General features: G+C 43.7%; 1 protein-coding gene and 1 long non-coding RNA gene across 7 annotated transcripts; both read right to left on the bottom strand.

Annotated features, from left to right (window-relative positions):
- Positions 1–25,653: 25,653 nt before the first annotated feature.
- Positions 25,654–27,023, bottom strand: LOC309387246. The gene is made up of 2 exons (XR_014174565.1): positions 26,072–27,023; positions 25,654–25,923 (listed from the first exon to the last, which is right to left on the bottom strand). It is a non-coding gene; the product is annotated as an uncharacterized lncRNA (long non-coding RNA).
- Positions 27,024–27,120: 97 nt separating this feature from the next.
- MALT1 (MALT1 paracaspase) lies at positions 27,121–86,927 on the bottom strand. 6 transcript variants are annotated; one of them, XM_081942147.1, is made up of 17 exons: positions 86,711–86,927; positions 81,153–81,316; positions 77,876–77,997; positions 71,944–72,094; positions 68,582–68,760; positions 66,029–66,125; positions 58,222–58,254; positions 57,859–57,885; positions 56,349–56,378; positions 52,662–52,865; positions 41,335–41,512; positions 39,416–39,490; positions 37,826–37,953; positions 33,213–33,362; positions 30,819–30,976; positions 30,412–30,537; positions 27,121–28,478 (listed from the first exon to the last, which is right to left on the bottom strand). In XM_081942147.1, exons 1-17 carry the CDS (start codon positions 86,869–86,871, stop codon positions 28,026–28,028), a joined length of 2,436 nt encoding a protein of 811 aa, XP_081798273.1. In that variant the 5' UTR covers positions 86,872–86,927; the 3' UTR covers positions 27,121–28,025. The 6 variants fall into 6 exon arrangements, with proteins under 6 accessions (XP_081798273.1, XP_081798274.1, XP_081798275.1 ...); XM_081942148.1 differs by having other exon boundaries at positions 52,662–52,862; XM_081942149.1 differs by lacking the exon at positions 58,222–58,254.
- Between the last annotated feature and the right edge of the window lie 51,841 nt (positions 86,928–138,768).

The raw sequence follows: 138,768 nt of genomic DNA, 5'->3' as shown, positions 1-138,768 counted from the left end.
AGGGAAGGAGGGAGGGAGGAAGGAAGGATAGAAGGAAGGAAGGGTGGGTCAAGAATTTTGGGAATTAAAATATTTTTTTGATGGATGGTAGGGAGGGAGGATTCTGTTTCATGACGTGCAGTGAAGGTGCAGCCTGTGTCAATTGGTTCCATTTTGAAACCCCTTTTACATCTTCTGCTTCCTTGTAATGTATTCTGGGTTCTGCCCTGTGGAACTAGAGCAGGGTTTGACCTTTTATGAAATATTTCTAAGCCATTTGAAGGGTGCTATTATATCTCCTCTCCTTTATCCTTTCTCAAAGCAAAACAGGCCATCTCTTTTTCCGTTTCTTTTCACAGGTTTTAATAGCTAGTCCTTTGGTCATCCTTGCCAACTTTCAATGAGGTTGTCTACATCCTTGACAAAAAATGGTCCCCAGAACTGAGCCCAGGAGTTCAAGTGGGAACAGAGTGAGGTAATTTGGAAATTACAATTCTGTGGATTTAACAATCTGTTTTTAAATTCCATGTGTGCCTACTGGCGCAAAAGTTGGACAGCTTGTTTAACCTGGCCAAAAGCTCTGTTTTATTGCAGCCAACACTTTGAAAAACATTTGTGAGATCAAACTAAGTCATATTGTTTAAGTGAATTTGGAAATGTGTTTATTTCTGCCTCACAAGGAGGTGGGAGGTTGTAGAATAAGAGAGGCAGACAAATTGGGCAAAATAGATCAGACTGAGGTGATATGAGTGAGATTTCCTCTTTAAGGGTGTTTGCAATCAACCACACACTTTCTCTTTATCCTTGCCTTGCCTCAATGTTATCTCAATTGATGCAATAGCGTTGCCAGTATTAAAATCCTTTCATGGTAAATCTGTCTTAAGTTTTGGCAAAGCTCTTAAATAAAAGGAGAAGATGCGTTAAGTCATGTTCATTACCGATTTACGTAGACAGATTATTTTTTAAAGATAGATTCCAGGGAGGCAATAAATCCTCTGTACAGGTAGTCCTCGACTTACAACAGTTCATTTAGTGACAGTTTGAACTTATAACGACGCTACAAAAAAGTGACATGACCATTTTTCCACACTGCAGAATCCTTATGATTACGTGACCAAAATTCAGACGCTTTGACACTGACTCATATTTATGACGGTTGCCGTGTCCCGGCATCTATGATCACCTTTTGCGACCTTCTGACAAGCAAAGTCAATGGGGAAGCCAGATTCACTTAACAACCCGTGTGACTAACTTAACAATTACCATGATTCGCTTAACAACTGTGGGAAGAAAGGTTGTAAAATGGGGCAAAAATAACTTAATAACTGTCTTATTTAGCCACAGACATTTTGGGCTCCATTGTGGTGGTAAGCTGAGGACTACCCGTATTGCTTTGCTTCACTTTATTTCAATATTTCATTTCATTTTGTTGCTGCTTCATTTTATCTGGTTTCTTCTTCTATAATTTTCAAAGAGCTACTGTTATCTCTGCTACTCCTTTGACTCGCTGTTGACTTACCGACAGTCCCAATGGTACAGAATATACAGTCTTATGCTACATAACTAAACTCCATTTCATGCTGAATAAACTAAATGATTTATGTATCTTAAATAGAAAACTATCTTTAGATAGATTTTTACTCCAAAAGCATTTTATTACAATAAATTTGATAAAAATAAAATCTGATTTAAATTTAAAAATCTAATTTTTTAAAAAAAATCACCTATTTTTATCCACCCTATATACAACCTTGCAAGTGGCTGGTGATTTGAGGGCACTCTCTTCACCTTTTAAACTCTGTAATTTAACTCTGTTTAACTCAATTTAATTATGTTTTTTAAATAAGGTTCTATGTCTTTTCTCAATAAGGGTTGATATAGCATCCATACATGGGTTGACACTGTCCGTGCTCTGATTGGACTGAGTCTAATTACTAATTAATTGACCTCTATATAACCCACCTCCATGAGTGGTACCACCCAGTTTCCGACTCAGTCCACTCTGGGACAGATATGTTATCCTTTCGTCTTAAAGATCAATTTCGAATATTTCTGAAATTTCTGTTCTAACTGCCTGTGAATACTGTCAGAATTAGGGCTTCTAATGCCTGACTACTCCTGCTCTCCTTGGCCTGGGCAGAGAATTCTTCTCCCTCTCGCTACTTCGCCTCAGAACAAATTGACAAGTGACTATAAATTGAGGCTAAGCTCCGAGATGTTTTGACATCCTCCAGAATTGGAGAGAAGCCCTTTCACTGTGCTGTGGCTGGGCGGCAAGGGAGAATTGCGCCTGAACTGACAGCCCAGCAGGGAGCCCTAGGAGGGCGATGCAGAGACGCGGAACGCATCGGGAGGCCGCGGAGCCACAAGGAAGCTCCTGAGGCAGGCAGGCCAGGCACTGAAGCGTTAAGAGCGGCACCGCGGCTGGCGAGCCATTAACAGGCCAGGCAGGAGTCCAAAAAAGGGTCCGAATGCCATTTTGAAAAGGGGGTGGAGCCACATCGCAGCAGCCATTTTGTCCTGACATTCAGTGGTAACATGGCTGACAACAACTTAGTTGGTGAGCTGGGAGGCCCAGAGGCCAGCAGAAACGTGATTGAGCCGGATCAGGGCCTACTCGCTGTGGCCCAGAGCTCCATCCCCCCCCCCCCAAAGCTGCTACCTCTCAGGGGACTGCAGGAGCCAGTAGGAGCTCTTCAGGCACCAAGGGGTCGAAGCCCAAAAAATCCCATAAGGCCTCCTCCAAAGCCAAGCATTCTGAGACCCCAGTGACTCCTCACAGCCACCCTGAAATGGTGGCAAGGGCACTTAGCCAGCCGGCCTCCGTACCACTGCAGATGGAGGTGTGCCAGGGTCCTTTCAGCCCCATGCTGCCCAACAACACGTTGGGTATTTGGAACAGCTCCGACAATCGTGGGCAAGGTAGGAGTGTCGAAGCCATCTTCACAGCTACCGCCGGCTGGTTTATGCCCAGAGGGGACGATAACCCCTTCATGTCCGTATACACCCCATTTACTATGCCAGCTATGTTTGGCGGATTTCAGGACTTTATAGCTGAGGCTAAAAAGCAGGGCATTGAGGCTGGCTTGAAGGAAAAAGCCTCAGGCCCACAGACGAGTGCCCCTTGAGCAACACATACCGGGGGGGGGGGGGGGCGCTGTAACTGCTACACAACATCCACTACCCAAATCTGACCACTGCTCATCCCCCACCTCAGAAGATGGGGAGATCAGGGATGCCGACCTGTCAAAGGAGGAGGGGCCCGTTCCTGAAAAACCTACCTACACCGGTCTTTTTCCTTCCAACTTATTCACTCCCTTGTTGTGCAAAGCCAAAGCTGCCTCAGTGGTCGGTGACCAAGTGGTGAAGGACCCTCCTCTGCAGGCCCAGTCTACCAGTGTTTGGTTTACTGAGCACAAGATGGAGACGGTTACTATCCCGGCCCCTCAACTGTTTGTGGACACAATACAGCATCAGTGATCTACCCCTACATTTGGCCTAGCTCCTTCAGCCAATGATAGGCATTTCTATAATGTCGCTGAGACTCTGGACAAGGCACTGTTGTGGCCTACAATTGACACCACCCCCATCGCCACTCTGTACACTAACACCACATTGCCAGGGGCGCAGGAGGATATCCTCAAGCCAGAGGACAGGTGTGCAGACCAGGTCCTTCAGCGAGGTCACCAGACGGCCGCCTGGGCAGTGAGGGCCTCAACTGCAGCTTCATTCTTCTCCCGCTTGAGTCTTTGCTGGCTGCAACAGCTGCAAGAACGAATCCCGGCCTGCTATTCAAGAGCCCATCAGGACTTGAATAAATTTGTGGCTGCTGTACAATTCACATCGGATGCCACTTTGAGTGCTACCCGATTCGCCTCCAGAGCAATGGCGTCATCGGTGGCCTCACACAATCTTTTGTGGCTATGGCAGTGATAAACATGTTAAACATAAGTGGCACCTGGCATCTGAGCCATATTCCAGGGGGGGGGGCTTTATTCAGGGATTCTCTCACTCCCCTATTGATTGAGGGTAAGGATAAATGCAAAATTCTTCCCTCCAATCCCAAAAGGGGGTCCTTCCGTTCATCACCATATCCAAGAGGCAGCCCTTTCGCCCCCAAGAATATGGGGGTCCCGCTCGACAATCTGAGTACTCGTCTTCGGGCTTTCGGCCACAGGGGGGTTTCTTTCAGCGGCCCTGACAACAACAGTATAGGCAACAGAGAGGAAACCCATCTAAGCGTCCCTTTCAGGGGAGCGGTAACCAATACTACTGCAGATCATAATCCCTCGCAGGATCAGTTCCCCATTGGAGGCAGGTTACGTTTTTTCGCTGCCCAATGGGACACTACAACTACTGATGCCTGGGTTAGGGCCACGGTCGGGTTCAGTCTGACCTTGGAGTTTGTTTCCCCTCAACCAAAGTTTTTCCTTCATTGCCCTGTTTCTAGCAACCCCCAGAGGTGGCTCCTCATGCGATCAGCCATCCAGCACTTGATGGACATTAGGGCCATACAGGAAGTCCCTGCGGACCAGGCAGGCTGTGGGTTCTATTCCGTTCTCTTTGTAATACCAAAGTCCTTAGGGGAGTGGAGGGCCATTCTTGATTTGAAACAGTTGAATAAGTATGTTAAGTATAGACCTTTTAAAATGCATTCTTTAATCACCATTTTGGAAGGTATTCACGAAAGCGATTTTCTTACTTCGATTGACCTCACAGAGGCGTACTTACACATGCCCATCCTGAGGGAGCATCATCAATTCTTACGTTTTTGTTACCGGTCGCATCATTATCAATACAGAGCGTTACCTTTTGGCCTTTCTTCTGTGCCCCAAGTTTTCACTAAAGTGTTGGCGGTCCTAGCAGCCCATCTGCACACCATCCCTATCAGGGTACAACTTTATTTAGATGACATGTTGGTACAATTGGTCTCCAGGGACAGGGCTGTGGACGACCTCCATCTCACGCTGAATGTGTTAAGGCAGTGGTTCTCAACCTTCCCAATGCCGCGACCCTTTAATACAGTTCCTCAAGTTGTAGTGACCCCCAACCATAAAATTGGTGTCACGGGTTCCTAAGACAATCGAAAATACGTGTTTTCCAATGGACTTAGGCGACCCCGGTGAAAGGGTCGTTCGACCCTCAATGGGGTCCCGACCCACAGGTTGAGAACCACTGTGTTAAGGGCTCATGGGTTTTCCATCAACGAAGCTAAGAGCCATTTTACACCCACAACTCGTATTCTACATTTAGGGGCTTGGACAGATACTGAGTCAGGGCAGGTCTTCCTTTCAGAGGACTGCCTTAACAGCCTCAAACAGATGGTAACAGAAGTGTTACACAGTCACCGGGTGTCCCTGGCTACACTCTCTTAAGTTATTGGGGAAGATGGTCTCTACTATCTCCATTGTGCCCTGGGCTAGATTACATACAAGGGAGTCACAATGGTTGCTTCTTCCCTACCTGAAGTCTAACCTCAGTGTTTCCTTGACTAAGGTGCCTTTACCAAAGGAGGTTCGCCAATCTCTCTACTGGTGGAAGTCACGGACCATTAAGAAGGGGTGTCATTTTAGGATTCTCGATAGAGTGATGGTTACCACAGACGCTAGCCTGTACGGTTGGGGCGCCCATATGGGAACACAAATGGCACAAGGGCAATGGACCCAGGAAGAGGCGGAGAAAAGCATTAACTGGTTGGAACTACGGGCCATCAGCTTGGCCCTGTTGAAATTTCGGGATTCCATCTCGGGGCAGCATGTCCTTATTCTGACCGATAATATGGCAGCTAAGGCCCACATTAATAGGCAGGGGGGTACTAGGTCTGGTGGTCTTATGTCAGAGGCAGATGCCTTAATCTCCTGGGCAGAGGATAATCTCTTGTCCATTTCAGCGGAGCAAATTTCTGGCACCGCTAATGTCACTGTGGATTGGCTACAGTTGACCAAGCCGAATGGCGTCTGCATCCTTGTCTTTTTCAGGAGATCACGCAGTGTTACAGACTCCCAATCGTAGACCTGTTTGCCACCCCAGCCAACATTCAGCTTCCGAGGTTTTTCATATGGTTCAACACGCCTGGAGCGGAAGGAGTGCACGCCCTTCGCAGCCCCTGGCCCAGGGGTCTCCTCTATGTTTTTCCCACGGTCCCTCTTCTCCCCAGGGTCATCTGCAGGGTCATTGTGTCAGGGCGGAGGTCATCCTTCTGGCACCGCACTGGCTGCGACGCCCTTGATTTGCCGACCTGCAGTCACTGTCTGTGGACAGACCGTGGAGGATTCCACCGGACAGGGTTGTCCTTACCCAGGGGTCACTGGAACACCCAGATCCCCAGTGGCTGCAGTTGACCATTTGGCAGTTGAGTGGCTCGCGCTGAGGGAAGGCAACCTGTCAGATAGGGTCATGTCTACCATACAAGCCTCCAAGAGGCCATCAACGGTCCGCATTTACAATGCCACCTGGAAAAAAAATTCTCGTTGGTGTACAACCAAGCACATTTCTCTGGTCAATTCTACCATCCCTCAGGTCCTTGAATTTCTCCAGGCTGGTCTGGAGAAGGGGTTGTCCCCTAACACTCTTAGGAGACAGGTAGCTGCTTTGAACACTGTACTTACCTGGGGTGGGGGACAATCGCTGGCACATCATCCCAATGTGCGGGGCTTCTTGAAAGGGGCGGTTAATCTAAGACCTCCAGCAGTGCATAGATATCCGACCTGGGATCTGGCGAAGGCCCTGGAGGCTCTGATAGATCCACCATTCGGAGTTCTTCAGGAGGTGCCCCTACAATTCCTTACCTGGAAGGTAGCATTTTTGGTGGCCGTAACGTCAGCAAGGCTTATATCTGAACTGCATGCCTTGTTAGTACGTGAGGACCTCTGTAGGTTCCATGCAGACAGGGTGGTCCTTAGACTGGATCCCTCCTTTATGCCGAAGGTTGGCTCTTGGTTCCACCGCACACAGGAGGTAATGTTACCGTATTTTTGTCCCTCACCCAGACATGAATTGGAACATCAATAGCACAAGTTAGATGTGCGTTGAGCACTGCAAATTTACATTGATCGCACGGCGGAATCTAGACGGTCGGAGGCCCTCTTTATTTCGTTCCAGCCCTCTTCCCTTGGCCAGAAGTTCTTGGTAGCTACCATTGGCAGGTGGGTGAGACGTTGCATTGCTGCAGTGTATGACTCACGCCAGGAGGGGGTGCCAGCAAGGGTGCCAGCCCATTCTACAAGAAGTGCTGCTACCACGACGGCGTTGGCGACATAGGCTTCCCTAGATGAAATTTGCAGGCAACTACGTGGGCCTCTCCATCCCCTTTCATCCACAATTACAAACTTGGTAAGTTCGCATCTGCCGATGCCTCTTTTGGCAGGAGGGTTTTGCAGGACGTTCGGTTAGGCGGGTCAGTCTCGGGACAGTCTTATCACCCTCCCTTGAGGACTGTACAGCTTGGGTATGTCCCATGCATGGATGCTATCTCCACCCTTATTGAGAAAGGGCGTTGGTAACTTACCTGATACGCCTCTTCTAATAGGGTGGAGATAGCATCCAGCCCCAGCCCGAGATTTGACTGTTCCTTGTCTCTGCAGACTGTTTTTTTTTTTGGGGGGGGTGAGGGTCTGTTGGAAGGTTTGTCTCGATAGGTTGGTGATGTTGTTCTATCTATTTTTTCTATGATTCACTAAACTTAAAAATCGTTTGGATAACATGTGGAGTCTGTCTTTCTTTCTCTTCGCTGGAAACTGGGTGGTACCACTCATGGAAGCGGGTTATATAGGGGTTAATTAATTAGTAATCAGACTCAGTCCAATCAGAGCACGGACAGGGTCAACCCATGCATGGATGCTATCTCCACCCTAATACAAGAGGCGTATCAGGTAAGTTACCAACACCCTTTATCTGCAAGCTCCCCAGATAATGAGATGGGTGGTGTACAAATCTGATAATTAAATCAATAAATGGTCTTAATTTTTAATTCCATAATGCAGGCACACTTGCAATGATTTCTGATAAAAGTTAAAAGTGATAATATAGTAGATTCAGACAACAACTGTTCTACAAGTATATGCACGGTTTATCTTTATAAAAACTTTATGAGATTGATATAAGTGGTTAAATTACCCAATGCAAAGACACTCACATTGGAGGGAATCCAATGCTTTGCAAACTACTATACATGTGAAGTTCTGGAAAATACATGGTCTACTCTGAAACTGTTGATCATGTCAAAGTCTGACATGATCGCCAGAACGAAAGTGGGATTCAGAAGAATAAGTTCTGCCCTCCCAATGCAGATAGTCCTCGACTTATGACCACAATGGAACCCCAAATTTCTGTTGCTAAGTAAGACATTTGTTAAGTGAATTTTACCCTATTTTATGAACTTTCTTGCCACAGTTGAATCATGCTGCTTGTTAAGGGAACGTTAATTCATAACATGGCTGTTAAGTGAGTATGGCTTGCCCATTGACTTTGCTTGCCAGAAAATTGCAAAAGGTGATCACATGACCCCAGGACACTGCAACCGTCATAAATATGAGTCAGTTGCCAAGCATCTGAATTTTGATCACATGACCAGGGGGCATGTTGCAATGGTTGTACGTGTGAAAAATGGTCAATTAACTACTGTAACAGTTAATGTTGCTAGGATCTAAGACTGGGCAACAATGAAATAGAATGACACATCCAGTCCCAAGATGTTGTAGTTGGTACTAAAGATTTGTGGGGATTCCGTTTCAGAACAGAGCAAGTTTAAGCCCAAGTGGGAAAATGAATAATTATATTTTATTTATATTCATTGTCCCTATTTTGAAATTTGGGATTTGGCCAAAACTGAGACATACTCCTTACTTTCAGTTATCTGTACATATTGGTTCTAGACAACTGGCAGATTAAGCAGTAATTTATTAAATTAATATTTGGTAAAATCTTACCATTATTTACTGTATCTGTCTTACGGTTATGTATGTGACTTTAATTTCACTTACTCGCATAGACCTTCTCATATATTTGGTGAGATGAGAAGGGAAACGCAAAGATGATTTTTGGACATGTAGATGCTTCGAATTCTGAAGCCCTGATCTTGGAAAACTCCTATTAGAGCGATGAATATTTATCTATTTGATTTATAACAAAATATTATAAATGTAAATTTGCCCATGTCTGCAAATTTACAGACCACAGTGTTCCTAAGACTATGATCAGCTCATTGTTATGATGACAGCCACTGGTTTCTTACCTTCCAGTGGAACAAGTCAGTGGGTTGCAGAGGATCATTACATTTTATCCTCTAAATGTTTTATGATATTGGCTAAGCGAAGAGAGGACAATTTCTCAGAAGTCACCAAGTGCCAACTTCTGGATTTGTAAGAATTTCTGAACTAGGCACCCTCAGTGGATCACTTAATTCTTTCCTTTTTTTCTTTTCTTGATTTTGCATAATATTGGCACTATCAGTCTCCAATCTGCAACTTGGCATGCCCAGGTTTAAAGTGATACCATAGAGAGATAGCACATGGACTTACATACTACTCCACGGTGCTTTACAGCCCTCTCTAAGCAATTTAGAGAGTCAGCCTATTGCCCCCAACAATCTGGGTCCTCATTTTACCGACCTCAGAAGGATGGAAGGCTGAGTCAAATTTGAGCCAGTCAGAATCAAACTCCTGGCAGGGAGCAATGAGTTAGCCTGCATTCTAACCACTGTGTCACCTCTATGGATCTATCTGAGTAGAACAGATTTGATATATACTTATAAAAAACCCAAGTATTACCCGCCCATAATCTCTGCAATTATTGTTATTTACTGTATTTTTGGAATATAAGACGGACCATGATTTTGAAAAGGTAAATTAAAAAAAAACACGTTTTTGCACTCTGCAGACCTCCCAAACCCTCTGCACACCTCGTTTTTTGCAAAAAGAAAAAAAAGGGCATGCAGAGCTTGGGAGACTTGCAGAGTGCACCTGGGGGCTTGTGGGAGCGGGACAAAAATGAGCAAAAACGGCCTGTTTTTTTTCAAAAACAGGCCATTTTTTGTTTAAAAAAGGGGGGCATGCAGAGGCTTTAGGAGGCTTGTGGAATGCACCTGGGGGAGGCAAAAATGAGCAAATATTTTTTGCTCGATTTTGCCCTCCACAGCCCCCAGGAGCACTTTGCAAGCCTCCCAAACTCTCTGCATGTCCATTTTTGCAAAGGGGGTAGGGTTTCGGTAGGCCAAAAATGCTGTATTCAGTGTATAAGATGCACCCAGATTTTCACTCTCTTTTTTGGGGGGAAAGGTGCGTGTTATACTCCGAAAATGCGATATATTTATATCCACTCTTTTTTCAAGGAGCTCAAGACGATTTAACAATACAACAATTCAATAGTAGAGTTGGAAGGGACCTTGGAGGTCTTCTAGTCCAACCCCCTGCCTAGGCAGGAAACCCTATACCGTTTCAGACAAATAGCGATCCAACATCTTCTTAAAGACTTCCAGTGTTGGGGCATTCACAACTTCTGGAGGCAAGCTGTTCCACTGATTAATTGTTCTCACTGTCAGGAAATTTCTCCTCAGTTCTAAGTTGCTTCTCTCCTTGATTAGTTTCCACCCATTGCTTCTTGTTCTACCCTCAGGTGCCTTGGAGAATAGTTTGACTCCCTCTTCTTTGTGGCAACCCCTGAGATATTGGAACACTGCTATCATGTCTCCCCTAGTCCTTCTTTCTCTTAAGCTAGACATACCCAGTTCCTGCAACCGTTCTTCATATGTTTTAGTCTCCAGTCCCCTAATCATCTTTGTTGCTCTTCTCTGAACTCTTTCTAAGGTCTCCACATCTTTTTTACATCGTGGCGACAAAGCTGAATGCAGTATTCCAAGTGTGGCCTTACCAAGGCATTATAAAGTGGTATTAACACTTCACGTGATCTTGATTCTATCCCTTGATTCTATCCCTTTACATGGGGATCTCCATTTCATCCCCTGAATACAACCCCGTGTTGTATGTTGAACTGAGTGGAAGTAGCCCAAAGCTAGCTGAAGTTGGACTTCAACCTCAGTCACAGTCCAACACCTTAACAACTAACTTTCACTTGTTTTTAATTGCATTTGCTGTGAGCTTAAATCTGCCCCATGAGGAAAAAGCCCCAAGTTGGCATGGGAAGAGTATGAAATAACTGCCTTAAACCACAGGTCTTCATTTACAGATCAGAAGACAGTTCTCTGTTGGAAGGGCCACTCATCTGTATCCAAGATGGGACTCCCATAGCCTTGAAGCTGCTCATCAGCATTTAGGATTTAAGCATCGGCAGAGAGCAGATGGTGTCTAGTCATAATCTTCCCACTATAATAAGGTTAATTACAGTAATTATTTATTCTTAGCATTTCTGCCTATTTTTTGCATCTGTGAACATATGCAGATTTTATGCAAATATAGGCTCCTTTTTGTGGACAAGAATGGCAGTTTGGTTTCCCCAACCCAGTGGAGGGATGTAGAAACTATTGCTCAATGGAACAGACAAAGCGAGACAAAGCTGGTATTCAGATAAGATATTTCAGACTGGAGCCGCGTTGGCCATGGAAGCATTAATTTTCTTCTCTTTGTACCATTTGATTTTTTTCCCCCCTTTTCATTTCAGAAGAAAAACACAATTGTTTGTATTCCTGAGACATATTTTAATATTCCGTGATGCAGACTCAGTGGATATTAAATGCACACACGAAGAACAGCTGGTCTAGTCCAACTTCTCTGCTTAGGAAATCTGTAAAATGTTTTTCTTCACCTTTTCCTTTGTGCTGCTAGTCTGGCGGCTTTACTTTACTCTCAATATATACTAAATAATATGCTGATCATCGCGGCCTTATATGTTGCACCCGTGTCTGATAAGAGAGTGACCCATGCACATTATCAAGAAAGTCAATGCTTGCCTTTCCCAAATTGTCCTGTCATCAGTTATTCAGGACCTGTGTGCTCACCTGCATGGTGATTTCAAGGAATATTAGTGACATTTAACGTTATATCCGGGTTGTTATATATCTTTTTTTTAATAACCTGGCTACTCTCTTGAAAATTGATTCTCTTAAGAGCAGTGATGGCTAACCTAAAGATGTGCCAAAACTGTGTGCACAAGCGCTATTACACCTGTACATGTGTTCCCATCCACCTATGCATGCGTGAGTGACCCTCTCACCTGTGCATCTGTGAGTGCGCCCCCCCACAGTGCATGCACGAGCAACACGGGGGGAATTTTCGTCCTCCCCAGGCTCTGGAGGCTTTCCTGAAGCCTGGGGAGGGTGAAAACGGCCTCCCTCTGCCGTCCAGAAGGCTGAAAATCAGCTGGCTGGTGCACGTATGCGCGCCGGAGCTGAGGGCTGCGGTGCCGGCAAATACGGCTCTGCGTGTCACCTGTGGCACGCATGCCATAGGTTTGCCATCATGGGTATAGAGTGTCACAGTGCTAAGTAATGGGTACTGAGGTATGTCCATAATTGTCTCTATTGCATTCTGGATCATCTGACTCTTCCAAAGGGCCTTCAAGGGCAGCCTCATTCAGAGTGCATTGCAATAGTTGAGCCAAGCAACTAGGCATGAGTGATCACCCAAAGGATCTTCCTGATAGGTGAAGTTGTGCAAAGGCCTTCACGACCACAGCGACCACCTACTCCAAGTATGAATCCATAAAGACTCTCAAATTGTGAGCCACCTTTGAAGGGGGAAGGGCAAACCTATCAAAATGTCTATGGAGATTTTCAATCAACCATCATATCCCCAATGTCAATAGAGATTCTCAATTATCCAAAACAAAGACAAGAACCGATGGATGGAAACTAATCAATGTGAGAAACAACCTAGAACTAAGAAGGAATTTCCTGGCAGTTAATCAGTCGAACAAGTTGTGAATGCTCCAACGCTGGAGATTTTAAAGAAGAGATTGGACAACCATTTGTCTGAAATGGTATAGGGTTTCCTGCCTGAGCAAGGGGGTTGGACTAGAAGACTCCCAAGTTCCCTTCCAACTCTGTTATTCTATTCTGTTCTACTCTACTCTACTCTACTCTACTCTACTCTTCTACTCTACTCTACTCTACTCTACTCTACTCTACTTTACTCTACTCTACTCACAGTTTGAAAAAAAAGTGCCATTTGGGACAACCCTATCAAAAGGCAAAGGGAATATTTCAATAAGTAGATGGCCCTAAAAAACCCAGTCACTCAGTTATGATAGGACCGATTTTGGGACTGTCCCCCCCCCCTCAAGATCCAGACAGCTTCCAGATATTGGAACATGTCTTTGACAGTCTCACTTGGATGCCCTGGGGTCAAAAGAGATAACTGAACCACAAATACCAAGTAGATTTGAATTCAGGTAGATGTTGAAATCAGGGGTGAGCTAGTGTTAGCCTGTCAGAGTATTGAGAGTTCATGACTGGAAGAGACATGTCAAAAAGGTCAGCCAATGAATAGATATGGTAACTAGGTCAGCCAATGAGGGCTGTTTGGAAACTGAAACGGTATTTGCTGCAGACAGCTAGGAGTCTGGGCGTGGCTTAGCTATGTAGCTCTGAGTCTGTGCTAAAGCTGCTAACTAGACTTGAGTTCTGAACTAAAACTGAAAACCAATCTCCTCTCTATCACGTATTGTATATACGTCTCATGTGTTATATATAAAGAGAAGTTAATGAACCCTGCTGAATCGGTTATCTGTGTGTGTTTTCCGGATTTGATTTCTGCAACAAACTCTGACATAGCCACCCCACAAAGAAAAGGCCTGCAGGGACCATGTTGTACACAACCAACACCCTGAAAGAAGGAAGAAAACCACCACAGAATTCTAACCACTACAGGGAGTTGAGGAGGATACCTTTGTTGAAAAACCAAAGAGCACAAGAGTGGATGTACCAACTCCATCTCAGTCAACTTGGCTCTGCCTCAATTCACCATTAGAATTCTATTGGACCAAAAAACCATTTTGGATATCCCAGAGAAAAAGCCATTTTCAGAAAACCTACAGAGAATGAAAGGAAAGTATTTGTTCAGCAGGCCTGAGACCTTTTCCTCTTGAACCTGCAACAGCAAAAAGTTTGCATTATGTGCTATAATGCATCATGAGGTTGAAGAGTGGTCAAACGAGAACATAAACCAAATGTTAGGCATATGGTAGGCCATTACAAGATTTAACAAACAAAAAAAGCCATCTGTGATATCAGCTGTGAATAGCAACACCAAGAAGACATGGAAAGTTACACCCAAGTGATGAATGAAAATGAGACCAAAGGTGGCATAATAATTTTCTTAAAAATGTAATTTATTGTTAAAATAATGAAATACAAGGGAGAGAAGTCTATCTTAGATTATGGCAGAAGAATAAAAAAGAAACAAGTTCTCAGCACAAATAAAAACATGGAAAAACTTTCCAGTAACACATTTGCCGATCATAACATAGATATTAAAAATAGGAATACTTTACACTGAAAGTTATCACTACTGTCTATCTGAGGCCTCATTTTCCTAAAACCATATTCCAAATATCTAAATATGTTTAGCTATGAAATGTGTACTATAATATAAAAAGGAACCATTTCTGCTTAATATATACTGTCAATGTGGCCATTGCTTCATATTCTCCCATTTTGGTCTAAAATGGTACATTCTGGTATTGTCAGTAACTTTACACTTTTCCAATGTGGGCCTAACATTTGTCTTGGCAGCTGTCAGAATATGTTTTAGTAAATTGTGATTGTTTTTAATTTATTTTTTATCTGGAATAACAGTGAGTAAAAAATAGCAATAGCCCTTAGAATTATATATCACTTCACAGTGCTTTACAGCCCTCTCTAAGCGATTTACAGAATCAGCCTGTTGGCTCCAACAATCTTGATTCTCATTTTATCGACCTTGGAAGGATCAAAGGCTCAATCAACCTTGAGCCAGTAAGAATCAAACTGCAGAATTAGCCTGCAATATTCCATTCTAACCATTATGCCACCACGGCTCAAACTTTTTTTGGGGTTATCAGGATTTTCTGAATATTTTCATGCATTTCTTTCTAGGGCTTTTGAGTCTTTTTGCATATATTAAAATAGACTTCTTTGTTATATAATTTCAAATGTTCATTATCATTTAATTTGTCTATCTGGGTAATTATTGACAGTGTTATCTCTCTGTAAAAACCAATGTTCCCTTAAATTATAATTTGGAGGAGATGTTATTGAAGTTATTCCATAGTTCTTCACATGTTGTACTGTGATTATTTCTTTTAAGTGTTGCATGCACTTCATCATACTTTTTTTTGTTCCATCCCTGTGCTTTATCTCAGTAAAGATGTGACATAGTGATTAAAGCAGTGATGGCGAACCTTTTAGACACCGAGTGCCCAAACTGCGTGTGCAAGCATGCCCAAACTGAAAGGTGCACGCACACAAACGCATCCTTGCATGTACAAGACCAGCTGGCGGCAGGAAGTGGGGCATCCCAACACCAGCAGTGCAGCGAGAGGTAAGATCGTTTTCTTTCGTGAGCTTCTGTTTCATCGTTTGAAGGGAAACAGAAGCTCATGAAACAAACGCCACAGAGATCTGATCTGGAGCGACAGTGAGCGTGCCAGCAGAGAGGGCTCTGTGTGCTACTTCTGGCATGCATGCCATAGATTCACCATCATGGGATGAAGGCATCAGACCAGGACCAAGGAGACCAGGGAACATGTAGCCAAAATTACTGGGTGACTTTGGACCAATATTTTCTCTCAAATTGTCCTACCCCACAGAGTTGTGTGGGAGGAAAGAGCAGACTACCTTGGAGGAAAGACAGGATAATATATAAACCATCAACAACTACTACAAGGAGGACAAAATGTATTCAGTTAGTTGCAAAATTATATTGCATCGGGGTGGATGCAAAGAGGGCATACAATCTATGAGAAGAGCCAACGACTGAAATTCTGGATGAATTGAAGTTTAGGATGAAGAGTGGAGCTATTTAGTGGTTGTATCTATTCCTCCGTTCTTAAGCTGGCCAAGCTAAGGGATTGCCAAATGGTGCTTTCCTAACAGATTCAAGGCGGGACAGTTTCACGAAAATGTTGTTTCCCCTACAAACCTGTAACTTAATTAGCAGGAACCAATGAGCAGAACTCCAATTGCTCACCATAGAGACAGGGAGGGGCTCTGTGTCATGAGTTAATTTGGTTTTCTCAGTTGATGTAGTAATAGATGAATATCCCAAAGGTGCTTTTTCAAGAGGCAAGTGAACTTTCTGGTTTTTCTTTTAAGACGTCTCACTTCTCATCCAAGAAGCTTCTTCAGAGCTGGATGACCTGGATGACTGAGAATCTCCATAGACACTAATAGATGAATTCATATCAGAAAATCAGAAAGCATGCTTGGGACATATTCCGGTGAACTTATTATATTTCAATTTTGCTTTTGATTCTGATATAGTTTTGCTCCATCCTTAATTGCTCTTGGATTCTGGATCCAATGCCTATCTTCATTTTTTTCCTCCTGGCGTAAATGTTGGAACAGATGGATAGTATAGGGCTAGGATAAGTTGAGCACAAACATGCTTTCTGGTATAACTGACGTGAAATGTATGACCTCTCGTGGAATAATTTGGGAATGCATGCATCACCTAATAGAATAGAAATCACAGGAATGGTGTCATGCCTCTGAAACTGAAGTGTGTCCATTCTCCTTCCTTTATTCTCATGCATAGATACTGATAAACTTGCCAAAAATATTGAAAATTACAGTTTTTTAAACTTTGGTCCCCAAATTAAGGATTGTAAACGTTCCAGGCTTTCAATGCAGATATTTAATTTCTACAAATATCAATTCTAGAGACTTCAGCATTAGGCTTGTTTTCAGTTCAGGTACTTCAGCACACACACACACACACACTCACTGAAATCCATGGGATATCAAAAGATTAAATTCTACATAGGTGGATGGAGAACCAGAAATGTCAGGCAACCTTTTCAGTGCCCTATGAAATGCAAAACTGCCAATCAACCACTTCCTTATACTATTCTGGGGAGGCATCCAGTCACAAGCTTATCTTTCTAGGGTTAGGCAATTGCAATTTAGCAGGTTAAATAGCCCTTAACAGCATCCCCACCAGTATAAGATACAGTAGCTCCCCCCCCCACCCGGGGCTTTCTGAAATATGATTGAATGTATCAGTCATGTAATTTCCCTTTGCATTCCCAGGCGGCTCATCACCTCCTCATTTGTGGTGCAGGTGCAATACACACACCTTCTTAATTTTTCTTTAACACACTCCATTTGTTAATCAAGGCTATTGGGATTAAATGAAACAATCCTGGCAGTTCAGTGGTTAGAATGCAGTACTGCAGACTAACTCTGCCCACAGTCTGTAGTTTGATGCCGATGGGCTCAAAGTTGATTCAGCCTTCCATCCTTCCTAGATCGGTAAAATGAGGACCCAGATTACTGGGGGCAATATGTTGATATTGTAAACTGCTCAGAGCGTGCTGTGAAGCACTGTGAAGGAGTATATAAGTCTAAGTGATATTGTTATTAACAAAAAACATTAGAGTGAAAGGACCATGTTATGGCCAAGAAGTCTATAGAAGGCTAGATCAATAGTGGTAACCAGAATCAATTCTGGAGAATTGGGTGGACCCAAATAGTCTGTCAGGGAATTGCATAGCAGCTGTCTACATGAAGCCAGAGACACCGATACATACTTGCAGTGACGTGCGGTGAGTTTTATGGCTGGTGAGGCACTGACACAGTGGTGGGTTTCAAATTTTTTTAGACTTGTGGACTTCAACTCCCAGAATTCCACAGCTAGGCATGCTCATTTCCAATTTAAAGTGACAGCATTTGTTTTTCTCCTTTGCGCCCTCTACTATGAGGCAGAAGAACTGTGTGCCTCACCTACGTCAGGAATTTTTAGGCTTTTAACCCTTGCTTAACTCTGCTAGAGTGATCATAAAACGCCTAAAGTCAGACTAGATGAGGCATGCAGTTCTCCTGCCTCATAGTAGAGGGCGCTTTTTTAGAGGCTTTTTTAAACAGTTAAGCAGAGTCATCCACGGTGAGGCAGCAACTAGCTCAGCCTGACCTCAGCTCTCGCCTTTTTTCTTTTACACTTTTTTTCTTTTCATGATGACAGTGGTGAGGCTGTGCCTCCCCTGCCTGCATGTCACTGCATACTTCCAGTTTTATATAAATAAATATATTTTACATTAATATTTACAGCAGTCAAGATAGTCAGCGACAAGGAACATCATGAGTAAATTTTAAAACAGCACACTGAACACACAGAAGAAAAAGGCACACAAAAAAAGGGAAACTCCCCCTTTACAGTAACCAATCATAGCACAGATTGCTTCATGCATCAGCTAGCCAGGGGTGGGTTCCGGCTGCCATTACTGCCGGTTTGCTCAGGGACATGTCCGCACGCCCATGCAGAGTTCAACAAAAATTGCTCTGCAAATGCGCAAAAGGCAAAAACAAGATGGCGGTGCCTAAGGAGCTGTCAAGAGAACTGGTTTGGGGCCGTGGCAGGTCTGGGTCACTGCCGGTTCCAGCGACCCAGGCCACCAAGTTAGTACCGGTTCAGCTGAACCGGGGCGAACCCGTAGGAACCCACCTCTGGAGCCAGCACTCTCAAACCAATCAACTACAACTGTGTGTTCTGCCCCATTGTACACTTTACTGTTCCAGCTACTAAATGTAATAATCCTAGCATAGTCCTTTGAAGTTGAGTCCCAGTGACAGGAGTCCAAAACTCAGGACTCCTTAAGGCTGAGAAGAACTTCAATGCAAAAAGTATTGCATTGCAGACTTTTTTTGTCCCCTTGAGTTTTCAAGTTTCCTTGGGGTTTAATGGAATTATGGGAGGCCAGAGAGGATGGAGACTGAGACAGAGAAGAAAGACAGGATACAGATATTCCATGACATATTTGTTTATTTAGCAACCATCGAAGTCATGATAGACCCTGGAAAAGGAACTTATGACCCAGATCTGAAATTCACACGGTGCCTAACACCCTCCCTCCAGACATATTTAAGACTGTTTGCAGTGCCCTACAAGTCAGATGACTGTTTTACAATGTTTTTGCTGGAGCTCGACATTTACTTCTGATTTCTGTCAAAAAAAGCCCGGTCCATAGCAAACAATGGTTCGCTTAACAACCACTGAATTTGTTTAATGATCGTGGCGTTTGCTTTACAACCATCAGCTGCAAAAAAAAAAAAAAAGTCATAAAATCATGTGTGGTCATGTGGCAACCCGCTTAATGACTGTTACGTCTTACAAATGTAATTACAGGCTCAATTGTTGTAAGTCGAAGACTACCTGTATTCATATCCGCCACCTTACAACTAAAAGAGGGGAAGAATGCTCCAGTCTCCACCCCAAGGGGAATTTCACCAAAACGCTTTTCTCTTTTGCAATTTTCTTGCAAGAAAGTTGAAAAACATATTCCCTTCATCAGTCTGAGAACCAGTAAGAAAAAGCTGCAGGGGGAAATGTTCTGCCTGGGTTTTACTTCAAAATCACCAATGACCCAGATTGACCTCCACGCTGCAAGAATGTTATGTGATGATCTCAAGCACTTACCAAGCTTTTACTGTGATGAGAGTAGCAAGGAAATTGCTGAAGCAGCCAGAAGACTATTTTTAAGTTCTTGAAACTTTCCCCCCTCTTTTAATTTCTTTTAATATTAGCTGTTTTGCGTTCCCTCTGGGTAGAAAGGCCCATACATGTGAAATAATTAAGTGAATTACCCCTAGCAAGATCAGTTCAAGTAGTAGTGATATTCTTCTACAGATTAAATGCATCCAACTTGGATGTATTAAAAATGCATTTTTAATTTTAAAACCAGCATCCTTATAACGTACAAACTTTCCCGAGGAGAAGAGAGATGGTAAGATTTAACATCTATTGGAAATTCTCTTATCTTTCTAAAGGAATGTTTAAAGCGACCAAGCCTTTTTGCAGTGTTAATACAGTAGGAAAAATTAAATTTCATGAAAAAGGGAGTCAGTGTTGTGTCAAAAAACAATGCACTGTCATTTTCTGTATTTGTCTGATGTGAGTTACAGATGTGAGTAAAATAATATTCACATATTAATTCATTCTTAAGTAGAATCTTTGACATGGTCACTAAGAGTTGCCATGGATGTGATAGCATATGATCAACTAATCAAAATATATCCAGACTTCAAATAGCAATAGCTGTTTAGTCCCACGAGATAATCCATTAAGCAAGAAACTAAAGCATTTAAATCAGGGGTGTCCAACCTTGGCAACTTCAAGACTTGTAGACTTCAACTCCCAGAATTTTCCAACCAGCCATGGGGAATTCTGGGAGTTGAAGTCCACAAGTCTTAAAAGACATTGATTAAAATTAAATGTAGAAAACTGAAAGTTCTTGGAAATTTCACAGCAGATCATATATCGGAATTAGATTCAGCTGATCTCACGCCAGTGCTTTTGAACTTTATGCTGGAAGGACAGGTTCCCTATTTTTGTGTGATACTCTGTCACAAGCGTTCTCAACTTGTCCTCTATGATAGTTGGCAGCTCATATTACTTTCAGCCACTTTTAGCTGTGCAGCCGTATCAAGATTGACTGGCTTAGGGTTTGGAGCATCTTCTGGATCTAGGAATATATACCATTTTTAGTGCTTGATGGGATGGCATTTCTCCCAAAAGACCCTGCGTACGATTTGTGGGTCTTCCTGGGCACAAGGAGCCGATGGTAATTATGGCTAGCCTAGGAGACCTTTGTGCAACTTTATGTTGTGTGCCAGTGGTGCCTGTCCCTGGATTGGCAAGCTCTTTTCTCAAGTCACTCATGTCTAGGTCACCTCTGAAATGGACAACTGTGATGCGCTCTACATGGGGCTGTCATTGAGATGTATCTGGAAGCTTCTGCGACGCAAAATGTGGTGGGCCAGCAGTTATGCGTGCCCCTTGAACTGCAAGTTACACTTCTGCAAAGCAAGCTGCACCGGTTGCCCGTCTGGTTCCAGGATTAATTATTGGTGCTGATCATTACCATTAAAGTGCTACATGTGGGTCAGGTTATGTGAGGGACTGCTTCTCCTCAGTTATATCTACTTCCCATTATATCCCATGAGGCCCAGCAGGAGTGGGTCCTTGGTCTAGCAGGATCCAGCTGAAGAGCCTTTTCTACTTGGCACATGGTTTTTGAACTTCATCCCTCCAAAGGGAGATTGGCTCCAACTCCACTGATCTTCTTGAAGGCCCTCAAAACCTGGTTTTGTCATTGGAACTGGGGATTCCATGGAATATGGAGCCTGCAAAATGGACATCCTCTCTAATAGGTTTTGAAACCCACTTTCCTGTGTTTTTGTTTTATTATACTTTAAACTGTTTTAACTACCTTTTAATGATTTTGTTTTTTTTTAATGGTTTTGGTTTTGTTATTTTAATGGCGTATGCCACTCAGTCCCATTTGTGAAATAAATAAATACATTAACTTGGGGGCAATTATATGCTAAATTCATATGAAGAATGCCAGACTCTGGCAATTCAGTTGTTCTGTCTGCTTCAGAGAAATGACCATGAGTGTTTTGATCTGTCTGTGGCTGTGAGCGTCTGAATGAATCTAATGGCTCCTCTGTGACACAAAACATTGCATCAGACAACATTAGCCTGATGAAGCCCATCACGATCAGCAATGGCCTTGTGAACTAAAGCTCAGCTTTGTTATAAATTTTGCAGAATTTTTCTACTCATTACAACTCCACAGAGAGCATCACAAGAGATTTTAGAAAACAGGATTATATTTCAAATATCAAGGAATTATGCCCACTAAGAAATGCAGCTATAATAAATGACTGGAAGATGTTCCTAAACTGATAGCTTCCAGTACAGTGGTATTACAATCCCCATAATAACCAGGTAGCACAGACAACATACCAATTAGCAATGTTGGTAACAGTTGTCACTGCGTTTTATTTGGTTTGCCAGCTGTACCTGCATTCGGACTTATACGACAGACTGAACTGTTTCTTATCTGCAATGATTTACTGCGCAGGTCACACATTCTTTCTTAACTTTAACTTCTGATCGTTTGTTCACCTGCCAAGGGAGGTAGGCACAGAGCTCTGCCAAGATGTGATTAATTTAGATAGCAAGTTTGTATTTTTACTTTCTTTTATATTAAAATGTTTTTTTAATTAGATCATGCCTCGGCCTTATTTTCGCTTATTTCAAAAGTATGCTACAAGGAAATTCCACGCTCCACACTCCCATAATTCAAGGCAGAATTCACACCCTAACAACAGTAATGTAGAGTCTAATGCAACAGGGGTCAACCTGCAAAACGACTTCAGATGAAGTCATACTTACTTTTACTTTGTTTCTTGGTTGCCGCTCAAGGGGGAGAGGGGGAAAGCATGGGGCGGGGGGCGACTCAGGAATGTGGTGCCTCAGCTGGCTAGTCATAACATCTCGCAGGCGGCGTGTCAACTAGCGTCATTTCAACAGGGCATTTGTTGAAGTTGAGCTGGAACCTAGACCTGGACTGATTGGCCCATGTGACCTGAGGGACAAAGGGGGGTGGGGAGGTCTAATTCTTTTAACTATCCCTGGGCGTGCCAGCTTCCCCTTTCTAAGTGCCAATATGAATATAGGATCTCTTGAAACCGCAAAAAATGTCAGAGTCCTGACTCCTTGAGTTCATTACTCGGAACAATGGCAACAGGACTTTGAGAAGAAGTGATCTCTAAGAGCTCTTCAAGTTTAGACTTGGTCATTGTTGGGTAGCCCGAGTGCTCAGTGGTGGAATGCAACGGTTCGGTGAGCATGCACCGGCGCCTGCATGTAACACGTTGCACATGCAGGTGCCTAACGTGCGCTTTGCCCATGCACGCAGCGTTCAAAAAACCGCCCATTTTAAGCTTAAAAACTTACCTCCCGTCAGCGCCAGTGAGTAAAACAGTTGGCACGCGGCAATCTGCTGTGCCACGCGAACCAGATCCGGAACCCACCACTGACATGCAGGTACCTGTAAATTGGCATAATTAGGCAAAATGGCCCAATACTGATCTGGACATACCTTATGATACTTTCTTATGCATTCTGATTGCGCTAATCAACATATCTGCATGTGTTGCCTAAGCATCTCTCTGTGTGTGGGAGTCTATTCAGTGTGTTTTACTTATGTAGCACATACATTTGAGGGTCTTACCCATGTAGATGCATGTATTGCCTCTGTGTGTTTGTGCTGTCCCCTGGTGTTGTGTTTGTGATTCTCTCCATGTGTGTACGCTCTATTCTGGATCTTGCCAACATTTCAAAGTGCTCCCCATCTGCTTCTCCCATTAAGGCAAAAGAGGATTTCCCCCCTCCCCCAGATTCCTTTCTGCAACCTACAGCAAGATGCAACTTATTTTTTACCTTGATCTTTATTTTGCTACTTTATCCTGCCAGACAAATTTTCATCTCTTTCCAATCTGATTTTGAACAGATAAAATTACAGAAGGATATGCAGAATCAATCTCAAAACCCTTTACACAATTTCTTTGCAGCATTCTGTTGTCTTGGAAAGGATAAAGTGCCCTGCATGTGTGCATGAAGAGGAAATAAAAAACCAAGTCAAGGAATTCTTCAAAACTCTTATATTTGGATTTTTGGGGATATCTTAAATTAAGACTGTTAAGAAAAACAGCAAAAGCAAGAGAAAAAACTGAACAAGAATCCATTTCTTTACTGGATATTTCCAAATCTTTTTTGGGGACAGGCCAATAATTATTGGTAAATACTGTAAGTGGGATATGGATGAAGCTGCTTAAATAACTAAAGTTGACCTGATATCTGAAATAGAATTAAGAATAAGTATGACCTGGAACATATGCTTTGTCCTGGGAGATGCCATCATGTTCTGGAATTTCTGGTGAACAATTTGGGGACAGACAGGGTCCAGCAGAAACAAAACCTAGAATATTTTGGCTGTTTGTGGAACTGGAAGAACTAAATCTGGAGCAATCATGGAAAGACTTTGGAGAAGACTCCTTGAAAGCCAACAGAAGGCTGCATAAACAGAGGGATAGAACAAGATCACCTGAAGTATTGATACCACTTTATAATGCCTTGGTAAGGCCACACTTGGAATATGGCATTCAATTTTGGTCACCGCAATGTAAAAAAGATGTGGAGACTCTAGAAAGAGTGCAGAGAAGAGCCACAAAGAGGATTAGGGGACTGGATGCTAAAACATATGAAGAACGGTTGCAGGAACTGGGTATGTCTAGTTTAATAGAAAGAAGGACTAGGGGAGACATGATAGCAGTGTTCCAATATCTCAGGAGTTGCCACAAAGAAGAGGGAGTCAGGCTATTCTCCAAAGCACCTGAGGGTAGAACAAGAAGCAATGGGTAGAAACTAATCAAGGAGAGAAGCAAATTTCCTGACAGTGAGAACAATTAATCAGTGGAACAGCTTGCCTCCAGAAGTTGTGAATGCTCCAACACTGGAAGTCTTTAAGATGTTGGATAGCCATTTGTCTGAAGTGGTGTAGGGTTTCCTGCCTAGGCAGGAGGTTGGACTAGGAGACCTCCAAGGTCCCTTCCAACTCTGCTATTGTATTGTATTACTAAATACTATGGCCAACCAGGAAAACAAACAAATGGCTCATCAAACCAACTAATTCAGAATTCTCCCCAAAGGCCAGGTTCAAATTAAGCACACTTCAGACACGTTATGCAAAGACCTAGTTCTCTTGAGAAAGTTGTAATGCTGGGAAAGGTGGAAAGAAAGGAAGAGGATAATCAGCAGCAAGATGGAAAGAGTAAGTTACAGCAAGGATGGGTGCACTGCTAGAAACAGATCGCCATGGAGACAATCCAATTATGTTATCGCTAACCTGATACACACGGTCATAGCTACATGTCTATGGACATCATCAGCCATTCAGGTCATGGTTGTCCCAAAAGTGTTTTTTCAAAAGGCCCCTGGATTGGCCTTTTGAAAAGGCCCCTTTCAGAACTAAGCAGCAAGCACTCAGAACTGGAGAAGCTTCTTGAATGAGAAGCGAAATGTCTTCAAGGAACACCAAAGGAAGTCCAGTTGCCTTTTGAAAAAGCACCTTTGGGATAATCATAACTGCACAAGCTCAAAATGGGTTTCGTAAGCCATGATTATAAACCCTAATGGCCATGGTGACGTTATTGAACAGACTATGTTTAAAATAAACAACGGCTTAGCTCAATTGAGTACACCCAGGAAATGAAAGAGTTGGTGTTTACATGATCACACCATTTTATTTTGGGGCACAGCTGGTGTGGTGTAAGGGTGAAGGTATTGTCTGTCAGCGGAGAGGCCAGGATTCAGCCATGGTAGCTCACTCAGGGATCTTTCCCCTCTCTTACTTGGCCCCAACTCACAGCGCTGTTGCAAGAAAATGGGTTTGTAGGAGTGATCTGTATGTCACCTTAATTTCTGAATGAAAGGAAGGGCATAAATCTAATATGAGTTGACATTGACTTGATACATTTTTTTTTTAAAAGGCAAGAATGATGCACATTGCTTTTACCGTTCTACAATTGCTAGTTAGCCTATCTCAGGGGTCAGCAATCTTAAATACTCAAAGAGCCACAAAGATCCTAACCGGAAGCCCCTTGTTCAATTCTGGAACCGACCAGAAGTTTGGTTTCCCCACCATAGAGTCTCCTCCTAGTGCGGCGTCCTTTTTCCTCTACCTGTCCTAACCGAAAGCCCTATCAATTGTGGAGCTGACGTGAAAACCCGCCCCTTGCCATAGTGTCTCCTTTTGGCGCTCCCTGCTTCCCCCTCCCCCAAACCGGAAGCTCCTCTCAAAATTGTGGTGCTGACTGGCAACAGGGAGCCACAGCAGAGGGGTGAAAGAGCCACATGTGGCTCCAGAGCCGCAGTTTGCTGACCCCTGGCCTATCTCATTGGCCCAGTACTTGTTTAATTTATAGGCCGTCTACCTCACCATGGGGCTATTCTAAATAGCTTACAGCAGGGGTGTCCAAACTTGGCAACTTTAAGACTTGTGGACTTCAACTCCCAGAATTCCCCAGCCAGCAGAGCAGAGCTGGCTGGGGAATTCTGGGAGTTGAAGTCCACAAGTCTTAGAGTTGCCAAGTTTGGACACCCCTGGCTTACAGAAATAAAAAACAAGAAACGAAGAGTGCGAACAAAACAGGAGATATTGAAACAATAAAATAAATAATGAAAGAGAACACCATGAGACCTACAAATAGCCTACAGGTGACTTATAGGTAGTTCTTTTAGTGACGTTCAAAGTTATGATGGCACTGAAAAACTTACGACTTATGACTGTTTCTCACACAACCACTGTATCATCCCCATGGTCACATGACCAAATTTAGATGCTTGGCACCTGGCTCGTATTTATGACGGTTGCAGGGTTTCGGGGTCATGTGATCACCTTTTGCAACCTTCTGACGGACAAACTCCATGGGGAAGCCAGATCCACTTAACTGCTACTAACTGCAATGATTCACTTCACAGGTGTGGCAAGAAAGGTGGTAAAATGGGGCAAAATTCACTTAACAACTGTCTCACTTAACAAGAGACATTTTGGGCTCAATTGTGGTTGTAAGTCAAGAACTATCTGCATAACTATAAGATTACCAAAAAACAAAGATGGACAGGTAGATAGCAGAGAACAAGGGGGAGATGGAATCTGCCATCAACCCAGCAGCCGCCATTTGGAGAGCCAGGTCTTCAGGCTCTTGCAGAAGGATAGGAGGGGAAGGCAGATCTTAGCTTACTGATTTTCTTACTCAACTGCCGCCACCATTTCAGTGGCCTGCACACTCTGATTGCCTTGGCAGTACCGTATTTTTCGGAGTATAAGACGCACCTTTTTACCTCAAAAAAGAGGCTGAAAATCTGGGTGCATCTTATACACTGAATACAGCATTTTTCCCCTCCCGAAACCCCACCTCCTTCACCAAAATGGCTGTGCAGAGCCTGTAGAAGGCTTTCAGACTGCTCCTAGGGGCTGGGGAGGGCAGAAATGAGTGAAAAACAGGCCATTTTTTGCTCAATTTTGCCCCCCCCCCATCCCCCAGGAGCACTCTATAAGCTCCTAAAGGCTATGCATGCATTTTTTTTGAAAAAAAACTGGGCCTGTTTTTGCGAAAAATGGGCTGTTTTTTGGAGGTCTGCAGAGTGCAAAAACTTCTTTTTAAAAAATTGCCTCTTCAAAACCTTGGTGCGTCTTATACTCTGGTGCGTCTTATACTCCGAAAAATATGGTAATTGAGAGTAAAGGAAGTTGGTGCTCCGTATCCCTTAACTTCCTTTAATATCTACTCCTTTGGATTATCATTCTTTGATGGCTCTTTTTCGGACTCCATAACAGGACAGTTTGTCTTCTTCCTCCCAAAACATTGCTTACACGTATGCCTGTTCTGCCCATCGGGATCGCCTGATTTTCTGGACTATAGAGCCGCGGTGGTGCAGTGGTCAGAGTGCAGTACTGCAGGCTATTCCTGCTGCCTGCCAGCTGCCTGCAATTTGGCAGTTCAAATCCCACCAGGCTCAAGGTTGTCTCAGCCTTCCATCCTTCCGAGGTGGGTAAAATGAGGAACCAAATTGTTGGGAACAATAGGCTGACTCTGTAAAACTGCTTAGAGAGGGCTGCAAAGCATTGTAAAGTAGTATATAAGTGCTATTGCTATCTGATATTCTCCCTCTCCTCTTTGCCTGGTGAAGTGGAAGTCTGGTATCATACCTCTCCTGTAGGTCTCTCAATCAGCGCGTTAAAATTTCTGTATTTTAAAGCTTCTTAGCTTGTGCTTATTCTGACAATCAACGTGCTGGGTTATTAGGGAGTCATTTCCCACAGGAACCTAGTTTGCCTTTACCAAATTCTTTTTCATCTTTCCCCTCACGAGGGATAATATCTGGGGACGTTGCAACTTTTATTTCTGGTTGTCTGAAAAACATTTTTAACTCTTTTTTTTTCCCCTCAGCCCAACGCATGGCTCCAGACCAAGATGTCCCCGGGCCTCAGAATTTTATCCCAGGGCAAGGCCATTGAAAATGCTGTTCTAGCCTACAAAAAGAAGTTGGCTAAGGCTCATGAGATAGTTTTAAACTTCCAGAGAAGTCAGATTCCAGTTCATCTGTGGTCTCCACAGGAATATTGCTCAGGTCTGAATCGTACGAATGGGACCACTTTGATTGCCACGCCATTAATCTGTCTGGCACCATCCTGCAGTGGCATCTTGGTGGCTGCCTCAGGCCTTCTATAAGAGAAGGACTTGATTGGACAAAGCCTGTGTCAGAATGCGGCTGATTAAGGTGAGATGGGCAGAATCCAGATGCTTCTGTGGCCAGTGACTGGGCGGAGGTAGCGCCATTAGGCAAAGAACAGCTCTGGAAGCAGCTGCACTTTCCAAATCCTTGGTGAATGCGCAATTTGGCAACCAGCGGCTTGCCGATGTTAACTGCTTTTCTTTCATCCACCGGGTCCTCGAGTCCCATGTATTCATAATGCAGGCAAACGGTGAATGTTAAATCCTCCTGTGATTTAAAGAGAGATACATGAATGAAAATAGCCTTTTATTGCCAGGTATTCAACCCAACGGAATATAATGATTGTTAAGGAAGCCTGGCTCAGAACACTGTCAACTCTGAAGCTAGCCTGACCGAGGCCATCTTGGAGGCTTTAGTGCTACCACAATGGTGCTGACGGATAGGGAGAGGGGAATAGAGATAGCTGGGGTTTTGTAGCCAAAACAAAATAGCTTCCCCTGTGAACCAAGGACATTCCCACAGGTGGCTGAAGAGAGGAGAAGTGAAGTTTCCAAGCAACCGGAGAGCCCCTTGATTGGACCATATGACTGATTGTTTGGGAAAGGGGGGGAAACGTTTAATTAGGTGAAAATCACGGGAACCTTTAGAGTTGGTTCTCACCAGCTTGTGCCAATATGATATATCCAATAATGTTCTTTGAGGAAACTGCTTGCCTCGGAGTTCTGTTTGCTATGGGTGTATTACTTGTAACCCTGACACTAACTTCTAATGTTCTGCCATCACCATGTTATGCTAGATCAGGGATCTCCAAACCTGGCAACATTTAAGACTTGTGGACTTCAACTCCCAGAATTCCTCAACTCTGGGAGTTAAAAGTCCACAAGTCTTAAAAGTTGCCAGATTTGGAAAGCCCCGTGCTAGATACTGTTAGAGATCGATATGATGGTCTGATGCTGGCTTGGTGTCCACTAGAGAACATATGGAACCTGACCGACAAAGGAATTAAACGGAAATAATTTGCTTTTGAGAGGTAGACATTCCATAGAAAATTAAATCAAGAACTAAATGTATTTCCCCCCCCCCCCCAGTGTGACTCAAGGTAGATCAGTTTTCTCCAAGATGAGGCCCCTCCAGAGTACAGAATTACAAACGCCAGTAGTCTCATCTTATACAAGGAATTTGGCCTGGATCACCAGCCATTAAGGTGATTTGCAAATCAAATGCTTTTTTTCCCCTGCTAAGTCACACTGCGGTTTCAATGGGCAATTTCTTCATTCAAAATAGTACAGGAGTTGCTGGACTTATGACCCCAATTGCAAGCAGAACGTCTGTCACTAGGCAATGAGATGATTAAGTGGGTCATTACATGGCCACACCTGATTTTATTACTTCTTTTGCCACAATTGTTAAGCGAAACCATCTTTCCCCAAGGACTTTGTTGGAAGCCGGTTGGGAAGGTTGAAAAAGGCGACCAGGACACTACAACTATAATACCTGTTGGTTGTCAAGTGCGGGAGCGTGATCATGTGATTTTGGGGACTGCGACAATTTCAGCACAGAGACCATCATAAATAATATTTTAAAGTTCCATTGTAACTGAATGTTGCTAAACGAATGGTTCTACGTTGAGGACTACCTTTATCTCAAATTATACTTCATTCCCAAATCATTTCTCAGCCCTATTTAAGACCTGTTACAGAAGCCAGTATCTCATACTATTTCTTTTGCAAGCAACTTCCCCATACAGTTTGTTTCCCTTTTGCAGCGGCTACTGACCCACATCCAATGAATGAAACATGAAATATCTGCCGTTTGGTGGCCTTCAATACACTCTATTTTTTTTCATTTCATGATCTTGTAATTCCTTTTATCAGGGTAGACTGAATGGAGCTGAGCATTTACTGGCTGGATGCCCTTCCTGACACCCGTGCAGAGTTCAAAGCAGATATTTTCTCTTTGCACCTTGATAGAGAAACATCTGTTGCTGCCAGGATTGAACTGCCTCTCAACCTGCCGAGTGGGAGGCGAGTGTCTTCACCTCTGGGCCATCCTGCCCCTCCTTCAACATAGATACTCTGCTTTTAAAGTTGCAAGCAAAGAATAACCTCAATAGGTCTAAACAGTAATTGAACAGCATTGCTGCCACTCAGGGAATGTAGAAATATAAGAAAGCAAGCCAAATTTGCCTGCAAGTAATTACCTTTAGCTTCTGTAGTGAACTTATTCTAGTGTAGAGGCAGTGTTTGGGCAAATCTTTTGAAAGCAAATAGCTGCCAGTTTCCTCAGGAGTTCCTTTATTTGCCTCTTTAGGATCCACATCCAATTCCTGTGGACAATTAAACCAATAAAATGAAAACGAGGAGGTTAAATTTTGAGCCCCCCTTTTCCATCCTTTATATGAAAGGTCACCAAATTTGGCAACTTTAAGACTTCGCAGCATGGCTGGCTGTAGAATTCTGGGAGTTGAAGTCCTCAAATCTTAATGTTGCCAAATTTGGAGACCCCTGCTTTATATCATCGCAGTTGTGCTTCATGTTTAAAGCACAATATTCCTGTTTTGCACATATAGTCTTCCAAACAATAAATGTACCATCTTCTGAGACTTACAAGAGGAAAATCGGTGACATAAGCATTGCAAACGGTTATTTCGGGAGGCTTTGTTACGATTCTTGTATAGATGATCATGACGTTGGAGAATTCTGCAGCAAACCCCAGCTGGATCCGAACCCCGCATTGAAATTGAAGGCACATACTTTCAGAAAGTTCTGAAAACAAGCACATTTTTGAAGGCATACCTGTTTCTCTTATAAAAACAGCTCTGCAAACAGCATTGCTCTTCCTGCTTATTAGCCATGATCTTCCCCGAATTTCAGAAGTTTATTTTAGTAGTTCCGCAGTTGCAGATATAGGGAAGTGGTTTCCAACCGCTGGAAGATGCTATCATGTATTTTTGTACCTTGCCCTGTAATCTACTGTTTGTTTTCCTCCTAAAATATGGGCCCATGTTGGAAAAAACCCCATCTTGTTTTTCATTTACTAACAGCATCCTAAATCAACCTGTCACTCCCTTGAGCTGAGGTGAACAACTATGGCTCCTTTATGACTTGTGGACTTCAACTCCCAGAATGCCTGAGCTAGCAGTTCTGGGAGTTGAAGTCCACAGGCTGTGAAGGGGCCATAGTTGCCCACCCCTGACCTTGAAGGTCTCAGATTGTGAAAGGTTGCATTCTAGGAATGTTGTTGTTAGTTGCGAAGTTGTGTCCGACCCATCACGACCCCATGGACAATGTTCCTCCAGGCCTTCCTGTCCTCTACCAACCTCAGGAGTCCATTTAAGCTTACGCTGACTGCTTCAGTGACTCCATCCAGCCACCTCATTCTCTGTCGTCCCCTTCTTCTTTTGCCCTCAATCTTTCCCAGCATCAGGCTCTTCTCCAGGGAGTCCCTCCTTCTAATTAGGTGGCCAAAGTATTTGAGTTTCATCTTCAGGATTTGGCCTTCTAAAGAGCAGTCAGAGTTGATCTCCTCTTGGACTAACCAACCCTGACTGCCCCTTAGAAGGCCAAATCCTGAAGATGAAACTCAAATATTTTGGCCACCTAATGCCTTATAGGAGTGATAATTGGCAAATCCGAAAATAATTAAGCAAAGTGGGGAAACCATAGCTATGAACTATATTTAATAGTTTAGCAGAGGTGTAACATTGGAGGGGAGGGTCAAATACAGATAGCACTCAACTTACAATTGGTCTTTCAGCAACCATTTGAAATGATGACAAACCTCCCCATTTAAAGGAACTTGTTCCAAAATTCTAATGCTCTCCCCCCCGCCCAGTCACATGACTGCATTTTAGGAGCTTAGCCTGTATTTAGGACCAATTGCAGCATCCTGCAGTGATGTAATCACAATTTACATTTCTGCTGAAAATTGGCATTTAATTCCAGTTTTTGGCAAAATGCCCCATAGCGAATGGTTTTGCTTAACAACTGTGGTGATTTGCTTAATGACCTCTATAAAAAGGTCATAAATCAGGCTGGTGACATAGGCGACCTGCTTTATGACCGTAATAACTTACATCTACAAGGGACAGTCTTCAATGTGGCCTTAAGTCAAGGACTTAAATACAAGTATTGCAGAGGTGGGGGGTTATTTTTTTACTATTTATTAAAGCTATACCTGTTGTAGTTTTTCCATCCCAAATGGACAGGAAACCAAAATTCAGAGGTGTAAATGGGGTAGGATTGGGTACAACCAAATAAAACAATTATTAGCTCTTAGGTTATGAGGTAATATTGGCAAAGTAAATTAAGCAAGGAAATACTGACATCTACTTCATTTCCTTTGCTCTTTCCTTCTATCTGTTCCAACCTCTGCTGTGAGAAGCTAATTCATTTGAAACAGGGGTGTCAAACTCAAGGCCTGTGGGTCGGACCCAGCTCGTGAGGTGTTTAGATCTAGCCTGCCCTGGAAACAGCGAAGGACCAGCCTGCGGTGCCTGTGCCAGTGAAAATGGAGCTCAGGAGGGCCGCGTGAGGTCCTTACAAGCTCCATTTTAGCTGGCAAAGGGTTGCAGGAGGCCATCGCAGCCAGAAACGGAGTTCTGGAGCCCGTTTTCACTGGCAGAGTGCTCAGGCCACCACAGGCGCCCCTGACACAAGTGACGTTGAGTTGGCCATGCCCATCCTGGCCACGGCCCCCCCAGCCCCCCGAGGTCAAACACAATCCTGATGCGGCCCTCAATGAAGTCAAGTTTGACACCCCTGATTTGAAACAATTTTTTAAAGTATGCATTTCAGGGGCTACAGATTTGTTTACATAATTTGTATTCTGCTTTTATTATTCTTACAAATAATTCAAGGCGGCAAACTTATCTAATAAACCGCTGTCTCTTATTTTCCCCACAACAGCGACCCTGTGAGGTGAGCTGGACTGAGAGAGACTGGCCCAAGGTCATGGCTTTCTCACGGCTAAGCAAAAAGGTTATTTTCACATTTACCGTACCATGCGCTTTCGCCCACTGTAGATTTCGTGCCAAGGCTTCTGCTGAGGTTACAGTTTGCTGAATAGGATCAGTTAACGCTCTCTTTTCAGATAAGCTGCTGCGAATCTCCAAAGCTTGCTTGCCTTTGGTAAGATGACACTTTCCCATATCTAAAAATAATTAAAAAAAAAAACCCACAAGCTTATTTTGATTAAGAATTACCATGCTTTTCCCCCCTTTGAAAACATTTATTCGGTATAATAATTTCCATACTGCTAATTTCCTTAAGATTCTAGATCAGTGGTGGCGAACCTTTTAGACACCGACTGCTCAAGCTGCACGTGCGCACATGCCCAAATTGAAAGGTGCGTGTGTGCACACATGCATGGACATGCAAGCACATGTGGGAATGTGCGCCTGCACGGACATGCACGTGTCTGCATGATGCACGCGTGTGCAGCAGAGACCCAAAGACCAGCTGGCTGGCAGGAGGTGGAGCATCCCAACACCAGCAGCATGGCAAGAGATAAGATCTTTTTCTTTCGTGAGCTTCTGTTTCGTCGTTTGCAGGGAAACAGAAGCTCACGAAAGAAACGCCACGGAGGCCTGTGCGCGTGCCAGCAGAGAGGGTTCTGTGTGCCACTTCTGACACGCATGCCATCACGGCTCTGGGTAGTACACATGATAATGAAACAATATAAAATAGGTAACCCAGTTGCCTCAGTTCAGACATTTTATTAGATGATGGCCAGCTTAGACATCAAATTGCTTTTTAAAGTGGACTTTCCAACTTTTCATGAAGGTCAGAAGAGAGCTAGACATAAAGGTAATCCTCGACTTACGACCACAATTGAGCCCAACATGTCTGCTGCTAAGCAAGCCAGTTGTTTAGTGAGTTTTGTCCCATTTTTACAATCTTTCTTGCCACAGTTGTAAAGTGAATCATTCTGTCTTTAAGTGAATCTGGCTTTCCCCATTGACTTTGCTTGTCGGAAGCTGGCTGGGAAGGTTACAAATGGTGATCACATGATCTCGGGCCATAAATAGATGCCAGTTGCCAAGCACCCGAATTTGACATGACCGTGGGGATGCTGCAATGGTTGCTGCAATGGTTGTTAAGTGCAAAAATCGGTCATAAGTCACTTTTTCAGTGTTGTTGTAACTTCAAACAGTCACTAAACAAATGGTTGTAAATTGAGGACTACCTGTATCTCCACACAATGTGGAGACTACCAAAAAAGGTCCTTGATTCTGTTCCTGGATAGGACTTTGTATATGACCCAAGCCTGGATCAAAGCAGACTCTTATAAGCACATTTGCATAATGCAAATTAAAATATTTGCATTATGATTTATCAGAGTTTGTTGCATAAATTAAATCCAGAAAGCACACACAGATAACTGATTCAGCTGGACTCATTAACTTCTTTATATACATAATAGCACATGAATAAATGTACAATACCAACAGCGGATTCTTCTAACTATTAGAAGAAACTGGTAGAAAGGAGAGATTGGTTTCCAGTTTCAATTCAGAGAACAGACTAGATTAGTTCTCTTGCACAGACTCAGAGCTACATAGGTAAGCCATGCCCAGGCTCTGAGCCGTCTGGCAAGGCTCTCAGTCACCAAATAGTTCCCATTGGCTGACCCAATTGCCATGCCTATACATTGGTTGACCTTTTTACCATGCCCTACTCCAGCCAATCCCCAATGGCTGACCTGTTCCTATGTCCTATTCCAGTTCATGAATATTCTGACGATTTAGATATAAAGGATGAACCGTGAGTCATTTCTGCAAATAGAAACTCCAAGAGTCTGGTAACAGAAATTTACATAAGATCCAAAGCCCAACCAGATTAGGAAGGCACCCACTTCCTTTAGGCCAGGTGGAGGATAATTCTCAATAATTTTCAACCCTCTGAATCCAAAGGAAAGAAAGAAAGATAGAGAGATGCTATCTGATGGGGTTTGGATTCAGGAGGGCTGTAAACTCATCTGAGCTTATAAAGGAGAATATTTGTAGCCCAGGCATTGAAATGATGGGTCCTTGGTACTTCGGAGCTTGGTTGTTGTTGTTTTGCTGATCTTTCGTTACCCAAACTTGGTAACATCTTCATGTTGCTGATGATATTACTAGTTTGGGTACTAAAATGACTGCTAGAAAACAATCAAGCTCAGAAAATATCAAGGACCCTCAACTGAGCTTCATTGGTATTTTGTGTTGTGGCCCGCCAGCAGAACTGGCAGCAGATTCGGACAGTGAGGAGGTTGGGGAGGAACATGGGCCAGTCCTGGAGTCTGGGGAAGGCTCTGCATCGGAGGCAGAGAGGGGGCCAGAGCCATATGCCAGTTATCAGCTGCCTTCAGAGTCAGACATCAGTGAGGCAGACGAACAGCTGGAGCCTGTTCCCAGTGTTGCCAGAGGAAGGGAACAGCTAAGGAGCAAGGGTCGACTTGGGAGTAAGGCCACAGGTGGACGGTGAATGGGCCCTCCCATAGGGAATAAAAGAGGAGCGGAGAGGAGGGGTGTTTGCAGGAAACAATTAGTTCATTCCTGCATTCTTGCCAAGTATTGCGGCGTCTGAAAGATATCGGCCTGGCCACTCTCCAAGCCTGATAAAGCTCAATAATTGTGAACTATCTTGAAAGACTGTGGGCTGGGACTTTGCTGGAGAGGAATTCACTGTAAATTAAATAAAAGGGGTTTATTGGGACGAGGACTCGGCTTTGTGCTGCTGGGGAAGCCTAGGTCAGAATATTTTGCCTACTTAGGGCTGGCCCCTTTCTATTCTATTCTGAATGGCAGGGGTTTCCTAGAACTGGGATATGAAATTAAGGCACCGTTCTTCTTTATAAAGGTAAACATTGAACTGGGCATTTTTGATTATTGTATTTGTGGATGTGTCATCTCCGTTTCAAAGCCGAAGAGCCAGCGCTGTCCGAAGACATCTCTGAGGTCATGTGGCTGGCATGACTAAACGCCAAAGGCACAGGGAACGCTGTTACCTTCCCACCAAAGGGGGTTCCTATTTTTTTCTACTTGCATTTTTACGTACTTTTGAAATGCTAGGTTGGCAGAAGCTGGGACAAGTAATGGGAGCTCACTCAGTTACGTGGCACTAGGGATTCAAACCATCAAACTTTCTGATGACAAGCTCAGCGTCTTAGCCACTGAGCCACCACGTCCCATTTTTAGAATCTATATAAAAGAGCAAAAGATAGAAGTATTTCCTTTTCCAATCCTCTCTTACTCTGCCAAAAAAAAAAAATCAACTTCAGATAAATGGAGGCACAATAAACATTTTTCATAATGCTAGCAGCAAATTCTCTGACAGGCTTCCTTTTGTTTACAAAAACTGGATGATTGTGAATAGAAAAATGACAGATGCACGCTTCACTAATTCTTTCCCCACCAATAATGTTTCCACCGAAATTGCACCGTTTCCCCAGGCTGTTTTACTCACAGATTTCCAGATGCGTGTTTAAAAATGTGTATCTGTATTCCAATATGGCAAAAATCCATTTGTAGGACAATTTGGAGCAAAAAAAAACCCTCCAGGTTGATAAAGAAAGAAGTAAGCTTATATAAACAAGGCATGCCTGCTGATTTTCACAATCTAAATCTCTTGATGTAGAACCAACTGAAACCCAAGTTAGGCTATGCAAAAGAATTGTTGTTATGGGTGCCAATTGTAACTAGTGAGTCCAATATAGAAAAGAATTTATGAACTGATCAAAACCTAAATATAGGGTAATTTCCTGGGGTGCATTCTTGTACATCAATAGTGCTTATGTTTCTGGTCCACACAACTGTGCCAAATAAAACCTTGCTTATAATTTTCCTTCTGAGTATATGGGTAGTCCTCACTTAACAATGGTAATTGGGACAGGCAACTTACTCACTATCATAAAGTATGATGTCACATGATTGTGCCAACTTACAATGGCATTTTTGGTATTTCTGATTCAGTGACGTGCGGTGAAGTTTATGGCTGGTGAGGCTGGTGACGTCATCAGCGTGAGCCGCGGTCCCCTTCATGTTGACTTAGGAAGGCGGGGAATGGGACGTGCGCAGGAGGGAGGCTGAGGCTAGAGGAGCCTCCTGCACACGTGGTCCCATTCCCCTCCTTCCTGACTCCTGAGTCAACATGAAGGGGACCACGGAGCGCTCCCATTCCCGACCACGTGTGCAGAAGGCTCCTCAGCGCCTTTTCCCTTTTTTTAAAATGTTCATGATGAGAGCGGTGAGGCTCTGCCTCCCCTGCCTCCCCTGACCGCACGTCCCTGTTCTGATTGTGGTTAGGTGAATCTCACATGATTGTTAAACATGTTGTATAGTCACTATTTATGACTTTCCACCAGCTTCCCATTGATTTTGCATGTTCGAAGCTGGCAGTGAAGTTTGCAAATGGCAATCATATGCCCGTGATGTCATAATTGCAATCCAGTTGCCAAACTCCCAAATTGTGACCACAATCATTGCAACAGCTGCAGTAATGAGAACAAGTAAAAAAAACCCAGTTCAGGGCTGTCGTATCTTTAACTTGTCACCGAACAAGCAATTGTTAAACAAGGACTATTGTACAATTAATCCATAAACATCTCTCTTTTTTCTGGTAGGTTTTTCTCACCTTCTGCCACACCATCCAGGAGCACAGTAATTTTCTTGTCCTCTAATAAGCGTTCCTTCAAAAACTTCATGAAAATCCCATTGGTCAGTCCAGACTGCTGAATTTCAAAAGCTTCTGCTCCTTGGCACCTTGATAATATGTAGACAGCATGTTAGCACCGTAGAAGGAGAGGCATCTTTATCACACAGCGTCTAAACTACAAAGGTTAAACTTCTGAGGTAGCGTTGCTTCAGATGGTGCAGCAAAATATTTCTGACTGTTCTAATTGATCAGACAGATAGAAAATAATTGAATATGTCAACAAGCCACAGGCCGTCAAATTGACTCTTTCAATGGATGGATGGATGGATGGACGGAGTGACTGACTGACTGACCGACCGACCATCTGTAGAGGCCAACTTCAGTCTTCACAGTGACTATTTGCACACAGGGAAAGAATCTGCACAAACCTATCTACACATAATAGTATTTATTCCTGAGGCAGAAGCCAATGGCGAACCCTTCCCATATATATACTGGCTCCAGAAGTGGTTTGCTACCGGTTCACACTGGCTTGGGTGAACCGGTAGTGGTAATTTGGCCTGGGTCACAAGCATGTTTTTAATTAGTTTTTAATGGTCTTTGCACATGCGCAGGACAATTTACAGTGAATTGTGCATGCGTTAGCGATGCATGGCTGGCACGTAAGCGAACGAAGCACGCACGAAGTGAACCAGTACCAACACCGGTAGGAATCCACCCCTGACTGGCTCATGAGACAAATGAGTAGCCATGGTGTCAGAGGACATAGCAGTCAAGTCTGAAAAAACAAGTTCTGAGAACCAATGGTTTCTATAAAAAGGATCTCATCTGGATTCAAGCCCAGCTCTTGTCATGGATACATTATGTGGCCTGAAGAAATCTCCCTCCATTTTTCTTCCCTCAAAGAAGAAGAATAGCTGCTATTTGGAATTCAGGGGATTTCTCAGCATAGCTGAGACTTAATGTGTTCTTTTCTTCAACACAGGAAGAAAACAATCTAGGTAGTAAGATGTCTCACACTCACACTCATACTAAGTGCAATCTCCTCAGTCTTAAAAGCAAATTTTTCATCAAGTGGCTAAAAAGATGCTAATATTCTAGATCAGTGTTTCTCAAACTTGGCGACTTTAAGTCCTGTGGACTTCAACTCCCAGAATCCCCCAGCCAGCATAGCTGGCTGGGGAATTCTGGGAATTGAAGTCCACAGGACTTAAAGTCGCCAAGTTTGAGAAACACTGTTCTAGATCAACTAGTACAGTCAGTTACTTCTTTTGCAAGGAAGAGATGAGACTTATGAGTTTAATATTTCAATATTTCATAATACTGAAAATCATGGCCATGACTCGGTGACAGAGGAATGAAAAATCTCTCTTGATGCCCACTCAGTTTAAATGATGATCATGAATAAAAACAGATTTTAACCTCTAACATGCATTATAAAGCATTGCTAAAGCCTAATCAGAATCTTATTCATATAATACCCGAAGATAATAGAGATTATTATTAGTTAGAAATTAAAATAAGTTACCACACTTCTAAAAAAATAAATACTTCAATAGCTATTCTTACGTGGCATATCCAAAAACAATGTTAGCTGTAACCTTCAGGGCATCCAAGACGAGAACAGTATTGTCATATTCATTCCTTCAATAAACACAAAAATCAAAATGATCAAAAAAGGCTGAATCAGAATAGAATACTCAAACTAGAATAGAACAATTAATGTTTTGATGTTTCCTGCGTTTTGCTATTTATTTCCAAATCTTTTCCTTTCACTCCCTTGGAAGAATCTGCCAATGGATACTTAGGCAGAAGTGTGAAGTGCTTCCATCAGCTTGGTAAACAATTCATGCTGTTTTTTTTTAATTAAAGGAGAGAATGAAGGCAAGTCTTGAAGAACAGGACTGGAATCTGAAATTCAGTCTTTTAAGCCATTTCATATATGCTACAATCTTTGGGTATATTACAATACAATACAATAATACAATACAATAGTAGAGTTGGAAGGGACCTTGGAGGTCTTCTAGTCCAACCCCCTGCCTAGGCAGGAAACCCTATACCGTTTCAGACAAATGGCTATCCAACATCTTCTTAAAGACTTCCAGTGTTGGGGCATTCACAACTTCTGGAGGCAAGCTGTTCCACTGATTAATTGTTCTAACTGTCAGGAAATTTCTCCTCAGTTCTAAGTTGCTTCTCTCCTTGATTAGTTTCCACCCATTGCTTCTTGTCCTACCCTCAGGTGCCTTGGAGAATAGTTTGACTCCTTCTTCTTTGTGGCAACCCCTGAGATATTGGAAGACTGCTATCATGTCTCCCCTAGTCCTTCTTTCTCTTAAGCTAGACATACCCAGTTCCTGCAACCGTTCTTCATATGTTTTAGTCTCCAGTCCCCTAATCATCTTTGTTGCTCTTCTCTGCACTCTTTCTAGAGTCTCCACATCTTTTCTACATCGTGGTGACCAGAACTGAATGCAGTATTCCAAGCGTGGCCTCACCAAGGCATTATAAAGCGGCATCAACACTTCACGTGATCTTGATTCTATCCCTCTGTTGATGCAGCCTAGGACTGCGTTGGCTTCTTTGGCAGCTGCTGCACACTGCTGGCTCATATTTAAATGGTTGTCCACTAGAACTCCAAGATCCCTTTCACAGTTACTACTACTGAGCAAGGTATCACCTATACTGTACCTGTGCATTCCATTTTTGTTGCCTAAATGTAGAACCTTACTCTTTTCACCATTGAATTTCATATTGATATATATATTGATATATAGCAAGGACCCAAAACTCTTTGAGTCAGTGAAGAAAAGAAGTTTACAATATTGGATAATCACATAATTAAACAAATGCCTCTGGATTCGTTGCACTATGCTGAAAATACTAGGCTTTTAGAAGCAATCTGATGATTCCAGTTTTCTTTAACAAAGATATTTTTGTCTCAGTGCTTGCTTCACTTCTAGACCCTTATAAGCCCTTTTCCATTATGCATTTATCATTCTTCTACATATCAGACGGCAGTAGGTTGAAATAGCCAGCTATATCACCATTTCATTGTCTGGTTAAAATACTGTTACAATCTATTTTTATGGAACTGGTACCCTGGAGAGCTTGGTGCAATCACTCATGTCTGGTTTACTACAGTGTCTACAATGTCCTTGAAGGCACAGTTCAGAAACTTCAACTAATTTAGAATACCACTGTTATTGTGGTGTTCATTAAGTAGAGTCATATTATCCCTGAGCTGACTGCTTATCTCTTTGGCTGACTGCATAGCACTGGTCTTCAGAACTTAATATAGAATAACAGGGTTGGAAGGGACCTTGGACGTCTTCTAGTCCAACTTCCTGCTCGAGCAGCAGATCTTATATCATTTCAGACAATTTAGCTGATTTAACATGCTTCTTTCTGTAGAATTCATACAGCTAGGTATCTTGGGCCCTGAATTATCGAGATTAAATTCTTAAGTGACGAAAGCAATATCATACCTTTTTCTGCACATATCCAGTAAAAATACATTGAGGCCAGTATCCTTTTCTTGCATCAGTTTGAGGATGTTTTGTACACACAAACAGTTTGCAGCTCGATAGGGATTTGGAGCATCAATAGGGACCATAAAACTATTACCATAATTTTCATAGCCATGCCCAGCATAATATAATAGACCTGGGGGGAGAAAACCAAAACACATTTAACAATTATACTAAGCAAGATTGCTAAGGAATATAATTCATTTAATTTCACTGCTAAACAAACAAGGAATCTAGGTCGACATATTAGGATAAGATAGAATGCACATAGAAATGAAACCAGAACTTTTCCTTTTGGGACTAATGGAAAAAAGAACTGGAGAAAAAATGTGGAACTTTGTCACTATAAATGTTGACAGCAGCAAGATTGTTATATGCGCAAAAATGGAAAGACAGTGTTCTGACCTCGGCTTCCCAAGAGCATGAAGCAAACTCCTTGTCCCGACAAAAACCCCTTTTATTAATTTACTGTGAATTCTGCTCATTCAAATCCAGCAAAGTCTTTCAAGGGAGGATTTACAGTCACAGACCTTATCTGGCTTGGAGAGCTGCCAGGCCGATATCTGCAAAACTTGGCAAGAAGTCTCGGAAAGTAACGAACCAATTAAGCGAACTAATTGTCTCCTGCAAATTCCACTCCCCTTTCGCTCCTCTTTTATTTCCTCTGGGAGGGGCCATTCATTGTCCGCTTGTGGCCTTACTTACTACCCCTGTTCTTTAGTTGTTCCCTTCATCTGGCAATTCTGTGCATGCGCACACTGGGAACAGGCTGTTCGTCTGCCTCACTGATGTCTGACTCTGAAGGCAGCTGATAACTGGCATACGGCTCTGGCCCCCCTCCGACACAGAGCCTTCATAAGTGCCTTCCCCAGACTCCAGGACTGGCCCATGTTCCTCTCCAACCTCCTCACTGTCCAAATCTGCTGCCAGCTCTGCTGGTCGCTGGCGGGCCACAACAGACTCTTTGATACCTACCATGGAGGAATGGTTGCAGAAGTTGATGGAGTTGGCTGAAATGGCAAAACTGACTATTCAGATTTTAAAAAAGGACATAAGTACTTTTGTTTCCACATGGAAACTGCTTCTGAATTTCATGCTTGATGTGGAAAAGAATGTAACTTCGACTTTGGGTTTTACAGATTAGATTGATAGATCTTTATAGAAATGAGAAAGTTCGTATTATTATGGAAAAACAAAAAGTTGTGACTTGAAATTTTGTTTTACTGCAACAGAGAGAGTCGGAAGTCAATGCTTCTTTTTCTTTTCTTTTTCCTACCTTCCCTACTTCCCTTTCCTCTTTCCTCTCCTTCCTTAATGTTCCTCTATTTACTTTTATATTTTGTATTTTATAATACTTAATAATTTCATTAAAAATGTTTTGAGATGTAGGATAAGGACCTACTTTGGCTGGTTGTAAAGGATATTGTGTTTTAATGCAGCCTTCTCACCCCAACATAGTGTCGCATGAGTTTAAGGATGTTTTGTATTGAAGCCCAATGCTCATAATACCCAGATATTACTGCCGATGATTGCTCTAACATCATTCTTCTGCCCCTCTGATCTCCGACTCCGAAGGCAGATGATAACTGTTGGATGGCCCTAGCCCCCTCTCTGCCTCCGGCGCAGAGCCCTCATCAGAGCCTTCCCCAGACTCCAGGACTGGCCCATGTTCCTCCCCAACCTCCTCACTGTCCGATTCTGCCACCAGCTCTGCTGGCCGCTGGCAGGCCACAACAATCATCTTCCCTTGATTCCTTTCAGAGTGCACAAGGAATGTCCACTCAATTAAATAAATAGCAAGTCAGAAAAATACAATGCAAAAAGAAACCACCTCCGTATTGCGGCTAAGAAACCCGCCTGCAAATATCTGTTAAGTGCCCGAGAGTCAAGCTTATTTTGACAAAAATGCTTCTTGAAAGGAAGTGGTATTGTATCTTTACTTTTTTTCCTAAACAATGTAACTTGAATAAACGGAAGAGAAAGTTACTAAGTCTTTTTTTTAAAAAAATATATCTTTAGCTATAAGCTGTACAAAATTTCACGGCTTTGGAGAAGTTTACTTAATATTCGGCTATGCGAAACATTTTTTTTTGTTGAACAATTTCTAGATAACATCATCATATGGATTCTGAAGAGCCTATGATAACAAGCATGGCTCTCTTTCTGCTGTGTTTGGATTTTCATAGGTTGGGACCTAGAACTTTCAAAATATTTGATTAAAACATTAAAATATTTTCTTATATCTACCCGGCCCATCAGGACAGGAAGGCAGGACGTACTATGGGTTTCTTTGATTAGGGGCTGCCATTAGTGGGGCCATGAAAAAGGGCCTTCTTGATGGTGGCCCCTTCTTTATGGAACGTCACTCCCCCTGTGGTATGATTGGCCCCCATGCTATTCCTCTTCTGAAAAGTCCCAAAAACATAGCTTTGTCACTGGCCCTCGAATGGAGAGGCATCCAATCAAGTGGCTGTGTCAGGCCTGCATCCATCTTTTCTTTTTGAGTCTTTCGCCTGCCACACTTTCTATTATTCTGCTATGCATTTTCTATTGTGGGAAAATGGGAGGGGGGTTGTAAGGAGTCACATACTATATAGCCAAAACAAAATTCTTTCTAGAAAGCCAAGGACATCCTTTGTCTTTGCACCTCTGCACCTGACGGGAATTGGATGGGTGGAACTGCCAGCATGTCAGTAGGAGATGGACCATGTGATGAACTTGTGGGTCTGGGGGCAAGATCTTGAACTTTTAACTGGGTGGGGAAAACCGGGAAGCTTTCAGATTGGCTCTCTTAATAAATTGGAACTTAGAGCAATACTTTGCCTTGGACTCTGATTTACTTTTGGATGCTATTTGGAACACTGACAGGCTGATTTGATTGTGTTGTTGCTGCCATGGGAGGTGGGCATAGGTTTTTTTTTAAAAAAGAGTTTTATTATTCGCCCAACTCGCACATAGGTAACACTGGATGGCTTTTAAAAATTTTGTAGGCCATCCAGAGTTACCTATGTGAAAGTTGGGCAGGTATACAAATTCAATCTAAAAATAAATAAATAACAACACACTGTCAACTCACGAAGCATTCCTGACCTTATTATACACAATTGTGTATATATTATATTTATGATGTATATATACACAAGAATTGTGATCTTATTATACATAATCGCAAGTGAGACCATGAAGGACCACATACCCCTAGTCTGACAGGTACTGGAAACCCTTCTGGCGGCAAACCTGTATGTCAAGCTATCAAAATGAGAATTTCACTGTGCACAGCTAGACTACCTGGGCTACCGAGTGTCAATGAGGGCATAGAGATGCACCCAGCCAAAGTACAGGCCATCCTAGGCCGGCAGCTCCCCTGCACTTGCAGACAGCTACAAAACTTCCTAGGATTCGCACATTTCTACAGGAAAATACACAATAAAATCACAAGGAACACAAAGTTAGTGGATACAAGGATGCCTGAGCCTGATCGGGAAGCAACTGCAACATCTCATCGACAGCCGCAAGTGACAAGCCACTGCTAAAAAGGATTGCCAAAGAATGCTGCGGTCTGAAAAAGCTGTGAGTGCTATTACAATAAATCTTCCTGTCAGAGCGATTGTTGGCTCAGCCACATGAAGAGCGAAAGGCATTCTGAATGTCAGATCAGGAGGAACTAAGTGAATCAAGCATTAAGCATCTGATCAATGAGAAAGCTGCATATATAACCACTTCACAATGCAGAGACACGTCCAACTCGAAACTAATGCGTGACTATATTTATGTACTATTAGGAGCTGGGCTCTTCCTATCCTGGCCTGGTTACAATCATTTGTAACGACAACTACGAAAAATAATATTCTGGTGAGATTTCAGAGACGTGCATTTTTCAATCAGTTCGAAAAAGTAATAGGCATGTAAGAGGAACATCAACGATTTGAGAGGTTGTAGCCCTCAGCCGCTTCATTTAAAAGATTGAGCGATGGCAAAAAGAACATGAGAGAGGAGTGCATTGGGTAGAGCAGACCATGCTTGATTAAACAGATTCAGCAAAAGACATTTTCACATGCGTACACAAAATAAATAGGACATTTTTTTACAGCCTGAAGGCCGCATTCCAATTTGAAAACAGTCTTAAACACTAGACCACAGTGGTGGGAAGATCAAAGTCAAATCAAATTTAATTTAATTTATTTATTTGTTAAATTTATAAATGGGCATGCCAATTTGTATAACCGATAAATACACTGAACTGCACTATCACATTTTAAGGCCACTTCTTAGGTACTTCCTAGTAGCTTTATTTAAATTCTAAGCATGAATCTGTATAAAATTCAGTGCCCAGGCATAGTTACGGTATTTTTCAGAGTACAAGACTCTCCAAAGTATAAGACACCGGGGGGGATCTGCCTCTACCTCACAGCAATTTGCCTCCTTGCAGTAAACAGGAAACAGCCTGTTTCAGTTTTAGCACAGCCTGATTAGCACAAGCAGCTGATTGTCAGTTGGGTCAATCTCCCGACCATCAGCTGCTTCAGGCTGCAGGGGTTGCCATAGCCTATTGCCGCCTCCGCATGGCTCGTTTTCGGCCTCCACGCCCCTATTTTCTGCCATTCTGGGTGGCAGGGATAAGAATGGGCAAAAAATTGGGCACACGGAGACCGAAAATGGGGTACACAGAAGCAGCAAGAGGCAATGGCAATCCCTGCAGCCTGAAACAGCTGATGGTCGGGAGGCTGATCCAACTGATAATCAGCTGATTGTGCTAATCAAGCTGTGCTGAAGCTGAAACTGAAACAGGCTGTTTGCTGCAAGGAGGCAAATTGCTAGGAGGCAAACTGGGGGCTGGCGGGTGGGCAGGGCTACATTCGGTGGATTAAATGCACCCAAATTTTACCCCTCTTTTAGGGGTGGGGGAAAGTGTGTCTTATACTTAAAAAAGTACAGTACTTAGGATGAAGAGCAAGCATTCTGACAAGATCTAAATAACTACTTGAAATTCAGTGAACACAGAGGTACCCAATGTAGCAGATCTACTCTGCAATTGATCAAAAAAGTTAACACTGACCGAAAGACTCTTGACGGCTTCAGATTACCTGCAAAGGCTCCTAACAAAATTTAATGGCCAGACCATCCCATAAAATCAACGTAAGAAGGACTTTGCGAACACTAACATATAAATTGAAGAAATAAATTTTAAAAAGAAGTAATTTAACAGAGTAAACAGGCTATTACGATTAAAAGTAAGAGACAGGCTCACAAAAAAGGGTCAGGTCAGGAGAAAATTATAAAGCAGGATCCAGTCTGGATGGGTCACCGAAACCAGAAGTTAAGTCTTCCAAGCTTTCAGATTTGAGAAGTTTCCTGAGGATGGGCTCCAGCACCAAGTCTGAAAGCTCGGAAGACTAAACCTCTCGTCCTGGTGACCAATTCAGATTGGATCCTGGAACATTATCCTGGGACACGCATATTTGCCTTCATTCCTAATTTATAAACCAGATGGAGACACAGATTAGGCCCCTCATCTGTTACAGAGAATGTAGCCATGGACTGCATTTCTGCCTAGAGGAAGGCCTGGAATACATCCTTAGTATACATTTTGGACAGGAATATTATTATTTATTTATTATTATTATTTATTTATTTTTATGTGCTTCTAGACCGCCCCCTCTCCCAGAAGGGACTCGGGGCGGTGTACAGTCCATAGAGAATATCACAAAATACAATAAAAAATTAAATATGTACAGTTTGGAGGAGGTTAAAATGCAATTAAAAGAACTGTACAAAGCTAAATAAATATAATTTTTTTTAAATCCCTAAAACAGACACAACAGATTAAAAAAACCCTAAGATAACCAGATAATAATACATTTGCCAGGAGGGACAGTTGTAATTATGCCAGGCCTGCTAATCGGAACAGGTGAGTCTTCAATTTTTGCCGGAAGGAGCGGAGGTCAGAAGTGGTTCTAATGTCGGGGGGGAGGTCATTCCAGAGGGTTGGGCCCATCACAGAGAAGGCCCTACTCCTTGGTGTCGCCCGTTGGCATTGCCTAGTGGACGGCACCAGGAGAAGTCCCTCCCTGTGTGAGTGAATTGGCCGCAGGGATGTATGTGGGAGGATGCGATCCCGCAAGTAACTAGGTCCCGTGCCATGGAGCGCTTTAAAGATGGTAATCAGCACCTTGAAACGCACCCGAAAAACCACAGGTAGCCAGTGCAGCTCGCGCGGGAGAGGTGTTACGTGGGAGTACCTCGTACTCCCCATCACAGCCCGCGCGGCTGCGTTCTGAACCAACTGCAGTCTCCGGGCGCGTCCCAAGGGCAGCCCCATGTAGAGAGCGTTGCAGTAATCCAGGCGGGACGTCACCAGCGCATGAGTGACTGTGCGTAGGGCATCCCGGTCCAGTAGGGGGCGCAATTGGCGCACCAGGCGAACCTGGTGGAACGCCCCCCTCGCCACGGCTGCCACATGGTCATCCATTGACAGCCGGGCATCAAGGAGGACGCCCAAATTGCGCACCCGTTCCACAGGGGGCAATTGTTCGCCCCCTATGGCCAGCGATGGAATCAGCTGGCTGAACCGAGGTGCCGGTAGCCACAGCCACTCGGTCTTGGAGGGGTTGAGTTTAAGTCTGTTGTCCCCCATCCAGACCCCGACGGCTTCCAAGCACCGGGACATCACTTCAACAGCCTCGTTGGGGTGGTTTGGGGTTGAAATATACAGCTGAGTATCATCAGCGTAGAGGTGATACTCAACCCCAAAACCACGGATGATCTCACCCAGCGGCTTCACATATGTGTTGAACAGGAGAGGCGAGAGGACCGACCCCTGTGGCACTCCACAAGTGAGTGGCCTCGGGGTCGACCTCTGTCCCCCTGTCAACACACATTGCCTCCGGTCGGAGAGGTAGGAGCCGAACCACCGCAAAACGGTACCTCCGACTCCTATCCCCTCCAACCGGCGCAATAGGATACCATGGTCGATGGTATCAAAAGCCGCCGAGAGGTCTAATAGGACCAGGATAGAGGAACAACCTCTATCTCTGGCCCTCCAGAGATCATCGACCAACGCGACCAAGGCTGTCTCTGTGCTGTGCCCGGGTCGGAAGCCGGACTGGCGTGAGTCTAGATACTCGGATTCGTCAAGGTGTTGTGGAAACTGCTGCGCCACCACATTCTCGACAACCTTCGCTAAAAACGGAAGGTTGGAGACTGGACGATAGTTAGCTAGCTCCATTGGGTCGAGTGCAGGCCTCTTAAGTAAGGGTCTCACCACCGCCTCCTTCAAGGCGGCTGGTAAGGATCCCTCACCCAATGAGGCATTCACCAGGCCCAGAAGCCAGCCTCGGGTCACCTCCCAAGATGCCAGTACCAACCAGGAGGGACACGGGTCCATTAAACATGTGGTGGGTCGCAGCTGTCCACGCAACCTATCCAAATCCTCGGGGGCAACAGAATCAAATTCCTCCCAGGATGGTCTCACAAGACTCGCTGTTGGCGGCCCATCCGGTCCACTGAGGGGGGCCCATCCGCTCCGGATCTGAGCGACTTTATCCTGCAGATATTCCCCAAACTCCTCTGCTCTGCCCTGCAAGGGTGCCCCTTGCGTCCTCTGTGACAAGAGGGAGCGGGTCACCCTAAACAGGGCGGCAGGGCGGTTATCCGCGGACGCAATAAGAGCAGCGCAATATCTACGTTTGGCCGCCCTTAATGCCACAAGGTAGGTCCGTAAATAGGCTCTTACCTGTGTTCGATCAGATTCGGAGCGTGAGGACCTCCACCTGCTCTCTAGACGTCTCCTATGGCGCTTCATCACCCTCAGCTCCTCGGTATACCAAGGAGCCCGGGTGGGTCGCTGCCGCAGGAGAGGTCGCAAAGGCGCAACCCGGTCCAAGGCCCCAGCCGCCGCCCTATTCCAGGCGGCCGCTAGGTCCTCCGACCGAGCGCGGGTCAGGGCTACAGGTAATGGCCCAAGCTCCATCTGGAACCTATCCGGCTCCATCAGGTGCTTGGGGTGGTACCCAATGAAATGATGTCCCGGTGTCTGGAGGCCGTACGGGTCTGGATGGATGGCAACCGACTAAAACTCAACCCTTCCAAGACGGAGTGGCTGTGGCTTCCGGCCTCCCGGTTCAACCAGGTGCTTCCATCTCTGGCCATCGGGGGCGTTCAACTAGCCCCCATGGAACAGGTGCGCAATTTGGGTGTCCTCCTGGATACCCGGCTGTCCATGGATAACCATGTAACAGCCGTGGCAAGGGGGGCGTTCCATCAGGTCCGCCTGATGCGCCAATTGCGCCCCTTATTGGACCGGGATGCCCTACGCACAGTCACTCATGCGCTAGTGACGTCTCGCCTGGATTACTGCAATGCTCTCTACATGGGGCTTCCCTTGAGATGCACTCGGAGACTACAGTTGGTCCAGAACGCGGCCGCGCGGGTGATTATGGGGAGGACTAGATACTCCCCTGTAACACCTCTCCTGCGCGAGCTGCACTGGCTGCCTGTGGTCTACCGAGTGCGTTTCAAGGTTTTGATTATGATCTTTAAAGCGCTCCATGGCACAGGGCCTAGTTATATGCAGGATCGCATCCTGCCCCACACATCCCTACGACCAATTCGCTCACACAGAGAGGGACTTCTCCGGGTGCCGTCCGCCAAACAGTGCCGGGGGGCGACACCCAGGAGCAGAGCCTTCTCTGTGATGGGCCCAGCCCTATGGAATGACCTCCCCCGTGACATCAGGATTACTTCCGATCTCCGCTCCTTCCGTGTACAGCTGAAGACCCACCTCTTTCAATTATCCGGCCTGGCTCAATCGCAATCGTAATTTTCCCATTCCTCCAAACTGTTTTTTAAATTGTTCTTAAATATTAATTTTATTGGGTTTTTACAATTGGGGTATTTTAAAGCAGATTTTTAACTGTCTATAGATGTAATTTGTTTCCTCCTCCGTGTATGTATGTGTGTTGTGTATGTATGTACGTTGGGTGTTGTTATATATTTTTTATGTTATATGCTCCATTGTACGCCGCCCCGAGTCCTACTTGGAAAGGGAGCGGCTAATAAATCCAAATTTATTATTATTATTATTATTATTATTATTATTATTATTATTATTATTATTATTATTATTATTATTATTATTATTATTACCAGCTTGGACCATCTGGTCCCGCCTCCTCGCGGTGGGGGGTAGCGCCAGGGAAGTCCAGCCGGAGACATGAGTGATCCGACCATGACAGGGGTGTAACAACAAAGTCCCCTATACCCAGATCACTATTCCTGGAATATGCAATAAGATCAGATATGCAGATGATACCAATCTAATGGCAGAAAATCAAGAGGAACTAAAGAGCCTTTTGAGGAGAGTGGTGAAGGTGAAGGAGGAGAGTGCAAAGATTGGCTTGAAAATCAACTTTAAGAAAACTAAGATCCTGGCATCCGGTCCCCTCAATTCATGGCAAATAAATGGGGAAGAAATGGAGGTAGTGACAGATTTTATTTTCCTGGGCTCCACAATTGCCTCAGATGGGGACTGCAGCCAAGAAATTAAAAGACGCTTGCTCCTGGGGAGGAAAGCTATGGCAAATCTACACAGCATACTAAAAAGCAGAGACATCACCCTGCCAACAAAAGTGCGTATAGTCAAGGCTACGGTTTTCCCAGTTGCAATATATGGCTGTGAAAGTTGGATTATATGAAAGGCTGAGCACCAAAGAATGGAGGACTTTGAACTATGGTGCTGGAGAAGACTCCTGCGAGTCCCTTGGACTGCAAGGCGATCAAACCGGTTAGTCCTAGAGGAGATCAACCCTGACTGCTCTTTAGAAGGCCAGGTCCTGAAGATGAAACTCAAATACTTTAGCCACCTAAATGAGAAGGAAGGACTCACTGGAGAAGAGTCTAACGCTGGGAAAGATTGAGGGGAAAAGAAGAAGGGGACGGCAGAGAATGAGGTGGCTGGATGGAGTCACAGAAGCAGTCAATGTGAGCTTAAATGGACTCCAGAGGATGGTAGAGGATTGGAAGGCCTGGAGGAACATTGTCCACGGGGTCGCGATCGGTCAGACACAACTTTGCAACTAACAACAAAATGCAATAACAGGATTGCCAAACTACTTGGTGAAGGGAAGCTTCATATGTTGAACTTCAGCCATATTCAGTGCCAACTTGATCAGGGTGGCAGTTTTATATACTGTATGCAGGTAGACCTTACTTAACAATCAGTCACTTGGCAATTGTTCAAAGTTGTGAAAGACCCTCCCAAATGCTACTGTCAATCTGGTTGGCTGCACACAACCCCATCCATGGTCACATGACCTCATTTTGGCTGTTTGACAACTGGTCCCAACAGCTGGTTGCACCATTCCATGGCCATGTGACTGTGATTTATGACATTTTTGCTTGGTTTCCCCCCCAAAAAAAGGCCCACCCTTTTGAATACATTGATTTGATTAACAACAACCACATTTGATTAATGACCACTTTATTCACTTAAGAACCATGGCATTAGCTTACTGTGTGCCATAAAAAAGTCATAAAATTAAAACTGGTCACATAATTTCCTTGACTTACAACATCATGACTTGCAACAGAAATTCTGGGCTCCATTATGGGTATAAGTCGAGGACTACCTCTATGATTCAGGTACCGTATTTTTCGGACTATATGACGCACTGGAGCATAAGACGTACCATGATTTTGAAGAGGTAAATTTTTTTAAAAAGTTTTTGCCCCCCTGCAGTCGTCCCAAACCCCCTGCACGTCTTGTTTTTTGCAAAACAAAAAACCAAAAACAGAGCTTTGGGATGCTTGTAGAGTGCTCCTGGGGGCTGGGGGGGGGGGGGACAGAAATGAGCAAAAAACAGCCCATTTTTTGCTGATTTTTGCCCTCCCCAGCCCCCAGGAACAATCTGGAAGCCTCCTAAAGGCTATGCAAGGCCATTTTTGCAAAGGGGGCGGTAGGCCAAAATACTGTATTCTGTGTATAAGATGCACCCAGAATTTCACCTTCTTTTTGGGGATGAAAAGGTGAGTCTTATACGCTGAAAAATACGGTAGTCCTCGACTTACAACTAACATAACATACATTTCTTACGTATTTTACAAAGTGATGCTTTTTGTTTACTTTATTAGAATCACAGAACCACCATGCTAGAAGAGGCTGCTATCCAGTCCAATTCCCTCCTCACTGCAGAAACTCAAATTCGGCCAAAAAAGGTAACCATGAAAGATACATTCTGGTAATCAAACTGAAGCTCGTCTTGACTGGCCACCAAATGACAAACTCTTACCGTAGACACCTTTGTCCAGGAGCAGTAAGAATTCATCCACCGCATTCCGCATCTCAGGTTCGGTCAGATCCAGCAAAGAGACCACTTTAAAGTCCATCTGTCTCAGCAAGTTGGTCAGCTCGTAAACATCGACTAACGGAGCCTTGAGCTTGGGATGGTTATAGTAGCTCATGTTCCCCATCAGTAGGGCCACTTTATCTACTGCTACAAAGGGAGAAACCAAAGCATGTTTCCAAATAGCTTTTCCATAGTATGCATGCAAGGAAACTAACATTCATGATAATTCATAGGAAGACTTCATGGTACATAAGTACCTCCCCATAAAAAAGTGTTTTTAATATCAACTACAGGGCAAATATTAGTCCAAGATTTGATTCAAGTTCAGGTTCACTTCCTGCCTTGTTTTAAGAGAATAGCAGAGTTGGAAGGGGCAGTTCAAATGGATGTCCAATCTCTTCTTAAAAACTTCTAGTGTTGGAGCCCCCCCAACTTCTGGAGGCAAGTTGTTCCACTGATTAATTGTTCTCACTGTCATAAAATTTCACCGTAGTTCTAGGTTGGTTCTCTCCTTGATTAGTTTCCATCCATTGCTTCTTGTTCTGCATTCAACTGCTTTGGAGAATAAGCTGACTGCCCCCCTTCTTTACGGCAACCCCTTAGATATTGGGAAACTGCTATCATGTCACCCCTAGTCCTTCTTTTCATTAAATTAAACATGCCTAATTCCAGCAACCATTTTAATGTTTTAGCTTCCAGTCCCCTAATCATCTTTGTTGCTCTTCTTTGTACTCTTTCTAGTCTATCAACATCTTTTTTACATCGTGGTGACCAAAACTGGCTGCGGAATTGCAAGTGTGGTCTTACCAAAGCATTAAAAAATGGTTTTGGTATAATAAAAATTAATCATTTTTCTGAAACCATTGCAAACCAATTTCTTTGCCTTGGACTTATATTTACTGTTTATCCTTGCAGCTTTAGTGATTGTACACATGGTTTATAGATGAAATACAATCTATCAAGATCTATTTCAATGACAGCCATTTCACGGAGACAGAGTTATACTCTCAAGAGTTCAATAATCCCTCGTTTGGGGCAGTTCATCAATATAGAGGGATTTAATACGGACCTATCTTTACGGATAGCATAGTATTTCATCCAAAGAGCGGGTATACATTAGCAAAACGGGGTGCAAATTGCCAGATGTAATACAAACAACAAACAGCATGAATTGTACTTCCAGTTGGGAATTTTGCATTTTGTTAAATGCTCTCATTGTTCGTCAAACTTGTGAATAGGAATTCCAGATTCTTGACTCATCTTTGAATCATCTCAGCTTTCTTGAACAGTTTTTAGAGTAATGGCGGGAGCATCACATGTGCTATTAAAATATGTAGATTTTATCCTTCCTTACTATTTATTTAGATCAGGGATGTTAAACTTAAGGCCTGGGGGCTGGATCTCGCCTGTGGGGTGCTTAGATCTGGCCCTCAGGGCCGCCCTGGAAACAGCGAAGAACCAGCCTGCATTGCTTCTGCAAGCGAAAACGGGCTCCCAATCTCCGTTTCAACTGGGACAGCCTCCTGCAACCCTCTGCCAGCGAAAATGGAGCTCGGGAGGGCTGCATGAGGCCCTCCTAACCTCGGTTTTCACTGGCAAAGGGTTGCAGGAGGCCATCCCAGCTAAAAATGGAGATTGGGAGCCCATCTTCTCTGGCAGAGCGCTTGGGTCACCACAGGTGCCCCTGACACAAGTGACATCGATCTGGCCATGCTCACCCTGGCCACGCCCATGCCAGAGCCCCAAGGTCAAACACAACCCTGATGTGGCCCTCAATGAAATCAAGTTTGACACCCCTGATTTAGATTTATAATCCGCCTTTCTTTCAGGAATTTAAAGTAGATTACAGGGATATCTCTCCATAGCAGCACAATTAAAGAATTCTCAACCGACTTAATTTTTATTTACACAAACTTGACACATACCAATTGGTACAACAGTGGGAGAAAGACTGAAGGTACAAATTCTGAATTTGCAGGAGCAAATTCCAACATTGCATTTGTTTCATATAATTGCAATAGCCCAGCTAGTTTCCATTGCACTGAGGATCTTTATGTAGCATCATACAAATAGTTTGCATTTTATTGTGCTAAGGAAACACACTGACCTTTTGTTGTTCAAGTCTATAATCCCTTTTATAAACAATGTTGTTTGCCAAGCAAAGTATCAAATTCTAATGGAGGCTTTTCCAGAATGAGCTTCTCTGGAAGGCCAAATTTCAAACAAAGAATGAAGCAAGAAATTAAGCTTGTTTGAATTAATTAATTAATTAATTAATTAATTAATTAATTTAACTATTAGGAGTTCTAAAGTTAAAAGAAAACATTTTTATAAAATGAACTATTTTTAGTCTTTAATAATTCTTGAGCAATGATGAAGGTATTGCCCATAAAGGAACATGTATGTTTTAAATTTTAATTTAATTTTTGAAATTTAAATTAAATTAAATTAAAAGCTTTAATTTAATGGGCTGCTGCAATTATATTAATTTGTTCCTGCAAATTCAGAATTTGCTCCATCAGTCTTTCTTCCACAGGTGTACCCTTCTGGATCTGTCAATTTTGTGTAAAGAAAATTTAACTTGCATGAGAATTCTTCCAATATGCTGCTATGAAGTGTTACTCCTGTAAGCTATCTTAAATTCCTGAAAGAAAGGCGGAATATAAATCTAAATAAATAATAAGGAAGTATACATCTACATATCTAAATTTGTATATTTAGAATAGAACTTGTTTTTTGATCTGCTTCCTGTTAAGCAAAGACAAAATTGAGAGGTAAGAGGAAGCTGTAGTCCAAATCATGGAATTATGAAGATTACTATGGTACCATAAAACATGAAATAAGGACATTTGGGCTAGATAACATATAACATGGCTAGAATATGCAGACAGCATCAGACAGCAATCACAAACTGCAAATACAAGAATTTTCTTCTTTTAATTTACAGAATTATTTTAATTCATGGTTAAATATTGAAAATACTGATTATTATTTTTTTTGTAAACTTGGCCAGAATCATATTGCTCTGTTTCTCTTTGCTTGGATAAATCAGTAATCTGGTATTGAGAAGTGGATTTTTAGAGAATAGGAGAACTTCTATAATTGAGGGTAGAACAAGAAGCAATGGGTGGAAACTAATCAAGGAGAGAAGCAACTTAGAACTGAGGAGAAATTTCCTGACAGTTAGAATAATTAATCAGTGGAACAGAAGTTGCCTCCAGAAGTTGTGAATGCCTCAACACTGGAAGTCTTTATGAAGATGTTGGATAGCTATTTGTCTGAAACGGTATAGGGTTTCCTGCCTAGGCAGGGGGTTGGACTAGAAGACCTCCAAGATCCCTTCCAACTCTACTATTGTATTGTATTGTATTATTGAAAACAGGCTGAGGAAGACTTTTGTCTTGGATTAGTGTTTCTCAACTGTGGCAACTTGAAAATATGTGAACTTCAACTCCTAGAATTCACAGCCATTCATATCTTAAAGTTGCTAAGTTTGGGATACGCTACCTTAGTTATGCATAATTTCTGTATTATAGAGGGTCGGAGTTGCTGTATTAGTGTGATGGGTGGCATTTCAAATTTTTTAAAAAACTATTTGCCTTATTGGAAAAAATATATAAAGTTACTTACCAAACTGTCTTTCAGTTGGCTGTTCAAGATCTGTTTTGTAAAGAAAGAATGAAAAAAAGTTTTGGACTTGTCAAGGTCAATAAAGTTTACAAATAATCAAAGGTTTTTCAGCTTGGATCACTTTTGTTCTTAACAAGGAAAATGTGTTTTTTTAAAAAAAAATTTAAAAGTAATATCCTGTCCACTGGAGTTATCCCAATTTTACTTCCTGATGGAATTTTGCTTAGGTGAGTTTTAAAACTGAGCACTGCTAGACTGATCTGTGTTATAAATGTATAAGATTATTGGATATGTATTACAGCTAGTCCTCAATTCACAACTAAAATTGGGACCAGAATTTCTGTTGCTCATCGGGATGGTTTTTAAGTGAGTCATGCCCCATGCGTTCCCATTGCACATATGTGCTTGTTGTTCCTGATTCTAGGGGGCAGTGCTCATCTCCATTTCAAAACCGAAGAGCCAACGCTGTCTGAAGATGTCTCCGTGGTCATGTGGCCCGCATGACTAAACGCTGAAGGGGCACAGAAAGCTGTTACCTTCCCACCAAAGGTGGTCCCTATTTTTCTACTTGCATTTTTACATGCTTTCAAAGTGCTAGGTTGGCAGAAGCTGGGACAAGTAACGGGAGCTCACTCCATTACGCAGTGCTAGGAATTTGAACCGCTGAATTGCTGACCTTTCTGATCGACAAGCTCAGCGTCTTAGCCACTGAGTGACTGCATCCCTCTAAGGACAAATACACACTCACAAAGACATATCACACAAAGAAAGTGACTCAGAACCCAGAGCAATACTTGTCAAAATTCAAATATGTAAGAGAACTGGCATGATTTTTAGAGAGGGAACAAAATGCTTGGCATAATTCTTAATGGAAGTATCATTTGATAATTCTTCAGATTTAGCAAGCACCTGATTTATATCTGTGCTACTTTTAGCATATCAATCAACGGTGTGATTCATTTTATACTATCTTCATTTAGTATCTGGATCATCTTATCATATATAAATAATGCAATACTTGATATACATTAATAGCTGATACAAATTTTGGATGCCCCATGGTTAAAGATGAAAGAGGTATCTACCTTTACATAGCCACTCAACAATTCAAGTCTTTAGCTACTGGAGGACGATTCTCATAAAGAACTTAGGAGGTCAAAATAGATATGATTCATCCCACCACATGAATTAACCAACTTATTAAACTCGTAGCATGGGCTTTCCACCTAATATCTACTTTTAGTTTTTGAAGCAGGCCAGGGAAACATTTAAACTATTACATAGCCTGAATAAAGACATATACTGTAAATGTTGATTATAAATTCAATGATATATTTAAAAATTGAAAAAAATAATGAGCACCATCAGTAACAATATTAATAGAAGCAAATGTCTATTAATGAGCAGAGATCCTAAAGATTTTATACATGTTGTCCAGCATAATATGCATACATGAGCATACATAAACAAAGATCTGCAGTTTTTATGTTATCCCGTATAATATACTTACCAGGTCTTGCAAGGTCATTTAATTCATCTGAAAGGAAAAAAAGGAAAATGGACATATAGTTTAAATAAATATACGAAAAGGGATTTATGAGTTAACCAAAAATTTAAATTAAAAGCAGAATGAAAGCAACGTTTAATTATTGCTCTTCAATGCTTACAAAGTTAGTGACAAAGGACTAACTTTGTATAATTAGTAAGAGATGTGAAGAAGAAATGAACAGCTCATGCAAAGATAGGGCATCACATTGGGCATTCATAGATTAATACAGCACAACATTCCATTCCAGCTACACAACCCGGACTCACCAATTTGTCAGTATTTTAGATTTTATCAGAAAGGTGTACGGTATTTGATTAACATTACCTTCCGTGCATTCTACTGCAACAGATTTTCCACCTTGAGTTTCAAGAGAAAAGAATGCTACAGTGAAGCTTCTGATTTTATTCATGACAAGCAAGAATACACATAGGAGGTAAGTTATATTTACATTTCCAACAAGTCCAGAGCCAAGCGTCACTGCGTAATTCATACTTAAATGTCTGTCTGTCAAACTGAGAGAAAACTGGACCTATTTCCCCCCACTAAGGTTCTAATAAAGACAGATGCATTATTCTTACGAGGAAAACAAGACCCTCGAACAAAATATGTGTGGGGAGGGTGGGTTTTTTTTGCAACACATTCCTAAAGGGCATACATAATGAAACATTGGAGGCATTTAAAATATCTTCTTCATTGTATATTACTTTTATTTTTCTAAAATCAACCTCATGTTTATAATGGAAAAGCGAAGTCAGTTATTCCTCTGCCACTGTTCAGAAATCTAAAGGGACTCAAGCCAATCACTTTCTTTGCAAATCACATAGATTTGTGTTGGCGAACCTATAGCATGCGTGCCGGAAGTGGCACACAGAGCCATCTCTTCGGGCACGCGAGCCATTGCCTGTTGCTCTTCTGGGTTCCGGTGCACTGGCCAGCTAGTCTTTATGAACCCAGGAGCGCTGGAAACCGGAAGAGCAGTCACCTGGTGTGCATGCGCACGTCGGGCGGCTGGTCTTCCAGTTTCTGGTGCACGCATGCATACCGGCCACCTGGTCTTCTGGTTTCTGGCATGCAAGCAAACGCAAAGACCAGCTGGCCGGTACGCATGCGGGTGCCGGAAACCGGAAGATCATCTTCCCGGCTTGTACATGCACATGGGTTTCTGCTCTTCCAGTTTCCAATGTGCACCAGCGCACCGCCCAGCTGGCATTCATGTGTGCATGTGTGCTAGAAACTGGAAGATCAGGTAGCTGGTGCACATGCGTGCACCGGAAATCAGAAGACCAGCCGGTTTCTGGCAGGCACATGTATGTATTCCTGTTTCGGCACTCAGTGCTGAAAAGGCTCGCCAACACTGACATAGATAGACTCCGTGTAGAGGGCATGTGGAGTAGCCTTAAATAGAATTGCTATCAGTGTAACAGGCAGATAAGAAGGCACCAGTCAGAACCAAGAAAATAATGAGTAATATTTCAGAGAGGCTCCTCCTTGGACCTCAGGAGGTCACTGTGCCTCAGATAGGCGGGTGTGAGTCCCTTTTTGTGAAGTGGGGCCTTGGAGTCCAGGTGGGCCTTTTTGTTACGTACCTGTCTCCCTGCTATGTTTCATCGGCCCTGCCGGAGCTACTGGATGTCTTAGCCGGATTGACAGTTGATTTCCCCAGGTTTATGGTCCTGGGGGATTTCAATCTGCCTTCCATTGGCGAGATATCCGAGTCAGCTCGGGAGTTCATGGCTTCCATGACAGCTATGGACCTCTCAGTTAATTCAAAACACCACTCATAACAGGGGACACACACTCGACCTGATTTTTGTCTCAGGACAGTGGATGAATGATCTAGATTTAGGGGATATTTCTATCCAACCCTTGTCATAGTCGGATCATTTCCTCCTTAGGCTTGACTTCCATACTGCCACCCCTCGCCGCAGGGAGGCAGAACCGATTAGAAGATTCCACCCCAGACACCTGATGGACCCTGAAAGGTTCCTGATGGAGCTTGGGACTTTTCCTGAATCCCTTACTCACAGTTCGACTGAAGCCCTAGCGGAAGCCTGGGATAGGGCGGCCACTGGGGCCTTGGACCGTGTTGTGCCTTTGCGGCCTCTGACCCAGTGCTGATCCGGGGTAGCCCCCTGGTTTACTGAGGAGCTCTGGGAGATGAAATGCCAGAAAAGACGCCTAGAGAGTGATTGGAGGGCCAGCCGGTCCGAATCCGACCGAACACTAGTAAGAATTCATATTAAATCCTACTTAGTGGCGATAAAAGCAGCAAAACGGCAACATTTTTCTGCTCTTATTGCGTCCGCAGATAATTGCCCAGCCGCCCTGTTTAGGGTGACTCGCTCCTTACTTAATCAAGGAACTGGGGAAGTCCCTTTGCAGTGTAGGGCTGAGGAATTTGTTCAGTATCTGCAGGATAAAATCACTCAGATTCGGACAGGCTTGGACTCTGACTGGGTAGATTCGGGCGAGTCAATGGGGATGAATCTTGTGGAAACTATCTGGGATGAGTTTGACCCTGTGACTCCTGAGGGCATGGACAGGATTATGGGGAGACTCAGTGCTGCCACGTGTGCTGGACCCGTATCCCTCTTGGTTAGTTTCGGCTTCCCGAGAAGTGACACGAGGCCGGCTCCAGGCAATTACCAACGCTTCATTGAGAAAGGGGTTCTTTCCCACTGCCTTGAAGGAGGCGGTGGTGAGGCCCCTCCTTAAGAAGCCTTCCCTGGACCCAGCCTCTTTAGCCAACTATCATCCAGTCTCCAACCTTCGCTTTGTAGCAATGGTTGTTGAGAATGTAGTAGCATGTCAGCTTCCCCAATACCTGGACGAAGCTGCGTATCTGGATCCGTTTCAGTAGGGCTTCAGGCCCAGGTACAGCACAGAGACGGCATTGGTCGCATTGGTTGATGATCTCTGGCGGGCCAGGGACAGGGGTTGTTCCTCTGTCCTGGTCCTATTAGACCTCTTGGGAGCTTTCAATAACATCGACCATGATATCCTACTGCGATGACCGGGGGGGTTGGGAGTGGGGGGCACCGTTTTGAGGTGGTTCTCCTCCTACCTGTCGGATCGATCGCAGTTCATGTTGACTGGAGGGCAGAGATCGACCCCGAGGCGCCTCACCTGTGGGGTGCCCCAGGGGTCAGTTCTCTCATCCCTCCTGTTCAAAATATACATGAAACCACTGGGCGAGATCATCCATGGTTTGGGGGTATGGTATCATCAATATGCTGATGATACCCAACTTTTCATCTCTACTCCAAACCACCCAAATGATACCGTCGACGTGATGTTCCGATGCCTGGAGGCTGTACGGATCTGGATGGGAACGAACAGGCTCAAGCTCAATCCCTCCAAGACTGAGTGGCTGTGGTTCCCATCATCCCGATTTGTGCATCTTGTACCATCTTTGATGATAGGGAGAGAAATTTTAGCCCCCTCAGAGAGGGCCTGCAATCTGGGAGTCCCCCTGGATACGCGGCTTAGTTTAGAACAGTGTTTCTCAAATAGTGGGGCGTGCCCCCCAGGGGGGGCGCGAGGCTCCATAAAGGGGGGCTCATTTGACCTCGGCAAACACTGTCGACACGAGCCGCCTCTTCTCTCCCAGCGCTGCCTCCAGCGCCGATTGGAAGTTCAGCCGCCGCGGAAGATGGAGCACTTCTTTGGCCACCGCGCTTTGGTGACGGGTGCAGGCAAAGGTAGCGTCCCCGGGGGCCGCACCGCTGGAGCAATCCTGGCGCTTCGGGGACGAGCCCCGCCGAATTAGTGCCGGTGCAACAACGTTGTGCTCTCCTTTGCAGGGATCGGCAGGGCTGCGGATCTCGATAGCCTGCAAGAAGAGGTAGAGGCAGCATGGCTCCTGCCTGCTCAGCCTCTGTGCCCAGTTTGGCTTCTGCCTGGCCCGACCCTCGCTTTTCCTCTGGCCGAAGGCACATCCTCTCTTCCAGGAGGGCCATGCCTGGGTGGTTGCCTCTCGCTCAGAGGAAGGCTTTGCTTCTGGGAAACAGAAATACGAGGCAGCTTTTTCACTGGGGTCTCTACATATTATAGGACTAGATCGGTTCTCAAAGGTTTTAGCCTGGGGGTCTCTTTGATTTTTAAAAAGTGATTGAGGACACCAAAAAGCTTTGATGTGTGTGGGTTATATCACTGATGTGTAGTATGTTAGAAATTAAAACCGAGAAATGTTAAAAATATTTATTTATAAAATACTCCGCCATCTAATCTAATTTATAGATTAAAATATTGTGCCTGGCTTGCTAGAGTGTCATTGAAAAGCTATCACTATCAGATAAGCCACCTGCAATCTATGTCCCCAGAACAGCACCAATTTAAAAATAAGCTATTTACTGCATTTCTCATCATTTTCTCACAGAATTGCGATGAATTACTTATGGATAAATGTTTATTGTATAAAATAAGAGGTGTTTAATAAGGATACAGTGTTATGCAGAGGTGTACTTATAACAATTTTATAGACAAATGATACTATTTACAGTCGCACGGGGGGCGTGAAATGTTTTCTTCTTCCTAGGGGGGGCATGACAGAAAATAATTGAGAAGCACTGGTTTAGAAGAACACCTGACGGCCCTGACCAGGGGAGCCTTTTACCAGGTTCGCCTGGTACGCCAGTTGCGTCCCTTCCTGGATCAGGATGCCCTGTGCACAGTCACTCACGCCCTCGTTCTTTCTCGCCTGGACTACTGTAACGCTCTCTACATGGGGCTGCCCTTGAAGAGCACCGTGAGGCTTCAGCTGGTCCAGAATGCGGCTGCGCAGGTTGACATGGGGGTACCTAGGTGCTCCCATGTTACACCCCTTTTAGGTGGCCTGCATTGGTTGCTGGTTGTTTTCCGGGTGCAATTCAAGTTAATTATGATCTTTAAAGCGCTCCATGGCTTAGGCCCAGGGTACTTGCGAGACCACCTACTGCCACCGGTAGCTTCCCACCGTCCAGTACGATCCCACAGAGTTGGCCTCCTTGGGGTGCCGTCGGCTAGGCAGTGTCGGCTGGCGACCCCCAGGGGGACAGCCTTCTCTGTGGGAGCGCCTTCCCTTTGGAATGAGCTGCCCCAGGAGCTTTGCATAATTCCTGACCTCCGGTCCTTCCGGTGCGCCCTAAAAAGTTGACTTTTCCAGCAAGCTGGCCTGGCCTCAATAAAATAAATTATTAATTTTAATTATTAATTTTAATTTAATTTCTAAATTTCATTGTAAATGTCTATTGGGTTTTTATGGATATTCTATTTAATCTTTCTTTTAACTTTTGAAATATGTGTTTTTATGTTGTACGCCGTCCTGAGTCCTTTGGGAGAAGGTCGGCATATAAGTCCAATAAACCTAAACCTAAACCTCCCTAGTTCACATGAAGAAGGTAGAAAAGGGGAAATGTATTCAGACTTGAAAGATTCTATTACTATAGCTTTACAATAATATTAGAAACAATTTACATGGCATTGGTTTCCTAGTCTCGTATACCTTGAAAGTAGGGGTGGGTTTCAAAATTTTTAGCAAGGGGTTCTCTGCCCGCTTGCTGGGTAGGCATGGCCATGGTGGGTGTGGCCTAGTCAGCCTCCTGCAACATGGTGGGGAGGCGTTTTTGCTCTCCCAGGGTTCCAGAGGTTTTGTTCAAGCCTCCGGGAGGGCGAAAATTGCCTCCCCAGGATCTGGAGGCTGGAAATGGGCCCATTTCCGGCTTTCTTGAACTTCCGGTAGGCCTGGTTTTTGCCCTCCTCCATGTGCGCCCTGCACTTACCTGCATCCAAAATGGACCAGGTGGGGACTCTTGGGAGGGGAGGGGCGGAGTGGGCAGGGCCAGCCAGGAGTGGGATTTGGGGGTTCTCCAACCTACACAGAATCTTAGCTAGAGGTTCTCCGGAAACCCTGCGAACGCCCAGAGCCCACCCCTGCGAAGGGCTGATACATTTAATTTAGCATGTCTAGCTGAGAGCAATCAACACTGGACACAGACTATTGAGGCTTTCAACCAATAGTAACCACAGCACATTATAAACCTAAAAGATCTTACAGAACAGTAAACTGGTAATAATGCAAACAACATGCAGTGTTTTACAGAAGGACAATATAATCTAGAGCAGATTTTGACTGTCTACCTACTAGAAATCCAGTCTCTTTCATGCAATTAGAAACTAACAAGGAAATGAGGCCTGTCGTAGCCTGACTTCAAATTCATCATATACCTTTTATATACACATTATATATAGATGTGTTATACACCATACAGAATTTTCCTTCCTGGCTTCATTCCTTCAATACATTTTAAAAAGTTAAGAAAAATGAAAATATTAAAAATGTAAAATTATGGGTATCCTATCCCAAAGGTGCTTTTTCAAAAGGCAACTGGACTGTCTTGGTTTTTCCTCGAAAACTTTTCGCTTCTCATCCAAGAAGCTTCCTTAGTTCTGTTACTGAACTGCAGAAATGTTTTAGATGAGAAGTGTAACCAAGTCCAGTTGCCTTTTGGAAAAGCACCATTGGGACAACCATGACCTGGTAGATTAGTGAAATCTTCTTGACATTATGCATACCCTACTTATACACCCCCAGCAGAATGCAAATAGTGGGTAACATTACTGATATACAATACATCCCTTTCCAGGGGTGGGATTCAAATAATTTAACAACCAGTTCTCTGCCCTAATGACCAGCTGGGGAGGCGGGGCTCAGTGGTCATGTGACTGCGTGGGCATGGCCAACTCAACGTCACTCAGGTCGATGGGCGCTTCGCCTTAGCTGTGACAATGTAATAAGGGTTAACCGGAGAGGCAGTTTCTGTAAGCAGGGCAATAAAGATCAGGCTAGAAACAACACCAGAGTTTCCTTCCTGCCTTCCTTACAGATTTAGCCCTGTAAAGTGGGAAAAAACAAAAGGAGATTTCTTCCAAAAACCAGTTCTCCGGACAGCTTAGAAAGTTAACAACTGGTTGTCCGGAATAGCCAGTATGAACTGGCTGAATCCCACTACTGTCCCTTTCCCACACAGCATGAATAAACATCAGGAAATCAAGTGAATATGGTAGCAGGCTTAGAAATTGGATAAACAGCACAGAGATCTTATCATCTCCCCCCCCCCCCCCCAGACATGAACAGTGATGGCTAACCTTTTTGTCGTTGTGTGCCGAAAGCATCTGAACCCATAATGCAATGTGTATGCGACCCCACCGTGTATGCTCCGCCCCCACGCCCCACGCATATGAACCTGTGTATGCGCTTGTAAACCCCCCCACCGTATTCCCCCTCCCACCCCGCCCATCTTTAGCTTCCAGGTTGGTGCAGGAGGCTTTCCAGACCCAAAATGGGGCGTGCCCCCCCATCCCATTTTGGGCCTGGAAAGCCTCCTGTACCAACTTGGAAGCCAAACCGAGGTGTGGGGATGCTGTGTGAGGCCCCAAATACAATGCAAGAGCCCCCCATTCATGTGCCCCCACATGCGCATACCCATCCCCCACATGCGCCCTTTGCCCCTCGCACATGCAAGGCAGAGACTCGAAGACCAGCTGGCCAGTGGGAGGTGCACGCACATGCGCTGTGAAGCTGGTGTGCCCGCAGAGGGGTCTCTGCATGCCACCTGTGGCACGCGCACCATAGGCTCGCCATCACAGCCCTAGGGCATAAAGTTTATCCTATGTTGGTGGCAATCTCGGCATTCAGAGGAACACAATAATTACATAGTTTGAACAAGGTTTTCTGCAAGTGAAAAAAAAAAGCTACAAAATAATTATGACTGTTACAAGAATGTCAACTGTATTGGTGTCCAGCATCAACAAATAAGAACCCAACCAAGTTCAGACTTTAATATTTTATGGATTAATTTTTTAAGATACTGTATATCGAAAACAAGTCCCGTAAAAACTGCCATGTTAATTATAACCGATCCCATTAGTAATTTCTTACATTGAAGAATGTAAGACAGGGGTGTCCAAACTTGGGAACTTTAAGACTTGTGGACTTCAACTCCCAGAATTCCCCAGCCAGCATGGGGAATTCTGGGAGTTGAAGTCCACAAGTCTTAAAGTTCCCAAGTTTGGACACCCCTGATGTAAGAAATGCCAAACTGAACTACATGCTACTTTACTGCTTAATTAAATTTACTATTAGACTTCTTACCTATAGTTACTTTCACTTTTCTGCTGTCTTCATTTTCTTGAATATTGTAAACTCGACACCAATACGTTCCTTGATGCTCAATGTCTACGCAGGAGACCTTCAAGAGTACCACACATTTTCTAGTAAGGCAGTCAGCAAAGTTCATTCTTTTTATTCCAGCAATGTGATTGAATACATTTCAACAAAGTTTGCATTCTGGCAGCCTGAATCTGAAGCTACAAATTCTGTAGCCTAATTCACTGGGATGAGAAACCTTTCAAATTGCAGACAAAGGCTCATTTAAAATAAAATCCTTCCTTAAACTCCATATCATTTGAACCTTCCAGAAGCTAGGATTGGAGCTGCTGGAGAGAAGGGGGGTGAGTCACAGAGACAAAGACACTGAGGTGGGGGCCCTTAAACTCCATATCATTTGAACCTTCCAGAAGCTAGGATTGGAGCTGCTGGAGAGAAGGGGGGTGAGTCACAGAGACAAAGACACTGAGGTGGGGGCCCTTAAACTCCATATCATTTGAACCTTCCAGAAGCTAGGATTGGAGCTGCTGGAGAGAAGGGGGGTGAGTCACAGAGACAAAGACACTGAGGTGTCAGAAAGAAAAAAAAAAGTTCTTACAGGTAAGGTAAAGGTTCCCCTTGCACATAAGTGCTAGTCGTTCCCGACTCTAGGAGACCACAATCGGGCCCAACATTTATGTTGCTAAGCAAGACATTTGTTAAGTGGATTTTGCCTCACTGTATGACTTTTCTTGTCACAGATGTTATGTGAATAACACTGCAGGTGTTAAGTTAATAACATGGTGGTTAAATGAATTCTGGTTTCCCCATTGACTTTGCTTGTCAGAAGGTTGAAAAGGTGATCCCATGATCCCGGAGCACAGCAACCGTCATAAATATGAACCAGTTGCGAAGTGTCTGAACTTTAATCACATAACCATGGGGATGCTGCAACGGTCATAAGTGTGAAAACGGTCATAAGTCCCCTTTTTCAATGGTGTTTTAACTTTGAACGGTCACTAAACAAACTGTAATAACTCAAGGACTACCTATACTTGGCATTAATGCCCAAGAATAATAATATTCAATTATTGTTTGTAACTTATGATTAATGATTGTAATTGTAATTGTCTCAGAGAGCACCAAGGACATTTTATAACTGGGGAATCTACCAAATTCTGCACCGTTATTCTATTCTATTCTATTCTATTCTATTCTTCTATTCTACCCTATCCTATTCCATTCCATATTTCTATTCTATTCTATTCTGTTCTGTCCTGTTCTATTTCTGTCCTGTTCTATTTCTGTCCTGTTCTATTTCTGTTCTGTTCTGTTTTGTCCTGTCGTATCCTATCCTATCCTATCCTATCCTATCCTATTCCATTCTATATTTCTATTCTGTTCTGTTCTGTTCTATTCTGTTCAGTCTTGTCCTGTCCTGTCCTATTCCACTCCATATTTCTATTCTATTCTATTCTATTCCATATTTCTATCCTGTCCTGTCCTATTCTATCCTATTCCATTCCATATTTCTATTCTATTCTGTTCTATTTCTATTCTGTTTTGTCATGTCCTGTCCTATCCTATCCTATCCTATTCCATTCCATATTTCTATTCAATTCTATTCTGTTCTGTTCTATTCTGTTCTGTTCTATTTCTATTCTGTTCTGTCCTGTCCTATTCCACTCTATATTTCTATTCTATTCTATTCTATTCTATTCTATTCTATTCCATATTTCTATCCTGTCCTGTCCTATTCTATCCTATTCCATTCCTTATTTCTATTCTGTTCTGTTCTGTTTCTATTCTGTTTTGTCCTGTCCTGTCCTGTCCTGTCCTGTCCTATCCTATCCTATTCCATTCCATATTTCTATTCTATTCTGTTCTGTTCTGTTCTATTTCTATTCTGTTCTGTCCTGTCCTGTCCTGTCCTGTCCTGTCCTATCCTATCCTATCCTATCCTATCCTATCCTATCCTATCCTATCCTATCCTATTCCACTCCATATTTCATTTCATTTCTATTCTATTCTATTCCATATTTCTATCCTGTCCTGTCCTATCCTATCCTATTCCATTTCATATTTCTATTCTATTCTGTTCTGTCCTGTCCTGTCCTATCCTATCCTATCCTATCCTATCCTATCCTATCCTATTCCATTCCATATTTCTACCCTACCCTACCCTACCCTATTCAGCATTCCATAAAACTAGTACTAGCTTAATGGAGGTCATTGCATTAAGGCTCATGCATAGTCTTACATCAACTTTGCAGTCAAGCTAAATAATTAAAAGCCTTGGGCTTAGCCTCTCAGACGGAAAATACTTCGGAATATAAGATACAAGCAATTAAACTCACTTCAGAGTGCAATATTCCACAGAGAACTATGCACCTATTGTCAGCATGCTGATGGCAAAACGTTAGGGGGTTAATGAACATGTTATTTTATTTACTGAATTTCAGCGTTACTCTTAAAGAGTTTATTTCGAGGAGGCTTTGAATGCAAAACATGTCATCAATTCCTTATCAGTGTAGCTGAGGGGAGAAAAATGAGATTCACCACATAAGCCGTTTTCTCTCCATTGGGAAGTGGGTATTCTTCTTTGTACCACTGGTACTGTGGCGTGGGATTTCCTGTGGCTTCACACTGAAGAATTAATGTTTGTCCAACCATCACGTTCTGAGATTGCGGATGCAAATAGATCTGTATTTTCTTTTCAGGCAATTTGAGGTAGCTTCCTTAAATGGAAGATATTTAAAACATTGGTGAGATAAAAATCTTTTCAGCAAAGCAACAGAGATTCGCAGAGCAGAAGCAAGTTAGCAAAGAATGATAACTTCTTTGCCCACAACTGGGTCCTCCCCAGTGACTTCTTCATTTATTTGCTGCAACTAATTTAAAGGGAGTGAATGGTTTTGAGAAGAAAGCAATAAACCGTCTGCACTTGTTCCTTCAGAGCAGGGATGTCAAACTTGATTTCATTGAGGGCTGCATCAGGGTTATATGTGACCACAGGGAGGCGGGAAGGTGGGGGTACGGCCAGGGTGCCGAGGACTGCACATGGCCCTCCTGAGCTCCATTTTCAGCTGCAATGGCCTCCTGCAGCGCTCTGCCAGCACAAATTGAGCTCAGGAGATCTTTGTGGCCTTCCCAAGCTCCATTTTTGCTGGCAGTGGCACCATGGGCCCATTCTTCGCTGTTTCCAGAATGGGACTGCAGGCCAGATCTAAGTACCCCATGGGCCAGATGCAGCCTGCAGGCTTTGAGTCTGACACCTTTAGTCCAGGGGTGGGAGACGATGGCTCCTTTATGACCTGTGAACTTCGACTCCCAGAATTCCTGAACCAAGCTGGCTCAGGAATTCTGGGAGTCAAAGGCCGCAGGTCGTAAAGGAGCCATCTTCCTCCACCCCTGCTTTAGAGAGCAAATTCAAAACACTAAATTTAAAAAGGTGCTGCAGATCGTCTTCAACTTACAACTGGTTGCTTAATGACCATTCAAAGTTACTATGGACCCCCCCCCCCAAAAAAAAGCATCAGTATTCCCAGTTTCCAGCAAAAACACACTGTAGTGAACAATGGCTTTGCTTTAAAAAGCTACATTCATTTTATGACTGTCAAATTTGCTACTACTGCTACAGTTATGTCACTTCCAGGTTGAAGGGATTAGCCGGTGACATCATCATTGCCCAGGGAATGTCCAACAGGAGGCTCCTTTTTATGTCCTACTGAAGTGGTACCTATCTATCTACTCACAGTCTCCCTTTTTCAAACTGCTAAGTCGGCAGGAGATGAAGCCAGTGATGGGAGCTCACCCCGCCACATGGGAACAACTGGGTCTCACACATGAGCCTACCAATCATCAGCCTAACATCCTAACCATGTGACTGTGTTCCTTGCCATATTTGCTTAGCAAAAAGGTAGTAAAATTGAGGCCTAGTCACATGACGACCTGTTTTCAAACCGTCAGGACTTAAGATTGTAATTGTGGGCTCAATTATAGTTACAGCTCAAGGGCTACTAGAGTTGCTCAGGTGATTTTTAATTCATATTAAATTATTTGCCATGTTCTGAGAACTTCTCAGCGGTTAATACATTTTCTTGTATTAAAGCAAAACATATTCCTGTAGGTAACATATATTAATGGGTAGATTCTAATTCATTGCAGAAGTACTATATAATGCATGATACAAATAAATTACAAATAAGGCTTCACTCCTATTTCATGCACCATAAAGCTTACATCTAAAACTGATAGCAACTACTGCCATACTTAATTGCATATTCCTTTTTAATGAGAAATAACCTTACTAGAGTTGTAAAGTACTGTAAAAAAAAAAGCTGAAGTATATTATCTTTTTGGACAAGCAATTGCTTAAGTGATTGTTCACCAAGATATATAGCATCTGAGGATAATATTTAATGACATCATTTTAACGCAGGGATGATCAGAAATTGCATTTAATCCAGAACAGTACAGCTAAACTAGATGGTTAAGAGAAGAAAACGTATCAAGAAGAAAATCAAATCAAATCCTAATCAAGGACCTACCAAAGAGAAAAAAACATACACCCCATCAACACAGACTGGACAAGCTTCTATATGCAGATAGTCCTCAACTTACAACAGTTGGTTTAATGACCGAAGTTATAACGGCACTGAAAAAAGTGACTTACGACCATTTTTCACACATGACCATTGCAGCATCCCCATGATGTGATTTACATTCAGCTGCTTGATAACTGGTTCATATATATGACCGTTGCAATGTCCTGTGGTCACGTGATCACCTTTTGTGACCGTCTGATCAGCAAAGTCAATGGGGAAGCCAGATTCACTTACCAACGGGGTTATTCATTTAACAACTGCAGTGATTGACTTAACAAACGTGGCGAGAAAAGTCGTAAAATGGGACAAAACTCACTTAACAAATTTCTCACTTAGCAACATACATTTTGGGCTCAATGGTGGTCATAAGTCGAGGACTACCTGTATAAACAGGGATACATTCATTTTCTAGGTAAGATGTTACATATTTGAATGTAACATCTGCAAGCAAGCACGCAGTTCACTTCTGAGCTACAAATATTCTCTTTTATTGGAAAGCAATAAACATACCTAAATCCAATAAAACAAACAATACCTCAACCTTACATCTTTTGGAGTGGCTCCAATTGTGATTGGGCTCAATTTGGGATGTAGATCTTATCAACAAAGCTTTAAATTGATTTAAATGCTTTCTTGAGGGATCAGAGAAGCCATTTATTACTCAATTTCCAGGGAGAGATAAAGACTTTCCTGATTCATTCAGCATTATATGGTTTTTAATATATGATCTAAAACATGTGTTTTTCAGAAATGTTATACACATAGATAACTAAATTGCTTTAATGGGAATGCTTATACTGTGTTAAGATACTTCTGATTAAAATGTAATCTAAAAATACTTTTAAAAAGTCACTAAGAAACAAGCAATGAAAAATTTCCAAGTAAATACTGAGAAATAGCACACTTTAAGCTTTAGCAAGTTAAAGTTTCATGAACTTGTGCCCCCGCTAAAGTATATGAAAGCTGTAAAGCATTATCTCCAGGACACTTTACAGATGCTTTTAACTCAGCTGTTGTGGTTAAATGTATCAGCATGGACTCATTAAAAGTTTTTAGAAATCTATTGTAGTTATAACCTAACTTGACAGAGATTTAAGAATTGGGTTTCCTGAAACTGCAGCCATAGAGAAAGGAGAAAATTCCATAATCAGAGATTCTATGACTTCATAATCAATCGCAATCATCCCTCTGCCAAGAGAAAGAACTGCAGAAATCTAAAAACATTATTGTTACGTTAAAATGAAAGTAGAAAACCAGTACGCCTCCTACTTACACCTTCTTGCTATTTTTACCATGTAAAAAGTTGTAACCCACCTTCAAAATCTCTTTGGCTATTACAGACATCCAGCTGTGCCCATTGGCTGAATTCGTAGGAAGAATCACTGTTCACTCGACATATGTATAATCCCGCATCTTCTACAGTTACTTGATTGAATATCAGTTCTGGGGAATTCCCATATGGAATCTGAATTAGGATACAACAAAAACGCATTGCACACATTGCCACAATAGGGAAGCTTCTGGAAGGTATAACACAATAGTGTTTACCTATGTAGGAAGTTAGCACCCACCACTCTTCTAGAAAAGTGAAATATTTTAGGAAATATGAGAAAGAGTAGAATATTTTCCCTAAAAGGGAGGCAGAATCTCAGCTCCCCACCCCCACGTTTGTCAATGGACCATTAAGGCCTGAGCCAGTCTATTCTACATAACAAAGTTCTACCTCTTTCAGGCAGAGCCATAATAGGAATCCCAAAGCCCTTACATTACGTCATCACCCAGCAAGACTCAACCAAACCTGGGACTCAGGACAGCCTACAGAGTTGCCCCTGTATGGCCCCATGGGAGTCTGACAACCAATCAGAATACAAGCTCAAATTCAAAAGCCCAGAAAGGGCATAAAACCAGGGAACTGTCAGGAACTCTTCCCTTTTTGCCCAGAACCTCAAACCACGTCAGGCCTGCAGCGATCTTTTCGTTTGGATCTTTGGCCTGCCACACTTTCTATTATTCTACTATGCATTTTCTATTGTGGGAAAATGGGAGGGGGAACTGCAAGGAGTTAGATGCTATGTAGCCATAACAAAATTCTCTCTAGAAAGCCAAGGTCATCCTTTGTCTTTGCACCTTTGCACCTGACCAAAACTGGGTGGGTGGACCTACCAGCATGGCAGTGGAAGATTGGACCATGTGATGGACTTGTGGGTGGGGGGGGAGGGCAAGATCTTGAACTTTCAACTGGGTGGGGGAAACTGGGAAGCTTTCAGATTTGGGTTTTCCCAGATGTGCCAACATGGCTCTCTTAATAAATTGGAACTTGGAGCAATACTTTGCCTTGGACTCTGATTTAATTTTGGATGCTATTTGGAACCCTGACAGTGATCACCATTAAAAACCATCTTTCCAAGCAATCTCCATGTTTCCAGTGTCTTTCTCCCCACTTGGAACTGAACCCAGAAGGACATTTCTTCCAACACTTATATTACACACAAAAGCTGGTTTGGCTAATTGTTTGGTTTAAACCAGGGGTGTCCAAACTTGGGAACTTTAAGACTTGTGGACTTCAACTCCCAGAATTCCCCAGCTGGGGAATTCTGGGAGTTGAAGTCCACAAGTCTTAAAGTTCCCAAGTTTGGACACCCCTGGTTTAAACAGAGTGATTGGTGAACTCGGCCATTGTTCTATGTTGAACATTATTTTAAACCAATAGAATAGAGTTTCAGCAAAGATCAGTTTGGAGTTCAGGCCTATTCATTGCCTATTTGAAACAGATTAACTAAGAAAAATGAAATCTCAAATCCTCAAGATTTTAAAATTTTATTGATTGATTGATTGAATTTCTCTACCTATCCGTCTCAATCTAATTTACTCTTGTTCTACCTTATCTAACAATTACATTGTTAATTTATCTAATAAATAATCTTCATTCTGCAAGAAACTCACTATGTATTTCCTACACAACAATACTGAATTAAACTGGATTAAGATGGAAAGCAAAGATAAAGCAAAGGCCGCCTGATAAAATTTATAGATTAGCAAGGAGTTAATTGATGGCCTCTCCAATTCAGGAGCAAGACTAAGAACACAAAGAGGAGCTTCTAAGGCATTCTTGAGATCTAGTGTGTTGACTTTTCAGTGATTGATTGATTGACTAATTGACTGACTGACTGATTGATTGATTCATTCATATTACTACCTTACAACAGTCACAAGAGTAATTCTAGGCATTTTATAAAGTCACAACAGTAACTCTAGGCGGTTTATAAAGCAAATTTGTAAGGCAAGGCAAGGCAAATCCACATCAGGGAACCACAAAACCAGTTGCACACCAAAGGACAAAGATCAAAAAGCGAGGTCACAAAATATTCTGCAGAAAAAGCCAGACGTGACATGACTCTGCGACACTGCAAACAGCTATAGATCCAGCCCAGTTTCTAAGCATGCAATGGGAAGTCCTGTGACTATGGGGAGGGAGCTGATCATTGGAACTTCAAATCTGAGTTGAAGTTCCAATGATCAGCTCCCTCCTCACGGTCACATGATCTCCCTTGAGTTGAAATCACCTGTCTTTTATTATATATATAAATTTATTTACGGTCACAAAAACACAAGTACTACAAAGAGACATAAGAGAATTGATCATGGCATCACGGCAATCAGTTCACCAGAAGGTTAACTAAGGAAAGTTACAGCGTTCTCCTCTAATGGTTACAGCTCTTAAGAAAAATTTGGAAACCTGAGGGGTGATGTGTGAGGAGCCATCTCCAAGGCAATAGACCAGGGGTGTCCAAACTTGGGAACTTTAAGACTTGTGGACTTCAACTCCCAGAATTCCCCAGCCAGCATGGCTGGCTGGGGAATTCTGGGAGTTGAAGTCCACAAGTCTTAAAGTTCCCAAGTTTGGACACCCCTGCAATAGACAAACAAATTACAGCCATTAGGTCTAGAAGGGACGATTTCAAGAAGAGACGGTAACTTGGATCTGCCTGCGTTATACATGGGGCAAAATAGAAGGACGTGCTCCACGGTTTCAAACTCGGCTCTGTCACAAGGGCATAGCCGCTCGTTAATCGGGAGCCTCTTAAAACGACCATCCAAAAGTGCTGAGGGCAAGACATTAAAGCGAGCTATGGAAAAAGCTCTTCTATACTTAGGAATGGTTAATGTATAAAAATAGGAAGCCATCCTCAATCCATAATTATTAAGTTGGTTAAAAAAAATCACCACTCAGGTAGACCTGTTGGAACTTTGAATAGTTGCAAGTCAAGAACTGACTATATCAGTGATGAAGAACTTCACTGTGCGCGCATGTGGGCGGCACCAAATGCCAAAAAGGGAGCACTTCGCGCTTGTCTGGGCCACAGCCCTTAAGAGGAGCTGCCCAGGGAGCATGTGCCCAGGGAGCTGGAAAATGAACTTCTGGTTTTCGGCGCATGCATGCACACCAGCCAGCATGTCGTCCAGTTACTACCGCGCATGCGCCCATCAAGTGGCTGGCGTGCATGCTCACGCCGGAAAATGGAAGACCAGCTCTTCTGGTTTCCGGCACTGCCACATGCACAAAGGCCAGCTGATCGTTGCATGCGCATGCATGCCAGAAACCCAGAAGAGGAACAGCCAACGTGACATGTGCCAGGCGACATGATTCCGCATGCCACTTTGGGCACGCGTGCCATAGGTTTGCCATCTTGGGCCTCTATAGATTGAATACTTAGAACTGTAGCCTATTAGGATAATGTATTTCCATGCACACATCATACTGTTAATTCAATTCATTAAATACCTACTTTGGATGTGAAGTGCATTTTTGAGAATGGGAAAATTTCATACTATATACACCCAGGTCAAAATAAAACCAAAATATTACCCGAAGAGTACTTAGACTTCAACAATAGTGACATTTCAAGTTCCGCCAAGTCGTTACCATTAATGGAATCATTTAGTATCCACAGCTCCTTATTCAACACTGCTTAATGTCATAGAAATGTTTTGTCCAAAAAGAAACCAGTTATATTATTCATATTTTAGTTGCACACTATAAACACCCATTCAACATTTTTATAAGTGCTGCCAAGATCCCTGCAATATGCTGATTTTCCCTGTGAAATTACTATTCCTCAAATATGAAAAACATGTTTCTTTTAAAAATCATGGGCACTAAAAAATGGTACGTTGGCCTTAAGAAATGGGGTTATTTTACCATACATTTTATCCAACTGAAGTTTTCAAAATAACTTCAAAAATAAGAACTTGGTAACTATTTTGTAATAGGTCTGTGGCCAGTACACTATCATCAGGTCAACCCTTGACACCTTGTGTGAGATGGATGGCCGAATAAACTGGTTTAAATAAAATAAACCCCTCAAATATAGACCAGACTAGGAGACTAAAGCCATGCAGTTTTATAGCACTTTTATTGATGTAACTATACTACAGGTAGCCCTCAACTTACAACTGCAATTGAGCCCAAAAGATCTGTTCTAAAGTGCGATATTTGTTAAATTTTGCCCCATTTTGTTAAATTTTGCCCCATTATACAACCTTCTTGCCTCAATTGTTAAGTGAATCACCGCAGTTGATAAGTTAGTAACCTAGTTGTTAAGTGACTCTGGCTTTCCCACTGACTTTGCTCATCAGAAGGTCGCAAAAGGGGATCACACATGACCTGGGGACATAGCAACAGTCATAAATATGAATCAGATGCCAGTCATCTGAATTTGATCACATAATTGTGGGGGATGCTGGAAAGATTGTCACTGTGAAAACGGCTACTCTCTGGAAACAAATATTGTAGGGGTAAGACATCCCTAAAACCCCTTGGGGTGTGTTCTGTTAAGATACAGCCTGTTGTGCCTTATAATGGATTCTACTGTACTGCTGTAAAATGGCTTCTACTGTGCAGGCAGTGGAATTGCCATGGTAACGGCTTCACAGTACTCCACAAGGGGGCTCCCTCTGGTAAGGGGGAAATCCAACATTAGAAATTACATTTGGTCCGGACATTTTCCCCCTATAAATACCCAGGGTTATCAGCTAGTAATAAATAAGATACAGATAGTCCTCTACTTACAGCCACAACTGAGCTTGAAATTTCAGTAATTGAATGAAGCAATCATTAAGCAAGACACCATGTGACTGTTTTGCTCAAAAAATGCAATCCAGGCTCTCCCAGTTGTGATCGTTACATGGACCATTGTAGAGAGGGCCTGGATGAGGCAGAGAGACCAAGCCTCCCACCACAACCAGAATGGGACAACTCTCCACGGCCAACTTGCAGCAGCTAACACACCGTGGGACAATTCAACATGAGATAACTCAAGAAAGTAGAATTGCAGCCCAAGGTGCCTGCAAAGTCAGCCTAGAAATATCAAAGGACCGGCCCGCGGTGCCTCTGCTGGCCAAAACGGACCGTGCGGGGGCCCCCAGGGCCCGTTTTCAGCCAGCATAGTGCTGCAGGAGGCTGTGGAGGAGAAAAATGGGGGTGGGGTGTCACATGAACCCCCCAGGGCCCGTTTTCAGCCAGCACAGTGCTGCAGGACGCCGTGGAGGACAAAAATGGGGGGGGGGGATTTTCAGCCAGCGGAGTGCTACAGGAGTCCATGGACGCCAAAAACGGGCTGAGGGAGGGGTTGCGCAAGGTCCCTAGGGCCTGTTTTCGGCCGGCAGAATGTTGCAGGAGGAGTCCCTCCCTTCTCTTCCCCCCTCCCCCGGCCCACAGAGGAGAACTACAATGCTGATCCGGCCCTCGAAGAAATCCAGTTTGACATCCCTGCTCTAGCAGGCCGAGGGATTTTGTAAGTCAAGGATTATCTTTATATAGAAGAGGAGTCTAACATCCCACGAGCCTCATGTTGTAAGGAAAAGATGAATGAAAATTCTATTCAATAAGAGATTGGAAACCTTATTTGGATCTTTAGTTTAATGAAAAAAAGACTGAATTGATGATTTATGTGTTTGGGGATGAAAAAGGCTTAAAGAGGAGGGAAAAATTAAAACGGCAAATATTTGATGAAAAGAAGGTTAAAAGTCACAATTCTATGCTTTCTTTTTTCCTTTTTTTTCTTTTCTGTCTTCATTTTTCCTTTCATTTTTATGTTTAATTTTATATACCTTTTAATACTTTCGATACTTTTATTGCACTGAAAAGCCTTAATAAAAACATTTTAAAAAGAACATTGCATTCAATACGGTGCAAAGTTTTCTACATTTTAGAAGCTGCCACTTACGTTCTAGTATATTTATTTACCATTTTTTTCTCTTTAAACCACTGATAATATAGGAGAGGATATCCTGTTGCCCAGCAGCATAGTTTCACCATCTGGCCAGATAAAACGACTTGGGATTCTGGTTCTACCATGATCTTTATACCTATGAAAAAGATAAGACCAATCTACATTTAACACAAAGGAAGCTAATTATATGAACACATTGAAGTTAGCTTGCTTGCTTATTTAGTTGTTAATTGGGTTTGTAAGGCTGTCTAATCATTAAAAACTCAAGACAGCATATAGGACAAATTGATAATACAATATAATGATAAAGGGATAAGAAAATCTGAAAGAGCTGGAAGATGTGATTTCGGAACCGCTGAACAAAATCTTGGACCTGGAGCAGAAGGGAACTGCCAGAGTACTGGAAAGGAATTGATGTCATTCCAATCGTCAAGAGTGGGAATGTTGTGGCCTGCTAGTGGCCAGTGAGGAGGTTGGGGAGGAACATGGGCCAGTCCCAGAAGGTTGGGGAAGGCTCGGATGAGGGCTCTGCATCGGAGGCAGAGATGCGGCCAAGGCCGTCTGGCAGTTCTCAGCTGCCTTTGGAGATAGTCAGCAGTGAGGCAGAGGAACAGCTGGAGCCTGTTCCCAGTATGCGCATGCGCAGAGCTGCCAGAAGAAAAGAACAGCTAAGAAATCAGGGTCGACTTGGGAGTAAGACCACAGTTGAACGGTGATGGGTTGTTCAGTCATTCGTTTCAGGAGTGTGAAGATCTCTAAGAGACTCTGTGCGAAGTCTTTCCTGCGTTTGGAAAATATTTACATTTACAGCTTCCCGAGCAAGATAAGATCTGTGGTCATAAATTCACCTTTGAAAGACTGTTTACCAGGCCTTTGCTGAATGTGAATGAGAGGAATTAACATTCCTTTAACAAAAGGGGTTTTGTCGGGATCAGGAATCAGCTTTATGCTTTTGGGGGAAGCCTAGGTCAGAACAGGGAAAAAGTGGATCCAGGAAACTACAGTTTGACATCAATAAGTGGGGAAATCCTAGAAAAGATAATCAAGCAACCATAGAAGTGGTGCTAACATCAACATAAAAAATTCCAGGCATTTTGGTTAACATCTTATTCAACAAAAATAATATTTCATTAGACTTATTAGACTCCACTGTATTTATATGGAAAAGGCATCCTATTGTTTGAGATGCAATGAGATTAATGCTTCATTTAAGCATATGTTCATATAGTGTTCTATAATTGTTACATTTGGAAAGGAAGCTACTACATGCATCTACTCAATTATGAAATAAGATGCAATATTTATTGATGTTCACATTCTTTTGAACTATATTTATATCATCTGGAAATTGACTTTGGGCCAAAGTAGGTGCTCCATTATTTACCATTATAAAAAATAAACTTTTTTGTTGTTGCAATTTATGTTCTTCAGAATTGATGTTATTAGCAACTTATATATGAATCACTTGTCTGTGTAGATCAGGGGTGTCCAAACTTTTTGCAAGGAGAGCCAGATTTGGTGAGGTGAAAATGTGCGGGGCCAACCATTCAGCCTGACATTCTTTGAACCATTAACATTAAATGCAAATGAACTATTTTATGAAACACTAAACAAATAACTCCGGCGGTGAGAAGAGGCTACAGGCTGCTCAAAATTTGAAAATGGGCTGCAATTGGGCCCCCAGGCCGGACTTTGGATATGCGTGGTGTAGATTCACTGTGGATTACCATGTTACTTGCATGTGATATTTAACCAGTGGTAAAATACAATTTTTTTTACTACTGGTTCTATGGTTGTGGCTTGATGGGCATGGCAGGGAAAGGATACTGCAAAATCTCCATTCCCACCCCACTCTGGAGCCAGCCAGAAGTGGCATTTGCCGGTTCTCTGAACTACTCAAAATTTCCGCTACCGGTTCTCCAGAACCTGTCAGAACCTGCTGAATTTCATCCCTGCCTGCATTTAACTCACAAAAAGCAATTTGACTCTTCACTGGCAGTATCCCAAAGGCTCTTTCTAACAAGCTTAAATAGCTGTACACTAAACTGGAATATATACAGGTAGTCCTCAACTTTACGACCGTAACTGAGCCTGCAATTTCGGTCCAAAGTTGTGATGACCATAAATTAAATCATGACGGTGCCCTCTTTTACCACTTTTATTGTGGGGGTCGTAAATCAAATGCAGTGGTAGTTAGGCGAACCCACTGTTTGCCGTGGGGTATCTTTTTCTGGAAATCGGAAATAAATCCTGGTTTCAGGGGAAAAAATAATCATGGTCACGTTGTAAAGGTGGGCTGGTTGCTGAGTGTCCAAAATGTAGTCATGTGACTGCAAGGCAGGGGTGAAATCCAGCAATATCTGACAGGTTCTGGAGAACAAGTAGCGGAAATTTTGAGTAGTTTGGAGAACCGGCAAATGCCATCTCTGGCTGGCCCCAGAGTGGGGTGGGAATGGAGATTTTGCAGTATCCTTCCCCTGCCATGCCCACCAAGTCACATCATGCCCACCAAGCTACGCCCACAGAACCTGTAGTAAAAAAAATTGAATTTCACCACTGCTGCAAGGGGGTGGGTGGTTGCATGTCAGAAGTCCTTTTTTTGGGGGGGGAGGTCCATTGTAACTTTGACTTGTTCCTAAGTGACTTGTTCATAAGTTGACCGCTGCCTGCCCAAGTAACAGAAAGATTGTCATTATCCTGCCCCATACATCCCTTCGGCCGATCCGCTCACACAGAGAGGGACTTCTCCGGGTGCCGTCCACTAGGCTGTGCCAGCGGGCGACGCCCAGGGGAAGGGCCTTCTCTGTGATGGGCCCGACCCTCTGGAATGACCTTCCCCCTGATATCAGAACAACTACAGACCTCCGCTCCTTCCGTAAGAAGCTTAAAACCCACCTGTTCAATTCAGCCAGCCTGGCCTAATCCCAGCTTACCCACCTCAAGTCTGCATTTTTAAATTCTATGGGTTGGTTTTAGGCCGAGTTTTAATTTTTATCAATTTGTACAGGGTTCAAGGTTTAATTTGATTTTAAGGGTATTTATTATGTATATGGTTTTTTAATGTGGTTCCTGTACACCGCCCCGAGTCCCTTCGGGGAGATGGGGTGGTCTAGAAATCAAATAAAATTGAAATTGAAAAAAAAAATTTCCTTCCCTGATCGACTGCAAAGTCTTTTGGATTCGTTTCATTATTAGATGGAAGCCAATATCACTGCATGCTTTAAGTGCAAGATGCAACTTGTAGCAATATGATTATTAAGAGCTGGCCTAGGCTGAGAACTTAAAACTCACTTGGATTGAGCAACTGAAGCGCCTCGGTGTGTTGCAAAGACTGCAGCAATTCTGTCAACTCCGCAACGGTACAGCCTCTTTCACCCATTAGCTGAAGGAGACTCCAGCTGGGACTTCCTTCAGGAGCCAAGACTTGCAGAGAACAATGCTCCAACTCAAGAGAACTGCAAAGAATGACAACAAATAGCAATAGCCATAATACGTCTTCCTGTACATGCAGTTAATTATGTGTGGGGTATAGATCAGCATTTCTCAAACTTGGTAATTGTAAGATGTGTGGACTTCAATTCCCAAAATTCTGGCTGGGCAATTCTGGAAGTTGAACTCCACACATCTTAAAGTTACTGAAGTTTGAGAAAAGACTGGTCTGGAGTAAAATTGCAACTCTAGCTCCCAGAAAGAAATACCATAGACTAGAAAGATTGAGTTGGCCTTACATAACAGTCAGAGAACAAATCTGAAGGGAGTTGCCTTCTCCTCTCCTTGTGCAACCCAATTAACTCCCTCCAATTGATGAAAACAGTGCTAAGCCAAGACTTCCTGCAATGACCTAAGGCAGGGATCTCCAACCTTGGCAACTTTAAGACTTGTGGACTTCAATTCCCAGAATTCCTCGTCAGTCACCTAGCAACTGCTAATTGCAGCAGTTGTGATACACCATATATGGATACTTTAAAAAAAAGTTTTATTAGTTTATAACATAAACTACAACGAAAATACATAAGCAAATAGTAGGGAAAATAGGGAAAAGGGAAGGGAAAAAGTAAGGATTAGAATAGAATGGAATGGAATATGGAATGGGATAGGATGGGATGGGATGGGATAGAATAGAATAGAATAGAATAGAATAGAATAGAATAGAATAGAATAGAATAGAATTCTTTATTGGCAAAGTATGATTGGACACACAAGGAATTTGTCTTTGGTGCATAAGCTCTCTGTGTACATAAAAGATGCATGCTAAATCATGATCATAGTCGTCATAAATACATTCATCATGAATCATAAGATAAAGAAAAGGGGAAAAAGAAAAAAAAGGCATTGACTTCCGACTCCCTTGGGTGCAGTAGAATAAGGCATTAACATCAAACCTCAACTTTTTACTTTTACACTATCGTATTAACTAGTCATTTCTACAATAACAAATCTATCTAATCGATAAAACCCAAAATCAAAGTTTCATTTTTTCCCCACCTCAAGTCCAGAAGCGGTTTCCAAGTAGAAATCAAATTTAGCAGAGATGGCTAAATTGAATATTTTGATCAAAGAAATATCTTTATTTCTATGTACTGTATATGGACACTTTTCAGGGAGAGCCTCACCTAAGGTGCATTGCAGTGCCCTGAGATCATTTTTAGCCCCAAGGCAGGGCTAATTGTGCTTGACTGGCCCAGGAAGGGCTGCAGACGGTGCACTAAGTATAATTCTCACCACAACTGCCACTTGCAAACCCAAGGACAGATGGAGATTGAGGCATACTCTCAAACTGCCATCCTGCTCCTTCTGGGGTCAGCAGCCTCCTTCAGAACATATACAATAGGGCAGTGGTCACCAACTGGTAGTCCAGGGACCACTGGTGATCAGCAAGAAAATTTTGGTGATCCGCAGAAAAATTATTTTCATTTTTTATATTGCACTAAATTAGGGGTCCTCAAACTATGTCCCCTGGGCCGGATACATGCAATGAATGTTTGGGTTGCTACAGAGAGTCTCCCCCTTCGGGGTCTTTTTGTGCAGGTCAGAGGGGGGAAGAAATTCCAACTTGGGGTCTGCTTCAGCCTCCTGGTGTGGAGCTTTGGGTGAAGGCTGGAGGGAAGCGCTGCTGGTGGCGAAGAGTCGGAGGGCCTCGTTCCAGTGGGATTGCATCATGGCCTGGAACTGGCTGACCATCTCAGCCCAGTGAGCCACCAGGGGCCGGCACCTGGCCTTGCACTCCTGCAGATCTTCCCTCTGCTTGGAAAGGCTATGCTCGTAGTCCTCAGTGAGATGCTTCTGCTGAGCCTCCTTCTCGGTCAGATCCAATTTGAACTGAGCCAACTATTTTGCCAACTTTTTCTCATGGTGGCTGCTTAGCTCCAACAACTGCTTCCAGTTGGGGCCTTAAGGAGCCTGGGCGGGCAGTCGAAGAGTGGCTGGGAGAGGAGGGGCGAGTAGAGACCAGTGAGGTGCCCCTCGCCATGGCATTAAGTTGGCCATGCCCACCCAGTCACATGACCACCTAGCCACGCCCATCCATCCAGCCATTAGGCAGATCTTATTTGTGGGTCTGTGTGATTTAAAATTATGAATTTAGTGGTCCCCGAAGTCTGAAAGGTTAGTGACCCCTGCATTAGGGGATGTTAGACTTAATCAACCTGGCAGGTTTGATTCTGGATTTCCTTCAGATATTCTCATAATCACAGTAGAAATTATGATAAAAAGTGAAATGGCGGAACTGAAGAATTGGATGAGACTGCAAGGATCATCTAGTCTGACCCTCTGGAATCTATAAAACCTTTCTAAATATTGAAACATCCATGAGAGACAGCTGCCTAGCTTCTTTTTAAAGCCCCCCTGAAGTGGTGTTGTACAGAACAGGTAATCCTCAACTACATTTAGCAACTGTTCAAAGTCACAACAGCCATGAAAAAAGTGACTTACGACTGATCCTCGCACTTGTGACCATAGCAGCATCCCCAAAGTAAAAATTTAGGCACTTGGCAACCATCATGTATTTACAATGGTTGCAACATCCTGGGATCATCACTTGGCATCATCACTTCAACATAGCATGATTCACTTAACAACTGCAATGTTTCACTTAATAACCATGCCAAAAAAAGGTCATAAAATTGCATGTGATTCACTTAACAAGCACCTTGCTTGCCAGCAACTGAAATTGTAATCCCAATTGTGGTCATAAATCAAGGACTACGTGTATGAGAGAATTTTTCCTTCTATTTAAGGAAAATAGAGATAACTGCAGCTTGCGCCTGCTATTTCTTACACTAGTTTCTCTAGCAAGGGTTGCTAGATTATCTTCTTTTGTTAGATTTTTATCCTGCCTTTATTACATTATAAGTAACCCAAGGCAGTGAACACACATCTTCCTCCTGCTATTTTTCCAACAACAACAACAACAACAACAACAACAACAACAACAACAACACTCCTGTGAGGAGGGTTGGACCGAGAGTGCAAGACTGGCTCAAAAGTCACCCAGGCAGCTTTCATGCCTAAGGCAGGAAGTAGAACTCGATCTTTTGGCTCTTAGACCAGCATCTTAACCAAACTGACCAGCATGTAACCAAATTGTCTTGCATACAGGTAAGTCTCAGTTCAATCAGAATAGAGCTGGAAGGGAGCTTGGGGGTCTTCAACCCCCTGCAGGAGACCCTATATAGGGTGCTGTCCAGTCTTTTAAAAAAAAAACACCCTTCGGTGATGAAGCCTCTACAACCATGATGGCAAACCTATGGCACCTCGTCCCTGGGCAGGTCTCTGTGAACTTCTGTTTCCCTAAAAATGACGAAACAGAAGCTCATGGAAAAAAAAAAGATCTTGCCCCTCCTCCCACTGGCCAGCTGGTCTTTGGGTCTCTGCTGCGCATGCGCACATGTCCGCATCCATGTCCATGCTTGCACACATTTGCGTATGTTTGCTCATGCGTGCACACACCTTGAAGTGTGACCATGTGCATGGGCAGAGTTTGGGCACTTGGTGTCTAAAAGGTTCGCCATCAGTGCTCTACAACTTCTGGTGGCAACTTCTGTTCCACTGATTAATTGTCCTCACTGTTAGGAAGTTTCTCCTTAGTTCTAAGTTGCTTCTCTCCTTGATGGGTTTTCATCCATTGTTTCTTGTCTTGCCTTCTGGTGCTTTGGCAAATAAGTTGACCCCTCTCTTTCTTGTGAAAGCCCTTCAAATACTGGAACACTGCTCTCATGTCACACCCCTAGTCCTAGTCTTCTAAGCACCCATGATTGACTCTTTTCAGAACTGTACTTGTTGACTATTTTGGAAACCGCCTACAGCCACTGTTCCTTGACGTCTCCCCAAGGAAGAGGAAGTAGTGCCAAAGTTTACTGGAAGCCTATACAGAAGAAGGATGTGGAAATCGTTCTGATTGGAACCACCAGAAGTTCTCTGTAGGAAGCCCTCTACCCAAATAGAGCCTTCTGTTTCAAGCCCCTGACTCTTCAAGTGGCCTTCCACCCAGACCTAGGGGACAAGACACAGCCAGAAGAACTAACAGATTAACAGAGATGGAAGGGACCTTGCAGGTCATCTAGTCCAACCCCCGGCTCAAGCAGGAGACCCTACATCTACATCTACCTAGGATTGAAAACAGAACTTAGCTTAGTATCATCATCATCTTTTAAGACCCCATTATCTGTTGTGGGGTAGAGTCTGGGTAACTGAATAGAGCTAGCAGAGTCTTTACTGGCCGCTAGCTGCCCTTCGTCTTTATTCCAGGATCTTTGCAAGCCTCCCAATTTAACGGCGGTGCCATCCTGCAGCCGTGACTCCAATACAGATAGTCCTCGGCTTACGACCACAATTGAGCCCCAGATTTCCGCCGTTCAGCGAAACATTTATTGTGAGTTTGCCCCATTTTGCGACTTTTCTTGCCACGAGCTGTTAAGTGAATCACTACAGTTGTTAAATTAATCAAACGGTTGCTACGTGAATCTAGCATCTCCATTGACTCAGCTTCTCGGAAGAAGGTCGCCAAAGGGGATCACGTGGCCGCAACCGCCATAAATATGAGAAGTAGAGAAGAGAAGGGCGACAGAGGGAAGAAAGGAGGTAGGGAGGCAGAGGAGAGAGGGAGAAGAAAGTGATGGATAAGGTACAAATATGGTGTATGGAGAGCAGAAGAGCCAATAATCATTTTTGGGAGCTGATGGCAAGATGAAGTGATGTCAACATTTAATAACACAATACGATGTTGGCTATGTAATAGTATACATGTGGTTGTATGCTAAGAAAATGAAAAAAGAAACTTTATATAAAAATAAATATGAGCCGGTTGCTAAGCGGCTGTATTTTGAGCCCATGACCTAAGACATAACATGGGGATGCTATCATATAACCTGGGGATACTACAATGGCCGTAAGTGTGAAAACTGGGTGGTGAGTTTACTGTTTTACGGTTAACTCTGAACGGTCACTAAACTGAACTGTTGTAAGTCGAGGACTTCCCTGTGTCCAGACACGCCTCCTTTCGCTTCCCAGCGGCCAGAGACCCCGCACTCCTCTCCCCAAGAAAGGGGAGCCCTGTGGTCACTGAAGGACCCGGCCAGAGACCCCGCACTCCTCTCCCCAAGAAAGGGGAGCCCTGTGGTCACTGAAGGACCCAGTCTCTCTTTAGGGCAGTGTTTCTCAACCTTGGCAACTTGAAGATGTCCGGACTTCAACTCCCAGAATTCCCCAGCCAGCTGGCTGGGGAATTCTGGGAGTTGAAGTCCGGACATCTTCAAGTTGCCAAGGTTGAGAAACCCTGCTTTAGGGGATCCCTCTCTCCGTCCGCCTCCCGGAGGATCCACCTTCCCGCTCTCCCTGCCGAGCTCTCTCACCTCAGCCGGACTCCGCCGCGGCTCCCCGCCAGCTGCGCCAAATCCCGCCAGCCTTTGCCCGGAGGGGCGCGATCCAACAGGTGGCTGAGACGCCTCAGCAGGCGCTCCCCCAGACGGTGGATCAGCAGCGGGGCAGCCGGCAGCGACGACGCCGACGCCATCCCGAACAGGAGCGAAGCGAAGCCCGCGGAACACCCGGACGGCTCTGGCAGGCAGGGAAAGCGAAAGGGAAGGGGAAGTGCCGCCGCCTTCGCCGCTTCAGAGGCGGGGTCGGAGGCGAGGCGGAGGAAGAGGCGCAGGCGGGGAATCTCCCGCTGAGCAGGAAGCCCAAGGGCGGCGGCCGCAGGGGGTCCGCGGGGCTGCGTGGGAGCCCCGCCGCGCCTCAGAGACGGGGAAACTTGGAAAGTTCGGGACAGATTCGGCGATCTTTGCCCGTTTTCCGAACCTAGGCACGGCCAGGCTTGGTTGTTATTATTAGAATAGGATGGGATGGGACAGAACAAAATAAAATAGGGTGGGATAGGATGGGACGGGACAGAAGGGGACGGGACAGAACAGAATAGAATAGGATGGGATGGGACCGGACAGAACAGAATAGGATGGGATGGGACCGGACAGAATAGAATGGGACGGGACAGAACAGAATGGGACGGTATGGGATGGAACAGAACGGGACAGAACAAAATAGAATAGGAAGGGATGGGATGGGACGGGACAGAAGGGGACAGGGCAGAACAGAATAGAATAGGATGGGATGGGATGGACCGGGACAGAACGGGACAGAATAGGATGGGATGGGCCGGGACAGAACGTGACAGAATAGAATAGGATGGGATGGGATGAGATGGGACCGGACAGAACGGAACAGAACAGGATTGGATGGGATGGGACAGGACAGAAGGGGACGAGATGAGATGGGACCGGACAGGACGGGACAGAACAGGATTGGATGGGACGGGACAGAACAGAACAGAATAGAAATCTTTATTGGCCAAGTGTGATAGGACACACAAGGAATTTGTCTTTGCTGCATATGCTCTCAGTGCACATAAAAACACAAGAGACATTCGACAGGAATCATAAGGTACAGCATTCTTTCTTCAAGCCAACAAACAGCTGAAACTTCAAAATGTATTTATGAACTACTGAAACCACACATTTTAACTGTTTTCAGAGGTTTACAGGGCTTCTTGAAAACATCAGTAGTTCACTGGCTTGAGGAAGAATTCCGTCCATCCTTTTTTGTAATAAATATAGAAATCTTTATTGGCCAAGTGTGATTGGACACACAAGGAATTTGTCTTTGGTGCATATGCTCTCAGTGTACATAAAAAGACAAGATACATTCATCAAGAATCACCATCGGGTACAAATAAGCAATCAGGAAACAATCAATATCAATATAAATCATAAGGATACAAGCAACAAAGTTACAGTCCTGCAGTCATAAGTGGGAGGAGATGGGCGATAGGAACGATGAGAAGACTAATAGTAATAGTAATGCAACCTTAGTGAATGGTTTGACAGTATTGAGGGAATTATTTGTTTAGCAGAGTGATGGCGTTCGGGGAAAATCTGTTCTTGTGTGCAGTGCTCTGTTGTCTTAGTGTGCAGTGCTCTATAGCGTTGTTTTGAGGGTGGGAGTTGAAACATTTTATGGTGTGGATGCAAGGGGTCTGTAAATATTTTCACAGCCCTCTTTTTGACTTCTTTTTATGACTTGGATGGGAGACCACTAGGAAATCACCAAGGTTGCAGACTACACTGGGAAGTGCAAGAAGGCTCCCAGGTAAAGGGACAACTCACTGCAGGGCAATTGACACTTGATCAGGACACATAATTCCCACTCATAATCAATTTTTCATCCTGCCAAGGCTCTCGTTCCGTTCTTCCCATTATGTTCAATACCTTGGAGAGCCATCTGGTTTTCAAAAAGCATTTTAAATAATTACTTCGTCGTCGGTGTTTTTTTCACACTGTCTGTATTCCAACGTCACTGTATTTCATGTCTAAAATTAGTCCATTTGACCTGCACTCTCCTTTAGCTGTTACAGAACTGTTTTATGGCTTCCTATTCAGAACACACATGGGACGCGGTGGCTCAGTGGCTAAGTTCAGCAGTTTGAATCCTTAGCGTTGCGTAACGGGGTGAGCTCCTGTTACTTGTCCCAGCTTCTGCCAATGTAAAAAGGCAAGTAGAAAAATAAGGACCACCTTTGTTGGGAAGGTAACACTGTTCCATGCGCCTTCTGCATTTAGTCATGCCGGCCACATGACCATGGAGACGTCTTTGGACAGCGCTGGCTCTTCGGCTTAGAGATGAGCACCGCCCCCTAGAGTCGGGAACTACTAGCACATATGTGTGAGGGAAACCTTTACCTTTTACCTTATTCAGAAGTCATGGGGACATTATTTCACTATTGGGTAGTTCTCGACTTACGGCCACAGTTGGGATCAGAATTTGTTGCTAACTAAAGCGATTGTTAAGTGAGTCTCACCCAATTTTTACAGCCTCCAAAGTTTGATCCAGGTTTTAAGGCTGTTCTGGAAGGCCAGAGGATCGGGATGGATCTTGTTAGATTCGGGCAAGGAGAGGACAGACTCCAGACGAGCGTGACAACAGCTCTTTATGCAAGTCAAGTAGATCCGATCCAGCTGAAAACGGGGTCATGCAGCTCCCCTTTTATGGGGAGCTGGCAGACCTCCCGACCAATCAGAGTAGCTCTTTGTTCCCGCCTAAACGGCGGACCTGAGTGAAGACTACAGCAGTTTATGCAAATATCTAACACCCCTCCCCTCTTAGTAGGAGCGTTCCAGTTCGTTACGTAATCCTGTAAGTATGCGGGTCTTTGCTTCGTTCTGGTAGACCTGCGTAATTCGGGCTGAGTCAAGCTATCCTCCAAAGCACCTGAGGGCAGGACAGGAAGCAATGGGTGGAAACTAATCAAGGAGAGAAGCAACCTAGAACTAAAGAGAAATTTCCTGACAGTGAGAACAATTAATCAGTGGAACAACTTGCCTCCAGAAGTTGTGAATGCTCCAACACTGGAAGTTTTTAAGAAGATGTTGGACAGCCATTTGTCTGAAGTGGTGTAGGACAGTGTTGGCGAACCTTTTCAGCACTGAGTGCTAAAACGAGAGCATGCGCATGCAGGTGCAAGTGGCAGAAACTGGAAGAGCAGTCGGCCGGTGCGCATGCATGCTGCTCTTCCGGTTTCCAGTGCGCACATATGCACCAGCCACCTGGCCTTCTGGTTTTCGGCGCTTCCGTATGCATGCACCGGAACCCAGAAGAGTAACAGGCGATAGCTCGCGTGCCTGGAGAGATGGCCCTGTGTGCCACTTCTGGCACGTGTGCTATAGGTTTGCCATCACGGGTATAGGATTTCCTGCCTGAGCAGGGGGGTTGGACTAGAAGACCACCAAGGTCCCTTCCAACTTCTATTCTATTCTATTCTATTCTATTCTATTCTATTCCACTCCACTCCACTCTATTCTACCCTATTCTATTCCATTCCATTCCATTCCACTCCACTCTATTCTATCCTATTCTATTCTATTCCATTCCATTCCACTCCACTCTATTCTATCCTATTCTATTCTATTCCACTCCATTCTATTCTACCCTATTCTATTCTATTCCATTCCACTCCACTCTATTCTATCCTATTCTATTCTATTCCACTCCACTCCATTCTATTCTACCCTATTCTATTCTATTCTATTCCATTCCACTCCACTCTATTCTATCCTATTCTATTCTATTCCACTCCACTCCACTCCACTCCACTCTATTCTACCCTATTCTATTCCATTCCACTCCACTCCACTCTATTCTATCCTATTCTATTCTATTCCATTCCATTCCACTCAACTCCACTCCACTCTACTCTATTCCACTCCACTCCACTCCATTCTATTCTATTCTATTCTATTCTATTCTATTCTATTCTCTCTAGCTGGGAATTTAACCAGTGTATGAATAATTGCCCTTTTTTATTTAAGCTTAATTAGAGGATAAAATCTTTTAAATGTGATTATATCGATTGCTGTAGCTTTTTATATAAAAGAATTCTCTTTTTTGGCACTGGTTTATCTGCACAGCAAGATATCTTTTGCAAAATGGCCCTCCATTTGGAATGCTCCAAATGGACCATTCCCAATTACACAGATAAAAGGCATAGGAGAGCTTTTCTAGTTTTCTTTTTTTATTGGATTTTTTTTCCTCCTGTCTATATGTTAAGAATAAAGTCTGAAGACCCAAAGGGGATCTAGGGAAAGGATGCGAATAGAAGACAGTATCAGCTGGATCATATATATACCTTTAAAGTTCTTTTAATGAGGCAGGAGAATTGCCCAATAACCATCTTTGCTGGAAGCTCAGTTAGCTTTGCCGTAAACCCAGTGAAGTTTCCATAACTTGAAAATTGTTTATGTAACTTTATTGCAAGATTGGTTGGGCAATAAATGTTTACATGTTGTTTATACTAGTTCCAGACATCTGTAGACTATTAAAATCTGAGTTTTAAATTTGTAGGCCTTTGGAGAGGCTGTTCTATCGATTACGCCTTCCTATGAAAGTATTGCTTTGTCGTGGCAGGCTATTTTCATTTCTGCTGAATAACTAAGCCGATGTGTTTTAGAATTAATGTTAAAACATTCTTTCTCGTAAGATAGGCCCCTCTAGGTATCCTTATTGAATGAGGTAGAAGAGATTTCTTCAGCCCTGTTCCAAGAAAGCTAATAACAGCATTAGGGAGAAAGGTTGTGAGAAAAGTTACACAACCTCAAGACACTATTTTTTTATTGTAGAAAAACTAACATTGATTTTTTTCCATTTCAGGGTCAAATTTCCCCCAAGTCATCGACTTACGAGCACAATTGAACCCAAAATTAATGTTGTTAATTGAGACATTTGTTAAGTGAGTTTTGCCCCATTTTATTGCCATGCTTGCCACAGTTGTTCAGTGAATCTGTTCTGACCTAGGCTTCCCAAGAGCATGAAGCAAACTCTTGTCCCAACAAAAACTCCTTTTATTAATTTATTGTTGAAATCTGCTCATTCACATCCAACAAAGTCTTTCAAGGGAGGATTTACAGTCACAGACCTTATCTGGCTTGGAGAGCTGCCAGGCCGAGATCTGCAAAACTTGGCAAGGAGTCTCAGAGAGTCACAAACCAATTAAGTAAACTAATTCCCTCCTGCAAACCCAACTCCCCTTTCGCTCCTCTTTTATTTCCTCTGGGAGGGGCCATTCATCCTCCACCTGTGGCCTTTACTCCCAAGTCGACCCCTGTTCTTTAGCTGTTCCCTTTGTCTGGCAACTCTGCACATGCACACACTGGGGACAGGCTCCAGCTGTTTGTTCTGCCTCACTGATGTCTGACTCTGAAGGCAGCTGATAACTGGCATATGGCTGTGGCCCCCCTCTCTGCCTCCAACACAGAGCCCTCTTCAGAGCCTTCCCCAGACTCCAGGACTGTCCCATGTTTCTCCCCAACCTCCGAATCTGCTGCCAGCTCTGCTGGCTGCTGGCGGGCCACAACAGAATCAATGCAATTGATAAATTAGTAACCTGGTTGTTAAGTAAAAATAGCTTCCCCATTGACTTTGCTTGTCAGAAGGTCACAAAAGGAGATCATATGACCTTGAGACACAGCAATGATGATAAATATCAACCAGCTGCTAAGCATCTGAATTTTGATCACATGATCAGGAGGATGCTGGAAATGTAATTATGAAAAACGTTCATAAGTCACTATTTTCCCTCCCGTTGTAACTTTGAACAGTCACTAAATGATTTGTAGTAAGTTGAGGACTACCTGTATTATTGGTTAGACAATAGGATGGCCACGCCGTGAGAACAAGTCTAATAGCTGCAAAATCTAATCTTAGCCAACTAGCTGATAACCACCAAGAATGGTATGATTGTGAAGTTGGCCCAACACCACTGTATATGAATCTCAGTCAAACTATGATTGTATATCATATGTTGGCTCCTATATATGGCTCTTGCCCTGCAGGAAGTTAAAACCCACCCCTCTCCTAGAAAAATGACATGGAAAATATTGAAAAGGCAGAATATTATATGAAACGGAGAAACATGTTTTTAGGCAGGAAGCAGACTCAGTCTTAATGGCCCCACCTTTGTCAATCGGCCATTAAAAAGACTGGGCCAGTCTACTCTATGTAACAAAGATCTCCCCCTTAGCTCAAGGGTGATGGGATTAAGGCATGATAGTATTAGCCCCTTATCCATCTCATCACAGGGCACCTGGGAAGAAGCAATGCTCAACCAAACCTGGACTCAAAGCACAGCCTACAGAGTTGCCCCTGCATGGGCCCCATGGGAGTCTGACAACCAATCAGAATACAAGCTCAAGATCAAAGGACTTTCAGCATCTAGTTCTCTTTTTCTTCTTCACCCAACATCTGGAAGCACGTGATCCCCCTTTTCTATTCAGGAACTCAAGCCATGTGATCCTGTCCACCATTAAACCATCTTCCCAAGCAGTCTCCATGTCTCCAGTGTCTTTTTCCCCACTTGGAACTGAACCTCTATACATTTTCCAAATTATTCCATGTCTCTGCATTGTCTCAACAGATTCTCCAAACTCTCACCCAGATTTCCCTGCTGATCTCTTTAAATATTTACAAGTGTATTCATAGCTGCTGGTAGCAGTTAAGACCCTCTCACTTCCTGAATTAGCCGTATTTCCCATTGATCCCTCTCCTCCTCCTCCTCAGACATTTTTAAATAAAATGTGAGGCCCAACATAGGCAACCAGAGATGCGGAAGGAATTAATGGTTTTTCATTGCTATTCAAGAAATCAGACATGGAAAACACATATATGAATTAAATTACTTGAGTCAAAAAAATTAATAATGCTTAACAGAGTTTCTTCTTTTTTAAAAAAAGTGTGTTGTTTTTTTTAAATAATAAAATTGAATAATGAAAGATGTTATACAAAGGGATGGACTTAAAGAATCCGATCAAGTTCTCCTCGGGATGGATCACCTGTTTGTGATTAAATCGTCTACCCTTTACGACATGCAGTGATATGATCACACCCGGCAAAACAACATTGATACTTTCAGCCTTCTTGGCTACGAGTGAGAATTATTTGCAACTTGTCAAAGAGGAATAGTACAGCAAAAGAATGAACCACACATGCCCTTCTACCGACACCGTTCCAAAGTAAGTAAGTAAGTGTGTGTGTTCATTTACCATTTCATTTAGCAGAAAGGTTGTGGGTCTGTTGTGTAGCTGAATGGGATTTCTCTGTTTAGTTATAATGAAGTTTGAAGGGCTGTTTATTTGTCTCGTACTAAAATATACTATAGTTAACCACCCTTGTTATTAATTACATAATCTATGGTAAATGACCTAGGTTTCCCTTTAGGGTTTTGAAATATCTTCATAATCTTTCAGGACGTTCCAAAAATAGTATCAATAAATCTTTCCTCATATGCCAGATAAAAGTAATTTAGGGGAGGGGGGGGAAGCAACAACATCTTTTGACCCTTTATAATCAATGACTATGATTTCCACAACTGTGCTTATGTATTAATAACCTTGAAAACATCCTTCGCCTTTTGTATACGTCATCCTATAAAATATGTACCTAAAATTAACGAGATTTTGTTAATGTGGATTTCTTGGATATACATTGCATTTATGCAAAATGTAGGCTGAAAAGAAACCGCACATGTTGAATGTATCGTATATAGTTACAAGATGCGGATTTAAAAATAGACTAGGATGGGATCAGCATGTCTCTGTGCCTGACTAGATTTCATTAGCTCCCCTTAAATTAAATTACACACAACCGATATTTCTTCTATTTAAGTTATTCTCTGCCTTCCACTCAATGTTGCCTCATGGTGCCTGCCTGGACTAATGCTTGCAGTTTTCTTGGCAAGATTTTCAGAAGTGGTTTGCCACGGCCTCCTTCCTAGGGCGGAGAGAAAGAGGCCCCAGGTCACCCAAGGCAAGATTAGAACTCTTCTTCTCACAGTTTCTAAGTTTAACCACTATAATAAACTGGCTCTCATGTATGTGTGTCTATGAGTATATATGTGGTGTCTGTCTCTATATGTGTTTATGCATGCATGTCTATGTGTATGTGTGTGTGTCTGTTTGTGTAATTATCTATCTATCTATCTATCTATCTATCTATCTATCTATCTATTCTATATCTACAGTATATGTATCTATATCTAATCTCTATAATAACTATCTCTGTCTGTCTGTTTGTCTGTGTCTGTCTATGTCTGTCTGTCTGTCTGTCTGTCTGTCTGTCTGTCTATCTATCTATCTATCTATCTATCTATCTATCTATCTATCTATCTATCATCTACCCTATATCTCTATCTCCTATCTGTCTGTCTGTCTGTCTATCTGTATCTATCTATCTATCTATCTATCTATCTATCTATCTATCTATCTATCTATCTATCTATCTATCATCTATCTATCATCCACCCTATATCTCTATCTCTTATCTATCTATCTATCTATCTATCTATCTATCTATCTATCTATCATCTATCTATCTATCTATCTATCATCTATCTATCATCTATCTATCTATTCTATATCTACAGTATATGTATCTATATCTAATCTCTATAATAACTATCTCTGTCTGTCTGTGTCTGTCTATGTCTGTCTGTCTGTCTTTCTTTCTTTCTTTCTTTCTTTCTTTCTTTCTTTCTTTCTTTCTTTCTTTCTTCTATGTCTATCTACATCTATCTATATCAAATATATATGTTGGCGTCTGCATGTACTGTATGTGTATATATATTTGCAAGTGTGTGTGTGTGTATAGTTGCAAATAACCAATGCTTTTCAAAAACATTTATTGTAATGCTTCTCAAGTTCAATAATTTTAAAAAGTACAGATAGGATAGTTAGTACTCTCCTTCTTTCAGAAAGCAGCACTTAAATATGCATTTTTTTTAAAAAAAGGGGTATTTTGCATCAGGACTCTAGGTTCTTCAAGGTGGTGTCCCCAGCAGTTTCTATATATCATTTATTGGTTCAGTGTGTTCTGTAATAAACTTCCCTCTCATTCTTCAGTGACTCAAGCTTTCCCTTCGGTCTTTTCCTTCCAAGATTAGATTAGATCTTCAACTGTTCCTTTTTCTGACATGGTATGGATTCCACCTCAATTGCTCAGTTGCCTCCAGCTCTTTGAGACCCCCATGGACCATAGCTAACCCTTGTCCTCCAGGGTTGAGTTCGTTTAGGGCTGAGTAATAAAATAGTATGCTTTAATTCACTCCAATATGCCTGGTGATGTTGGAAAATGCTATTAGCCATTAAGTGAGGGAAGGGGTCCTGTTTTTCCTAAACCTTGTCAAACACTTTTAAAACTTGCTATGACCTATGTGGACCATTCAGCCAGAATGGGGATGCTGAAAATAGTCCCCCCACTAGGCAACAATTTACCTCCAGAGACTTCAATAGCACTCTCTATAACTTGTTTTGAGGTACGCGGTGGCTCAGTGGCTAAGATGCTGAGCTTGTCGATCAGAAAGGTCAGCAGTTTCGAATCCCTAGCGCCGCGTAACGGAGTGAGCTCCTGTTACTTGTCCAAGCTTCTGCCAACCTAGCAGTTCGAAAGCACGTAAAAATGCAAGTAGAAAAAATAGGGGCCACCTTTGGTGGGAAGGTAACAGCGTTCTGTGTGCCTTCTGCATTTAGTCATGCTGGCCACATGATCACAGAGACATCTTCGGACAGCGCTGGCTCTTTGGCTTTGAAACGGAGATGAGCACCGCCCCCTAGAGCCGGAAACAACTAGCACATATGTGCAAAGGGAACTTTTACCTTTACCTTTATAACTTGTTTCTCAAAGGGTTGTGAAAACAGAGCTCTCCTGCAGAGCTTTTAATTACTCTGTTGTAATGAAGAATGAAGGGAGATGGATTTATTGGAGGTGAGGTCTGTTTTAATGATTTTATGCAAGGGTGTCAGCAGAGGCTCAAGGAAGCCAGCTGTGAATGTATGATCAAAGTCGCATCCCTTTTTATGTGCATCCTACGCAATAAGACATGTAGAAAGGAGATGGGGCTTCCTTTCAACAGTTGTGAGTGCCATCTTGATCTTTTGACCTCACCCACTACTCCCAATTTCACATTCAGCTTTTCTAAACCATCAGGTACCCTTGCAATCACAATAGCAATAGCACTTAGACTTATATACCACTTCAGAGTGTTTCACAGCCCTCCCTAAGCAGTTTACAGAGGCAGCATATTGCCTCCAACAATCTGGGTCCTCATTCTAACAACCTCAGAAGGTAGAATGTGAAGGATGTGTAGTTTTTTTTTATAGTTTTCTTGTGAATGATATACATTGAAGATGGCATTTAATTTCATTATACGAGGTGCAATGGCAATAAAATAAAGTTACCTTAACTTAATGGAAGGCTGAGCCAACCTTGAGCTGGTCGGAATCGAACTCCTGGCAATGAGCAGAGTTACTGCATTGTAATCTTTGTGCCACCACAGCTTTGTAATAGCAATACGTACGTACGTACGTACATTCATACATACATACATACATACATACATACATACATACATACATACATCTTCAAAGATAAATAATTGCCCTTAATTTCCAGAAATGGGACAAATGACTTCCCTGTATAATTCTCCATTCAGACTTTTCAAAAAGCGGATGAATCCATTTCTATTCTGAACAAATATTAATTGCAGCTAATTGATTCTTAACTGTCCCAACAATCATTTAGGTTTTTTTTTTATAGTTACACTAGAAACGGTAACCTTGGATGTGACAATATAATTTTTAAAAGACTAAACAACCTGCCAAAGCATCGGAGGGTCAAATCTCACCACAGGTGTTATGGGCTGGACTGGGCTAGTACATCACAATAAATCATGCTTTACTTAATCATGTTAGCTGAACAAACTATGGTTGATTGAATTCACACCTCACACCGAGCCCTGAGGTCATGATTTACAAGCTGTGACAGCTGGGTGCGATCTGTGGATCCATCCGCTAGATGGCGGCGTTTGGTGACGGCGGCTTCTCCCCACATTACAGATAATAACACAGAAACATCTGTCATTAGGAAGTGTGCATAGGCGCATATAATATTACCTTATTTTGCAGGCCGCTAAAAGAATGACAGTGCCTTGTCCAAAGCACATTCAAAGAACAATGGATAAATGCGGCCTGCCCTTTTGAATAGCTGTGCAAGGGCATTTGAAGCAGAAAAGGCTTCCCCCACCTCCCCCCACTGGTTTTTCTTTCTTTAAACACATGAAGGAGCACACAAAACCAACCCCCGCCAGTGTAAATGAGCACATAAAGAAAGCTTGAAGGATTGGGTGCAGCTGCCAGACATTGATTAAAATAACAGGTGGTGCAAAGCCCAACCAGCATGCCTGGTTTTTAATGCTCTTCTCTTTGAGTTTCCCAGGTTCCAGAAAGCATAGGGGACTTAACTTCCCTCTGCACCACCTCCACTGTTAGATCGGTTAAAGGAAAGGCACACTCAGGCTTAGGCAGCAACAGCTTTTTATTAACAGAAGTCAACTATGTACAATCCAGCGAAGGCTCAGTCTGACAGCAGCCCTTTTATAGGGAGCTGTCAGACCCTTCGACCAATCAGGTTGAATCTCTGTTCCCGCCGGAACAGAGGCCCTTGGTGTAAACCATTGTAACTGATTCTGGTATCTAACACCCCTCCCTTCTTAGATGGGATCAACCGACTTGTGATGTAGTCACGCAAGTAGGCGGGCTTTCTGGTGGCTCGCCCAGACCTGCGCAGTTCAGTTGGTGGGTGTTCTTCAGTCAGGTCGGAATATCTAGAGCTGGTTCGCTCGGAGCTTGCCGTGGACTTGGCCTGTGGAGGTGTGGTAGGTGACTCTGGTGTCGTCTTCTGTTCGCTTTGGTGGTGGCTGCCATGCCCCTTGGTTGAGCCTCTGTTGGTGGTTAGGTCGGCATCTGGGCTTCCAGGTTGTAGCGGGGTGATCGCTTCTGCATACCTTGGCAGTGTGCCTTTTTTGATTGCAGTGTTGGCAGATTGTGTCACGGAAGTGGCAATGTGTTCTGAGATGGTCTCCTCCACAGCCGGCACAAGGCGGGAAATGCGGTTCGAATTTTCACGCCACTTGGTGCGGTCACTGCACATGCAGTAGCTGTCATCTTCGCTCTCCGAGCCTTTAGGCTCTGTAGCCTCGCGATACATGCCTGCGCTCTTCTGCAGGCTTTTAGGAATGTTTTGGGGCTGCTGGGTTTCCGTAGATTTAACAGCAGACTCAGTGGCCCTGGCTTCGTCTAGGGCAATTTGAAGCGTCAGATTAGATTTCGCCAGTAGTCTCCTCTGCAGGCTAATGTCTCGAACACCGCATATGATGCGATCAAGTATTAGTTCATTGAGATCTCTAAACTCACAGTACGCTGCGGCCTTTCTGAGCACCGCAATGTATTCATTGATGGATTCCCCCTTCTTTCTGGTTATGAATGTTGAATTCGTGCCTTTGGACGTAGTTAGAGAGTCTGGGAGCATAGTCTGTCCTCAGCGTCTGTTGTAGCACCGACCAAGCGACCAATTGGAGTGGTGCTGGCTCGGACAAATCTTTTGCTGTCTCGAACACCTCTCATCTGCAGTAGCTCAGGAACATGTTCTTTTTCCAGCCTTCAGGAAGGCCCATGAGGTCACTGGCTTTGAGGAAGCAGTCGAACCTTAGCATGTAGGATTCCCAGTACTCGGTGACTGTGTTGTATGGAGTTGGTGAGTCGTGCATTGACATCTTGTGTCCCTGAGCGCATTTGAATTTGCCGCTCAAAGATGGCTGCTCGATGTTGCGCCGAGCTCCAGGCTGGATTTACTTGCTGGATTGTTGTGCTGTTTTTGTTTGCCTCGTTGCCTTCCAATCCCACCTTCGTCGCCAGTGTTAGATCAGGTAAAGGTAAGGCACACTCAGTCTTAGGCAGCAACAGCTCTTTATTAACAGAAGTCAACTATGTACAATCCAGCGAAGGCTCAGTCTGACAGCAGCCCTTTTATAGGGAGCTAACAGACCCTTCGACCAATCAGGTTGAATCTCTGTTCCTGCTGGAACAGAGGACCTTGGTGTAAACCATTATAACTGATTCTGGTATCTAAAATCCATGGATCAAAGCTATTGCAGGGCTGTATTATTACAGCCTGTAGGAAGTTAAAACCCACCCACCCCCTGCTAGAAAATGAAATATCTTAGGAAATATTAAAAGGGCAGAATATTTCCTCTAAAAGGGAGGCAAAAACTCAGCTCCCCCCCCACCTTTGTCAATGAACCATTAAGGCCTGAGCCAGTCTATTCTACATATGAAAGATCTACCCCCTTCAGGCAGACCCATCTAGCAAACAGGAACTCACCACAAGGAACCTGGGAAAATTACATCAGCCAGCAAGGCAAACAAGCTTGGGTCTCAAGACAGCCTACAAAGTTAGCTAAGACCCCCTGGGAGTCTGACAACCAATCAGAATGCATTTCTTACACAGGAACAGGAAGCTCTGTGGTGGGACCCAGAGATGGAATAAAACCAGGGCACTCTCAGCATCTCTCCCCCCTTTTCTGCTCAGTGATCCTGTCCACCATTAAACTGTCTTTCCAATCGGCCTCCATGTTTCCAGTGTCTTTTTTCCTCACTTGGAACGGAACCCAGATGGACATTTCTTCCAACAAGCCTTTGGTCTTTTTACATCAGATCCAAGTTCTTGGTTACTATTATTCACCCCACCCCAGAGGTGGGTTCCTACCGGTTTGGAACAGTTGGGTGGAACCGGTAGTGGTTTGGCGGCGTGGTGTGGGTGGCTGGAACCGGCAATCACCCAGGCCTGCCACGGCCCCAAACTGGTTCTGTGCATGCACAGAGCAATTTTTATTACACTGCACATATGCGCGTCGTGCACATCAAGCCCGCGCAAAGCGCACACTTGCGGCGTGGGCACGAACAAACCAGCAGTAGTGACTGCCAGAATCCACTCTACCCCACCCCACCCCTTTTAAACAGGTTGTTAGTCATTGGTGTTTTTTAAAAAAAGTTTTTTAGTTTTAGACAAAGACGAACAACACATGAAACATAAAAACCATCACCAATTACATATACATATAGCATGTCGTTTGGTTACAAACATTTGTGCATCACCGCTTTCAATTATATATAAAATCACAGATTGTCCATCAAGTATACATAGGTACGTTATTCTCATTGTAGATCATATGTTCAGCTTACAATTGTTATTCCTTCATTTTTTAAATAAATATTCTAAAGATTAGATTCATGTATATACCAACATTCCATAGCATCATTATTAATCTATTTAGTAATAATATGTCTTTATGGTATCACCTATCTCATTCTATTGTTCTTACCATATGAACAAATTCTGCAACATTTTGTACTTGTGCATCACCATTTTCAATTGTATATAAAATCACGAAGTCCATCAAATATACATAGTAACGTTGTCATCATTGTACATCATATATTCAACTATAATTGTTATTCCTTCATTTTAAGCAAAATATTCTTGATATTTGATTCATGGCTGTTGCCATGATGGTTGTCACAGCCGTTCGCCCATGAGGCTGTGCCCGGCTCTTTGGGAGCCTGCTCGGAAGAGAGCAACCGTCCAGCACCCTCCCTCTTCAGCTGGGCACAGCCACTCACCAACCTAGCGGTATCCCAAAGGCGCTAGGTTGGTGAGCGGCGCTCTGCCTGGCCGGAGGTGGGGGGTTGTCCAGGGGGCTTATTTACGGGGGAGGGCTTATATTTTTGCCCACCAAAAAATGTGGCATGGCATTATTATTATTATCAGGATACAATACAATACAATACAATACAATACAATACAATACAATACAATACAATAATACAATACATATTGTACAGGATATGTCGTAATTTCGGGGAAACACAGTAGTAAATGTCCATATCGTTTTTTAATTACTTTTTCATCAGTACCTGTCAATATTTTGTCTTATTCAGTCATTTTATCATAGAAACCTTCCGTTTTACGATCTTTATCATATATAGATTGTATTTGCACATATGAAAACCAATTCGTTCCTATTCCTTCCTGTTTCAACTCTTGCATAGATTTAAGTTCACCCTCTGCATTCAATATTTCACCATATCTAACTGTTCGTTCCTTTTTGTATATTATTGGATATGAAAAAGCTTCAATAGTTGATAGCCAGTCTGGGATTTTTAAATAATATTGCCTTTTGATCTCCTCCCAATTCAGTAGCAAAGCCTCCCGTAAATAGTGTCTTCTAAAATAACCCTGTGTTTTAGTTCCCTTATATCATAGAAAAGCATGCCATCCCAATAGTAAGTCATGTCCGCCTACAGTCAATAATCTAGAATTCCTTAATGTTATCCACTCCTTAACCCACATCAGACTTGTTGCCTGGTAATATAATTCCCAGTTAGGTAACCCAATCCTCCTCTTATTCTAGCATCTTGTAAAATTTTGAATTTTATTCTTGCTTTCCCCCCCTATCAAATAAACTTCAGCACTATTTTATTTAATTCCTCAAAATAGTCTTTTCCTAATCTAATTGGGATTGTCTGAAACAGATATAAAGTTCTGGGTAAGATGTTCATTTTGATTGTAGATATTCTCCCTATCCTTGATAGTTGTAGGTTTTTCCCATTTCATCAAGTCAGTCGCAATCTGCTACTTAAGTTTATGATAGTTATTCTCTTTAAGTGTGCCGCATCTTGCAGTTAAGTATATCCCCAAATCTTTGATCTTGTTTGTGACTTGAATCTCCAAGGCTTCTGCCAATTCTTCCTTTTGTCTTGATGATATATTCTTTGTCAAAAATCTTCGTTTTAGTCATTCTTTTGTTTTAAAAAGAACCAAGCAAAGAAATTGGTGTTCTTTTGGTAACAGTATTTGAATTTTGAAAGCAGGGAAGAAAATAGTCTTGCTTTAGAAAACTCCTCCCCTGCTGATGTGGTTATGTAAATCACAGGACATTCATCATCTTTAGCGTTGGCTTCTCCGTGTATTTTTAAGTTTTTTTCCCATGCCTGTTCAAATTCCACATCCCGTGAGTCTGATTTAGCTTTCAGCCTAGCTACATTTTATATTAGCAGTAGATAATGTGGTGCGCACGTTTTCCTTCCTTTGGGCCTACGAGTCCCTCTGCTTTATCAGACTTTTAATTATTATTATTTTTAAAAAGCATTAAAATTAATAGGAAGGTTTAAAATTAAGTGCTGCAAAGTACAATGCTAATCCCTAGCAAGATTCACAAGAAAGTCGTCTTTGTATGTGTGTGTGTGTGTGTGTGTTTGTGTGTGAGAGAAGTTTTTTATTTTTAAACATACATCAATATCATTGCATGGACAGTGTGGCATCAGAGTAATGTTCATTTAATTACGAAACCAACATAAATACAGATAAACGTTACTACATTAAACAAACGGACATAGTCTGGTGTTACTATATATTGATATCAGCGCATATTCGGTCATTTTTCAACTAATCAATGTTTACTACGTCCTTTTAATAGTCATAACACTGTTCTTCGGCATATCTAATATCATCCTATTTCAAAATCTAATCTTAACCTCTAACATTCACTTTCAATACGTTATACAAAATCATATATAACAATATTCCCATAACTTCCGAAGGCAACTTCTCTTTCCGTGGGTTGATTGTTCTCACTGTTAGAAAATTCCTCCTTGTTTCTAGGTTGAATCTCTCCTTTAGTTTCCATCCATTATTCCTTGTCTGGCTTTCAGATGCTTTGGAAAATAGCTTGACCCCCTCCTCTCTGTGGCAGCCCCTCAAATATTGGAAGACTGCTATCATGTCACCCTTAGTCCTTCTTTTCATTAAACCAGACATCCCCAGTTCCTGCAACTGTTCTTTGTATGTTTCAGCCTCCAGTCTCCTAATCATCTTTCTTGCTCTTCTCTGCACTCTCGCTAGAGTCTCCACATCTTTTTTACATTGTGGCAATCAAAACTGGATACTGTATTCTAGACGTGGCTTTACTAAGGCTTTATAGAGTAGTATTCTTCCATTAAACAATATCATTATTGGATCCAGGAGTAACTGGCTCACTCATAGGGTCACTCACGTCTATCAAGTGGGTGGCCACGTACGTTATCTAAATCAACAAATGGTGATAGAGACCACTCTGCATAGCTCTAAGAGAAGCTTCACAGATTCACAGAGATGGCTATTAATTATGTTGCCACCAATCTTAGAAGTGACAAGTGACCAAACAAATGTTAGAGACCGTGAATGTGGAGGAAGCATTTTGACATTTGTATGGATATCTAATTGGTCACTTGGAGTAACATGTTGCTGACTAACCCTTTGGAGTGTCCAAATACATTTTTCCTTAGGGTCCTCTGAGGAAACAGGCTTAAGATAGAACAGTTAAGACTTTAGAACTGGAAAAAGTAATCACAGACATACCTAGGTTGTTCCCTTGGCAACTTTAAGCCTGGAGGACTTCAACTCCCAGATTTCCCCAGCCAGAGTTGAAGTCCACCAGGCTTAAAATCGCCAAGGTTGGAGACCCCTGTTCTAGAATCATCCAACTATTGCAAAATAATTGCAATAAGAACAGATATTTGAGTACAGTATAAGTCACTAATATGGAAGTGTTTACAAGATGGATTTGTAGCGTTATTGTTTATAATTCATCCATTATCTGGGTTCTCGTAACAGTGAGCAGGCTGGATATGTACAATATCCAAAATTAAAGACATTAAAAAACAACAACATTATCCCAGGTTAAAATGAACCGGGCATATAGGTAGTCCTCAACTTACAACAATGACCATTCAAAGATACAACAGTACTGAAAAAAAGTGATTTAGGATGACCTGTTTCACACTCGTGATTATTGCAGTATCCCCTTACTCCCGTGATGAAAATTGAAGTGCTTGGCAACTGACTCATATTTATGACGGTTGCAGCGTCCCACAGTCATGTGTTTTGAGACCTTCTGACAAGCAAAGTCAATGGGGAAGCCAGAGTCTCTTACTAACCACTGGTGCAATTCAGCCGGTTCTATCCGGTTCAGGGGAACCGGTAGTGGTGGTGGCGGGAAGCTCCGCCCACCCACCCTGGCATCATCACATCCTGTTTTTGACACTGTGCATGCACGGAAGGTCCTGCGCATGTGCAGAGGTGGCGCATGCGAGCAAAGCAAATGGGCACGTGTATGCGCGCTCACATTTGCGAACCAATAGCAAAGGTAAGTTGATTTCACCCCTGTTACTAACTTAACTACAATGATTCAATTAACAACTGTGGCAAGAAAGGTCATAAAATCAGGCAAAATTCACTTAATGCTGTCCCGCTTAGCAATACTTGGTGTTGAAGTGACCTGATGAAGCATGTTATGTGAACCAGCCATTGTTCTCATTAGAGGTCAATCACTATAATTGGATTAATCCAGCATAGTGATACCAAACAAATTCCATTATGGGTTAGATCCGTGATGGCGAACCTATGGCAGGCGTGCCACAGGTGGCACGTGGAGCCATTTGTTAGATCACGCGAGGCGTTGCCCTGTCAGCTACAGTGCGCAGGTGCACCTGGCCAGCTGACTTCAGCCTTCTTTTAAGGCCATTTCCCTGAAGGCTCCAAAGGACAAAAAACGACTCTACAAGCAAACCGGATGACGCTTGGCAGCTGACATGTATTTATCCCGGTTGCAATGCTCTGGGCCAGTGGTTGGTTTCAAAAATTTTTAGAACATTTTCTGTAGGTGTGGCCTGCTTTGTGGGAGTGGCTTGCCAGCCATGTAACTGAGTGGGAGTGGCTTGCTGGCCATGTGACCAGACGGGAGTGGCTTGGCAGTCATGTGACTGGATGGGCGTGGCCAACTTGTAAAATGTGGTTAACAATGCTCTTGCTTAGCAACCAAAATGTTGGCTCAGAAACTCTGGCATTTGAAGCACGCAAGTCTTAAAGCTGTCAAGTTACAAGACCCTTGCACCCCTAACCCTTTAGAAAAAAAACCCAGGGGTGTTCAAACTTGACAGCTTTAAGGCTTGTGGACTTCAACTCCCAGAATTCCTCCTCCAGTCATGTTGGCTCAGGAACTCTGGCATTGAAGTGTGCAAGTCTTAAAGCTGTCAAGTTACAAGACCTTTGCACCCCTAACCCTTTAGAAAAAAAAACCCAGGGCTGTCCAAACTTGACAGCTTTAAGACTTTAAGGCTTAGATAGGATTTTTAGAGGCGGGCGGGGTGATTGGTGAGCCAGCCAATCAGTGAGGGGTGGGCGGGGCAAGAGTGGTGCGGACAGGCGGTGGGAGGGAGCTGGAACCGGTTCTAAATGGCACGGTAGATTTGTGGAACCTCTTCTATAGAAGAGGTTAGAACTGGCAGGAACCCACCCCTGCTCTGGGGTCATACGATCCCCTTTTGTGACCTTCTGACAAGCAAAGTCAATGGGGAAGCCTGAGTCACTTAACAACAGTGTTACTAACTTAACAACTGCAATGATCCACTTAACAACTTTGGCAAGAAAGGTTACAAAATAGGGTAAAACTCATGTAGCAACAGAAGAGTTTGGCTCATCATTCGAGAACTACCTGTACAACAGATCGATTCCAGCAAATAATATTTAGATAAGCTGGGATTAACACCAGATGAACCATCAGGCAGAAAACTATCAAAGAATCACCAAAGAGGAATTCACCAAAATGACAAAACACCTAATTTAGATGTCCTTGTTAAGTAACTACATAAATATCATAAATTTTTAACATTTTATTTGTTTCATTTGTACGAGTGTGGGATTTATACGGTGGGTTCCTCTTTCATGGTTCTTTGATAGTTTTATGCCTGACAGTTCATCTGGTGTTAATCCCTGCTTATCTAAATATTCCCAACCACATCTAAATTATATTAACCAAAATATCTTTACAATCCCCAAGGCATTGTCACAACTTTTGAGCGCCCTAATGTTTGGAAATTGAAAGTTGAAAATGTGATATGCTTTACCAGACACTTTAAGGGATGCGGTGCTCAGTGATTAAGATGCTGATCAGAAAGGTCGGCAGTTCGGCTGTTCGAATCCCTAGTGCTGCATAATGGAGGGAGCTCCTGTTACTTGTCCCAGCTTCTGCCATCCTAGCAGTTCGAAAGCATGTAAAAATGCAAGTAGAAAAAATAGGAACCACCTTTGGTAGGAAGGTAACCCTGTTCCATATGCCTTTGGCGCCTTCGGCGACATGACCACAGAGACATCTTCGGACAGCGCTGACTCTTCAGCTTTGAAATGGATATGAGCACCGCCCCCTAGAGTCAGGAACAACTGCCACATATGTGCGAGGGGAACCTTTACCTTTACCATATGCTTCCACTGATGATGTTACCTAGTTGCGTAATGAAATAGCTACAAGCAAATAACCAAGCTCAGCAAACATCAAGAATTCCCCAGTTTAACCCTGAGCTAGCTATGTTCTGTTCTATTGAAACAACTTGTTCCCTAGCAGTAAAAAAAAAACACCATGTACTGTAAGTATATACAGTATATATACAGTACATTCAACAAGTAACACTGGGGAAACATTTATGGAAGCCCTAACGTTGCAAATGTACTTACAGGAATTTGAAAAGCGTCAATAACAAATGCCTCTTTAAAGTGAAATACTTGCAATTTAGACGAGCAGATGTTTTGATTGCCTTTTCTCCGTGGCAGGGGAAGAAAGGAAAGGAAACACTTTGGCAATCAAATATAAAAGCTGCTTCATTCAAAGTGGAATAATTACATGCATGCACTTAATTTATCCATTTGTTCATATCTAAGAAGATAACTGTGGAGCAAATGCAGTAAATAAAAGACAAGGATTAAAAAGTAGTGGAGTTATCCTTTCCAATATTGTTTGCATAATAATTATTCATCCTTGCACGATGTAGTTTGCCATAGTTCTTTTCAACAAAATGTACAAATCAACAGATGAGCATAAATAGTATCTGCTTTATTTACTTGTTGAAGTGCTATCGGTGTTCCATGAAACATTTGTGGCCCGTTCCCAAAGATGCTTCCTCCCCGCAACCCCCAAAAAAGCAACTGACTTTTTTTGTTTTTTTGCTTGAAGACGTTCTGCTTCTCATCCAAGAAGCTTCTTCAGTTCTGAACTCCAACTCTGTTTACAAGATGGATTTGCAACTTTATTATTGTAATTCACCCATTATCTGGGTTCTCGTTTTACGACTTTTCTCACCACCTTGGTTAAGGGGATCCCTGCAGTTCTTTAATTTAGTAAACCTGATTGTTGAGCCAATTTGATTTCCCCATTGACTTTGTCAGAAGGTCACAAAAGGGGAATCTGGGACACAGCAAGCGTCATAAATATGAATCAGTTGCCAAGCGTCTGAATTTTGATCACATGACCATGGGAATGCTGTAACGGTCACAAGTGTGAAAAATGGTCACAAGTCATTTTTTTCTGTGCTGTTGTAACTTGGGACGGTCACTAAATGTACCTTTGTAAGTCGAGGACTACCTGTATTATTGGTTAGACAATAAGTGTGGTGTAGCATCAGTTCTGAATTTCAGTACCATGCAATGAAAACCAGTCTAATAGCTACAAAACTTAATCTTAGCCAACTAGCTGATAGGACAACCAAGAATGCTAAACTTGTGAAGTTGCCTTTACTCAAACAGCTCATCTACTTAACTGTGGTCAACAGACGGGGAAAATTAGTTGCAATCCTTAGGGCTAGGATTTGGGCCAAGGTGATGAGACTGTTTTTCTCCCTCCCTCCCTTTAAATCCTATTTCCCATCTATCCACTCCTACAGGGATCCATTCCCAATGTCCCAAGGATTGAGTATTACTACTCTGTCATCAAAGGACTTTAGAAAATTGCAAAATATTAATACAGAAGTCAGAAAGCTGGGGAAACCCCACACAGTAAGATTGAAAGAGAACACACCCATCCTTTTAAATGGATGACCTGTTTTCTATTATTTTTCTCTATATATATCGTAGTGTAGTATTCCTACAGTATAGTGTTTCCTCGATGCTTTCTATTGCTTTCAGTGGGGATTTCCTCCCTTACGTCCCGGAACCATGAGTAACCACACCCTGTAAAATCGGACACCACTGATCTGGAGTCAAGAACAGCATCCAATCTAGACACGTGAGGTTAGAACAGGGATGTCAAACTTGATTTCATGGAGGGCCCCATCAGGGTTGTGTTTGACCTTGGAGGGCTGGGGGGCATGGCATGGCTGGGGGGGCAAGGTTGTGAAGGGCGTGTCACGGGACTCATGTCAGGGGTGTTGGAAGAAATATCCTTTGGGGTTCAGTTCCAAGTGGGGAAAAAGAGACTAGAAACATGGAGGCTGCTTGGAAAAATGGTTTAAGTGGACTGGATCACATGGTTTGAGCTCCTGAACAGAAAAGGGGGATCCTGATGTTGGGTGAAGAAGAAAAAGAGAGCAAGATGCTGAAAGTCCCTGGTTTTATGCCCTCTCTGGCCTTTGATCTTGATCTTGTATTCTGATTGGTTGTCAGACGCCCATGGGGCCATGCAGGGGCATCTCTGTAGGCTGTGTTTTGAGTCCAAGTTTGGTTGAGAATTGCTTCTTCCCAGGTGCCCTGTGGTGAGATGGGTAAAGGTCTAATACTATCATGCCTTAATCTCATCACCCTGGAGCTGAAGGGGGAGGTCTTTGTTATGTAGAATAGACTGGCACAGTCTTTTTAGTGGCCCATTGTCAAAGGTGGGGGTTATTAAGACTGAGTCTGCTTCCTGCCTAAAAACATGTTTCTCCATTTTGATCTAGGGAAATATAATAAACTGCCTTTTCAATATTTCCCAGGATATTTCATTTTTCTAGGAGAAGGGTGGGTGCTAACTTCCTACAGGGGCACCTGTGGTGGCCAAGTGCTAAGGCAGATCTTCCTTGAGACCCTCCCTCATTTTCATTATAATCTCCCTCCCTCCCTCCCTCCCTTCCTTGTCTTCTTTTTCCTTCCCTCCCTCTTCATTCTGATTTCTTCTTCCATCTTCTCTTTCCGTCTTTCTCCTTCCTTGCTCTCTTCCCATCTTTCCTTATTTTTCTTTGTCTTTTCTCTTTCCGTTTCTCCTTTCCTGGCCCTTCTTGCATGCTCAAATGCAAAAGGGGAAACATTTTTCCTTTTGTTTTATTTTTAGTTTGTTTTGATAGTCCTCTGCCAGCAAAAACAGGTCAGGGGGTGCACGCACCCTCCCCCAGCTCTGATTTCACAAGCAGAGGCACCACCGGCCAGTCCGTTGTTAATTCCAGTCCAGCCCCGGGGGCCAGATTTAAGCACCCCGCTGGCTGGATTTGGCCTGCAGGTCTTGAGTTTGACACCTCTGGGTTAGAAGAAGATACCTTTAATGATTTTGCTTAATAAATCTGAGTTCCAAGGGAGGTAGATTTAGGACTGACATATTACATCCCCTTGTTTAGAATGGAAGGGAAGGAACCTTGGAGGTTGTTAGATATTAGCATATATCGTTGTAAGTCTCCACTCAGGTCCGCCGCTAGGGCGGGAACAAGGGGTTATTCTGATTGGACGGGAGGTGTACCCGATCCCTATAAAAGGGGATACCTTAGACCGCAAGCGAAGCTGGATCACTACTACTACTAATAAAGAGCTGTTAAGTCACTGATTGTCTGGAGTCTGTTCTCTCGTTGCCCGAATCTAACAGTGGCGACGAAGGTGGGATCGAGAGACAGATAGGATGAAGAAGTCACCTCCAGAATACAGGGATTCGATCCAGCCTAGGATTCAAGCGGAAATTCCGGCAGCCATCTCAGCGCGGCAAAATCAAACGCAGACAAGATGGCGATGCACACTCCTCCAGCTCCATTCGACCCAACCGCCGATCATTGGGAATCCTACATGCTCAGGTTCGAGTGTTTTCTCGAGGCAAATGAGTACACAGGAGTACCGGACTCTCGAAAGAAGAATATATTCTTGAGCTACTATGGCCGAGAGGTTTTCGAAACGGCCAGGGACCTCTCAGAGCCAACCCCCATTCAGGCGGTAACATGGACGGCGCTGAAACAGACGCTGCAAACACATTACGCGCCAAAACCTTCCCGCCATGTTTGCCGCCAAGGATTCAACACGAGCAACCAGAAGGCGGGAGAATCTATCAACCAGTACGTTGCAGCACTATGGAAAGCGGCCTCGCATTGCGGATTCAGGGATCTGGACGAGCAAATCCTGGATCGCCTGATATGCGGGTTAAAAGACATTTCGTTACAAAAACGATTGTTGGCTAAACCCAACCTAAGCCTGCAGATTGCGCTAGACGAGGTGAGAGCTTCCGAATCAGCGGACAGATCCTCCAAGACCATACAACGTGGATACAGTGCGACCCAGACCGGAGCCAGACATGCCAGAGTACATTATGAGGACACAGATCAAGAGGTCGAGGACAGCGAGTTCGAGGACAGCCATCGTATGCGGAGCAGTCACACAAGACCGGTGGGGAAATCCGAATTCCGTTTGCCACCATGTGCAAGTTGGGGAGGGAACCACCCCCGGTCTACCTGTCGTTTCAGAAACGTTGTTTGCTCGCATTGCGACAAACTGGGGCACATCGCACGAGTATGCCGGAGCGAAGTCCCTGCCTCACAATGGCAGCCCCCGATGTACCGCCGACAGAAGCCCATCCCAGGGGCTTGGCGGAAAAGCAAAGGGCGCCCAGAGAGAAATCCAAAAGAGTTTGCCGAGAGAGAATTCACACAAAGAGCTGAAAGGGCGTATTACCAGAGAGCCGAGAGAGAGTATCCCCAGGATACCGATGCCGAGAGAGAGTTGACCCAGAGAGAACCGATGCGAACCTATCTCACAACGATAGGTCAGGTCCGCACCAAGCGGCCTAAAAAGCTGAAAATCACTGTCCTCCTGGAGGACTCCCCTTGTGAGCTTGAAGTCGACACGGGATCGTCCCTGATGATCATTTCATGGTCAGCCATGAAGAAGGCAATTCCTAGCCTTAAGAAGCGCCAACTGCGGACACCAGACATCCTGCTACGAGACTACCAGGGGAACCGGGTCCCCATCGTGGGTCAAGGCACGTTTCGGGTGCAGTTCAAGGACATCGTAACCCAGCTGCCCGTGACCGTCGCCAGCACGCCATTACAGAGCCTCCTGGGACTGGATTGGTTCGAAGCCCTGGGGCTAGAAGTCACCGGAATCAACGCTGTAGAGAACAGCAGCGCTGAACAGATTTTTAAGGAGTTCGAGGATGTGTTCAGCCCTGGTCTTGGTAAGTATGTGGGTAAACCAATATCATTCAATCTAGACCCAAACGTGGCACCAGTCCGACTCAAACGTAGAAGAGTGCCTTTTGCACTCCGTCCAAAGATTGATAAAGAGATTGATAAGCTCGTAGAACAAGGGATCCTTGAACCGGTGGATCACGCGCGCTGGGAAACCCCCATCGTGACCCCAGTTAAACCAGATGGGTCAGTCTGCATCTCCGCGGACTATAAATGCACAATTAATGTCGCCCTACAACAGAGCGCATATCCTGTGCCCGTAGTCCAGCACCTATTGCATTCGTTGGGGCCAGGAAAAATATTTGCAAAATTAGACATGGCACAAGCGTATCAGCAATTGCCTGTGGACAGCGCCAGGGCGGAGGCCCAAACTATAGTGACGCACAGGGGTGCTTTCAAATGCAACCGGTTACAATTCGGCGTAAGCATCGCTCCAGGTCTGTTCCAAAGCGTCATGGAACGGCTTTTGCAGGGAATACCAGGAGTCGTCCCCTATTTCGACGACATCTTGGTGTCAGCTGCAAACGAGGAGCAACTATTAAAACGTGTTAGAACTGTTTTGGCCAGAATCAGGGAAAAGGGCCTCCGCCTAAAAAAGGAAAAATGCCAAATTAACGTCCCTAGCGTAGAATTCCTGGGGTATAGAATCGATGGACTGGGTATAAACCCAACATCAAAGAAAATTAAGGCGATCCAGGACGCCCCCACACCACGAAATCAGACCAAGTTGCAGGCATTCCTCGGACTTCTTAACTTCTACAGCGTTTTCCTAAGACAGAAAGCTACCGTCGCTGAGCCGCTACATCGACTCCTTGCCAAGAACGCGAAATGGACATGGGGACGCCCCGAGGCAGCAGCCTTCGCCGCAGTCAAGCGCCTGCTCACGACCGACTCGTTACTCATCCAATACAGCCAGACTCTACCACTGATTTTAACCTGCGATGCATCACCTTTCGGTGTCGGCGCAGTCCTCAGCCACCGAATGCCAAACGGAAACGAAGCACCCATCGCATTCTACTCAAGGACTTTATCATCGGCTGAAAGAAACTACAGCCAGATGGACAGGGAAGCGTTAGCCGCTGTGGCAGGAGTCAAACGTTTCCACGAGTATCTCTACGGCCGCGATTTCGAACTCATCACAGACCACAAACCTCTGCTGGGTCTTTTGGTGGGAAACCGCCCCACACCGGTCTCACTCTCCCCGCGCATGACCAGGTGGACTGTTTTCCTGGCTGCGTATTCCTACAAACTGATACACCGACCGGGTTCCACACTAGGGCACGCTGACGCACTCAGCCGTTGCCCACTTCCCGAACTATTAACAGACCCCACTCCCGAGATACCGGTTTTATTGATTGACTGTTTGGACTCAGGACCAGTTTCTTCTGGGGACATTGCTAGGTTTTCTGCTAAGGACAATGTAATCAGACAGGTACAGACTTGGGTATGGAGGGGATGGCCAAAGGGAAATGTGGGACCCGAATTCAAATTATTTTGGTCAAAACGTGATGAACTGTCAGTTTTACAAGGTTGTTTATTGTGGGGGGATCGAGTTTTTGTTCCATACGCGTTGAGGAGAAATGTTTTAGAAGCGTTACATGTCGGGCATCCGGGGATCGTACGGATGAAAGCGTTAGCTAGGAGTTACGTTTGGTGGCCAAAGATGGACAAAGAAATAGAGGAATGGGTAGCCACTTGCGATCCGTGCCAAGAATCCAGACCAGCACCCCCTGAAGCGCCCGCCACGGAATGGGACAAACCGAAAGCACCCTGGTCGCTAATACACATTGATTTCACAGGGCCAGTCCAAGGGCAAACGTTTCTAATAGTTGTGGATGCATACTCTATGACACCAGAGAAGACAACGAGGCACTGGAGGCACCGGAGAGGTGAGCAGAACAGGGAGGCAGCCGGGAACGGCAAAGGAAGATGGCTGCAGCGTCGGAGGTGTGGAAAGAGCCGCAGCCAAGGACTCCTCTATGACATTTGGCCGTATCCTGGCTGCTCCCATGCTCCCGGGAACCTGGAGAATGTTCTGATAATTTTTGAGAGTTTTACCCCAAACTGCAGAGAACACTGAGGCGCCGGATGGGGGGCCAAGGTGAGCGTGTTGGGGAACCAGAAGTGAGGAGAAGATCTAAAACAACGGCTGGGGATGGCCTAGAACTTCAGAGGCCACTGGAGGCCCGTTTCAGGGTTATGGATGGGCCTGATTGACTGCCTAGATTAAGAACAGCTGGGCCTAGAATGCCCCCCCCCCCACTAAGGAACCCACATTTGTAACTATATCCATCTTCAACCACCTTGGACTGTCTCCCATTTTTATGACATTTCTGCCTTGCTTCACTACTTGGAAATATTTGAACATTTCCCCCCCGCCTTCTTTCCAACTACTATCTGGATACTAAAGCCTCCAGCTCCCCATTAAGACCTTAGCCCTCCGGCTATTAACTTTTATCACCAGCACCCTTACCCAATTGGGCTTTAATATTTTATCAATTTATTCAAGGTTAGACCTGCTCCGCCTGCGGGAGGCCCCTCTCTCGCAGGTATGGCCCTTGGCTCTTACAAGGGCCTTCCTTGATGACGGGTTTGCGAACCCCGAGAGGTGGAAGAAACGGAAGCTGAGGGGATTTTTAGCCAAATGTTTTACATTGTTTCTAGGTGGTTCCAGGGAGGGGGGGGTGGGTTAACCAGGCCGGGAGGGAAGCCAGCGCCAGACGAACAGGTGAGTCCAGGAGGGAAGTGAGCGGGGTGGGGGGGGAGAGGGAACAAATTATTCCAGTAGAGGGTTGTTTTATTACATCGGTCGCAGGGAGGGGGGGATGCGAGGACAAGAGAAGATCACAAGGTCGGTTGGGAAACCGTGGCTGTTGGCTACGCCCGGTCGTTTGTACCAACCCCCGCAGCCTAGGTGGTCAGGAACTACAGAGCCAGAGCCTGCGGCTGATGCTTTGCAATGCAAGGTCCGTAACCAACAAGGCCCCCCTCATTAGCGAGTTGATCTCCGAGGGGGAGCTGGACCTTGCAGGGATAACGGAGACCTGGTTGGGCCACGAGGGTGGTTTACCCCTCGTGGAAATGTGCCCACCGGGTTTTCGTGCATTCCATCAGCCTCGGGCCCTGGGTAAGGGTGGTGGGGTGGCGGTAGTTATACGGGATGGTCTAGAACCGAGAGAGTTCACTGTTCCTCAGATATCCGGTTGTGAATCCCTAGGTGTGAAATGGGGCCCAGGGAGGCAGTTTGGCCTGCTGATTGTATACTTGGCTCCTCGCTATACATCAGCGGCCCTGCCCGAGCTCCTCGAGCTGATCTCAGAGACGGCGGTTGAGATCCCCAGGCTTTTGGTCATGGGGGACTTCAACCTGCCGTCGACGGGAGCAGCATCTGAGGTGGCTCGGGAGTTCATGGCTTCCATGACAGCCATGGGCCTGACCCAATTAATTCAGGGCCCCACACACGAGGGCGGTCACACACTGGACCTTATTTTTGTATCTGAACAGTGGACGAGTGATCTGGGAATAGGGGATTTAGTTATTACTCCCCTGTCATGGTCAGATCACTCATGTCTCCGGCTCGACTTCCCTGCCGCTACCCCCCACCGCGAGGAGGCGGAGCCAGCCTGTCCAAGCTGGTACCGCCCCAAGCACCTGATGGAACCGGATAGGTTCCAGATGGAGCTTGGGCCACTACCTGTAGCCCTGACCCGTGCTCGGTTGGAGGACCTAGTGGCCGCCTGGAATACGGCGGCGGCTGGGGCCTTGGACCGGGTTGCGCCTTTGCGACCTCTCCTGCGGCAGCGATCCACCCGAGCTCCTTGGTATACCGAGGAGCTGAGGGTGATGAAGCGCCATAGGAGACGTCTAGAGAGCAGGTGGAGATCCTCACGCTCCGAGTCTGATCGAACACAGGTAAGAGCCTATTTACGGACCTACCTTGTGGCATTGAGAGCGGCCAAACATAGACATTGTGCCGCTCTTATTGCATCCGCGGATAACCGCCCTGCCGCCCTGTTTAGGGTGACCCGCTCTCTCCTGTCACAGGGGACGCGGGGGGCACCCTTGCAGGGTAGAGCAGAGGAGTTTGGGGAATATCTGCAGGACAAAGTCGCTCAGATCCGGAGCGGATGGGCCCCCTCCAGTGGTCCAGACAAGCCGTCAACAGTGAGTCTTGTGAGACCATTCTGGGAGGAGTTTGACTCTGTTGCCCCCGAGGATTTGGACAGGTTGCGTGGACGGCTGCGACCCACCACATGTTTAATGGACCCGTGTCCCTCCTGGCTGGTACTGGCATCCTGGGAGGTGACACGAGGCTGGCTTCTGGGCCTGGTGAACGCCTCATTGGGTGAGGGATCCTTACCAACTGCCTTGAAAGAGGCCGTGGTGAGGCCCTTACTCAAGAGGCCTTCACTGGACCCAATGGAGTTGGCTAATTATCGTCCAGTCTCCAACCTTCCCTTTCTGTCGAAGGTTGTTGAGAATGTGGTGGCACAGCAATTTCCACGACACCTTGACGAATCCGAATATCTAGACCCATGCCAGTCCGGCTTCCGACCCGGGCACAGCACAGAGACAGCCTTGGTCGCGCTGGTTGATGATCTCTGGAGGGCCAGAGATAGAGGTTGTTCCTCTATCCTGGTCCTATTAGACCTCTCAGCGGCTTTTGATACCATCGACCATGGTATCCTATTGCGCCGGCTGGAGGGGATGGGAGTCGGAGGCACTGTTTTACGGTGGTTCGGCTCCTACCTCTCCGACCGGTCGCGTGTTGACAGGGGGGCAGAGGTCGACCCTGAGGTCACTCACTTGCGGGGTGCCGCAGGGGTTGGTCCTCTCGCCCCTCCTGTTCAACGCATGTGTGAAGCCACTGGGGGAGATCATCCGTGGTTTTGGGGTTGAATACCATCTGTACGCTGATGATACTCAGCTGTACGTTTCAACCCCAAATCACCCCAGCGAGGCTGTCGAAGTGATGTCCCGGTGTTTGGAAGCCGTCGGGGTCTGGATGGGGGACAACAGACTCAAACTCAACCCCTCCAAGACTGAGTGGCTGTGGCTACCGGCACCTCGGTTCAGTCAGCTGACTCCAACGCTGGCCATAGGGGGCGAACAACTGCCCCCTGTGGAATGGGCGCGCAATTTGGGCGTCCACCTAGATGCCCGGCTGTCAATGGACGACCATGTGGCAGCCGTGGCAAGGGGGGCGTTCCACCAGGTTCGCCTGGTGCGCCAATTGCGCCCCCTTCTGGACCAGGATGCCCTACACACGGTCACTCATGCACTGGTGACGTCTCGCCTGGACTACTGTAATGCTCTCTACATGGGGCTTCCCTTGGGACGCGCACGAAGGCTGCAGCTAGTCCAGAACGCAGCCGCGCGGGCAGTCATGGGGAGTACTAGGTACTCCCACGTAACACCGCTCCTGTGCGAGCTGCACTGGCTACCTGTGGTCTTTCGGGTGCGTTTCAAGGTTTTGACCACCATCTTTAAAGCGCTCCATGGCATAGGGCCTAGTTACCTGTGGGATCGCATCCTCCCACACACATCCCTGCGGCCAATTCGGTCTCACAGGGAGGGGCTTCTCCTGGTGCCGTCCACTAGGCAATGCCAACGGGCGACACCAAGGAGTAGGGCCTTCTCTGTGATGGGCCCAACCCTCTGGAATGACCTCCCCCCCGACATTAGAACCACCACTGACTTCCGCTCCTTCCGGCAGAAACTGAAGACACACCTGTTCCGAATGGCTGGCCTGGCATAATTTTTAACGTCTACCTCCTGGCATATATATTTCCTACTGGTTTTTTAGGGGACTTAATTTTATAGGACATTGGGGTTTTAAATTCTGTATATTTTAAATTATTTACTTAGCAATTACAGTTCTGTATATTTTTTATCCTCCTCTTATTTATGTATCTATCCACTTAATAATTTTAATTGTTTAAATTTTATAGTTATTTATGATGTTTTTGATATGGACTGTACACCGCCCCGAGTCCCTTTTGGGAGAGGGGGCGGTCTATAAGCGCTAAGAAATAAATAAATAAATAATACTCCAAATGGTTGGAAGTAGTCCTAATGACTTCAATCACGGCAGAGGCAGTCATTAAGGTACTACGGCGGCTTTTCGCCACTCATGGCCTGCCCGACCTCCTGGTCTCCGACAACGGGCCCCAGTTCACGGCCATGCAATTCGAAATGTACTTAGCAGGTCAGGGAATTCGGCATGCCCTAGTCGCGCCATTCCATCCGGCGTCGAACGGACAGGCTGAGAGAATGGTGCAATCTGCAAAAGAGGCCCTCGCTAGGATGGGCCCAGGTGATTGGCAAACACGAATTGATCATTACCTACTAATCCAGCATATCACCCCTAGCGCCACGACGGGTAGGAGCCCCGCTGAACTCCTCATGGGCCGCCGTTTACAGTCTCACCTGGACCGACTTCACCCAAACTACTCTGCTACATCACCCCCAGACTCCACAAGCAAAATTCGGAATTTTAGTATAGGGGATTCAGTATACGCCCACAACTATGCAGGGGGAACGCTGTGGATTCCGGCAAAGGTAATTGGTATTACGGGTCCTCGATCATACTTGTTGGAACTAGAGGACGGTAGAAATTGGAAAAGACACATAGACCAACTCCGGGGTCGCCTAACACATTCCAACCTGCGATCTGCTAACGAAGACTACATTCCGTCAGAAAATCAGCAACCCGAGAATCCGAACGCAGAGGAATACAGCACCACGGAGCCTGAAACGGAACCAGAGATCAACGACAGAACGGAACAGCATCCGAGCGAGGGGAGCCTTCCATCCCCCGACTGCGAAACGGAACAAGCGGAACAAGCCAATCTCACACCCACTCCAACTCAACCCGAACTCCGACGATCCACCCGAGTAAGGCAGAAACCGGCACATTTAAAGGACTTTGTCACAAACCGGAACACTCCGTCTAAGAGGAGAGTGGTGTTAGATATTAGCATATATCGTTGTAAGTCTCCACTCAGGTCCGCCGCTAGGGCGGGAACAAGGGGTTGTTCTGATTGGACGGGAGGTGTACCCGATCCCTATAAAAGGGGATACCTTAGACCGCAAGCGAAGCTGGATCACTACTACTACTAATAAAGAGCTGTTAAGTCACTGATTGTCCGGAGTCTGTTCTCTCGTTGCCCGAATCTAACAGAGGTCTTCTAGTCCAACCCCCTGCTTAGGCAGGAAACCCTATACCATTTCAGACAAATGGCTGTCCAACATCTTCTTAAAGACTTCCAGTGTTGGGGCATTCACAACTTCTGGAGGCAAGCTGTTCCACTGATGAATTGTTCTAACTGTCAGGAAATTTCCCCTCAGTTCTAAGTTGCTTCCCTCAATACAATACAATACAATACAATACAATACAATACAATACAATACAATAGTAGAGTTGGAAGGGACCTTGGAGGTCTTCTAGTCCAACCCCCTGCCTAGGCTGGAAACCCTATACCGTTTCAGACAAATAGCTATCCAACATCTTCTTAAAGACTTCCAGTGTTGGGGCATTCACAACTTCTGGAGGCAAGTTGTTCCACTGATTCATTGTTCTCACTGTCAGGAAATTTATCCTTAGTTCTAAGTTGCTTCTCTCTCTTTTTAAAAAAATCAATGATTCATCCTTCACTTTTGTTTACAAAGCAGTTTGCCCTCAAGCATGTCCAGAAAAATGTCCAGATGATGGCGGTGCCATTGTGTTTGAAGCTCTGCTGGGCTTAAATTATACTTCTCAAATATGATTGTATGGGATAATTATCAGTTTAATAATACCTAATGTCAGTCCTGCCTTGACTTAAACCCTAGGCAAGAATGACCTATGATTCCATTTTAGGAGTGCGACATAGTTTTACTAAAGTCAAGTGAAGTACAATGAGGCAAAGTGAAGTCTGTGGTTCCCACGCCAGTTCCCTCGTGAAATCCCCGTTTCCCACATCTGCCCTCCCATTGGTTCTCCTATGTCCAACATATTCAAACCAGATGTTTTCAGAACAGCTGTCCTTGGAATGCAGCTGCATTGTTCTCTCTAGCTAACTGTTCTTGAGATAGTCCTCGACTTATGACCACTATTGAGCCCCTCCCCACCCAGAGTCAATGGCAGGCTGGACACTGAAGCGAGGCGAAAGATCTGACACCTATCATCAAAGTTAATTCATTTGAAATGGAACAAATGATGTCTCTGTGCAATAGAAAGAGAAATAGTTTGACTTAGAATTGTGTCCAGAGACAATTGATTGATTGATTGAAGCTTAAGCTGTGCAACAAACCTACTTATACTACTGCTTGTGTTCATCCCAGATGACTTACTCCCTGGAAACAAATACTATGTGCGTAAGACACCCCTAACACCCCTCAGTGTGGGTGTGGGTGTCCGTGTCCATGTGTGTTCCAGCATAACTCTGGAACGCCTGGGGCGCTGAAATGAAAAGGACTGAATTACATCTATAGTGCCAAGTCACAGTACTTTTGACAGTGATAGTATGCATTTTGGATTCAAGTTCTGTTAAGATACAGCCTGTTGTGCCTTAAAATGGCTTCTACTATACAGCACAGTGGAGTTGCCATGGTAACAGCTTCGCAGTACTCCACTAGGGGGCTCCCTATCATTTAATTTGTTTTAATGGGTATTTATAATTATCTAAGTTTGTATATTGTTTTATTGTGGTCTGTACACCGCCCCGAGTCCCTCTGGGGAGAGGGGGCGGTCTATAAATTTAATAAAATAAAATTAAATTAAATCCCTCTAATACAGGATTAGGATAAATACATACCCGGGCTATGCCGGGTTATCAGCTACTTAAAAATATAAACCACTGGCAAACTGGTCAATTGTTAGTCCTGTGCTACTTGCAAGATGGTCTAAGAAGTCCAGGCAGATGAAATCACTCTATTAAGATTTTAGAGAAAGTCTTCAATGTTTCCCATTCTCATTTTATTTCCTGGTTAACGAGACAGCAAAAATGTTTCAATGGGGGTTAAGATTGCTGTGACATAGGATCAGGGGTGGGTTGCTACCAGCATTACTGCCATTTCGGGGCACAATTTTTTTTGTGTGCATGCGCTTTGCTCACATGCACATTGAACGCACACTCCGTGCACGTGCACATTTGCACCTAAAAAGGTCTGCGTGTACGCTCATTAGAAAACGGGAAAAAATTAATTTTTTGCGATGAAGATTGTTCTGTGCATGCGCAGAACCGAAAACCAAGATGGTGCCGCCGCCGATAGAACCGATTCGGGCGCGCGGCAAGCTGACTTAGTACCTACTCGGCCGAACCAGTCCAAACTGGTAGGAACCCACCTCCGCAAAGGATGATGAGAGAGCCAGGCCTCCTTGTTTAGTCATTACGCCTTCTTTGTCTTTGTCAGAAGATGGAAATGTCATGCTTTCTACTGAGATAGCTGGCAAGGGTCTCCTGGGTCATGTTCAAAGGCTTGTTTGAATGTTTTCATCAAAAGACTTTTGTAGAATTAATGACTTGAAGGCTTTGCCGAAATATCTTGGAATGTTTATAATGTAATGGCTCTAAGAAAGAGTTTTATCATTAAAGTTTGGACAAATACATAAAAGAAGTAAAATCGCCGTTGAGTTTTATTACACTCCTGGGAATTAAATGGACATATCCATATTTTTTGCTGCTTATATATGATGAAAGAAATGTCCTTCTGGGTTCGGCTCCAAGTGGGGGAAAAAGACACTGGAGACATGGAGGCTGCTTGGAAAGATGGTTTTAATGGTGGACAGGACCACATGGCTTCATGAGTCCTGAACAGAAAAGGTGATCACATGCTTCAATGTTGGTGGAGAAAAAAGGAGAAGGAAGGACTGAGATGCTGAAAGTCCCTGGTTTTATGCCCTCTCTGGCCTTTGATCTTGAGCTTGTATTCTGATTGGTTGTCAGACTCCCATGGGGCCATGCAGGGGCAACTCTCTAGGCTGCGTTTTGAATCCAGGTTTCGTTGAGTTCTCAGATGCCATGTGGTGAGTTGGGTAAAGGGCTAATATTATCATGCCTTAATCCCACCACCCTGGAGCTGAAGGGGGAGATCTTTGTTATGTAGAATAGACTGACCCAGTCTTTTCAATGGCCCATTGACAATGGTAGAGGCTATTAAGAGTGAGTCTGCTTCCTGCCTAAAAACATGTTTCTCCATTTCTTATCCAGGGAAATATATTCTGCCTTTTCAATATTTCCCCGGATATTTCATTTTTCTAGGAGAGGGGTGGGTGCTAACTTCCTACACTCTACTGAGCTTTTTTTTGAGGTCACTTAACTTTGGGTAGGCACTGCCACCCGCTGTGATGGCTTCACACACGTTTGCAATTACTTTGTATTCAGTTCTGGTAAAGTGACCCTATTTTTTAAATACCACCCACCCTCTAGATTTTCTTTCTCTCTTTTTACTTCAGCTGGGTTCACACAAAATTCTAACCAAAATTCTAGCCTTAGTTTTTAAACAATGGCTTGTGGTTTAGCATTGCATGCCAACTAAGCCATAAGTCATGGCTTAGTTCGATGCCTAAGCCCAATGTTTATAAACTGACTGGGTCTAAATATTGTGCTAAACCATTATAAACGATAGTTTATAAACTAAATTACAGCATACTGTAGTTATTTGGATTTGCTCAATTTGCAGAGCACCAACTAGACTTTATAAGGGTATAAAGATGAGTTTCCTCACCTCATATGTATACCCATCCACCCAGAGCTCATATGTGATGGTCATATCAGTTTTTTTTAATGAAATTCTGTATTTCATATGGGTCACCCATATTTCTGTATGCCTTCATGCTTGACCTTCTTGTCATTTAACCAGGCTATCTTCTTAAATACCCCATTGCATTCAACGTAATTTAGTAAAAAAGATGTGGAGACTCTAGAAAGAGTGCAGAGAAGAGCAACAAAGATGATTAGAGGACTGGAGACTAAAACATATGAAGAACGGTTGCAGGAACTGGGTATGTTTAGCTTAAGAGAAAGAAGGACTAGGGGAGACATGATAGCATTGTTCCAATATCTCAGGGGCTGCCACAAAGAAGAGGGAGTCAAACTATTCTCCAAGGCACCTGAGGGTAGAACAAGAAGCAATGGATGGAAACTAATCAAGGAGAGAAGCAACTTAGAATTGAGGAGAAATTTGCTGACAGAACAATTAATCAGTGGAACAGCTTGCCTCCAGAAGTTGTGAATGCCCCAACACTGGAAGTCTTTAAGAAGATGTTGGATAGCCATCTGTCTGAAACGGTATAGGGTTTCCTGCCTAGGCAGGGGGTTGGACTAGAAGACCTCCAAGGTCCCTTCCAACTCTGCTATTGTATTGTATTTCCTCTGACACACAAGTACTCCTTGATTAATGATCATTCATTCAGTGACTGTTGGAAGTTATGCCACTGCATTCTTTCCAATGTGCATTCCCCCATTGTGTGTCTGTTTACTCTTTAAAAAAAACTCTTTCTCTCCAATGAAATGAAATATAAACGTTAATTCCCTTTTTGCTAATTCTCTCAGCACTGGAGTGAGCATTCCAAGGTGGGGAAAAGAAAAGCGCAATCATGGTCATGTGATTTTCCACTTAGTGACTATTTTGCCTAATGATAGAGCCGCTAGTCCCAATAGTGATTGTTAAAGAAAGCCGAGGTGTAGTTTCTGCATATCTCCGTCAATATAAACTTCCTTATTCTCTATAAATGTCATATCACCTGTGAAATGCACCATAGATATGAGACTCTTAGCATGCTTATTACTGAACATAGATCAGCATAATTTGTGGATGTTTCCCATATCTATGGATTGATTGGGATTATTCAAACATACACCAAATGCCCCAGATTTATTCACAATGGAATGTGTGGATTTGCAACTGCTGTGATCATTTTCTGTTCTTTATTTCCAGCTGAAGACAGCCAGAATATAAAAACCCATTCTCTGATATTCTCAGGTAATAAAGCTTGAATTGAATTGTGTTGCTTCCTCAGGAAGAAGCTAATGTTTAAAAATATTTCCCTGCGAACAGTGGTGGGATTCAAATTTGTTTTACTACCGGTTCTGTGGGTGTGGCAGGGGAAGGATACTGCAAAATCCCCATTCCCTCCCCACTCTCAAAATTTCCGCTACCGGTTCTCCAGAACCTGTCACAACTGGCTGAATACCACCTCTGCCTGTGAATATGGAAAAGCAGTTTTTCTCTTTTACAGGTTTCCAGGCAAACTTAAACCACAGATAATTTGATTTAGCAAGAGATCAGTAAAAAAGAAAAAAACCTAGGGAGATATTTCCATATATGAAATTCAAAGAGATAATCAGTTTTATGACCTAAGTATCTTATTGCCACTGTCTTCATTTTTGCAGCATTTCTAAGAAATGAACTTAAAACTGGAAACTTGTCTATAAAATACCAATCCTTGACAATATGATCCTAGGAACGTTTATTCTGAAGTAATCATCCCTAGAACATAGGATTAGAAGAAACCTTGGAAGTCTGTTAGTCCAGTCCAGTGGTGGGTTCTGGATCCAGTTGCAGTTGGTACAGTGCAACAGGGCCCAGCGTCCACCACATGAACGCATGCACATGCGCACAGTGCGTGCATGTTTACTTACCATCTGCAACGCTCCGCAATGCCTCCGCGATACTCCAGCTGCTCGGTGGAGTGTCCGTACGCTCCATGCGCATGCACAGAAGCCCTGAAGAGCTAAAATACAGGTAAGGATGGCCAGCGGGCGGGCCCTCTGGAGCACCTTATTGAAACGGTACCCGGTGCTCCTGGCAGGCACCAGTACGCTTGTAATGGGGTGTACTGGTCGTAACCCAACACTGCTCCAGTCTCTTGCCCAGAGGTGGTATTCAGCCGGTTTGGACCAGTTCACCCAAACCAGTAGCGGAAATAGTGGGTGGGCCTCCCCAACCCTCTTCCGCACACCCGCCCCATCTCTATGCTGTCCTATTTAGGCAAGTTTTTTAGGCCGGATGCATGCGCAGAAGGCACATATGTGAGCAAAGCACATGCACAGAAGGCGCATATGGGCCCGCTTCGCGCACACATGCATGCAAAGCGGCCACGCGTGATGGGGGGTTGAATCAGTGGTAACGAAATGTGCAATCCACTGCTGCTCCTGCCCAAAGGGAAATCCTCTTATCATCCTAGCCAAATGGCTGCCCAACTTTGGCTTAAAAATTTCCAGACATAAAATCCATGATACCAGGAAGCAGAGCATTCCACAGTTTAATAGTTTTCAGTCAGGAAATTCTCCTTATTTGGATCTCCCTTAGTAAAGCTTTCATCTGTTGTTCTATCCTCAGGAGTTTTTCCATACTTTTATTCTTCCCATTCAGTTATCTGAAGACTGATAACATGTCTCCCCTCCGTCAGTTCCTTTGCCCATTGTTCATAGAATTTAATCTCCAAACTCCCCAATATCTTTGTAACTCCTCACTATATTTTTCTAGTTCTTCAAGTCCTTCAGTGGGATTTATTCCAACCAATTGTGCATTAGGACTGCAACCTAACTGACCATTGGACATTACAAGACTTATTTTTGAATAAATTTAAAACATGATTAGGCCATAGAAAATGGAATTATAGTTTTCTTACTCAACATGTCTCTCTGCTACACTTTTACTGGATAGCTTTTTTCAACCTAGACTGCCAACAATGCAAAGATGTGAATTCAAATAAGCTAAGTTGGAATTTTTAGCTATGGTTTATTAAGCCTATGAAAGCTATGCCATTATGGGCTCTGGCACCATGTTGAAACCAAAATAGACAAGCCACATTTTGTGGGGCAACAGATCTGTGTGCGGTTATGGAAAGTGTTAGATACTTGCTCTAACTTCAGTGGTTTCCACCAAGGTCCTCTGTTCCAGCGGGAACAGAGGTTTAATCCTCTTGGTCGAAGGGTCAGACAGCTCCCTATAAAAGAGCTGCTGTCAGATTCAACCTTCGCTGGATTGTTCTCACTTGTTGTACCTAATAAAGAGCTGTTGTTGCTTATCCATTACTCAATCTAACAGAAAGGCTCTAAAATATTGTATCACTGGATATTATTGAAATGTCACATTGAGGAATACATTTATGGTTTTCTCTATCATCTCCTTTTTATGACCCCATAATCCCTTGCAGGGTGGGGTCTCGGCAGCTGAATGGAGCAGCGTGGCTGGATGCCCTTCCTGTCGCCAATGTGGAATTTTATTCAGCAGATAAATTCTCATTGTGCCCAGAGAGAGAAATATCTGCCTCTATCTAGGATCGAACTGATAGCCTCCTTGTGAGGCGAGAGCTCCACCTCCAGGCCACTGCGCCATTTATGGGTTTCTCTATATTTGTTGGAATTAGAAGATTCAGGCATATTTTTCTTGGCTGACTTGGAGGTAGGTCAGCAAATAAGGATATGTGTGGGGGAAAGGTTAGAAATAAAAAAAGAAATTAAAAAGCTCTAAATGGAGTTGCATAACACTTGGGGTATGTGTGTGGAGTGGACAGTGGAAATAACCATGAGCAACAGGAGGAAATCCAAGGCAGAAATGCAATTTGAACAAGCATCTCCGAAATAACGAGTTGTCAATAAAATATAGCCGTGGAGGGAGCTTTGGACTTTCATGATTCCATTACTGTAACCTTTTAATAAAGTAGTATTAGCATTTACTGAGCCCTGGTGACTCAGTGGTTAAACTGCAGAATTGCAGGTGAACTCTGCGCACAGCCTGCAGTTCGATCCTGATGGGGCTCAAGGTTGACTCAGCCTTCCATCCTTCCGAGGTTGGTAAAATGAGGACCCAGATTGTTGGATGCAATAGGCTGACATTGTAAAGCACCCAGAGACTGCTGTAAAGGGGTTGTAAGGTAAAGGTAAAGGTCCCCCTCGCACATATGTGCTAGTCGTTCCTGACTGTAGGGGGCGGTGTTCATCTCCGTTTCAAAGCCGAAGAGCCAGCGCTGTCCGAAGACGCCAAAGGTGCACAGAACGCTGTTACCATCCCACCAAAGGTGGTTCCTATTTTTCTACTTGCATTTTAAATGCTTTTGAACTGCTAGGTTGGCAGAATCTGGGACAAGTAATGGGAGCTCACTCCATTATGCAGCGCTAGGGATTCGAACTCCCAAACTGCCAGCCTTTCTGATCGACAAGTTCAGCATCTTAGCCACTGAGCCATCGTGAAACTGGCCTTCAAATGGCAGCCACAGGGCAACCATGGCAGAAGATCTCTATCATGTCTCTATCTGTCTCCTGCTTGTGAGTTGTCCAGAGATGTTTGACCAGCTACCCTATGAAACAAAATACTGGACTAAGCCTTTGGGAAGATCCACCAGGCCTGGTCTTAACCACATAAAACCTCTGCAGGTAATCCTGGAGTCATCTGTGCTCTAAAGAACTTGATGTATTCTCCCTCCTCTGGTATTCGATTTACGTCATAGATTAGATTCTAGATCTCAGATTATTGTCTTATATTAAATGGTCGAACTTTTGTCATTTGATAGTCAAAGATGCCTCCTATTCGGAACACTTTCCTACATTAAAACATGCCTCTGCTAAATGAATGTATATTAAGTGTTTGATATTACAATTACGTGGATGGAACTGAGGGCCTATATATCTAATAGTAAAGATTAATAGTAAAGACTAGAGGGACGCAGTGGCTCAGTGGCTAAATGCTGAGCTTGTCAATCAGAAAGGTCAGCAGTTTGGCGGTTCAAATCCCTAGTGCCGTGTAACAGAGTGAGCTCCCCTTACTTGTCCCAGCTTCTGCCAACTTAGCAGTTCAAATGCATGTAAAAATGTAAGTGAAAAAATAGGAACCACCTTTGGTAGGTAACAGCATTCCGTGCGCCTTTGGCGTTTAGTCATGCCGGCCACGTGACCACGGAGACGTCTTCAGAGAGCGCTGGTTCTTTGGCTTTGAAACAGAGAAGAGCACTGCCCCCTAGAGTCGGGAATGACTAGCACGAGGGGAACCTTTACCTTATTGCTATTACATGGATGGAATTGGAGAGCCTATAAAACTAAGTAAAGATTAGCATTTAATGTTCTATGTATTTTAATATCTAGAGGTGTGCAAGCATCAATCTGGTGTGTTTGGCTAGAAAAAACAATTCTTTAGCTTTCCTAAACTTACTTCAAGAGAATCTGAAGAATATCAAATCTAGCTTGGCGATAGTCATCATATTGAAAACTGAAATAAAGGTGCAAAAATTATAAAAGCTTTGGCTCTTAAAGAATGCCCGTGACTAACCCATGATTCTTCTGATTAAATTTTCCAGAACCAGAATCCGTTGGACTATGAATGAAAAAAACCATAGGAACAACAGTCTTCTGTAAACATGACACTTTCCCTACAAAATTAGCTTACAAAAACGCTAATTGCTTGAAGGGGAAAAAATGGAAAATAACAATGTACCCTCTCTGAAGAGAAATGACAGTTTTATTCCGAGCACAACCCAAAGTGTCTCTGGTCTTTTTATTTATGATGGTGTTGAAGAATGTTGGGATTTTTTTGAAGGCAAGGTAGATGGATTTGACAGCTCACAAGTTGATTCCACGCTAGCAAGTCAGATTTCTGAGCGCATGGACAGCTGTTGCTTTAATGCTAAAGCTTTAACTGCTTGTCAAACAACCGAATATGCCAAGACATGTGAAAAGGGTAGCCTCGGCAAAGTTTTGAAAAAGGACATACTGTCTGACAGTCACACAAGGGTTCCTCTAGAAGAAAAGTTCTACTTAGCAGAGAATTCCACTTTTTCGGTGGATAGTGGCATTGAGCCTCAACTGGATGGAAATTTTATTGAAGTCACTGAGGGTTTTCAGAATGACTTCCTTGAAGGTACTGAATCTTCTGATGTGATGACGGAGGAGATCCATGAGGACTGGGAAGCAAAGCTGAAGTTTCTGTTGGAAAGCGATGACGAGGAGGATGAGCTAATTCCGAGTACTGATTGTGATGGGTGTTCTTACTTCCTCGGTGAAATGCCTCGCCTGTGTCAAGTATCAGATAACACTATGCCTATGGAGACCACCATTGGCTTCAGAAGACATCCGTCAAAGTCCAAAGAGGTAGCTGTCGGGAGCAACTTGACGGCGTACAGACCATCAACTTTGCAAACAGGAATGACTCTTACCGTTGGACAACAGCAGATTATGAATCCCGGTATGAAAAGCAAAGAAAAGCAGAAACAACTGGTGATCAAAAAGAATTACTCCAGAACAGGAGAAGAAAATTGTGGCCACCGTTGCCCAAGTTGTCATGTTTCTCCTTTCGGATCACAAGGCATAGAAAATGGAACTTCAGCAATGGAATCACCTTCACGACACTTAGATGTTTCTTCAGCAACAGCGGGCAAGCAAGATGTAGCAGAATGCAAAAACTTCTCGGGGGAAATCAAGTCTCAGCGAGTAATCCAGGTGGGAAAGAAAACGATGCGAGGGAAGTCCGGTCTGCCCCATTCTTCAGAAGATCCTTTCAAGGCGCTACCTCCTAAACCGCTTCACAACTCCAAACGTCATACAGTTCAGAGGGAAACAAATCATCCAGGTTCAGTCACGTCGCTTCACAGACAAGGAAAGACCACCTTGGGGTTAACCAATGTTGCAGACAAGGATGCTTTATTTCATGGTCAAGGAAGCCAACCAAGCGACAGGTTGGTAGGCAAATGGATTACTGGTCCGTCAGAAGGAAGCCAAGCAGCAGAGGAAAATGCTGCACCGAAGGTAAGAAAATGTTTATTTCTGTAACGTGTCTTTGGGAAGATGCAACTCCAGGGACTTCAATGTACTGGATTCCAACATGTCCTGAAAGAATGCGAGCCATTCAAACTGCTGATTGACGGCTACTGCTGTTGAGGAAATCTGGTTTTGAAAAATGGCCGAGATTAACCATAGCTGCTGTCCTAATTATAGAAAGAGGGCAGGCGTGGAAGGTCCTGATAATAGCAAGCGGTACTAAGGGGACCAGTAGACAGCTGGAAAGAGAAACCTGATATGGAATCTATTCAATGTCCTTTATTGAAGCAGTGGCTTTTTCCTACTGGGCAATTTCTCAACTCTGGACGGAATGAACTCCTTATTGCTTGGAAATTAGGAAGAGTTTAGAGAAAAGAGGTTGCTTGCAATTCTGGAATTACCTGGATTATATATTTTACTTCTTTTTAAAGAACTTTAGAATGGTAGTAGGATATCCTGCTTGAGCAGGGGGCTAGACTAGAAGACCTCCCTGGTCCCTTCCAGCTCTGTTCTGATTCTCAGAACTATGATTTCTCATTCCTAAATTTTCATGGCCTTTAAACAATCTTGAATGACTTAACTAAACGAAGGTTTACCAAAGGTGGCTCAGTAGCTAAGATGCTGAGCTTGTCGATCAGATGGTTGGCAGTTCAGTGGTTTGAATCCCTAGCGCTGCATAACGGAGTGAGCTCCCGTTACTTGTCCCAGCTTCTGCCAACCTAGCAGTTCAAAAGCACTTTAAAATGCAAGCAAAAAAATAGGGACTATCTTTGGTAGGAAGGTAACAGCTTTCCTTGCCCCTTCAGCGTTTAGTCATGCCGGCCACATGACCATGAGACATCTTCGGACAGCGCTAGCTCTTTGGCTTTGAAACGGAGATGAGCATCGCCCCCTAGAGTTGGGAACGGCTAGCACATATGTGTGAGGGGAACCTTTATCTTTACCTTACTTAAGGTTTACCAGGCTACTGAACTACCTTAGTATAATATTGCCATGCACAGAAAGGTGTTATTGCAATTTAGCAATGAAAGAAAGAAGGTAAATAGGAGTTGGATCCAGCAATCATTTTCTACATGCATGTTGTTGTTGTTGTTTTGCAAGCTCAGCAGAAAAAAAACCCTGAAAAATGTCCCCTTCAACTTCATTCACAGTGTTTTTTTAAATGCAGAAAGACGGAAAATGAAAGAGAAATTGTACAGAACAGGAGCAAGGTAGTATTGGGAGGCTGTGTAAAGAGCAGTGGTGGTGAACAGCTTTCACCTTCTCTTTCCATCTGGTGGCACATAATCTTCCGTCAGTTTTTTCCGCTCTGTGAATCTCACATTTGGACCAGCCAGAATGCCAAGTCTGCTTCAACTTAGCAAACTTTACTTTCTACATTCCTTGCTACGCTTTTTTAAAAAATTTTTTTAAGGTGATGGGGGAGTGAGAACAAGAGAATCAAGTCTGCCATGAAATTATAATTGATCTGGAAAATTTTGACATTTGGATCTTGCATACACATTGTGATGTGGTGATTGTACAAGAAAAGCTAATATGAAAGGACCTTGGAAATCATTATTCCTATACGCAACGATGTAAAAATCACAAATTTTAGTTCTTTCGCTGGTGTCGTCCTTCATTCACGTTGACTTGTTCCCAAGAACCTAGGACAGTGATGGCTAACGTTTTTGTCGTCAAAACTGTGTGCACACATGTGTGACAGCATGCGTGCATACCCGCACCCATAATGCAATGCTTGTGCGACACCCCCTGCACCCCTCTCTCCTGCGCATGCGTGCATGACTCCCCCTTGCCCCCACGAATGCATGCACGACCCCGTTGCGCTCCCCCCATCCATGTGCGTGCAAACCCCCCCCCCCCGTGCCCTATTTTGGGCCTAGTAAGCCTCCCTGAACCTTACCGCGCCCCCTCCACCCCCCACATGCGTGTGCAACTTCCCTGCACCTGTGCATGTCTGTGCAAACCAAAAATCAGCTGGCCAGCAGGAGGTGCATGCACATGTGCGGTTGAGCTGAGCTGGGGCGACGGCTCACATGCCCGTACAGAGGACTCTGCGTGCCACCCTTGGCACGCGTGCCATAGGTTCGCCATCCCGGAATTCTTTCTCTTCTGTTCTATAGTACTGGTACTGGTACTGCCACCTCAGTTATTCACGCTTTCTTCTTTACCTATTTGTATTTGGAAAACCCACAATATTTTAACCTGCTCATTTTCAACTACTTTTCCAACAGTACATTTCAACCGATTTTTCATTGTTAGAAGATGATAATTTTTAGAAATGTTTCAGGACTCATTTTTGTGACTGTGTTATGCCGTTGTTTGTAATCAGTTTGTGTGAATCTTCCTGCATGAGTTCAAGATATGATCTACCTTTTCTTCTGCTTCTTTCTACAATGTGTACTTTTTCATCTCTGGTCTTGATTACGTTACTTCAAATAGCTTGCCGTTGGACAGGCAAAATTAAGCCTTCAGTTTCTTTCTTTTTTAGCATTCCAGTTTTAAGCCATTGCTAGGTTTCATTTTTATCCATTTTCTCCTTGATCTTTTGTAGATCCTGATCATGTAAAGTTTTTCCTTTCCAGCATTCTGTTTGTGTTTTTATTACGTTATGCTGATATTGAGTTTCTGTTACCTGAACCTTCCGTAAGTTTTAATTTTTAACTTTCACTTCAGTAATTGTACTTGACTTGTCTTTTACATAATCAGTCAATTTTTTTCTTTGGCAGTTTTTTGGACTTGAGATTAGCCTCTGCCTCTATTGTTTTATAATTATTATTTATTTATTTTATTTATTTATTAGAATTTGTCAAACAAGAACAAGAATAAGAGAATAAAAATACAAGGACAGGGACGATATAGGCAGGTAGTGCACTTATGCACAACCCCTCTAATCATCACTTAGGTATGAAGTAAGGTCCACGGAAGTCAATTTGTGACTGAAACTGTGAAAATATGTAGCTGAGACAATTGAACCAGGTAGGGCATTCCAGACCTGGAAAACTCTATTACAGAAATCGTATTTTTTTTACAGTCAAGTTTAGAACGATTTACTTTGCCTTGGAGTTTGATTTACTTTTGGATGCTATTTGGAACTCTGACATTGAGTTTACATTATGATAGGCAGTATCGAGTCAATAAGCAGATGTTGGTTGAGGGTGTTAAAGATACCATGACAGCCAGAGGTGGGTTCCTACCGATTCAGACCGGTTTGGCCGAGTAGGTAATAACTTTGGTGGACACATCACCGAACCGGTTCAATTGGTGTCACCATAGTAGGCGCCATCTTGTTTTTTGCTTCTGCGCATGCGCAGAAGCAATTTTCAAACTACTGTGCATGCGTGCATAGCGCGCAGCAAGTGCACATGTGAAGAGCGTGCGTGCCTGCAGCGCGCCCCTGAGCAAACTGGTAGTAACACAAACCAGAACTCACCCCTGATCACAGCATGTAAAGTGTTCCAAGCAAAGCTGCCCTTTGCAATTAACTGATGGTGGATTTTGTCCAAAGGCAGTGAACATGTTTATTTCCCCCATCATAACAACTGTGAAGTGAGCTTGGTTGAGAGAGAGGGACTGGCCCAAAGTCATCAGTCAGCTTTCATTACTAAAACAGAACTAGAACTTATAGAACTCCTGGTTTCTAGACTAGTACCTTAACCACTACACCAAACTGGTTCTCTTTGCACATTTGAATTACATTTTTAAAAATACATTTACTCTTTAGGACTGTCTTTAGGTGTATATGTATGTGTCTTTATTTTATTGCCTGAATAAATGACACTCCTATTGTGGAAGATCTTTCAGTAACTAACACTGAAAAAATTAGAACAGAATAAATAAAGCCAACTTCTATTGGGGAAAAAACAAGCTGAACTTTTAGCTTTCTTTATATATCGTCTCCATCTTTTACATGCTAAGGCATGGGTGAAATTTTCAGGCTGAGTCCTGATGACCTCATGGGTAGCTTCCCAGAAGTCATTTCTGTTGTCTTCTTACATTCCCAACCTAGTCTACGTCCCTGGCATTTCCTGATGGTCTCCCATCCATTGTGACCCAAGTTTCACATTTGAACCTAGATAGGGTCAACCAGATGCTGCCATTTTCTGCAGCTCTTCAGATTGAAGCACATGCTTAAATAACAATGGCAAATAACCAACATATTTGTTGTCAACCATTATTAATCCTACATCAACCATTTTAATCCTACGTTAAAAATCCAGAAATATGAAATAAGCTCTCCAATGCCCAACTTTATCCCCCTATTTCTAAAAACAGAAATCTTTTGGACTATTTAAAAGCACATCAGTTGCTCACGGGTCCTAGAAGCCCGGTCATTGGATAGTCATTTTGGAATCAGCATGCTTCAGAATCACAACATATTTCCATTGCTCAGAGAGTGAGTAGAAAGCATACAAACCTTTCCACGTCACCAGTTCAGAGTTGTTTTGGTGACAGGCTTACCATGACAAATGGACATTTCTTCAACTTGCCAAAAGGTCAGTGGTGTCAGTGAAGAGTTGATGCAATCTGTCCCGTGGGCAGAGTTTCAAGGCAGAAGAAGGGGAAAACAACCAAGCAAGGTCTTTATGTCCCATAATGTTCTCATAGTTCTCTTCCATTGGATCAGTTCAGAGAGTTTGCCCACACATGCGGTTGTCGGTCTTCAGAAAGCAAAGGACCACAACAATGGAAGTTTTTTCAATAAGCAATCTCCACCAGTGTGTCATTTAATGTCAACCTATCCATTTCTGCACAGTTTTTTTTTTTAAAATCATCTTCTTCTATGAGTGGTTCCTAGTTTTTCCAGTATTGTGCATATGCAATTCTTGCTACCATCAAGACAGGTAATATTCAATAGATATTCCCTTTACCGTATTTTTCCGGTACTGTGCCTAACAGAAATTCTTCTGGCTTATAGTCTTACTGTCAGGGTTCCAAATAGCATCCAAAATTAAATCAGAGTCCAAGGCAAAGTATTGCTCTAAGTTCCAATTTATTAAGAGAATCATGTTGGCACATCTGGGAAAACCTGAATCTGAGTTTCCTGGGTTTCCCCCACCCAGTTGAGAGTTCATGATCTTGCCCCCACACCTACAAGTCCATCACATGGCCCAATTTTCCACTGCCATGCTGGCAGTTCCACCCATCCAGTTCTGGACAGGTGCAGAGGTGCAGAGACAAAGGATGACCTTGGAAAGGAATTTTACTTTGACAACAACACATTCTACTCCTTGCTATTCCCCCTCCCAATTCCCCACTAATAAAACAGCATAGTACAGGGGTGGCGAACACGCGGCTCGCCCTCCCGTCCCCGCCTGGTACAACAGAGACGGGAAGACGAAGCTCTGGGCCTGGTCATCTGCTTCCCCGCCCACCCCGCCCCGGGTAGCAAGGGGTGATAGCGCGGTTGTACCCTGTCCAGCTTCGCGTTTTGTTTATTCTATTGCATTTTTTGAGAGAAATAAACAAAAAAAAATTGAGCGGAGGGAAGGGATTTTTCAGTTCTAGGGGAGGAGGCAAAAGGAACAAAAATAAGCCCCACTCCTAAGAGCAAAATATGCTGAGGAAAGCCTTGGGGGGGGGGGGGGTGTAGGTCACTAAAGAAAAAGGAAGCAAAGTGTGGAGAATTCCCGAAACTTACAAAACGAAGTGATACAGAAAATATAAGAATATATATCCAGGTAACAAAAAACACCTGACTGAGCATGTTATATTATGTGTTTAATATATTATTGTTAAAATTATATGCTTTTGTGTGAGTGTTTGTCTGTTTTGGCAGGTCACTGCGTGGTGTGGCTCTCTGACTCTCACAGTTTAAAATTTTGGCTCTTTTTGTCGAACTTGTTCGCCACCCCTGGCATAGTAGAATAGAATATTAGTGTGGCAGGCCAAAGATCCCAAAAGGAACTGGCTGCAGGCCTGACACTTGTGTGTTGCTTTAACGTTTTTTCTAACCATGTACCAGAGGTGGGTTCCTACTGGTTCGGCCCGGTTCAGCCGAGTAGGTAGTAACTCGGCCGCTCACGCATCCAAACCAGTTCTATTGTCGGCAGCGCCTTCTTGATTTTTGGTTCTCCGCATGTGCAGAACAATCTCCATTGCAGAAATGTAACACCCCCCCCCCTTTTCTAACGTTCTGCGCATGCACAGACCTTTTTAGGTGTAAATCAGTGGTGGGTTTCAACATTTTTTAGAACCTCTTCTGTAGATGTGGCCTGCTTTGTGGGAGTGGCTTGCTGGCCGTGTGACCGAGTGGGAGTGGCATGCCGGTCATGTGACTGGGTGAGTGTGGCCAACTTGTAAAATGTGGTGAAACTCACTTAACAACACTCTTGCTTAGTAACCAAAATGTTGGCTCAGAAACTCTGGCATTTGAAGCACGCAAGTCTTAAAGCTGTCAAGTTACAAGACCCTTGCACCCCTAACCCTTTAGAAAAAAAAAACCCCAGAGGTGTTCAAACTTGACAGCTTTAAGACTTGTGGACTTCAACTCCCAGAATTCCTCCTCCAGTCATGTTGGCTCAGGAACTCTGGCATTTGAAGCACGCAAGTCTTAAAGCTGTCAAGTTACAAGACCCTTGCACCCCTAACCCTTTAGAAAAAAAAAACCCCAGAGGTGTTCAAACTTGACAGCTTTAAGACTTGTGGACTTCAACTCCCAGAATTCCTCCTCCAGTCATGTTGGCTCAGGAACTCTGGCATTTAAGTGTGCAAGTATTAAAGCTGTCCAGTTACAAGACCCTCGCACCCCTAACCCTTTAGAAACCCCCCCAGGGGTGTTCAAACTTGACAGCTTTAAGACTTGTGAACTTCAACTCCCAGAATTCCTCCTCTCACTCTTCATCTCGATGATGTGTGGATGGGTGGGGGGATGGAACCGGTTCTAAATGGCACTGTAGATTTGTGGAACCTCTTCTATAGAAGAGGTTAGAACTGGCAGGAACCCACCCCTGGTGTAAATGCACAAGCGCATGGAGCAAAAAAGTTTGTGCGCCAAACTGGCAGTAATGCCAGTAACAACCGATCCCTGCCACGTACGTATTTTCGTCCAATATTTTTCTGCTTTTGCACATGTCCACCACATATGATAATATGTGCCCTGTATCTGATTATATTTCCAATATTTGGCGGACATGTTTTTAAACATATTTGCTAGTCTTGCCGGTGGTAAATACCACCTACAAAACATTTATACACATTTTCCTTATCTGCAGTTGCTGTTGTCAATTTATAATTTCTATCCCAAAGTTTTTGCCGTTTGTCTAATTCTATAGTATCTCCAAAGTTCTTTGCCCATGCTATCATTGTTTCTTTCACCCCGCTCATCTTCCATTTTTTAGGCTTAATAAAAAGCTACATATTTTCTTTATTAACTTTTTATCTGTCACTAATAATATTTGGTCAAATGCTGTTTGTTCCTTATAAAAGCCATATGTCTTACTATCTTTCGCATATCTTGATTATATTTGCATATGTAGCCACCGAGCTAAGTCCACACCTTGTTTTTGCCCACAAATCAGTCGTGGTATTCTGCCTTTGTGAACCGGTAGTGGCAGCGGCCCGAGGCTCCGCCCACCCATGCAGACGTCATCACTTCTGCGCATGCCCAGATGCGTGCGCTCCCACTACCGAACCGGTAGTGAGGATAAGAGGATACCATTACTGCCACACATGAGGTGGCTTGTCTTCAGAAAGCAAAGGACCACAACAATGGAAGATTTTTCAATAAGCAACCCCCAGCAGTGTCTCAATACAAAGCTGCAAATAGACAAACTTAAAAAAAAAAACAACCCAGAAAACCAACAATGAGCAATGTGGGGTGGGTTGTTGTTGTGTGTGTGCGTTGCAAGTAGTTTCATCTTCCCTCCAGCTTTGCTTGCTCTAAATCCAAAACCTATTTCTTGTTCTTTATATATTTCTCTTGGGAAACATTCCAGGGCTTTACTTAAAAAGCAGATGTTGCTTTTACCGTAGGAACAACTGATCAAAGAAGCTGAAGACGGTACTGTGGTTATCAGAATTACCTGCAGATTCATACTGTGAAATTTCCCTCTGGCTGCAAGGCAAAGGGGAGAGGGAAAAATAAACCCCCCTTCCCTCTGAACATGATCTGGTTAATAGTTGCATATCTGAGTAATGCATGATGTGAAACTGCTTTTATACCCAGCCAGGCTTATCTTTATGTATCTCCAATGGGAGAACTGAAGGTTTAATTTGAATGGAATGGAATTTTAATTGGCCTTTTGATAGCTGTGTAATTTGATGTACCCTTGTAGTTATTTTAAAAATGGTTAGTGTTTGGCACAAGCTATTTTCGGATCTGGACCAAGCCATTTTGTCATATGTATCTAGCATGTGGCGAAAATCTTCTCTCGGAGTTCTTGCTGATGTCATAGGACAGGGGTATCAAACTTGATTTCGTTGAGGGCCGCATCAGGGTTGTGTTTGACTTCAGGGGGCTGGGTGAGGCGTGGCTAGGGTGGGCGTGGCCAGCTCGACATCACTTGTGTCAGGGGTGTCTGTGGTGGCCGGAGTGCTGTGCCAATGAAAACAGGCTCCCAATCTCCATTTTCGCCTGGGATGGCCTCCTGCAACCCTCTGCCAATGAAAATGGAGCTCGGGAGGGCCGTATGGAAATTGGGAACCTGTTTTTGCTGGTAGAGTCACAAAGGGGCGCTGTTTCCTTCGCTGTTTCCAGAGCGGCCCCGCGGACCAGAACTAAACACCCCACAGGCCTGATCCAGCCCACGGGCCTTGAGTTTGACACCCCTGTCATAGGAGAATACTAAAATGAAATATTCAGGTCTGAATCATCCACTTATTTAGATTGTCAAGAGAAAAAGTGGGCTGCCCTGTTTTGTATATGTTTATATATTCTTACTATTAATTCATAAGTTTTTTAAGTTATTACCGTAATTATAATCTTTTGAACTGCAAATTGTTCAGGGTCATTGACTGAGAAGTGTAGCTATAGAAATTGAACAGACAAACAAAAAAAAACCAAGAACTTTATTTCCTAAGTATCCT

Source organism: Natrix helvetica, assembly GCF_964273705.1.
Source record: "Natrix helvetica genome assembly, chromosome: 2".
Taxonomy (NCBI): Eukaryota; Metazoa; Chordata; class Lepidosauria; order Squamata; family Natricidae; genus Natrix; species Natrix helvetica.
The sequence above is the reverse complement of the archived record's forward strand: the minus strand, read 5'-3'. Positions and strand labels throughout refer to the sequence as shown.

Coding starts and splice junctions, on each gene's coding strand:
- MALT1 (XM_081942147.1), bottom strand. CDS start 86,871: ATGGCGTCGGCGTCGTCGCTGCCGGCTGCCCCGCTGCTGATCCACCGT. Junction 81,317..86,710: donor CGCGGCGGAGTCCGGCTGAG/GTGAGAGAGCTC, acceptor CATTCTTTGCAG/TTCTCTTGAGTTGGAGCATT. Junction 28,479..30,411: donor GTTCACTACAGAAGCTAAAG/GTAATTACTTGC, acceptor TTTAAATCACAG/GAGGATTTAACATTCACCGT.